Below are 144,179 nucleotides of genomic sequence, written 5' to 3' on the forward strand. Positions count from 1 at the left end.
GATAGTATTGGTTCAGTGGATGTTCACGTGCTCCAACTATAGGTACTCTTACAAAAGTCACAGTGATGTTTGTTTTACTGATAATTGTTTCCTTCATCATATCCTTCGTGTTCAGTTTATCAGTATCTTTACCTGTATTGATGATTGGGGATATGAAACCCTATGTGGTATCTCACTGGTATTATCACTGGTACTCGAAAAAATATCACTGGCTGAGGGAAAAACTTATGGAAACCTTGGGAAAAAAGGTGGAATTTTTCAGTGGAACTTACAGGAGATGTTAAAAGACACATTTTTAGTCATTTAGGAATTAAAATATTGTCAAAAACAATACCACATAATAAGTTTTCATATTATTAGGGGTTTAAATCTTGTGCTGTTGAAAAAAAGCAGTGGAATTATAATAAAAATGTGTTCATATCATTCAAATACGAGACACCATGAGTACTAAAACATAAGCAATACATCTACAAACTAAAAAGAATGAAAAAATAAAAAATAAAAAAATATACCTAATCCTCAAGCCTAGATAGAGTTACGTGGTGGCCCAAAGTCCCCACTAGGCCGGCCAAAGTACTGCTGCTCGACATGTTGACACTTGAAAGTTCTGTATCCAGGTCATGGACTGATTATATAAATGCAAATACTCTCTGAGGAATTGTTGGTACTCATTCTCTCCAAACTGGATTAGTATGCCCAATCGTGGGTATTGAGTAATGAATACTGATATATATATATATATATATATATATATATATATATATATATTTTCAAATAATAAAAAATAACGAATGGCCCTCATGATGAATATATCAAATTTCCACAAATCTATTATTATTTTTGTGGTAAAAATTGAGGAGATTAGGATTTCCCCCATTTTCCGCTTAAACATTGATTTATTCATGACAAATCCATGTCAATGCATGAGAATTAGAATACATGTAAATGGATTTCGATGGCAATCCATACGCACATATGAAAAAAAGAATGAAGTTTCTATGATTTTGTGTTGTTTTTGCGTTCCAACTCCTATGCGCTTTGAACCGAGATTCCTCCCCCAAATCCAAGCTTTGATTCAGCAAAAATTAAAGAGAAGTGATTGAAAGCCCCCCCCCCCTGCAAATCCTTAATATTTGTAATTAAAATAATGGAAAATATAATAAAATTTACAAAATGCATAATTTCTATGAGTTCTTGACTACGAATTTGGATCATCAACCACTTATTTCCATGCAAAATCTCTCTCTCTCTCTCTCTCTCTCTCTCTCTCTGCCTTTGGACATCTCTAAGTATGACTTTCAATATATATATATATATATTGAAACATCACAAATTCATGATATAGACCACAATTTGGATGGTCCAGATTGATCTAAGTGATCTAACTGCAATATGGACCACAATTTTAATGGTCCGGATTAGTTTAATGTAGTGCCATGTGTCGTCGGTATAAGTCATCACCATTTAAAAATAGGTGTTAAACTAATATAGAAAAAACACTTAAAAAAAAAGAGATTTCAGGTTAGCTTATGCTATCCATGCTACACACTACGCTACGCTACATGCACTGCAGCTTACGCTACAAACCCTGTCGCTTACACTACTTGCGTACGCTACGTAGTGTTTTTGCTACGCTACATGCTATGCTACATCGCTACTGAAAACACTGGTATCAATGATACAATCACTGTTATTGTTGATACTCAATGTTTGGGAGTTTTTTTTTTTTTTTTTTTTTTTTTAATATTGTTTGCAGTGTCAGTGTCACTAACCTGGCGATACCAATAATATTGGCGATATTATCGATAATATTGCTGATATTTGGAACACTGCATATCCTACATGTTTGTTTACAGTGGAAATGATGTTCAACCATCAAAATGTATGGCTACCATGGTATTGTTCTCATGGCCCATGGCCCAAACCAATTATGAGTTACTTCTTGCATATGCTATGGTTACTCAAAATTAAGGCTTCTTAATCTTCAGTTTTTCTTTCTTTCTTTCTATAAAAAGATCTTTTTTAGCCATTGGAAAAAAAAGAGGCATGTGCAATTGGAGAAAATGTATTGTGGACTCAGGTTTTCAGTCTATAGAAAGTGGGGTCCATGGTTCAGTGATCAAACTATGGGTATGCTATGCTCCACTTCAGAATCCCCATTCACCAAAACATTTTCAGATTAGAAGATCATTGCTATTGAATCTTTGCCTTTCATTGGAAGCATTACTGTACATTTTGTTCATGGGTAATACGAAGTGGGGATTTGATATGTACATGGGTAATATGAAGTGGGGCTCATCAAATCGATGGTATTGTCACTGAATCATGCACCCCATTTTGTACAAAATAAAAATCAGTCTGCTCTAGATATTCTTCAGCCTAGCATTTGTGTGATACCTCTTCTAAAAATTGGTTTTCCCCTTTGCATGTGTAGGTTCCATAGAACTTATCATCAAGTTCACTCTATGAACTATGACATTACAGATTATATAGAATAGATTTTAGTTCCCATTTCCCATCATATTCATAGCAGTTGTTTTGAACTTCAATATTTGCAGTCTGTTTGCTTCATTTATGCCATGGTCTATTTTCTAGGTACTTACTAAGGTTTTCCTTGACCTACTACACAGTCTGCAATTGAAGAATTTCATTACTTCAACATGTCTGTGCCAAATGATGACAATATGTCTCTCCACTCTCAAGTAAGTTTTTCCCTTGAATGGTGCTTTTTCATCAAGAAAGACATGTGAATTAACTAGAAATGATTTGATGCATCATCATCATCATCTAAGCCTTTTACCAACTGCTGCCCATCCATCACAACTTTTCAGCTCACTCATCCTATGAACACATTGTTCCTTAACTGCCCAACATCATGTCCATTAAGGGCATGTTTGATTTTTCGACTCAACTGTAATTACCTTGTAAATGGGTAATAATTATTTACATATGTAATTACTGCATCTTTTCCAATGTAGATGCGACGTCTTACTTTTTTAACAAGTAAATCGAGAAATTTGTGAAATAAAATGTGGCCCACCGTGATGTATGTCGCTTATCCACACCGCCCATTCGTTATGCCAACTTAATTTAGGGCATGGGCATAAAAATGAGGTAGATCTAAAGCTCAATTGGACCACACCAAACAGTGGGAATCGAACGCCTACCATTAAAAACTTCTTGGGGCCCCTAGAAGTTTTGGATCAAGCTGATATTTCTGTTTTCCCCTTATCCATGTCTGCGTGACCCTATGAACAGGTTAGATGATGAATAAACCTCAATGTCGGCCCAATGAAGGAAGCAACTTTCAACGGTGGATGAATTAAGGCCACTGTTTGCTTTCGTGTGGGCCATTTGACAGTTGGATCTGCCTCATTTTTCGGCTCATGCCCCAAAATGTTATGATGAAACAGATGGACGGCGCGGATATATCATATACATTATGGTAGGCCCCAAAGATTTAAGTCAACACTTTTGGACCGGTTTTCGAGGTGGAATTACTCACCCATTTTCAAACATGATGAAAAAGTAATAATTACTTATCTTGGAAAATCAAACAGGCCCGAAAGCATGGCTGGTCTCATAGCGCAATCCTATAAAATTTCCCTTTTAGTTTGAGTAGTACATGATAGTGACATAAAACTCCAAAGGCACATTCCATTTCTTCCATCCTGCTTGAATTCTATGGGCAACATCCCAAGAAATGACCAATGTTTTAAGTATCGATGATATCGGCTGATATATCTTACAATATATCTTGTATACCACCTGTGCGATATCCCACATGTTCGATTCAGTGAGCATTTTAGATTTTCGATCCTTTTTTTCTCCTTTTCTGTAAATCATGTTAAATTAGTATCAAATTGTTATAAATCCATGATTTTTCATGTTTTGCATGAAAAATCATGGATTGGGAGCTTCGATTTCGAGATTTAGAGATGGGGCCGAGTTTTGGAAAATTGAAAAAAATCAAAATTTCCCAATTTCTTGGAAATCAGTTGCAATTTTTGTGTCCAAACATAAGATCAAACATGTATGTAACTTGATCTAGTGATTCTTCTTTTGCTTTTAAATGTATTGCTTGTGTTTCCACACATCTTCTTACATTTATAAATTATATGTATAGACTTTGAATATACTTGCATCAATTCAGTTAGACATCACATAGATTAGGACTCCATACAAAGAAAACCTATGCTGTGCACTTTTTTTTTGTAAAGTTTTGATTTATAAGTGTGTATTGGTGTCTTTTTTAACAATCATTGAAGTTTCATTGAAAAATTCGACCAATTTCCCAATGTTTTCCCATGTTTCCAACAACAGCGATACATTACGTGATACAACCCATATATCCCATGCGATAACCGATATGCATCCGTATCCCAAGGGTGCGATACATAACGCGATACCGATATTTTGAACACTGGAAATGACTAGAATTGTGAACAGTGAACATCGATTACGTTAAAGGCAACCTTGGTGGAATTATTATAATAATAGCTGCTGATAGGAACAGGAGGAAATTCTGAATCAGGAGCAGGAACAGCACCTTAGGTAAAATGTTCCTGCTATTAAAGGCAGAATTTCTTTCATTGTATCTCCTGGAATTCTTTGCATTGATGTTCATTCTTCTTCCATTCTTTTACACATGTATAATTCATTTATCAACCTTGACAAAAATATTAGCTGCATCAGATGAAGAGTACTATTTTGGCAATTCTTTTCATGTTTGTCTCATGCCATGGCCACATCTGTGAAGCAACTGTAGCATAATGGAGAACTGTTATTCTGATAGAATCATGGAAAAAAGTATTGCTGCTGCTGTAAATTTTGTTTTCAGCTTCAAAACTCTGAACTCAATTTAGGAAGTGAACCCTCGCTGATAGGAGAAAAGAGGTCTGCCAATTCCACATGCACACAGATCGCAGCACCTCTACGCATGGCTGCATCTGTAAAAATGCATGCATGCTAGGACCCAAGATGCCCATCATGTGGTCCCACTGTGTGTTCCATGGCCAAGAGTCAGTCCAGTTCACTCATCTGGTATGAAAAAAATGGACGGCTGAAACAAACTTGGCCAAGTATCTTTTAGCCACCCATTTCATTCAAACCATGTGGTGCACATGGAATGGACCAGCCTGGTTCTTGCTCCAGGGCTTTGCTTGGTGGGACCCAGCTGATGAATAGCTTGGATGTTGCATTTGTGCCAGCTTGGGGATGTGGCACCATGTTGACTGGTGTTTAAAACACATAATGGAGTGGGTGGATGGCTGGAACCAGCCAGCAAAATGGGTTGGGTAACAAAAACCTGTTTTGGAATGAACCCGTTCCAACTGTCTGGATCAACCAGTCTGTCTAGACCTACTGTCTTGGTAGAGTGTGCAAACCTTTATTTCAATCAATTTATTTATTTCTTCATGGTGACTTCCCTTGTCAGACCAGTTTGGACCATGGTTTTAAAGATGAGAGGTAACCAAGTCGACTCAGCTAAGTCAACACGGTCTCAGTGTTGAACAAGCCAAGTCAATTTCATCCCAACTTGGCCTATTTCAGTATTTTCAGCCCAGTTTCAGCTTTTGACTCATCCGAGAGAGACCAAAATTGAGTCCACAGAAACTGAGTTGACTCCTCTAAGTCAACCTGGTTTGATCCAAAACAAGCCATGGTCCAAAACTGGGATTAAAACCATGGTTTGGACTAAACAGCCTACAACATGGACCGGGTTCGAATCACGGGTTTAAAAAATTGATTTAGAATGGCTGACATCTACACATGCATCTAGAAATAGCAAACTTCCACTTCGAACAAGGCATAGCGTGCCGTTGAATCAAACTAGTAAAATTCAGTTCTGCATTGTGATTCACTGCTTTTGTTGTTGTGGTTTACTGTTTGCAGTTGTCATCTCACGTTTTTGGCGACCTTTTGGACTCCATTCTTGTGGATGTTGCATCTGAATGCCACCGAATAGCTAGGCTGGGACTTGATCGGAATTTGGAAGAAGAAGAAGAAGAGTTGAGGCTCTCAGCACAGGCTCGGGTAAGGGTTGCAGATCCTAGCAACAGTGGGGAGGCAAATGGCAAGTATGTGGTAGATATATTTGGCCAAACACATCCAACCATTGCTGAGGAAATCATTTTCTGCATGAATTGTGACCGGCAAATCATAGCTGGAAGATTCGCGCCTCATCTTGAGAAGTGCATGGGAAAGGTTGGTTTCTAACTACAACAGGCTTGTGATTTGGCACTGCACACTATTTTTGTTTGCATTTCCCATGAAGGGCTTGTTTGGATGGGGTGAATCCACAAGGGGAAATGGAAGATCATGGATCATCTAGGTGAAACTACTAGATTTCCATTTCCCTTCACCTGTTTGGCCTGTGGAAATGTGTTTTCATTTCCATTTCATCTATTTGGATTGGCATGCAAAACTGTGGAAATCCAACCAAAAATGTTATGGTGCTCCATATAACTGTCACATGTGCATACATAGCCATGCTAGGGTGCTTGACAACAATCATGTTGGTATGCAATCCAATCCATTCATTTGATTTGCTTCATCAGGATGAAAGAGTTGCCCAAAAACCACAGCATTCCAAAATTTGGGTGGGCCACACCATGCTTATTTAGAGGTTTTGGGTATAATTTTATGGATTGGCCCGCTTAAGTGTTGAATCGGCCTGATTTGTGGTATTATCATGGCCAAACAAGGGGTGGTGTATCTGATGGACAGGGTGGAAGTCCTTTTCCCCACATTAGGAAAAGTAACCTTGGTGGATACCTGGGCAAGGTATGCAGGCATTTTCATTTTTACAATTGGAGAGAGAAAATGATGTGAAGTTGTTTTCAATTCAATAGGTAGAAAGGGAAACACATTTACATGGTTGATTTGCAGTTCCAATCAGACCATCTTAGCAGGGAAAACCCTTTCAATTTCCTTTCTTTTCCTATGGATTCACTCTATCCAAACAGGCCCTAAATTGTTTATATCTTTGGGCACTATGTGAAGAAGCTCAGGCTAGTAGTTTGTGGATACTGAAGGGGATTCATAGTCTGGTGCATTTGTGTGGTGATAGTGACTGTTGAAGAGGCAGGTATCGACATTAATAATTCATGTTGAAAATGTGGGTTGCTACAAACGACCTCACCATTTGATCTAGGGATAGTTAAAAATCATTGAGTGGTCAATGGTTAATTTGAGTCCAGTTGTCAAATCGTTAAGATCGTTGTTAGAGAAAAAAGAGGACCATCCATAGCCTCTCTTTTGTGGGGCCTACCTCTTGTACAGATCCACATGGACTGACTGGTTAACTATGATTCACTTCAGTAGTCTGTGGGCTGGCTACCTGCCTTCTCCCCACACATAAAACCATAGTGATTTCCTTAAGCGTTACTCGGATTATGCAGATAATGGCTGTAATTGCTGATTTATTGTCCTATTTTGTGCATCATTTGGTTTTGTACCATGCTGGCTAACAGTGAAGTGTGATCTGACAGTGGGTGTACTAACAAGCTAACCTAAAAAAAAAAAAAAAGAAGCTATCTATGCTGGTCATAATGGCTTAGGTTTGTGCAATCTATGTTGATGCATGATGTCACTAGGACATGATTGATGCAAATATTGCATGTGACATTTTCATGTTCCATCCTGATGTGTGGATATCTGGGTGGGACACAAGGTTTAAAGTATCGGCCAAACTGGCCCATATCACCCAATAGTACCGGCATTGTCCATGAATGATAGTTACTTTAGTGGCCTGTGTTGCCTGAAACAGCACAGTAAGGAGTTGTATCAGTGGTGAATGAAACGATACCAGATACCCTGATTTTAAACCTTTGATCATGCATGATTTACTGCATAAACAGCTTGCATGTTGCACCATGCTTCTAGGGGCTGGACTAGACTGTATGTTTCCCACTCTTCTCTATGCTCTTGCAACTCCCTCACTTGGATGTGGCATACATGCATGCCAATCCAGACCATCCAAATTGTTGGCCCTGTTACCGGTGGAGTGTAGCCTGAAAATCACACTGCCAGGTGATCTTCGCTGTTTGATTTTGCCTGTTGAGTTTGGACCACTGACCATTGTCCTTTTAACTGTCCACTTGATGGCACCAGTTTGAACATTAAGATTGTCTGATTGTTGTGGTCTCTAGCCATGCTCCATACAAGGGGGCCCATGATTTGGATTGTCTTGCGTGCATGCAATTGACACATGTACAGTGGATGAGCCCACGACTGAGTGGTAAGAAATGCAAATTCTAGTCCTTCCCTACTCCCAACCGTGCAAGTGACTTTAAGCGCAGTGGCAGCAGTTATAAAAGTCTCATCAAGTGGAAATAAACATAATGTAATTTAGTTCACATTCATGTTGAGGTTCTGACTCCAAATTGCAGTCATGCTTACAGCACTTTCAAGTTTCAAGTCGGAGTAAGTTATGGTGCTTCAAGTTGCATTGGGAATTGACCAATGCAGTTGACCATTCCTGAGTTTCCATTAGGTCCATCACACACATCATGGGATTGGATGATCGGATCCATCCACAAGGTTCCTGTCTTTCTTTTACCATCTGTTTTCTAAGCCATGGACAGGATGATTAGGATTATCAAATAAAATTGATACTTCAGCACCATGAGTGATCCATTGACGACCCTGACAATAGATGGTTCATATTGTTAACTGGATCCATATATAAACCTGCACTGTCCATTTTTTGGATATTAAGCAGATGGCTAGAATCAAATGATTGGTGTGATCTTTGCATGGTACCCATGGACAGTCCCAGATCAATCAATTTCACTGTTCAAGTGTCCTGGTACAACCAGGAGAACCGACTCACTTCTCTCACTTTATTCTTGGTTAAACATTCACAGTTCAATTTGCTTGTGCATCCAAACACAAAAAATGCATGTGTGGTTGGCATTTGGAAAGATGCATTGTGGCAGATTATTTTTTATTTTATTTTATACATATTAGCATTTAGCATTTCATGTACATTCAATTTGCTTGTGCATCCAAACACAAAAAAAAAAAATGTATGCATGGTTGGCATTGGGAAAGATGCAATGTAGCATATGTTTATTTATTTATTTAATACATATTAACATTTAACATTTCACTGACATATTGTCTATGTCGGTGTTTAAGGGTCGAAAGGCTCGCAAGTCAACAAGAAGCAGTACAGTTACTCAGAGTACCCGACATTCTCGTGGCAGCCCCGTTTCTGTCTACGCCCCATATTCAAATTCGTCCAGCATAAACAAGGTTGCGAATGGAACAGCGGGTGTTGCTGGGGAGTATGCTGATGGCACTTTTGATGATCCATGAACTTGAAGGGAACATTGCTTTTTAACTTTCAATGACAAATTTCAAAGGAAAAGGAAAAAACCAAAAAATGGAGAAAAAGAAAATGAAAGAATGGTTTTCGGAATGAGTATGTGATGGTGCCACGCAAGTCAGCTCTATGTTTCAAAGAAGCTATAAGAGGTACATGAATGGTTAAATTCTGTTCTGAATTTGTCCTATCATCTTCCTGTTCAAGCAAGTACGACCTCTGTTTTATCAACTACTTGTCCCTGAGAAGAGAATGAATGAAGAAACATTACCAATGATGGGGATGGAATAGGAGCCCATCTTCTCCTGCAAAGAGAACTGCTGTCATTATTGCCGTTGTTCCCATCATCATCATCATGGTCCTTTTGTTTCCAAGGTTTGCTAGTCCACATGCATGTTCACAGCTGGAAAGTCTGGAACATTTTTGAGGGGTCCACTAATCAGGTGGCCCTTGATGTGAAGGTGGTCATGTGCAAAACCCAGGCAGGTCCACACATTGGGTGTGCACCTATGGGAAAAGGAGTGTACAGTTTAGAGAACCTTGCTAGCAAGTCTACAGTCAACCTGTGGCTCTGCCTGATAACTAGACTAGCCTGATTTGTGTGCATTGGTCATCTTTATAATGAACTTCTACCTGTTTCTCATTTTTGCTAGCACCACATGCACCATTGCACGCAGGACGTGCCCTACCTGGAAGGATTGTGAAATCGCAGGGATCCGTCTGGTGGGCCCTTGCCGTGTATTTGAAAACTAGGCAGGTCCACCTATGGTGCAACCCACATGAAAAGTATGGGCAGGTTAGAGAAATTTGCCAATCGTTGGCAACGAGGCTGCCTGATGACCAGACTAGTGTGGGTCCCACCCTATGCACTGGTTAGGCAGCACGCCATCAGTTCAGCTCATTTGATGAGCAAGACTGGTTATGTGAAAGCGTCAAATTTTATTAATTAGAACCAGTGATTTGGATTTTGGAGCCTCAAGAAACACGGCGTGACAATGACAGAAATAATCATAATAAGGCCACTGTAGAGATGGGACCTGCCTCTTCAATCCAAGCCTTTCATCTGTTGGAGCCATCATGTTAAAAATAAATAATAAAAAATAATGTCTTCTATGGTAGGTCCACCTGCCCATTCGCCACTGCTAATCATGAGCTTCATTTGGTTTTTAGTTTGGATTGATGGGTCCACATTTCAGTTATCGAATCCGTGGTATTATGGCCCCTCCATAGGTGGGCCATCAACAATACATATCCGGACGAGAAAATCCTAACCCTCAATTGGCAATCAACAAAAAGATGCAAGGAAAATAGAGCAATTGTCCCTGTTCGACTAACTTCCCCACTATTTAGTTGTCTAGGATCTTCCAATTTGAAAATCTATGCATAGTGATACCGTACCAATAGCTAGGATTATTGAGCAATGGCCCTCACCTTATCAAAACTGTAAGCCCTGAGGTATAACCAGTGAAGATCTCTTCGATTTGAAGAAATCGAGCCATGAAATTTCTTAAATCCTAAGCGAGTGAATTGAGCCACCGAAACTACTAGCATTGCGTTAATTGAGCCATGACAAACCCAATATGGACCATCCAATTTTCCCAAACCGCTAATCTGAATTTTTGGATCATTTAATCAAAATGATTTGTCAGGATGGGCAATCAAAGTTGGACCCCACATGGATGGTCCAAAATAATGCTTTCTAATACACTAAATATGAACTGTCCATTTCCGGAACCAGTAATAAAATGATTTGGGGTGGCTGGGCAATCAAGGGTGGGCCTTACGTGTAGAGTATATTTCTAGCTCAGCCAATATAGATTGTCTATTTTTGTTTCTGCTGTTCAATCAAACACGAGGCCAAATGTGTCAACGAGGCCAGTATTTGGCCAAACATGTGCTGTTAAGATGGTGCAGGCATGCTAGAGTTGTACTCAACTTGAGTTCAAATGAATGTAGGTGACCCAACTCTTAAGATAGACTGACTAAGACCGAATCTATGGGATTGGCTGCCTTCGTCATCCATCAATTACTACAGCGATCGGGCAATTTAGAAGGATATGGGTTAGTCCTTCTAAATGTTTACGTTTTGCCTTGCACTAAAGACTTTTCTTTCAACAGTAATTATGGTCTTTATATTTCTTAATAGAACAATGATAAATGAAAGGATAAAAATTAAAGGTCGATAATGTTGATTTTATTGATTTGTATTTGAAGCTCAATATAATCAGCGGATAAACAGAGTAAGTAGATAAATGAATGAAAGATAAATACTTGTGATCGTTTGTATAGACAAACAATCGATGTAGATTGTCAGCAGGATGTGGCCAGGTTGTGATCTTCTAAGTAAAGACTCGGTTAATCGGGGATCTGACAATGGTGGGTCTTGGATAGTTATACTACTCACAGTGTACTACAACGATGATATTGGACAACATCGATCTAAGCTAACCTAAATTCTGGATGTTCTGCCGTCTGGCTAGAAAGAAATAGGGGAACTATAAACTAAGATAAGTAGCATTTTGCTATGTAGATTGATTGTGTTTGGCGTTGGCCTCAAGCTCTTTATCCCATGCTCCTTATATAGTTCGGGAGGTGCAAACCCTTGTTGGGTTACCTTGTTGGTCCAAAATCCTTGGCGATCACGCTGCAGAGTTGTTTTCTGATCTTCCCAACCTGCCTAAAGATATCTATGAGGGTCATGGTATAAAATCAATTTCAAATCTCCTTGCTAGCATGATTGCAAAGATATGTGGATGTTACGAGATTACTCTCATTGGATTTGGATTCCTCATGATGTCTTTCATGTCCTTCCGCTTCAGGAAAAATCCACTTCTTGAAACTTTGTAATTGCAGTGAGAGCACCAATTTTCTGGGAGGATCCTCCATTTTGGTAGGATTGTGTCAGATGGCCTTGTCGAGCATGTTTAATTGCGATAATATCCCTATCTCAGTGGGTCTTTATAAACTTGTTAGGCACACTGCTTCGACTACACGTGATACTTGTGCTAGGGCAACGTGTCACCCGTTGTAGTGTTTTATCTGTACATGTACATATGGCTTTGTGTCATTCTGTTTTCAGTAGCTGATGTGCCACCGTTGGAAGTGGGGCAAAAGATACTCTTAGTATATGAGTAGGATTTTGTCCATCATTAAGTGCATGGTGCTGACATGTGACGACATCTTATTGGTCCATGTGGACACACTATGACAAGTGTAAACAATTTCCACATCAATTGATTGGATGGCTAGAAGCATCTAATCAAAGTGACAAATGGGCAATCAAGGATGGCCCCACATCAATGGTCCATGTCAATAATCAAAATTTTCGCAGTATGATAGGGCATACTTGCATGAATTGGATGGATGTGATGACTAATTTTTTATTTTGGAGCAGGTACAAACATGTCGATATCTACTTTTTTTTTTGGGCCCATAAATGCAGGCCTCATGCGTGTTAATGTGTATATTAAACCCCTTGGCCATAATTTGGATGGATAGCGCTTAGAACATATACAAGCAGATTACATCCATTTTCAACACATACTTTGAAAACTAATAAATTTTCACACTCGCATATAACGGCGCTACTAGCACTCTGATTTTTGACTTGTTTCATTTTTCTTCTGCTAAGATGCTATCGACGTCACACACAATCCAAACAACAACTCAAAGTGCCAGTTGTGAACTCAGTGTTGGGGATTGTGTTGCGGAATCACACAGAGATGGATCTAGGATAGCAATTCAAGAGCACTAAGCAAATACAAGAGAGCATAAAGATTTAACATGGAAAACCCTTTCGGGAAAAAACCACGGCACAAAGTAACAGAAATCCACTATGAAAGTATAAATTACAACGAGAAAAGACTTATCCGATTCAAACAAGCTTGAATCTCACCTTTGCTACACCCTTTGCAACCCTAGAACCCCTTATAGAAACCATTTAAAATACTTTAAAAAGCCTTAAGATGTTTTAAAATGGCCCTATGAACTCTTATTTATATAACAGGAAACCCGACCTTCGCACCGACTTGGAATAGTCCAGAAACTGCCTCAAATTTACGCAATCCGTGTGCTGTTTGCGTAACCTTCAACAAGTCGAATCAGATCTTTGACGAGTCGAGGATAACGGAAATTCCAATATACTTTGTTGTTGGACTTCGAGCCAAACTTTCTTGGGCTAGTCGAACTTTTTCCAAATTTAAGTAATCTTTTAACAACAATCTCCACCATGTCTTCAATCTTCAAACGTGTAGCTTCTCGACCTCTTCTCTTATCTTTGTGTCACATCATAGCTTTAATTAATGTTTCTCGTGCCCACTCCGTCTTCCTTTTATGCCATCGCCAAGCCGAGAGAAGTTGCACAGAACTTGAACTTCTTTCTAGGAACGACCTTAGTGAGTATATCTAATAGATTCACACTGGTATAAATCTTTTCCAGTGTTATGCCTCCTTCCTTAAGCACCTATTAGATAAAGTGATGACGAACATCAATGTGTTTAGTACGTGAGTGATAAACAGAATTCTTAGCCAAATTGATAGCACTTTCATTATCACAATTAACCGGCACGGCCTCCTGCTGAAGTCTCAACTGATTTATCATGCATATTAACCAAACACCTTCCTTAAACACTTCTGTTACTGCCATATATTCTGCTTCAGTCGTGGAAAGAGCCACCACAGACTGAAGTTTTGACATCCAACTAATTGCTCTACTCGTTAGTACAAATGAGTATCCTGAAGTTGACTTCTTGGAATCCACACTGCCTGCGTAGTCTAAATCCACAAACCCTACCAACTTTGCCCCTGTCTTCTTAAAAGTTAAGACATAGTCTTTTGAACATCGAATGTATCGAAGTAGCCATTTCACTGCTTCCCAATGTTGCTTGCCGAGGTTTGACATGTATCTGTTCACAACACCGACTGCCTGTGAAATATTTGGTTTCGTACAGACCATGACATATAGTAAACTACCAACTGCATTCGAATAAGGCACATGAGACATAACCTGTTTTCCTTATTTGATTTAAGACATTGTTGTGAGGAAAGCTTGAAATGAGCCGCATGGGGAACACTCACCGGCTTTGCTTAGTCCATCCCATACTTAATCAGCACCTTTCCAAGGTATTCTATCTGTGATAACCAAAGCCTTCTCCTCTTCCTGTCTTTATGAATATCAATGCCAAGAACCCTCTTTGCAGCTCCCAAATCTTTCATCTCAAATGTCCCTGATAAATGAGTCTTTAGTGCCTTGATTTCAAACATATAATGACTGGCAATCAACTTATCATTAACATACAATACTAGGATGATGAATCTGTCATCACTCAGTGTCTTGTAATAAACACTATGATCGTATTCATCCCAAGTAAATTTATAATTCAACATGAAAGAATCAAATTTTTTATACCACTGCATAGGCAACTGTTTTAGGCCGTACAACAACCTCATTAACCAGCAAACTTTTTTCTCTGCCCCTTTAACTTCGTAGCCCTTTAGTTGCTTCATGTATATCTGGTCTTCTAATTCCTTATGCAAGAATGCAGTCTTAACATCCATCTGTTCCAGCTTGAGATCGTATTGAGCAATTAGCGCCAATGCGAATCTGATAGATACTTACTTAACCACCGATGTAAATATCTATATGAAGTCGATTCCTTCTCTCTAAGCATACCCCTTCGCTACCAGCTTCGGTTTTGTATCTATCTTATTTCCTTTTGAATAACCACTTGCATCCAATTGCTTTCGACCCACTGGAAGCTCCACCAGTTCCCATGTGTGGTTTGTGCAACGAGTCCATCTCATCATTCATAGCCGCCTTTTACTTTTTTACATCAGGCTCATCAAGAGCCTCCAAAGTAGTAGACGGGTCCTCTTTATTTGTAATGAGGACATATGCAATATTAGAGTCGTCTCTGTATCTTGCTAGTAACTTACGATCACGCGGTGGGTTTCTTCTTACAGGTGGCTACTCCACCTGATCCCGTACCTTTGTCTGCACATCTGTCTCTGCTTGAGTACTATCTGTATCAATCTGGACGTCTGCGATCAACCTTTCAGGTTCCTCTTGCTCCTCCTAATCATTCTTATGGAATAGAGAGCTTTCATTGAATCTGACATTACGGCTGGTGATGACCTTACGTGTGACCTTATCGTATAACTTGTACCCTTTCACACCAATATCATATCCAACAAAAATATACTTTTTGGCTCTATGGTCTAGCTTATCTCTCTCAACTGAGGGTATAATAAGCCTCACAACCAAATATATGCAAATTTGAGTAGTCTATCTTATGACCACTCCATACTTCCTCTGAGATTTTATATTCAATTGCCATAAAAGGAGACCAGTTTACCAAATAGCAAGCCGTGTTAACGGTCTCTATCCATAAATCTTTGCCCAACACAGCATTATTTAACATGCATTTGGCTCTCTCTAAGAGAGTCCGATTCATCCGTTCAGCCACACATTTTGTTCGGGTGTGTGGTGTACTGTGTTGTGCCTAATGATCCCTTCATTCTTGCAATATTCATTAAACTCAGTGGAAGTAAATTCTCTACCATTGTCAGTCCTTAAAACTTTTATTTTCGCCCTAACTGTTTTTCCACCATTATGGTGAAAAAATTTAGATCTAGGATAGCAATCCAAGGCAACAAGTAATCGTCAATGAATGAAACAAACCATGACGACTCTCCAATGGAAACCTCTGGTGATGTCCCCTATACGTCAGAGTGCACATAATCAAGCACTCTCTTATATACATGTTTTCCATATTTAAAAGATAATCTAGATTGTTTACCATATATACAATGCTCGCATATATCTAAATCAGAATTCTTAAAAGCTGGAATCAAACATCGGTCAGACAATACCTTCATGTTTTACTCACTCATGTGGCCCAGACGAGTATGTCACATACAAGCAAACACGAAATTTGCGACATTCGTTGCCGCTCCACCCTCTGAAGTGCTTCCGATCAACCTGTAAAGGTTTCCGTGCTGTTGTGCTCTCATTACCACGAGTACCCCTTTAGTTACTTTAAGGACACCATCAATACCAGTGAACTTGAACCCTATAACCCAAGTGTATCGAGAGAAATCAGACTTTTCTTCATATCAGGAACGTGCTTAACATTAGTTAAGGTATGCTTCATCCCATCAAACATCTTGATGCTCACTGTACCAATAGCAACAACATTACAGGCATTGTCATTTCCCATAAAGACCTATCCACCATCGTATTCTTTGTAATTGGCGAACCAATTTCGATAAGGAGTCATGTAATATGACGCTCCTGTGTCTATGATCCACTTATCTATAAAATTGTCATGTAAGTGTCCGACCATAGAAACAAATAGAATATCACCACCACTTGTCTCTTCATTAGAAGTGCAACATTGACTTCATCGGAAGAAGCCACTAAATTTTCTTTCTTCGCTTTAAGATTAATACAATCCTTCTTCATGTGTCTAGACATCCCATAGTTCCAATACTTTAGTTTTCCTTTGCCATTGCTCTTGGATTTAGATATAGATCTTGAAGATCCAATACTTCTCTCAGAATTCCTGCCTCTTGTAATTAGTGCATTAGAAGATGTTCCCATGTCGCCGTTTAGATTTCTCTTGACCTTCCCTTGAAGGGTTGAGATAACGGTATCGACACTCGGGGTTTTATTTGCGGTGCACATCGCGTCCTTGAATGATTCATATGATGTCGGAAGAGAATTTAACAACATACATGCTTGTTCCTTATCTTTGATCACTTCCTCCATATCTAGCAATTTGTAAACCAATTTATTAAAGTTGCTAATGTAAGCCTCCAGATCTCCACCCTTTGCCATCTTGAAGTTATACCACTGTAGTTTCAAGTGTAGGCAATTTTCAGAGAATTTTTTTGCATATATATCCTCTAACTTCGCGCATAAATTACCTGCAGTTTTCTCCCTCAAAATATTATAGAGAACCTCATCCGTGAAACATAAATAAATGAAGGATAAAACCTTCTTATCAAAAGTATTCCAATCATCATCAGCCATAGTAGAGTTTTCGCTCCTCAAGAGCACCATCCTCACCTTGCTTGGTTAAGGAACTGATCACTTGGTCTTCCATAACTCAAAGTTATTTTTCCCTAAGTACTTCTCAATATCATACCTAGTGCTTCCCATTGATGTTGATCATGCAGATTCAAATCTGTGCCCCAACGATTGCTTTGATACCACTTGTTAAGGATTGTGCTATGAAATCACACAGAGATGGATCTAGGATAATAATCCAGGAGTACCAAGCAAACACAAGAGAGCACAAAGGTTTAACGTGGAAAATCCTTTCGGGAAAAACCCACGGTACAAAGTGATAGAAATCCACTATGAAAGCATAAATTACAAAGAGAAAAGAATTAATCGATTCAAACAAGCTTGAATCTCACCCTTGCTGCACCCTTTATAACCTTAGAACCCATTCTAAAAACCTTTTAGAATACTTTAGAAAGCCTTAAGATATTTTAAAATGACCTGTTGGGGAAAAATAGGACAAGTCTAGGGACTCGGCTATGGAATGGACCAACTCTATTGACACCGCTTGGGACCCCGAGGCAACAAGCTCGACCGAGGCAAGTATACCAAATGCCTAAAGGAGAGACTTAGCTCGGCTTGTAGGAAACGAATCCCAACTGAGATTTACTAAGTCCAGAGCCATAAGGCAAAATATACGAGATGCATAAAGTTGACTCGATAAACGAGGCAATGACATCCAAAAAGGCTGATTAAGGCCCAAAGCTCAGAAGCCACCCGATCGACCATAAAACTGACCTATCTTTAGGTCAGTTACAGAGTCAGCTATCAGATTAAGAGAGTACACTAAGTACGAATCAGTCTCATCTCATCTAACAAAAGGCAAGCAGCTCTACCTTTTGTAGCTGGCTGAGACTCACCCATCGGTAGAGTCGGCTCGGCCAGATCCGAGCAAGGTAGAAACGATGTATGAAGAAACACCTTCCCGAAAATCTAGTAAAAGGATCCCCAATCCCGAAGATCTCGGGATCGGCTGAAGTCCAAAAATGGATTGGCACCAAATCTCTAAGATATCAGGAGAAGAATCCTGGCACGATGGGATCCTCCCCTTCTTATAAATACAGGAGATCTCCAAGGTGAAAGGTACGCAAAAACTCTCCCAAAAACCCTCCTATACGATTCTGTTCCTGACTTTAGCATCAGAGGGTCCTCGGCTCTAGCCAGGGTCTCCTTTGTCTCCTTCTTATGCAGACGAACGGATGGAGGAGGATGTACCATATTTTTGCACCAACAGTTTGGCGCCGTCTGTGGGAAACGATATGAAAAGTCGCTTTCCAAGCTCTGTCGAAAAGCTTCAAATAGGTCTCCAATGGCGAAAACTAGAAGAACCACTCATAACGAGCCTAATGAAGTCACTGTTACTGGACCACTGGCAACAAAAGGCCCGCCAGGCACGAATGGAGCCCAAGGGCCCAGAACCCCCCGACAATCGATAAGGTTCCGTGGCCCGGTTAGCAACCTCCATTTCAACCAGGTATACTCAATGGAACCGGAAAAATAGTTTGTTAAACAAGGAGGTCCAGGAACTTAGGACCGATATGAACTACATGAAGCAAATGCTGGAACAGATCCATCGATGACAAGTTCCGCCTCAGCATAATGGCGGTCGAGCAAACACCCCACAACAATTTGCCGATCCTCAGCCTGTTGCTCCGTGATCTGTCCCTCAGCAAAGTCAGCACCAAGGTCCGACCAAGCTTGCAGCCTCTCATTCTATGACCGCCCCGTTGCCTGCCACTGATCTTCGACACCAAATAAATCGGAGAAGGCGCAGCAGGCCCCTGGTTGAGGGTACGACTGATAGCAACGTACCTTGGAAAGCTGACCTTCAGGATTTTCGGAGGGAAGTGCAGGAAGAGATCACCGATATGAGGCAAAACCGAAATCTGGGTCGAACCAGTCCCGAGGCGAAAGCATCCCCGTTTACAGAGGGAATTATGCAAGCTCGGCTATCGGAGCAGTTCCGCCTACCTTAGATTACACCCTTCACCAGCAAAACCGATCCAACCGAGTATATTGAATCCTTTCAGACGTATATAGAATTGCATGATGCCTCGGACGCCATGATGTGCCGAGCCTTCTCCCTCACTTTAGCGACGTGGCTCGACTTTTGTTCAAACAGTTGAAACCAAAGTCCATTAGCTCATTTACAGAACTCAACGATGCCTTCCTCACCAATTTCATTGGTGGGAAGAAAAAGTTGAAGCCATCTGCGCACCTGAACAACATAGTCCAAAAGGAGAGAGTGCTACTAAAAGATTATATCAAGCGCTTCAACTTCGAATTGCTTCAAGTCTGGAAACATTCGGACAAGACAATGCTCAACTCGATCATGCAAGGCGTTAAAGATAAGCCGTTCCTTGCGTCCTTGAACAAGAACTCGCCTACCACTTTGGAAGAATTCATGTCTCGGTCGGATAAGTATGTGGACGGTAAAGAAACTGAATCCTGCGTGAGGCCGCTCAAAACATAAAAATCCCAGCCAAAGAGTCAGCAAAGAAAGAAGTTGACTTGGCTAGTGGAAAGAAGTGTAAAGACGACCGGTCTCGCGATGAACGTAGGTCAGGTAAGAGGCCCGACCACAAATTCTCAATGTACACCCCGCTAAATAAACCACAGGAAGGGCGAAAGGTTTGTCATTTGGCCAGATAGACTCCGAAGCAATCCGAACCGACGAAATAAGAACAAATATTGCCATTATCATCGCGATCATAGGCACAATACGAGTGACTGCTATTAATTGAAAGAAGAAATCGAGAGACTCATCCGAGAAGGCCGTCTCAGAGAGCATGTCGAGAGAACCGGGACAACGGAAGAACACTCGGGCGATAACCGACTCACGGAAGAAATTCAAACTATTGTCGGTAGTCCCCGAGGAGGGGGCGACTCAAACAATACTCAAAAAAATCACGCTAGGAGCATCAGTCGACCAGAGTCCAAGATTCTGTTTTTAGCTCGGCCTTCGAAAAAGAAGAAAAAAGAGAAGTACTGCATATCATTTACCGATGAAGACGCTTGAGGCATTCATCATCCTCATGATGACGCATTAGTCATCACCCTCATTATAGTAAACCGCAGGGTGTTCCGCATTCTCGTTGATACAGGGTCGTCCACAGATGTATTGTTCACTCAAGCATTCGATAAAATGGGCGTCGAACGATCGGCATTACGGCTAGTTCACGCCCCATTGATCGGATTCTCTGGTGGACAAACACTCCTTAAAGGGGTCATTTCATTGCTAAAAATTCTCCGCATCAGGTGACAGTGATGGTCGACTTTTTGGTAGTCAACCAACCTTCAATCTACAACGCCATTCTCGGTCAACCCTCTCTATGTCTTCTCCAAGCTGTAGTGTCGACGTACCATCTCTCCATGAAATTCTTAACCGAGTCGGGAGTTGGAGTTGTTAAAGGTGACCAACAGGATGCAAGGCACTGTTACGCGACAGCCGTAAGAGCACCAGTCGAAGTAACCATGATTGAATCATTGGACCCTCGGGCTGAGACCCACGAGCAAGGACGACCAGTAGAAGACCTCATCACAGTACCTTTGGTCGAGACAGACGAGTCCAAAACAGTTCGGATTGGCTCGTCTCTACAATCACCTTTGAAAGATAAGCTGGTATCTTTACTCCGACGATACGCCGACGTGTTTGTGTGGAGCCATGAAGATATGCCTAGGATCGATCCCTCGGTGATGACCCATCGCCTCAACATCGATTTGACCTACTGACCGATCCGACAGAAGTGACGACCACTCAGCCCCAAAAGGTACGCCATCATTGAAGAAGTGGTTAGCAAACTCCTTAAGGCTAAATTCATCGAGGAGATATACTACCCAGAATGGGTAGCAAATGTCGTACTCGTTAAAAAAGTCAACGGGAAGTGGCGAGTCTGTATTGATTATATTGACTTAAACAAAGTCTGCCCAAAGGATAGCTTTCCTCTTCCGAGGATCGAGAAAACGATCAAAAACGTACAAAGGCTAACTGGACGAGTAGCCGCACTCAACCTCTTCCTTTCTTGAGCTACCAATAAGTGCCTCCTATTCTTCAAACAACTGAGGAGACGACAAACGGTAGATTGGACGAAAGAGTGTGAAGCAGCATTCCAGCAGTTGAAATTGTATCTCGGATCTCCACCTCTCTTATCAAAACCCGAGGTTGGGGAAGCCTTGTTGTTGTACTTGGCGGTCTCCGATGCAGCTGTAATCTCAGCTTTGATACGCAAGTATGAAGGAAAGAAATTGTCGGTATATTACGTCAGTAAAGCATTACTACTAGTAGAAACCAGATATCCACCTCTGGAGAAGGTGGCCCTAGCCTTAGTTGCATCCTCATGATGACTTCGACCATACTTTCAAGCTCACACTATCATCATCGTGACCGACCTCCTACTGCATCAGATCCTTCAAAAACCGGAAGCTTCCGGTCGATTAACGAAGTGGGCGATTGAGCTCAGTGAATTTGACATTCAATACAAGCCAATGGTAGCAGTTAAAGGACAGGCTGTGGCCGACTTCATAGATGAAGTTACCCCATAAGCCGACTCACCTACCGAGCTTGCAAATGAGCCAGCCAACTAGTCGATGTCTGTAACTCCTGAGTCCTCACCCAAGCCAACCCCCTGCATGCTTTATGTCGATGGCTTCTTCAACTCTAAGGTAAGCGGGGCAGGAGTCGTCCTGGAAACTCCCGATCAAACCTACATGCAATATGCCTTAAGACTTGGATTTCAAGCCTCGAACAATACAGCAGAATACAAAGTCTTGTTGCTCGGCCTTCGACTAACAGCCAGTCTGGGCGTTACTCATCTCAACATATTCAGTGACTCGCAACTAGTCGTCAATCAGGTTACTAGCATGTATCAAACACGTAAAGAGTAGCTAAAAGCATATATACAGAAACCCAAAGAGTTGATCGATGGTTTTCAACAATGTACTGTCACTCGGATCCCTCGAACAGAAAATGCTAAAGCCGACCTATTGGCAAAACTTGCCTCTGTTAACGAAGACGATATACCCAGGTCCGTTCTAATCGAGTACGTCACTAAGCCGAGTATCGACGACCCGCTTAGCTCGACCGTACATGTAAGATCCATATCCTAGTCCGTACCATTTTGTTGGCTTCCACGATCCTTTCGATCGAATTCTGGCAATCCTCGATCCGTATCCGATGTTTGCGCGTGATCCTAAGCCGAGTCCTGCATACCAAAGTCGGCTCAACCCGAAACTTATACCCTAGCGACCGCGCCGTCACCACGACTCACGCACCGAACCGATACCCGTGCCAGAAGATGTGGGCCTGTGTTCATTCCAAAGAAATGCTGCGCGTTACGAATTTTGAGGGAATCTCTATAACATGTCCCTTCACTCAATCAATCAATCAAGTCAAGTACACTTTATACCCCAAGTACAAGCAATCCATCCCTCCTTTTTCTCAAGTCAACTCTCTCTCTCTCCCTACCCATCCCTCTTTTTAAAATTTCAAACACGCCCATACCTCTCCATTTCCTTTCCTTACAACCACCACTCCATCCATCCCTTTAATCCATTACTTCCCCCTCTCTCTCTCTCATTCCTTCTCTTCACTCCCAAGCAATCCAAAACACCTCACGTCCAAGCCTTCCCAAGCTCTCCCAAATCAACAAGTGTAGCCCACCCTCTCACCTCTCATCCCCACCATCAAAACTCCATCATCCACCTTCAAAAGTTGACCATAGGATCTAAGGAGATTAAGGGACCAAGAAGAAGGCCGATAGGTGGGTGATCTAACCGTCAATTTTGTTATTTGAGGGCCCACATATGGTGGGACCCATCTTGATGTATGCTTTGTATTTAGGGAGGGCCCATAGTGGCGGGGTCCCTCCCCTTCTCACCAATCTCTTTCTCTCTCTCTCTCTCTCTCTCTCTCTCTCTCTCTTGTAATGGGCATGGTCCACTAAATCCACACCGATCGTGGACCGACCATGATGAATGTATTTTATCGACGCCGTCCATCTATTTTATCCAGGCCAGCTAGTGGGCTGGATGATGAGAAAACACAAATATTAGATTGATTCAAATCAAGTCGGCCACGTCCATGTGGGACCCACCTTGATTTTATATTCAAGCGGTCCGCCCAGCGTCCCTAGACGTTGGACGTGGGTTCAGTGAACGTGAACTGATAGTGGGATGTCCTAACAAGCATATATAATATATATATATATATATAAGGTTTAGGTGGGCCGCTCATGCAGGCCCTACCTTGATGTATGGGGCTAATCCTCCATCCCATTCCCCAACTCATTTTAGGCGTTGAGCCATAATATGAGGCCAATCCGATTATCTGGCGGGCCATTTTATAGAAAACAATGGTTATACCGTTAAAATCTACTCTAATATTTCTATATACTGAAACATGCTCAATATTGGGCTTGTTGGATCTGTTATGAGCTATAGAATACAATGGGCAGAGTGGATCCACTTGATGCAGGCCCCACCTAAGAAAAACAGCGAAATCACATTTTTTAAAAAAAAAATAGCAACAGCAGGCGTTGCTGCTGCAACGTCTAGAGGACGTGTAGCAGCGTCTTGCTGCGCTCCTACGCTGCTGGACGGATGGGCAGGGACGGTGGGTCCCAGCCGTGGGCCCCACCGTGATGTGTGTCGTCATCAACACTGTGCATTTGGGTGGGCCCCTTAGGGCAGTGGGCCACCCCCAAAATCAGCCGTATATAAACTCAGGTGGCCCATGTCACCAGGAAATAGTGAGGATTTAACGTCTACCATTGCAACCCATTTGGGTTTTCACAGACGTTTTGGATCATTATGAAATTGGTTTTTCCTCTTCATCTAGATCTGTGTGACCTTACCAACAGATTGGGTGGAAAATAAACATTATGGTGGGCCCCACGTGGGACCCACTAATGTATGTAGTGTATCCACACCTTTCATCAATGTGGACCACCACTATGAGGTCTGGGATTTATCTATGTCGTCCATCCCCATGGGACCCACCATGATGCATGTGTTGTATACAAACCGTCCAACCATTTTAATAGATAATATTAAGGCTGGAGACTAAAAGAAAAATGAGATAGATCTAGGATCAAGTGGACCACATTATAGAAAACAGTGGGTTTGAATGTCCACCATTAAACCCTTGGGCTACCAAGTTTGGACCATTACGATATTTGTTTTTCCTCTAAATCTAGGTCTTTGTGACTTTATAAATAGACTGGATTGGAAATAAACCCTATGATGGGGCCCACTGGGATTTAACCATAAAAAATTATTATCACCACGGTTAGATATGGTACGGTCCAGTTGATCTTCTGATATGATTCATTATATATATATTGATTTCTAAAAATAGATGAGTTGGGTTTGGCCCATTCAACTCGGCCCATTCGACTTGGCCCAGTTAATTCGGCCCATTCGAGTAGGCCCGATGTGATATATGAGGCCCGATGTTGAGGCCCACCTGGATATATATGAGGCCCATGTGATGCGACCCATTTGATGTATTTGGAGCCCTTAGGTCAAGACCCAACGGGTTGTACATAAGGCCCATTGCAATGTGTGATTCCACCATGGTTTATGTAATGATGTTCATGGCAGGCCGTGCCTTAGGAGCAATGATGGTTTGATGCCCACATTGTAAGGATGATGTTGGTTAAATGTCTGCATTGTCACTCTTCCTAGGGACCATTGATAGGCCCATACTTGTAGTGTGTAGGCCGTCTAGGTCCATCTTCATTATGAACAGAGTCCATCACCATATAACATGTTTAGTATAGATCCATGATTCAAGCTCATACGCATCATATGTAGCTTGATATGAGGAGTGACTGATCATAGCATATGTCTTCGGGCAGATTATTTATGGGCTCCCTGATAGGCAGAGTTGTCCTTCATGAGCGTGTGGTATGCGCAGGATTGTTGCATGTCTGGTAAAGTGATTCATGTACTTGCATTTGTGTGATTATGATTATTGTATGCCCTAGCAACATCAGGGTCATAGCTGCCACAGACACATCGTGGATGACTGGATTGGATACCGAAAATATTATTTCTAGCATTAGGGCACCATAAATGTCCCTGGGTGAAAATCTCTAAACTCGATGGTACCAGAGGATGACTCCAACGTTGAGACAGTGGATACATGAGCGCGCGAGGGCCGTATACCAGTAGGCCACATCTCCCACTGTGTTGTGGTCGGTTGGAAAAGGGTGTGACCTTACCCGCTTGAGTGAGGAGGCAATTTCTAGGTTGAGTTTGACCAGCTTGAGGAATCCGTCCGCTATTGACGAACCGGACTCGATATTGGCAAGCAGATAGTGAGGTCTCTTCCACTCTCCTAGTTGTGCGTTCAAATAGGGGTGACAAGCTAGCGTGGAGTGTACTAGACCCCGGTGATTATCTAGAATGAGAACTGTACTGATATTTGCTGAGCTGTATGAAGATTTAGATGAGGATTAGTATGCTTGAGTTGCATCTCGCATCGCATGGTCTTGATATGGCCGATAACATTCATATCTTGCACTGCATAGCCTTAGTACGGTTGATTTGCATTCATGTACTCATCAGCATGATTCCGCATTACTCTGACCTTGCATTCTGAGCATGCTCATATTGCACACACTTACACCACCCTCTAAGCTTTTTATAAGCTTATGCACGATTGATGTGTGCAGGTGTCGCCAGGACGCAGCCATAGCCTCGCCGTAGTTAGAGTGTATAGTCAAGCTTTTAGGGTTTCTGTTATTATCATTATCTTATATTTCCCTTCATACGCATTGTACTCAAAGTTTTTGATCATAGTAGATTTTGTGATGGTGTTCTTGTGGTTATTGTTCGTGGGTTATGCTTATAGTTATGCTCATTACGAATCAAATCATGTTTGAAATCCTCCTTGTAGGATCCTAGGATTGGAACCTGGTGTATGAATGTCGGGAGCCAAGAATGGGGTACTATGGAGGCTGTTAGCACTAGATTCGGCGATCAAAAATTTTGTGAGCCCGGTTTCCAAGTTGGGGGCGTGACAGTACATTCAATCGACTTGGAACCCACTTGGCTCGATCCGATCGTCCAATATCTCGACAGTGCAAAGTTGCCTGATGATCGTGCCAAGGCTTGACGGTTGAAGATCCGAGCCTCTCATTATACCATACTCAACGGGGTTTATATAAGAAAGAATTTTTCAGTCCTTTGCTACGCTGCCTAAATCATGATGAAGCTGATTATGTACTGTGGGAGATCTACGAAGAGATTTGCAGAAATCACTCGGGAGGACGATCGCTCGCACGTAAGGTCTTACGACAAGGGTATTACTAGCCGACCATTCAGCACGACGCGCGTAAGCTCGTCCAAAGTTGCCACAAGTGCTAACGATTTGCGACCATCCCGAGACAGCCGCCCGAGGAGCTGACTCCTATGGCAGGTCCTTAGCCCTCCGCGCAATGGGGCATCGACATCATCGAGCTGCTCCCTTTGGGGAAAGGCCAGATCAAGTTTGTCATTGTTGTGATGGATTACTTCACAAAATGGGCCGAAGCCGAGCCATTGGCTAGGATAACCGAACAAAAGATCATAGATTTTGTTCGAAAAAATATCATCTGTTGATTTAGGATACCTCAAACCATTATTACCGGCAACGGGAAGTAGTTCGACAACAGGCAGTATTGAGAGATGTGCGACAATATCGGAATAAGGAATGTCTACTCGTCTTCCCATCATCCTCAGATGAATGGACAGGTCGAGGCGGTCAAGAAAATTATCAAACAGCATCTTTGAACCAAACTCGACAGAGCTAAGGGAGCGTGGGCTAATGAACTTCCTAAAATACTATAGGCATACCGAACTACCGCTCGTACGGTCACGAGACAGTCTCATTTCTCCCTTGCGTATGGATTGAAAGCCGTCACTCTGGTCGAAATCGGACTACCTTCAGCTCGGGTCAGCTCGTTTAACGAACAAGACAACGAAGGACTACTAGCTCTTGGACTCGACCTCTTAGAAGAACAAAGAGAAAGGGCTCGGCTACGGATAATGGCTCGGCAACGACAACTTGTTCGGTTCTACAATGCCCGAGTCAAGGTTAGATGATTCCGAGCGGGGGATATGGTCCTCCAAAAAACGTTCCTGAACACAAAGGAGGTTGGCGCAGGCACACTGAGACCTAATTGGGAAGGACCCTATGTTGTCTCGAGCACCATCCGACCTAGGACGTATCGGTTGGAAGATCTAACTGGGCAATTACTCCCCCATCCTTGGAATGTCGAGCATCTAAAAATCTATTATCCCTAGGTCGGTCGTTGGGCAATTAATTGCATTCATTTGTCAGATGAGTAAGTAATGGAAACCATGTAAACTGATTCAAGTGAACGTGAAAATCAAATATATTCATTCATCAGTGCAAGTTTTACATCGGATTACATTAGTTCCTACTTTGGAATTACCTTGACAAAATGACAAGGACGAATGCGAAAAAGAGTCAGCCGAGACACGCGATGTCCCCTCTCGGCAGTGAATGCTCTCAAACCTGGCCTGAAGCTTAGTATGCTTAAAGTACTTGAAGCTTGGTGTGCTTGAAGTGCTTAGCACACTTTGCAATCCAAAATCATCTTCGGGGTTCACCAGGAGTTAACTCAGGAGTTGGCTCGGGTTTAGCTGCTGCCATCACTCGGAGCAACATCTAACGCCGCCTCAGGAGCAACCTCAAAATCAGCCGCCTCGGCCTCCGGACATTTAGACCCAGAGCCACTTTCATCAAATCCCAAAAAATTAAGGTCGGGGAAGGACTGCTTCATCAGGTCCACGCACTTGATGTAACCGTCCTGATACAAGCGATCCCACTCCTCCAAATACTCTTGGGACTCAAGAAAGGCCTTTACGGCCTAAATTTGGCTTGCTCGATGACAGCCTTCCGTCTTGAGCCGAGACAACTTCTCTTCGGAAGAAGGGCCTGGCGATTTCGCCGACTCTTCTCCTGGGCCTCTTGTAATTATGAGGCCAAACGAGCACTCTCGGCCTCGACGTCCTCGGAGGCCTTCCTGGTAAGCCCTAAGTTTCCAGTCATTATATTGAGCCGAGTCGCGGCAGCAGCGAGTTGTGCTTCCGCCTCCCCAGCTTGTTTTTGAGCATCGGCTAGATCCGATCCAGCCCTGAGCGCACAAGGGGTGAACTGCAAAAGGAAGACGCAATGTTAGATCAAGTTTGAGGAAATCGACAGAACAAGCGCAAAGTTCAATTCTTACCTCGAGAAGCATCTTCGCCATATGAGAGAGAGTCCGCCTTGAGGGAGCTTCGAAGAGAGTAACGAAGTCCTTTTCGCTCCCATAGGAAATCGCCCAGGGGACCATGTCCTTCATGGCCTGTTGGAAGACTGACATTTCTTTTTGAGTCGCCTCACCTCCTGAGGACTCTCCTCTCCTCTGTTCCTCCCTCTGCTCCGGAACCTGCTCGGCAACAGGTGTTGTCTCAGGAGCTACCTGGGACTCGGGAGCCACCGCGTCCGCCACTTCCGTCCCTTCCTCTGAGTCGGGGACTATCACGGTCGGGATGGCCTGGGCGGCTTGCCCCTTAGCTTTCGAGACCGTCTTCGGCTTCTTAGGAGGCCGAAGCTCTGACCTCAGAGGGGCCTTCATCTTGGAAGGTAGACGGAGGAAAGGCCGAGCCTCAGCCATCTCTGCATCAAAAGCAAGACGAATTAAATAAAATCAAATGGGAATGCAGCAGGATAGCCAGAAAGTACATGTCAAGGACGAGTCTAAGCTCGAATAAAAAAGATGCTCCAGTTGGAGAAGTCTCTTCCAAGACCGTTGCTTTGGACTCAGCGCCTTCAGATCTTTAATCCGAGCTAAAGTGTCGACTCCGAGTTTTGGCCTTCGCTCGGGGATATCTGCAAAACGCATTCAGTCAGACTCAAAGACATAATAGTATGAGAAGATAGAAAAAAGAGCATACGTTGAGTCACCCGCTTGGGAGAACACCTAAGGAATACGAGATTCGATGGCCCCTGGCTCGATAGTCTTCCAACGGCCACACACCCAGAACCATCTATCTCTCCAATGCTTATTGAAGGTATAAGGGTCAGTTATCAAAGGTCCGCCCTTATTCCGCCAAGTACACAAAAAGTACCAGCTGGACTGTTACGGGTTCGACCGCACCTGAAACAGATAGAGAAACTCATCGATAGTCAGTGGGGCTGAGCATCTAAACAAGTTCCTCCACCTGTTCGGAACTATCTGCCTAGGCGCTATCCGGAGTCGGGAAAGCAGATCCCAAGCTACCCCCTGAAGGGGCAGACGTAAACCACACTACAAAGCGACTTAGAAAATCGCGACCATCCTAGCATGAGGGCGGTCGGGTAACTCACTCGGAAGAGGGAGACGAATAATGACCAAGTCTGGGACATGGTACTCGACCCTGATCTTGTCCAGATCCGCCTTGGTTAAAACTGAGGGAACAAGACCCTTTTGCTCATCTCTAGCCTCCCCACCCTCAGTCGCTGACTCAGCAGCCTTTGCCAATCTCTGGGCAGAGACCGACTCACTGACCCCTTTGGCTGCCTCATCCTCTTCCTCCGTTTCCTCCCCAGGAGGATTGGGCCTGCAAGGGGCAGTTGTCAACGACGCCCCTTCGTGCGAGGGACCTACCAAGATAGGGCATTCTGCCGAAATTCCAGCCATCCTTTCGGAATGCAGGAAGGCTGCATTAGCGTTTGCAACCATCTCTGCCAGCAACGAAGGTGATTCTGATACGTTCTAGAGACGCCTCACTTCACTCTCGTCACCGGAAGCTCCCTCCCGGGGGCTTTGGGAACCTTACATTGTTGTTGAAATTGAAAGAAAAAGGGAGGGAGAGAGTTAAAAACTCATCAGAGACAACGAGAATGACCAAGAAAGAGGCGGACGTGGAAGCAGAAATTGGAAACGGGAGGCGAGAATGGCGGAGAATAGTGAAAACAGTGAAAAAGGAAATCGAGTAGGAAAACGTGCGTGCGAAAATGGGAGGAGAGCGTCCCGCTCCCCCTTTTATAGCCCTGCCACGTGGCAAGGGCATTTAAGGAGGAGTCGAGTTGATGGCTGCTTCGACTCGGCGCCCGACACATGGCGCGCTTTAGATGACAGGAGTGTCGCCCTTGCCACGTGTTTGGCTCTCATAAGCTGGAAAAGTGTTATGACGGCTTCCCGCTCGTGTGGCTTGGATCAACGAACCGGCGCGTGTTCTGGGTGATGCATGACTCTTGCGAGCATTAAATGTTCCACCATAAAGTCGACCCAATTCAAGCCGACTCAACAACTCTCTACTCCTTAGCGTCAACATAGTTAATGCAAAGAGTAGAGGGCCTTATTGTTAGGGGAAAATATGACAAGTTTAGGGACTCGGCTATGGAATGGACCAACTCTATTGACACCGCCCGAGATCCCGAGGCAACAAGCCTGACCAAGGCAAGTATACCAAATGCGTAAAGGAGAGACTTAGCTCAGATTGTAGGAAATGAATCCCGACCGAGATTTACTAAGTCTAGAGCCATAAGGCAAAATATACGAGATGCATAAATTTGACTCGATAAATGAGGCAGCGACATCCAAAAAGGCCGATTAAGGCCCAAAGCTCAGAAGCCACCCGATCGACCATAAAACCGACCCATCTTTAGGTCAGTTATAGAGTCGGCTATCGGATTAAGAGAGTACACTAAGTACGAATTAGTCTCATTTCATCCGACAGAAGGTAAGCAGCTCTACCCTTTGTACCCGACTGAGACTCACTCATCGGTAGAGTCGGCCCAGCCCGATCCGAGCAAGTTAGAAACGGTGTATGAAGAAACACCTTCCCGAAAATCTAGTAAAAGGATCCCCGATCCTGAAGATCTTGGGATCGACTGAAGTCAAAAAATGGATTGACACCAAATCTCCAAGATATCAGGAGAAGAATCCTGGCATGATGGGATCCTCCCCTTCCTATAAATACAGGAGATCTCCAAGGTGAAAGGTATGTAGAAACTCTCCCAAAAATCGTCTTATACGATTCTATTCCTGACTTTAGCATCAGAGGGTTCCCGGCTCTAGCCAGGGTCTCCTTTGTCTCCTTCATATGCAGGTGAACGGACGGAGGAGGATGTACCAGATTTTTGCACCAACATAACTCTAGGAACTCCTATTTATAGATTAGAAAATCCCACTTTCGCACTGACATGGAATAGTCCAGAAACCGCCTCAAATTTATGCAGTCCGTGTGTTGTCTGCATAACCTTTGACGAGTAGAAGCAGATCTTTGACGAGTAGAGGATCACGAAAATTCTAATATACTTTGTTGCTGGAGTTCGAGCCGAACTTTCTTGGGCTAGTCGAACTTTTTTCAGATTTAAGACATCTTTTAATAACACTTAGAGCTTAGAGAGAAGCTACAGTTAATTGCTATTTCGGCCTATACGATCTCGAGACGCACAAGACACTTCAAATTGTACAAGTCATTGTTCTTAGAGCTGTTTGGAGGAGTGCAAGATGAGGGCCAGGTCATGGACAAGTGAACGTCCATGCCTACCTTGGATAGAGTCAAGTAGTACCTAGCGCGCTTCAAGGCGCAGCCCAACTCACAATCGACGATGGCAACATGCTGATATTGAATAAGTAGTTGTGAATAGACTTTTGCTGCCTATCCGAGACCGAGTCAATCTCTTCCACCCGAAATAGAGCAAAGCAAGTGGTGGCGCTCGCAATGAGCCTAGAAACAAAATACATGTTTGTATATACCAAAGAAGTGGATAAAGTCCGGTTGAATGTAGGCATGGATTGCCACTCACTACTAGACTATGATATGTGGTGCCTGCGTCCTTCCATTTTTCCAGGTCATTTTAGGGTATGAACCCAAAATTGAGGCTGATCCAAATTTCTGGTGGACCATATTGCAGATTGAACGCCTACCATTAAAAACTTCATTGTGCTCATCGTAATGGTTATTCCCAATTCAACCTGTTGATTAGGTCACACAGACTTGGATGAAGGAAAAACACAAATATCAGCTTGATCCAAAACCCTCGTAAAGTTTTTAATGGGGCATTCAACCAACACTGTTTCCTGCAGTGTGGTCCACCTGAGATTTGGATCTGCCTCATTTTGGGCTGTGCCCTAAAATAAGTTAGCGATGGTGCAGATAAAACATACATCACGGTTGGGCCCACAGGTCACCGTCCAGTAGCAAGTCACTGCTTACAGTGTCAGTGCGACTGACGCCCATTGAATAATCACGGGAGCCTGCTTAGCTCCTTTATGATCCATGCAATGAAAGGGCCCGCTTTAAATGCGTCCTATCCTAACGTAAATCTCTTACAACCAGCCAAGGACCTCACCCACCCACCGTGATGTTTACATGCCATTTTAGGGTTGTACAGGAGCCGAATCAAATCGAGTTTGGCCCAACTCGGCCAGTAGGATACTCCAGATCAACCTTGGCTTGGTTCAGTCCTCGAGCCTGACTGGCCAGCTCAGCTCAGCGGGCCAAGTTCAAACTCAACCTTTCAGAGTTCAAGTTTATGTTTTAAGATTTTTAATATATAATATATAATTTATATAAATATAAAAATATTTTAAAAATATTTATATTAAGTGAAACCGATCCCAATTGAATTGATGCGAACTGAGTCAAGTTCCGAGCCTCCCAGCCGAGTTGAGCTCAGTCTAACTGGGACTCGCTTGAAATTTTTTCCAGCTCAAAAAATCATCTTGACTCGGCTCGAACCCAGTTTCAAGCGAAGTCGAGTCAAGTGAGTTAATTGAGCTAGCTCAGTTCATGTACAGCTCTATATGCCATTCAGTCCGTGAGCATTATGATCCCACAAACTCCTTTGGCCCCAAAAAGGTTTCCATGGTGAAGGGTGGTTCATTCTCCCCACTGTTTCTTGTGGCCTGACCTGCCTTGTTTTATTTTTCATGTGCTAATATTAGCTATCGAAACTGATGGATGGAGCAGATGCCACGTAAATATTGCGGTGGGCTCCACAAAGCTTAGGGTTTCATGGCTCCATGACACCCTGTACACCAAATGTAGTCCACGCCTAGAGGTGGGCATCGAGCCGAGTCGAGTCGAGGTGGGCCAAGCTCGGCTCAGCTTGTCCATGATGTACTTGTGTTCAAGCTCGAGCTCGGCCGTGGCCTCGAGCTCAATATTAAAGCTTGGCTTGTTTGCCAAAGCTGTCGAGTCGAGCTAGTGGTTCAAGTCGAGTCAAGTTTACCTTGAGTCGAGCTCAAGTTTGTTGGGTGAGAGAGTAATGGATTATGTTCTTCATCCTCCTCCGTTGATGAAAAATTCAAAAATCTTAGGGGAATCAAAGCAAAACCCGATGAAAAAAATCAAACAAAGCTTCGAATCGGATGAGGAAACCTGTAAGAACCTTTCTGTTCTTGATTTTCTTCCACCAGCAGAAATCCAAGTACTAAAAAAGAAACAGAGCTCTAGCCAATCAGATCATTAGATTTCCTTGAAGCTCTAACAAATTTAAGAAGAACCCATTTTGGATTTCTTAGGTTTCTCGCCCAAGAAGTAGATCTCAAGATATTGAAATCATACCATTTTCGAGCTGAAATGAAAATTAGTGGTGGTGGTCCGAGCGGGCATACGACTAGCAACGGGTAGAGAAAGAGATGAAAGGGAAAGGGAAAGGGAGTGCGTAGGTAGATGCTCCAGGGGTTTTTTTTTTAAAAATTTTATAAATCAGTTAAAACTTAAAACTTGTATTAATATAATAATATATATATTAATTGAGCTGAGTCAAGCTTGAGTTCGAGCTTCGAGTCAAGTCGAGTTCAAGTCAAGTTGAGTTGAAATGCCCCTTGGTCGAACTTGGCTTGAACTCAACTTGAGATTCAAATAATTAGCTTGGCTCGGCTCGAATCGGCCATTCAAGCCGAGTTAATCCGAGCTGACTCGAGCCGAGTCGAGCAAGTTTTTCGAGCCAGCTCGACTCATGAACAGCCCTATACACGCCTATCATTTTCCTAACGATCTATTTCTTTCGCCAAGTTGAGCCCACTGGACTGATGGATGAACTAGATTTCCAATAAACATAGATGGCCCAAGGTGATTCTCTATTCCTTTAGCCAATTGAGCCCACCAGACTGATGGACGGACTAGATTTCCAAGCAACATAGATGGCCCAAGGTGATTCTTGGACCAATTCTCCAAGCATATATTGCTCTAAAAGCTTGAACCGTTTGAGGATAGGGATGGTGCATCAATGCATATCAAGAGACTCTTAAGCTCAAGCTGTTAGAAGATGGTGTATTAACGTATATCAAGGGACTTTAACACAAATACCAAACAAATATATAAATGGGCACATCCTAACGAATGGGCCAAGATCATATGTTCATCAGTGGCCCACTTCCATACCACGTGGGTGAGAACAACTCCCATTTCTCTTCCATATAAGCTAGTGTCCTGGAAATTGTATTCCAGGCAGAGCATTCATCCGTGAAAGGGCATAATAACAACGCCAAGGCATTTTCATCATTACACACACACACACACACACACACACACACACACACACAATATATTTAACTGCCATTAGAGAAGAATGAAAATACATGAATTAAGAACGTTACTGGGACGTAAATTCTAAAATAATGAGCTGATGTTTTGTAAAAATCCCTTTCCATAAATAAGCATTCGAAACTTCAATGAAAAAGGGAATCACAATCCGATCGTCTTTGGGCAACAGTTGAAGATGGGTACCTTTCCTGGTAAATGGACAACAATTTAAAATGCAGATCGAAGAAGAGAATGGCCGGACAATTTGGATGAGGATAGATGGTACACGGACAATGTCACGTCCGTTCAACATGAACCTGTCCTGGCCCAAAAATCAGGACAGCTAGAAAAATAGTGACAGACAACCTGCACTCAAAATACAAGTGTGGCCCACCTGATGGGGGTAAATACCTGAACTTTTTTTTTTCTCTTTTGCAGAGGCATGTTAGTGCTCTTGCCTGACAAACGGTCTGGATCTCTTCCCACGTGTGCTCCACTGGCATGCAGATCATCTCCTTGATTTGTATAAATCATCTTAGCATTCTCATCAAAGAACAGTGATAGGGGAAAGACACAACCCTACCCATGAGTTATGCTCTTATGTTTGACTACCAGGCTTTAAAAGCTTTGACCTCATGCTGTTATGCATTCAGTCCAACCAAAATTGAAAAGATGTCGCATGCAAAAAAATGCCTTGGTCCATTGCTAATAGCAGACCACTTCCGTATGGGAACTATGTCTTCAGATTTCAGGTGAGATGATCGACTGCCAAGAAGTAACTCCCTACGATGGCAAAGGATGCAAGCCCACTGCGGGCCATCCGCAGCCAAATACCACGGAATAGGATACTTCTATCCAAGGGAGAGATCCCTGAAACTCTCTCGAGCCAATAACCTGGCACTTTCCATCTGAGAAGCTTCTTCTCCATGGACATATACTGCACAGAAAAAGACTAAATAATTAAATAAAGATATCAACACAAAAATTTCACCAGTGAAAAGATCGTCCAATGAAATCATTGTTTCTTTTCCTGCTTTCAGCTTCTTTTGTTTGCCACTGTATTGGGTTTCCAGTAATGGTCATTTCTACTCAAAAGACCGCTCGTGTGCATGGTTTCTAAAGCGACTCTAGGTAAGTAAGACAGTGCCGGTAAACATGCTGCCAAATGAATTCCAATTGCAACAAGCAGATAGAATCCAGTGTGTGTTTACCACAGACTATGGTTGTGAGAAGCCTGAAGCAAAGTGGCAACAGAGGTGTGGGAGCAGCACTTGGGTGTATCAGGTTAGTGCAACTAAACTGCAAACCACTAAATTGTATCAACTCATACCAATCCAGACCATCCAAATCATGGGCCCCATTTTATGGGAGCATAGCCTGAAAAATTGCACTAATACTTTTTGAGTTCAACCCTTCCATCACCAACCATCAAATGGACAGTGAAAAAGTAAATGGTCACTGGTCCCAATTTGATGGGCAAAATCGCAGTTAAGATCATCTGATTAGTGTAATTATTGGGCCATATCCTCCATCCATGGAAGGCCCACAATTTTAATGCTCTTCTTCTTCTTTGAAAGGCAATTTTAATGGTCTGATTAACATCCATGTATACCAAATGTTCTGTAGATGAGTTGCCACAACTTGGTAGTTCGTGGCAAATGCACATAGGTGTCTAGCCTAGCAAATAAGCAGAGGATGCAACAAAGTAAATCAATACGACTATTAACAAGGGGGTCAAAATCACTGATATCCAATCCTAGGAGCCGGGACTGAGTACGGGCTTCGAAGAAAAGTGACTGTTGAAAGACCAAGTAGATGAAACATGAATGGGTGCATTACCCCAAAGTGGGTTTGGCATCCCGAGGGGTGGGTCCCACTTCAAAGATCCAACATCATCATCATCATCATCATCTTCATAGCCTTGTACTAACTATTTGAAGTCAACTTGAACAATCCTGTTTAGATGATAATATTTGGAATAGGAATTCTCAATAATATTTGAAATAGGAATTCTCATGCTTGTTTTGCAGAAGCCAATCATAATTGAGATGGGAAATCTCATGCTTACTTAGCAAAAGGTTGCTCAACCAACTGCCAAATTGACATCAACACTTCTTTACACAAGCTTGGGACGAACTGGCTTGCGTGTCTACCCAATTATGACTCAGTTAACATTAACCCCTTTGAAATTGAAAACCCTCATTTTATTCCAAAATAAAGATTGGAGTTATGATATTGTGATGTGGGGCCCACAGTGTCATAACTCTTGTACCGCGTGTTGATATGCATATTAAATTTCTGTTCTCTGTTTGTACAAGTGAAGTCCATGTTTCGACCATCCAGATCGATGGTGTGATGTGCCCCACCTTGGATGGACTGTCTTGAAAATTTTCCAGGTCGAAAGATCGTAGCTTTAGAACCTTTTGGGTTGAAAATCAACATTTGGGCATTCTATCTTCAGCATCTACTTGCAGATCAACAATGGAAATGAAGGAAAATGACCTATCCATTTTGCACACCTCAGATTGACACGTGTAGATCACAAAATCATGGGCCCAACTAAAGGATTGCAAATTGGACCACTGTAGCAGGTTATGGTAATATAATACGGAGGATTACAGTTCTTCCTGAGTGATATGCATAGGATCCTCATGTTTTCTGTTTCGATGGGTAGGGGCATAGTTCAGCCATCCAGACCATTGGTCATGTTTGGCCTCATAGTGGATGGACCCTGCCTGATATCGTTTGGGTTGAAAGATCTTAAGTTTGGCATTTGGTTTATACCCTTCAACCAAAAAAAAAGGGACCACAGGTTCACACTAATTTATTTGTTTAAAAGGGGTAAAAAATCACTTCTAAGATCCAACAATTGAAAGAATTTTACCACCACAAATCCACATCATCAAGCAACATTTCAACAGGATATTTGGTGAAAAGGAAAAATGTAGATTATTGACACCTAAATGAAATGGAAAAGTAATGATCCTAGGGAAGTAGTTTGCACCATAATACTGTATGATACAAACTAGTTGTATTGTTCATACTAATCAATAATAATCCTAACCATGCGATCAGTGGGTTGCAAATGCACTGTTCAGATAAGTTATTAGAGAAAAGGTCAAATCATCAAACGAGGGAGTCCATTGGATTGTCAGAAAGCAACTTCACACCATGTTTGTTCCTTCTTCTGAACAGCTAGACATTGCCTCAGCCCTCTCTGTGCACGTCCTCCATCCATCCCACCCAACTGAATGCTATACGTGTGTACTTATATACATATCATCATTATCATAGCCTCGGCCCTACTACTTTGGACAGCTCCTCATGATTACTTACTAAAGGTTCAATGACTGCCTGCCTATGCTTTCATAAATTGTTGGCATTCCAAATGTGAAAACTTAATCCTGCTTTTGCATCTTACAAAACGAATCACTGAAAGTACCTTGGGAGTAACAATACATTGCGTTCGGCATTTTGCAGTGTCAAAGCAATGAGAAGCAGCAGCAGCTACTGAACTGGAAAATCCAGCCGCAAGACTAGCAGCTAAAAGGGACACTGGGCCAATTTCTTCTATAGAGCTGAAAAAAATGTCAAAACAAATATTAAAAGAGAAAGAAAAGAACAGGGATTTTAGAGTACAAGTTAACTACTACAAATAAGGACCAGCACAGGAAAAAAGCATAATATATAAACTAAAATTAAATGGTGACAACCGAATACAATATGTAACAATAATGTGAATCATGTAAACATTTCAACTTTCAATATTTGATAGAGTTTGTAGCCCAGTTTTCAATTTCATTCCATTTCAGTCGAAATAGCGAAAGCATTCACAGATTCAGGGATGGATACTGTACCGATCCCTGTTCCAGTCCAATTCAATCTATTTGGTTCATTTTCAATAATCTCAGTCTTCTTCCATAGAATGCTTTCACCACATTTCGATATGTTTCTAATTTTCCACCATTTTGGGCAGTTATTTTCAATGCCTAATGGTCATTTTACTAAAAAAAAAAAAGGAAGAAATTATAAGAACCTCCCAATCTAATGGCAGGGTTGAAAATGTTTTGAACTCTGAAACCCTTGTTTTGGGAAAGAGAGATTTACTATGTTCTTCAGTTTGTAGAAAGTTATATGCACATTGCTGATAATAAAAAATTACGTGCATCTTTCCCAAACACATGTCATGAGATTTGAAAGACCAGAAATTTCTATTCAAATATGAAAAGTAAAATGAGCTCCCAAATGGAGTAGACAGCCATGCTTTTTAGGGAGAAGAAAGTGAAGTGAAATGAGCCCTCAAGTACAACGGAATGTTTCACTTTATTTTTTCTTTTTCTTTTTTCTTCCTTTTTTAAAGATAACTGTTTTATTGATTAAACAACCAAATAGTCAAAGAATTACAACTCAGCCCAATAATTACAAGAGAGATTGCATCTGCTCTAAGAGCAGAGATACCAATGCCCATTCAGTTACATTGCTTTTTGCCCTATTGAAAACCCCCCATAATATTTCCGATAAATTGTTAAAACATCTAGTGTTCCTTTCCTCCCCCTTGCGAACGTGAAATGAACAAATAGATGATCTACTAACTTGTTGCTTTGCCAAAAGAGCAGGCAAGCATTGATAATGATCAGCCCCCTCTTACAAAGACAGTTGATAGTAAGAAGCACCTTGTTCCATCCTGCTAACCAAACAAAATCTGCTATCTTGAGGGGAGAGCCATAGCACCAAATGAATGACACATGTGATATACCCTCTGCCGACCCGGGGGGGTGGGGGGGGGGGGGGGGGAGGTGGGGGAGCATCCCAACTTGTCCTCAAGCCACTTTATCAAATCTAGCTCCAAACAAAGCACAATGCCCGAAAGATGCTTCAATAAATTTAAAAATTCTTCCTCTCACAAATTCCTTCTACATGGCGGTGTCGAAACTCTGCTAGAGCATTGCAATGAAAAGCACAGAACTATAGTTATTTCCGGATCCAGGGACACTGAGGCCAGATAGTCATATTTCAATCTTCTAGTTCCCAGCCATACATCTTCCCAAAATATTGCCCTTCTTCCATGTCCTACTGAAAACCCCACCCCTTCCTTAAACCTCCCTTCCATACCCAAAATCATTTTCTACATCCCCATAGCCTTGTATACGGATGACTTTTCATTCACCATCCCATTTCCTCTACCCCATATTTCCTAACAATTATTTCCTTCCATAGACTTGTCCTTTTCCAAGCTATTTACCACAAAGCGCCTTATTCATAATTTCCAACTTCCTAATAACCACGCCTCCATCCTTCTTCGGTCTACACACATCTCCCATTTCATAAGAGATGGATTTTATTTTCTCCTATCCTCCATAACAAATTCTTCCTTGGCCTTTCCAATTTCTTTATCACTCCCACAGGACATTTGAAGAGAGATTAAAAAATATAGGGGGAGATTCAAAAGGCATGCCTTAATTAGGACAATCCTTCCACCTAAGGATAGATGTCATTGCTTCCAAGATGACAATTTCTTTTCAAACCTTTCAATGACTCATCCCAAATATGCTTAAGTGGGTTTCCCAATACATAGCTGCAACCCTAAGTACATAAATGGAAATGTTCCAACCTTGCATCCAAACACCACTGACAGATTCTCGACAACCTCCTTGGGTAAACCTATACCCTAAATTTCGCATTTATGAGAATTCACCTTTAAGCCTGAGACCGCTTCAAAGTAACATATAGCATTTCTCAGATTGTCCACTTGCGACTCATTTGCATCGCAAAACAAGATGGTGTCTTCCACGAACTGATGATGGGACACTTGTAAATCTCCCCCATCCATCTTGAATATGCTTATCAGGTCCAATGAGACCCCTTTATCTAACATTCTGCAAAGAGCTTTCGCCACCACGATGAAAAGAAGAGGCAATAGCGGATCCCCCTACCTTAGACCTCCCACAAATGCACAATATCTAGTCGTGGATTATCTATCTGATAAGGAACCTGCCCAGTCTGCATTTACATCTGCATCTGAATATCTTATGAACTGAAGATAAACATTTCGTTTGTACAAAATTCCTTGACCTAGTGCTCCTTTAAGGTATCACAAAATTTAAGTAATTGATTCCATGTGACATACTTTTGGAGAATTTGTGAATTTGCTTACCACACTCAATGCATAGGATATGGTTGGTTGGGTAATAATTAAGTAAATAAGTTTTCCAACCGATCTTCTATACCTCCCCAGATTATCCATTGCATCTCCTTGATCATTTACAAGCTTGTGATTAAGATCCATTGAAGTGTTAATTGGCTGTCCCAAGAAGACTCTTCTATGAGTAAATCTTCTGCTAGGATATATTCACTCCTTTGAATCTAGCTACTTTTATACCATTGAAGTATCTAAGATGACCCAGATCTTTTGTGAGAAAATGTGGTTAAAGATACTTCTTTAGTGCTTCAATCCCCTTGTTGTCACTTCCAGTAACAACAATATCATCCACATATACTACAAGCATAATGAGACATGAGATATCCTCCTATACAAAAACGAAATGATCAACATGACTTCGAAAAAAATGCCTAGTATAATACAACCTTTCGAAAAAAGTTCAATACAACCTTGTTGAACTTGTCAAACCATACATGTGGAGACTATTTTAACCAAAAAACAAGGTATTCTGTAATGGTAATTGTGGTTGTAACGGCCACCACTGTTACCTTTACGATATGAACTATAACGGCCGTTACGATTTTTATTTATTTATTTTTTTGTTAATTGAAAAAAAAAATCTGAAAAACCTATATCGGCCTCGTAATGGATTGTTACAAAGCTATTATGGCCATTAAAAGAGCTGTAATGGGCCGTTATAGGGATTCTAACAGCTGTTACCGATCATTTTTTCCATAACGGTTGTTACGGCCTTTACGACCCCGTAACGTGTAACGATTACCATCTTTACTTTTACGTAATGTCCTTTACGGTCCCATAATGGCCGTTACGGCACACTAAGTCCATAAATTGCCTTTCGCTGACACACTTTATCAGACTCCCCTTGAGCAACAAATCTAGGAGGTTGCTTCATATAAACTTCCTTTATAAGATCATCATAAAGGAATGCATTTTTTATGTCAAGTTGGAAGAGGGGTCAAACATGATTAACAACTACAAGCAGTGTAACTCGAATGGAATTCAACTCGGACACATGAGAGAAGATTTTTACTATAATCAACACCAAGTGTTTAAGTTTACCAACCAAAATAGTGGAAAACGAGATGAGAAAGAGAAGAAAAGAGAATGTTGAGAGAGGAGAATAAGGTGAAGTTAAGGTTCACACCCCCCCTCTCCTTCTTTTATATTATGAAAGTTTCATCTCTACAGAAATGGCATTAACAACAAAAGAAAAAAATCACCTATCCTAGACCAAAATAACCCATCTAAGTAGGCCCATCTCACATTCATAAACAACTTGAAATAAAAAAAAAACTTTCAACAACCCATTGACTAAGATTTTAAAAATAAAAAAAACAAAAAAAAACTTGGCAGATGTGACGAACATTTGAATCCATTTCCTCCATTTATCCCCATAATCGAGACAACCTAATATGTAATTCAAGAAGTCCCAATCAATGGGATCGTACAGCTTTCCCAAGTCTAGTTTGCAAACTATGCCGCTTCTGCCTTCCTTGTGGCTGGAATCAATACACTCGTGGGCAATCAATGCACTATCCAATATTTTTCTACCTTCTACAAAAGTGCCTTGGACCTTGGATATCACCCTTCCAAGAGTGGCTCAAAATCTCATGGAGAACACTTTGGCTAAAATTTCATAAGGGGCCCTAATCAAACTTATCGGTCTGAAGTCCCTCAAGTTGCTTGTGCCCTTCCTTGGGATCAGTGCAATGAATGACACGCCGAGCTCAGCCGGAAGTCTACCGCTCTTGAAGAACTCATGGTAAAAGCAAGGAAGTTGTTTTTTACTAAACCCCAGATTTGGAAGAACGGATACCGCTCTTGAAGAGCTCAATGGAATGCTTCACTTTCAGATACAAAGAAATACTTGTAAATTAATTTCAGAGTAACAAAGGACTTCCTAACAGCTGTACTGTGGACAATATGTGTCAGGCAAGGAGTCTGCATTCAGTTAGTTAATGATACATCTTCAGCAAGTTATGAGACTGCAATTTAGGCTGTATTTCAATTAGTTAACAATACATCTTCAGCCACCCAAAATCTTGGAACTCTGTAATGCTTATGCCCAATGTATCCTTTGCAAGATATTAATGTTTTGGGAACATGATATCCATGGAAGAGTAATAGAACAGATATGAGAATATAAATTCAATAATATGTTAAACTTCATTTAAGAAAAATATTCCATATGGCATACAAATGGCAGATACACCTCACATTTCTACAATGCTATTTTGAATTCATCTCCTTTTCTTGTTATATGTCATTACTAATTTACTATTTATTTGGTATTAACACCTTAACATTTGGAGAAACTTGACAGATGTGGAAGCAGACGAGTTCATTCGGCTCTTGGTGGCTTCAACATCATCATCCTTCTTTGGGTTAGCAGGATGTGTTGGTGTGGAAGAAGGAAAAGTTGAGTCAGTTTCTACAGGCTGATACAAGGGTCTTTTCTCTAGTAAGCGAATTGGTCACACTTCTCAAGTTTGGTATTATGATGCCTCTCCTAAGGTTGCGGCTTTTGCTTGGTTGATGGGTAAGAATAAGGTGCTTGTTACAAATAATCTTCTAAAGGGGAAGATGGTGATTCCTACTATTTGTGTGATATGCATGCAAAATGCGGAAGTTGCTTAATCATCTATTTATCCACTAACCTTACGCTAGAGAGGTGTTGGAGAGATTCTTTGAAGCTTCTCAAAGTGTCATGGCCAATGCCGGGGTGGTTGGTTCTTCTAGAAAGCATGTAGGCTCTATGGGAGAGAAATGATTGGTATTTCCGGAATCAAAGTGGGTCGGTGTTGAAGGTCTATAGAAGGGCAAAGTTAGATGTATTGGGTTGGGCCTCAACCATAAAGGCCCTTGAAGAGTGTACCTTTCCTCTTTCTATTGGTCTTCGTAGATGTAATCTACCTTAGATCTCCTTCTTTGGCTTCTTTTGTCTAATAAATTTCATTATCTTTTAAAAAAAACATATTGACATGATTAAGGATATAAATGAGGGGTTGGTAACAAATGCGAGGACCACTAGTGGGGTTAGGAGTGACAAGTGATTTTCCAATTACTGTAGGCTTATACCAAGGGTCGGCATTGAGCCCAGATCTTTTTTCACTGCTTATGGACGAGTTAAGAAGGCATTTGCAAGAAGAGGTTATGTTGTTTGCGGATGACATAGTTTTGATTGACAAGGCGAGGAAGGAGGTAAATGCAAAGCTAGAACTACTAATGGGGACCACGCGCACACGCACACGCACGCCGCCCCCCCTACGCACGTAGGCAAGGAGGAGGGCCCCACCGTCGATTTGGCTCGATGACGACGTCCAGGGAAGGCCTCCTAGTTAGAAGATTGAGTTTTGGTTCGTTGGAGTGGGCTCGATAGTCAAGTAAAGCCCATCATGGGTTCTCATGATCGTGGCCCACTAGTCTCATTAATCTCGTATTTTAAGTTTTACTTATTATTGTTATTTAGAATATCATGGACGGTTTAGATTACTTTGATTAATTATTATTTTTTATTACTTCATCGCCAAGTAATAGGTTGCGCACATGGCGCGAGTTTTGGGGTATAGGGTTTTCTTATAAATAGGCACCCCTTGTAGGTTTTTTTCCTTATTGAAGATTAATAAAAATCCATGCGTTTTTCTACTCCTCTGAGTTCTTGAGTTGTGGAAATCCAATTGGGTGAGAAGCCCTCTCTTCATCGAAGGGCTGACTACCGCGGTGCAAAGCCACATCTATCCCGATTCGCCCCCATCCTCTACCATCCCTATTTCTCATCTCCTACAATCATCTACACTTCGAATCCGTTCTTTATCACAGCAATTCTTCTCCCTACAACATAATTTCAGAATCTGGCCCTGCAGGAGGGATGAAACTTCGGCGGAGCACCACGCAAAGACCACACATCGGATTAGCCCGACAATCGGGGGTTTTGGAGTCCTCCCCTGGCCGACCAGACCCTAGAAGTCGGTTCTTGGAATCGGGGCTCGCTCGCACGTGCGGCCAAGCCCCTGTGCACGTGCATCAGGCCTGGCCCACTGTCCACATGTGTGGACTGTTGCCAGGTTCAGATTTTCTACTTATTTCATCCCTCTCATACCTGTTTTCCATAACTCTAACCCTATATTGCATTATTTTCACTTTGTTTGTCTCTTTCTTACCCTAGGGTTCTCTGAACTGAAACTGGTGAATCCCTTGGATTAGGGACAGATTGCTATGCATGTGTGGATGAGTTTTACTTCCCTTTGAGTATCGTTTGATTCATAATTTTTATTGATTCAGCCCTAACATGTGTAAGCCTGGACTCGCACAGATTCCCCTTGCTTGAATGTTTGAATTTTTGTGTGGGATGTGGAAATTTTTTGTGAATGTTTCTGAATTAGTTTGATCTAAAGCATGAGATCTTGCATATCATAGTTAATTTTCATGTCCTACATCAACTACGAAGGGATGCTTTATAATCTAACGGTTTTAAAATTAGTCAGACTAAACAGAGTATATGGAATGGAATACAATTTTAGTAACAATAGGAGTAGAAACAAGGAATTAGTTAAGATTGTTGACAAATAAGTACCCCATATGACCATTTTGGTACCTTGGGTCGATAATTCATGAAAGTGGACAGATTGAGAAGGATTGCTCATAAAATTAGAACTAGGTGGATGAAATGGAGATGGGGCCTCTGGATTTTTACATGATCGCCACACCCCAATTGCACCACAGAGGAGAGTTATAGCATAGCTATGATCTTGTTTTATGGGCAAAATGTTGGGCAGTCAAGGAACGACATATTCATAAGACGGGTGGAACTAATGGATGAGTGGCAAGATGAGTAAGGATATATTTAGAAATGAATAGATTTGAGGAACTTAAAGAGTAGCACAAATAGGCAACAAGATGAGAGAAAGTAGGCTTTAGATGGTTTGGTCATATGCAACGGAAACCATGAACTACACTGGTTAGGAATGAGTTGGTTCAAGTTGAAGGCTCTACAAGGGCATGGGGAACGCCCAAAAGGACGTGGGTGGAGGTGTAAGAAAAGACATGATGAACTATGGTTTAACTGAGAACATGGTCCTTGATTGCGTCAAATGGCAGAAGAAGATTCGTGCAACAGACCCCAATTAGCTGGGATAAGGCTTAGATAATGATGATGATTGTTAAATGGTACATTGATATATTTTATTTTGCATTTGACTTATTGAATATTTAATCTTTCAAGTTTCAATAGTATCATATAACCATGGGATATGCCAATGTTCATTAAACACCAATAACATCCAAAAACATAGCATGTGTAAAGATTCAAGTTATTATAGTGGCATTGCAAAATTTGAACTTGGCCTATAGAGGGCCACTCTTATAGCTATATTGGTTGCAATTACTTGGGGCTTGTTTGAAAAGATGCATTGCATTGCATTAGATGGAATTAACACCATTATTACACAATGATTATAGTATGGAAATAGCATGGTATTTTAACCATCCAATCTCACGTTTGGGATCGAATTCTTCGTTTGGGAAAAAAGGTTGTTTTATATGAAACCAATGTTTGTGGGGCACTAGAACTGTAATCAATAGAGCAGATTTCATAACTAATGCCTATCACCTATATTCACATGCAACTTAAGTGTCACGTGTAAAGGGCACAAAGGATGGACAACATGGATAAAACACATGCATCAACGTGGGGCCCATAGATTTAGTGGATCACGAAATCCACTAGAAATCCTGTTTTATCTCCTGCTAGGATTGGAAGGTCAAATACTTGGATTAGTCCAATCCTTTCCATCGATTCCAAAACGCCAGATGGAATTTATATCCCACCAAATTGATGAGGACATCAGTGGTGCACCCTTTAGAGTGTACCAGAAGAGGAGGCGTCGCCGACAGAGTATCGGAGCGGAGGAGTTGATATGGATGGACGCTGCGTCCAATCCATTTTCTAACGCGCTACGAGTGCAAGAGCGGCATGACTGCAGGCTCACGGGGCGGATTTCACACCCTGTCACACGAGTGTTTTAGTTTTAGACTTTTTGTTGTTTTCTTTGTTTCAGGGGCTTTATTACACTTTTTATTTTAATTTTTTTTATCTTTTTATTATTTTTCTTGTTTTCAGGGGCTTTAGTGCACTTTTACTTTTTCCATGGCTTATATATATGCTGTGAGAAATCCTATTTTAGATATAGAATGAATAAGAATTCATACGTTTTTTTTTTCCCCTCTTATATCAAAGAGATTAGGGTTTCAGGATTAGCCCTTGGGTGTTGAGGATTCCACCTCAGTTTCAGGTTTCCTTCTTTCTAGATCTTCGAGGTGCGGGAAAAGGTAAGAATAAGACATTTTATTTTCTTTGATGCCCTAGAATACATACATTCTTCTTCTCAAACCTATCTCTTATTCATCAATTTTGTTCATCTCTGGATATTTCCTTTTGGTTTGAATGAAAAAGAAGGATGACTAGTCAGGAGAATCAGATCCAAACTTGATTGTGGATTGACTTATGCTAGATCTGGGATATCCTTATATACCTAGGTCCTCTATTTTTACTGTTTACATGATTTTATACATCTTGACGGAATGATCTCATCTCTATGTTGAGATTTTCCTAATTCATTTGATTGAAACAATTAGTTGATTAATTTATCTATTTGAATCTCTTCATCCTTATCATACATGCATTTAGGGTTAGGCCATCACATGTCCCTGCATCACAAATGAAAAGCAATAATACCCAATCATGCATTCCAAACATGCCCTTATATGTTATGGGTTCACTATAGGTCAAGTCTGAAGCTTAATTGGACTGGTTCGTAAGGAGCTTAAGTTACCCTTTATCAGCAAGAATCATTGTGCATGTCACTTTAACCCAAAATGCAACAAGTATAGGAGTGAACTTGCTACTACCAAGACTAATGGGATTAGCACAGCAAGAATATCCAAATTCTTGTGAAAACAGAACAAAATCAAGGTTGTTAAGATGACGACGATGACAATGACAATGATGAAAGAAAAAGGTGTCTTGTGGTGAAGATATCTGCTAAATTGGTTTTGACACGTGAGTCATCAACTAAACTGCTTTAGAAATGTTACAAAAGCTGGCCCTTCATGACTGGATTTCATTGAAAGAATTGGTAAACGAATACTTTGTAGTTGAGTTTAAGGATGTGCTAATGGATGGCACTTGATGACCAATGAAGTGCTATGTTAGAAAATACCTCTTACGATTATAAAAAGGAAGCAAAAAAAAAAAGAAAGAAAAAAAGATGAAAAAAAGAGCAGTTAGCAAGACGAAGCATAAAGCATGTGATGAATTGGACAATAGGTTAAGCACTACATGGGGAGAGCAATATCAAGAAACTAGCAAAAGTGAGAGAGGAATAGAGACAACCCACATTGGATGCAAGGTGAGGATCAGAGGGTCTTACTTAAAGACAAATGAGATTAAGAAGGGGGAGATGCTACTTTCAGAGATTGTTGAATGAAGATGTGGGCATATGGGAATAAAACTAGGAGGGTTAGGATTCGAGAGCCCATGTGTATTTTCACATAATTTTGGAGGTAAGTAAAAGTAGCTTTAATAAGGATGGGGAAAGGAAAGAAAAGGTTGTGGAGGCAAACAATATACCTATGTAAGTGTGGAGACATGCAAAGAATGCATTAGGTGAGTAGAGGAGAAGCATTATATACCTATTTGCAAGAAGAAAGGAGAATCACAAAGGTGCACAAACTATAGGGAGATGAAACTTATATGAATCACACATCAATCTTCTAGGACGGGGTGGTGGAACAAAGATTAAGACAAGAAACAAAGATAACGGTTTGGCTTTAATGCTGGATGATTAACAGTTGAAGCTATTTTTGATGGGAACATCAGAGTGTACCAGCGTCGCCGTAAGAGAGCCTCAGGCCCTGGCCCAACCTAACCCACACTTTATTTGGGTGATCACTATTTGGGCCTGGCCCGTGGGCCACTTTGAAGACCCCATGTGCATAGGATGAGCATCATGAAGGCCCCAAACTAGGAGGATGCACATGGGCTGCATTATTTGGAGTGTCAGGATATAGTTTTTGAGAGTTTTGGTTGAGATTCAACCGTTGGATTGCATCCTATCACATGGTGGGGCCCACCATGTGATTAAGTCCTTTTTTTCAGTTTTTAGTGTCTATTTATGTTTTGTTATTTTTCTACACGTTTTGGTTGGTTTAGATTTCTTAGTGGGCCCCTAATTTGCTAGATTTTAAAAGGGGCATGTTGGTCATTTTACTTTTAATGTAAAAACTCTATTTAAGGGGGAGAAATGTCCAACCCTAGGAGTAATAAAGAGTACACGTTTGTTTTCTAAAGAGAAACTTTTCTTTCTTCTATGCGACTTGGAAGAACCCTCCATGAGACTTGGAGCAAGGTGGTGAGATTCCATCTTATCGTGTGACTCGCTCACGTGTTTATCTTCTGTAAGGTATGGTCTTTCCTTCTCTTTTTACTGCTTTAAAACACCTCTTTGATCCTATCTAGCCTAAATTCTTCAATCCATTATGCCCAAAACCTCGACACCCTATGTCCCTGCCTCCCACATAAAACCTACCCTAGACCCTCTCCTAATTTCCTCCCACAACCATCAATTCCCAAATTACAGATTTATCCCACCTCATATCCCACGTGATCTCCATCTCCTCTAAACATAGTTTATGTGGTGAATGAGTATGGTAAATTCTGCCCATGAATATTTTGTTGATATTCTATGCTAAGGGGTTGTTCTAACAACCTTGACATCCTGCGATTTAATCTTTATAATGTGTGCATGTGGGGATGATTTCTAATGAAATGACATGCATTTTTGCTTGTTAAAATTACTGTTTGGTGAACTATTCTGCTGAAATTATTGTTTAGTGGGCTTGGCCTATAACCTGTGTGCTTTGAATTGTCCTTTGAATAATCTCCTGTGAAACATGTCATCCACACATGTATCCTACATCATTTTTGGTATCAGAGAGAAGGTTTAGCATAGAGTATTTGTGACTCCCATATAAAGTTAGGGTCTTTTGTGTTCATGCATATAGGTTGAGATTGCATCTCGTATAGTGTTTAGGCCACACCATTAGGATAGTAAATCTGAACTAGAGTCTAGGGTTACATTGGGTACACCCCGTGCCCCATCGAATCAGTTTTCGTGTCAGTCCTAGAATTAGTTTCTTCCTTTTGAGTGAGTCATTACATTAAAGTTGTCTGAGGTGTGTCGCGGTATAGCAACCGCAAGTAATAGTCGTGATCCCAACCCGTTATCTCAACAGATCCTAGCACAACTACAAGCTATCACATCTAGGCTAGATCGTCTTGAAACAACCGTTGAGGAGCAGTGCGCAGCGACAAAATCCAATAAGCGGCGCCTTGCTAACCTTGAGGATCCTAGGGACGAGCATGAGTCTCAGGCTGAGGTATTGGGGCGTGGTGCTAGAAGGGATCCCACAACCCCAGTAGAGCCAGCTAGGGCTCCCATAGCACGTCCTACCCCTCAGAGAGAGCCTGTTAGGGATTATGCGAGGGGGCATGACCCAGTAGTTGGCCGTGCAGGGGTGCGTCTTCGGCCACCCTGGTTTGAGTACCATGACCGCCATGATGTTGAAGACCGTGTCATGAGAGGTGTGAAAGTCGACGCGCTGAGCTTTGATGGTCAACTGGACCCCAAAGTCTTTGTCGACTGGTTGGCAGACATGGACCACATTTTCGAGTAGCATGACATGCCTGACGACCGTCAAGTGCGGTTCGCCAAGATGAAGCTTGTTAGTCAGGCTAAGTCTTTTTCGCTGAACTATGAGCGCCGACTTGAGAGGTCTAGGCAACCTCCCATCACACTATGGACCGAGATGAAAGAGGCCCTGAGGGAGAAGTATCTTCCCCTGTCATACCAACAAAAGCTCATGGATCAGTGGCAGTCCCTTCGCCAGGGGAACATGTCAGCCACAGATTATATTGCTAAATTTGATGAGCATATGTTGCAGTGTGACATCCAGGAGGACCCCATTGCGACACTCTCCAGATTTAGGATGGGGCTCCGACCTGATCTTCAGCACGAGCTGCTCACTCGCGATGTTGGCACCTTGGATCATGCCTACCAGTTGGTGCCTGAGTTAAAGCGATATGTAGCACTCCAGTGTTCTTGACGTATGGACTATCGAGATCCCAGTTCTAGGTCTCCATCTCAGGATATGAGACCTAATTATGGGACTTAGTCCAAACCATCCTCCTCTAGTCGACCCAATCCTAGAGATTTCAAGGGTAAGGCCATTGAGGGATCTAGCTCAAGAGGAGGTGAGCCTACAGAATGCTACCAGTGCGGCAAAACGGGTCATTTCGCATGTGAGTGTCCCCAAAAGGTGTGAGGAAAGGCCCTCCTGATTGAAGATCAAGGGGAAGATCATAATGACCAGGGCAACTATGAAGAAGAAGAGTATTGCCCTGATGTTGGTGCTAGTGATGAAGACAATGAGGAGACTATCCTACTTGCTATAGTCAGACGTATCCTAACTCAAGCTAAGGACCAGGATGATTGGCGTCGTTCTACTATTTTCCGTACTTACGCCAAAAGTGTGGAAAAGAATTGCAAAGTCATTGTCGACAGTGGAAGTTGTCCAAATGTGGTCTCCGCTAGCACCTTGGATCGTTTGGGGTTGAAGCCCACTCCCCACCCTCAACCCTATAAAGTCTCTTGGGTTGACGACTCTTCCGTGCTAGTGTCCCAGTGTTGTCTGGTGCCTTTGGAGTTTGGATCCTATAAAGACACACTATGTTGTGATGTTTTGCCCATGGATGTGGGACACATAATCTTGAGTCAACCTTGGCTCTTTGATAAGGATGTCATGATATATGGTCGTTCAAATGCATGTACATTCTTACACGAAGGCAGAAAGATTATTCTGAAGCCTCTGCCTCCCAAGAATACCCAGGCTAAAATGAGAGACGTCAAGTAGGGTGATGGAAAAGAAGTGAGGAAATCTCAAACAAAGTCTCTTCACATTATTAATGCGAAAGAATTTGAGAAAGAGGCTACAGAGAGTTTGGAGGTGTATGCCCTAGTGGTAAGAGAGGTTACATCAGAGGTTAGGGCAGAGATCCCATCTAGGGTGAGTCCCGTTCTAGAGGAGTTTAGTGATGTATTTCCTGAGGACTTACCAGATGAACTTCCACCCATGAGGGACATCCAACATGTCATTGACTTAGTCCCTGGGTCTACTCTCCCGAACCTTCCTCACTATCGAATGAACCCAATTGAGTATGTCGAGTTGAAGAGGCAAGTCGATGAGTTGTTAGGAAAAGGGTTCATTCGAGAGAGTTTGAGTCCATGTGTTGTGCTTGTACTCCTCACACCCAAAAAGGATGGCATGTGGTGCATGTGCGTGGACAGCCGAGCAATTAACAAGATCACAGTCAAGTATTAGTTTCCTATACCGAGACTTGATGATATGCTCAACATGATGGCCGGTGCCATGATTTTCTCAAAGATTGACCTCAAGAGTGGGTTTCACCAAATTCGCATTCGCCCAGGTGATGAATGGAAGACAGCCTTCAAGACGAAGGATGGGTTGTACGAATGGCTGGTCATGCCCTTTGAGTTGACTAATGCCCCAAGTACTTTTATGCGAGTGATGACCCAGGTGTTGAGGCCCTTCATGGGCAAGTTCCTAGTGGTTTATTTTGACGATATTCTCATTTATAGTACCACTAAGGAACAACATCTCCACCATTCGAGGCAAGTCTGTGAGATCCTTAGGACAGAGCAATTATATGCGAACCTGAAGAAGTGCGCTTTTATGTCAAATCGAGTTATCTTCTTAGGGTTCATAGTGTTGTCCAAGGGTATGCGTGCGGATCCTGAAAAGGTCCGGGCCATAGTGAGTTGGCCGGAACCACGGAACTTCATGAGGTGCGTAGCTTCCACGGCTTAGCTACCTTTTATCGTCGGTTCATTAAAGGCTTTAGTTCCATTATGGCTCCCATTACCGATTGCATCAAAAAAAGGGAGTTCCAGTGGACCAGTGCAGCCTCTAAGGCCTTTAAAGACATAAAGGGCAAGATAGTTGAGGCCCCTGTCATGCGACTTCCAGATTTTTCAAAGTCTTTGAAGTTGCATGTGATGCCTCAGGTGTGGGAATTAGGGGAGTACTAAGTCAAGAGGGACACCCAGTTACCTATTTCAGTGAGAAACTAAATGAGGCAAAACAGAAATACTCCACCTGTGATAAGGAATTTTATGCGGTAGTGCAGTCATGGAGGCATTGGTGCCACTATTTACTCCCGCATGAGTTCGTCTTGTTCTCTGACCACGAGGCCTTGCGATATTTAGGCTCTCAGAAGAAGTTGAACCCTAGGCATGCTAAATGGGTCGAATTTCTTCAAGAGTACTCGTTTGTTCTCAAGCACAAGGCTGGAGTCGAGAACAAACCCGCGGATGCCCTTAGTCGTAGGGTTGTGACTCTCCATTCTCTAAGAGTAGAGGTTACAGGTTTTGAGCGGTTAAAAGACGAATATCCTGAGTGTCCGGAGTTTGGAGAGAGATATGTGTCACTTCTAGAGGATCCCACGAGGACAGACAGTGAGTTTGTCATTCATGATTATTACCTGTTTCGTGGAGATCGGCTCTGCATTCCTCGCACGTCCCTACGAGATTTCCTGATATGGGAGCTACATGCAAGTGGTGTAGCTGGTCATTTTAGAAGGGATAAAACGATAAACCTTGTTGATTACCAATTTTACTGGCCAAGTCTCAAGTGAGATGTGGCTAGAATTGTAGGGCAATGTCGTACATGTCAGCTGGCAAAGCAAAAGAAACAGAACACAGGATTGTATACTCCTTTGCCTGTGCCATATGCCCCTTGGGACAAACTTAGTATGGATTTCGTGTTGGGGCTTCCCAAGACTATCAAAAAGCACGATTCCATATTTGTCGTGGTGGACCTTTTTTCCAAAATGGCCCACTTCATTGCATGCTCCAAGACGTCGAACACTTCACACATTGCTCGGAATTTCTTTGATGAGGTTGTTTGATTGCATGGTTTGCCAAAAACCATAGTGTCTAACCGGGATGTCAAGTTTGTGAGTTATTTTTGGAAGACACTGTGGCATATTATGGGAACTCATCTGCAGTTTTCTTCGGCATACCATCCTCAGACTGATGGCCAGACTGATGTGGTGAATAGGAGCCTAGGCGACTTGTTGAGATGTCTGGTTGGTGATCATATTAGGACCTGGGATGCAGTCTTGCCAACTGCAGAGTTCACATATAATAGTTCAGTAAATAGGTTTATGGGTAAGAGTCCATTTGAGATTGTTCTTGGTTATAAGCCTAGGAGACCTATAGATTTGATTCCCATGTTTGTATCACGACGTCCTTCTGAGTTTGCTGAGTCCTTTGCACATTACATGCATAATTTACATAGGGAGATTAGACAAAGGATTAATTCAAGTAATATAAATTATAAACTTCAAGTAGACATGCACCGTTGATTCAGGGAATTTCAAGTGGGTGATAAGGTCATGGTCCGTATTAGGCCAGAGCGGATAACACCTGGTGCCGCTAAGAAATTACATGCCCGCAGCGCAGGACCATATAAAATTTTAAACCGTATGGGTCCCAATGCGTATGTTCTCTAGCTTCCACCTGCATTGAAGATCAGCTCTACATTTAACGTGGAAGATCTCGTGCCATTTAGAGGCCCACCTCATGATCCACACTTTAAGCCTCCCATTGATCAGTCCCCTGACCCATGGCCTATACCTGAGCCTTCCTCTCAGCCTGCACCCTCCATACCATCTGTACACATGAGAGAGCAGATCGAGGACATTCTAGATGAGCGGATAGTGTCTACCCGCCACGGTGGATTCCAAAAGTTTCTCGTCAAGTGGAAGGATCGACCTACATCAGACTGCACGTGGATTACGGAGGCAGAGCTACAGCGGCTTGACCCCGATCTACTAGAGCATTACAGGAGTTTTGTCTCACTAGCGGCAAGACTTTCTCAGTCGGGGAGAGTTGATGCGGACATTAAAGTGTACCAGCGTCGTCGTAGGAGAGCCCTGGGCCCTGGCCCAACCTAGCCCACACTTTATTTGGGTGACCACTGCTTGGGCCTGGCCTGTGGGCCACTTTGAAGACCCCATGTGCATAGGATGAGCATCATAAAGGCCCCAAACTGGGAGGATGCACATGGGCTGCATTATTTGGAGTGCTAGGATAGTTTCTGACAGTTTTGGTTGAGATCCGACCGTTGGATCGCATCCGATCACATGGTGGCCCACCATGTGATCAAGTCCTTTTTCACTTTTTAGTGTCCATTTATGTTTTGTTATTTTTCTACACATTTTGGTTGGTTTGGATTTCTTAGTGGGCCCCTAATTTGCTAGATTTTAAAAGGGGCATGTTGGTCATTTTACTTTTAATGTAAAAACTCTATTTAAGGGGGGGAAACGTCTAACCCTAGGAGTAATAAAGAGTACACGTTTTTTTTCTAAAGAGAAACCTTTCTTTCTTCCATGCAACTTGGAAGAACCCTCTATGAGACTTAGAACAAGGTGGTGAGATTCTATCTTTTCGTGGGCGTGCGACTCGCTCACGTGTTTATTTTCTGCAAGGTATGGTCTTTCCTTCTCCTTCTACTCCTTTAAAAACACCACTTTGATCCTATCTAGCCTAAATCCTTCAATCCATTGCGCCCAAAACCTCGACACCCTGTGTCCCTGCCTCCCACATAAAACCTACCCTAGACCCTCTCCCAATTTCCTCCCACAACCCTCAATCCCAAATTACAGATTTATCCCACCTCATATCCCACGTGATCTTCATCTCCTCTAAACATAGTTTATGTGGTGAATGAGTATGGTAAATTCTGCCCATGAGTATTTTGTTGATATTCTGTGCTAAGGAGTTGTTCTAACAACCTTGACATCCTGCGATTTAATCTTTATATGAATGTGTACATATGGGGATGATTTCTAATGAAATGACATGCATTTTTGCTTGTTGAAATTACTGTTTGGTGAACTGTTCTGCTGAAATTATTGTTTAGTGCGCTTGGCCCATAACCTGTATGCTTTGAATTGTCCTTTGAATAATCACCTGTGAAACATGTAATCCACACATGTATACTACATCAATTTTTCTCACAACTAGTGGAAAGGAATGGAGATAAGAGGAAGAATCTACGTGGTTTTTAGATCAGGAGAAAGAACACAACCTAGGGAAGCTATGTAGAGAATGAGTAGGAATGGGGTCCAGATATATCGGTGTCATTAAAAAACATGTACAAGGGTGTTGTTACAAGAGTAAGAACTACCCGTGGTGAGCTTGATGAGTTCCCAATAGCAGTAGGTCTTCATGAGGAGTCGATATTATGCCTTACCTTTTTTCATTTGATTAATTAGCCATCAGACCAAAGATGAGGTTCCTTGGTACAAGTTGTTTGCAAATGATGCAATGCTGGTTGACGAGACTAGAGAAGGGGCAAAAAGTAAATTGAAGGTTTGGGAGAATGCTCTAGAGTCTAAATTAGAAAAACCAGGCCAGAGTATTTCGAACGCAACTTTAGGAAGAACAATTGCAGAGGTAAGGATATAATTAAAATTGATTTTTTTTTTTTTTTTTTTGGGATGGCAACCAACATGGTGTGCACATGGTGTGCCGTAACGGCCGTTACAGGCCCGTAAAGGCCATTACGTAAAGTTAACTGTGGCAACCGTCACACGTTACGGGGTCGTAATAGCCTTAACAACCATTACGGAAAGAATAACCCGTAATAGCAGGTATAACCCCCATAACAGCCTATTACACCCTCCATAAAGGTTGTAACAGCCCCGTAGTGCCCCCCGTAATGACGTTAGCATCCCTGTGATGGTCCATTACAGGGCTGATACAGGTTTTTCATATTTTCCTGATTGAAGAAAAGAGACTGTAACAGCCATTGCAACCCATATCGTAAAGGTAACAGTGGTGGCTGTTACAGCCACCATTACCGTTATGGAATACCTTGCAACCAATTTTATTGAGAAACCACCTCAAAAACCAAGGCGAAAACGAATACAAACAATTACAAGCACAAGAGGGCAATAAGAAAACAAGCATCCAAATCGCTAAATCCAAACGCCCACTCAACAACCAAGAAACAATCGTCCCAACTACCTAACCCACAAATCCAAATCTATTCTCGAAACAACGATTGTTCCTCTCTCCCCAAATGGTCCATAAGACAACCATAGCCACCAACTGCCACAACACCTTCCAGAATTTACCCCCTATCCACTCATGCCAAGTGGCCAGGAAATTCGACATGCATCACCCAATGAATATTGAGAGTCGATGAAAAACAGAACACTCCCAAATCTTCCTAGCAAACAGACAATGGAGGGACAAGTGGTTTGCCGATTCAGCATTCTTCATACCAAAGTATTCCAAAATGGTTACGCAATGGAAATGGTTTGGGCCATTACACATTACGGGGCCATAACGGCTCATTCCTTAAAAAATGGGTTGTAACGGCCCCATAACAGCCATTACGGACCAGCCAAGGCCATTACACACAATAAATTTAAAAAAGAGGGGTTCTTCTAGAGAGAAAAAAACTAGAAAAAAGTGTTCTTCTTCTTCTTCCTCTCTCTCTCTCTCTCTCTCTCTCTCTCTCTCTCTCTCTCTCTCTCTTCTTGTCAAAAACATGGCTTCATATCAGCCATGGTTTTATAAACTCATTTATATGATACTCCGGTGGCATGTGCGCCTAATACACTTGCACATCTCAAAAATTGTACACATGGCATACATTAAATCAAACCAAACCATTTAAAATGCGGGACCTTCTGTTGCTATGTCAAATTCCCCATTTCAATTTGTTTTTAATGATTGTACCTGTTGATTTGCAGACACTTGTTTGTTAAAATATGACCACTGGACATTTTTTATTCTTCATCGTCCAATAAATGTCCACTGAACTGATAGGCGGAAGATGAAACAAGCACAATTTAGGGCCCATTGTATTAGTGGAATGAGTGACTTATATTGCATAAATTTCAGACCAATTTGGGAGCATTTAAGTCGCCCCTTCACTGGGAACACAATTTATCCTAATATAATATCAAATTTTCTTAAATTGTCTTTGGGGAGATGATATCAAATGCTCAAGCATAAACATCGGTAGAATAAATGTCATAAATTGCACGAATATGAGGCAAATTTGGAGCCATTCTAGCGGTGCCTCAAATCGGCGATACTATTCATCCTAATTTAATTTTAATTTTAATTTTAATTTTATCTTAAAATTTTTTAGAGGGAATGATATCAAATGTTTGCGAATATGCATTAGTGAGATAATTTCCATAGATTGCATGAATTTGGGCCAATTTGGAGCATTTGAGTGATCCCCCAAATTGACACCATTATTCATTCGTATTTAATTTAATTTAATTTTTACAATTACTTGGGGAAAATGATATCAAATGCTTAGGGATATACATTAGTGAGATTAGCACATAGATTGCAGGCTAATTTGGGGCATTCAAGTAGTCCCTCAAATTGGCAACACTTAAACCGAATTTAATTTCATTTTTTTCTTCTTAAAATTACCTAGGGGAATGATGTCAAATGCTTAGAGATATGCATTAGTGAGATGAGTACCATAGAATGGACTACCTAAGCTTATCAAGTTCATAAAATCATTAGACAGGCCAAGACAGCATTTTCACCAAACAGTGGACTGGTACATCATCGTAAACATAGTTAAAAATTATATATATATATATATATATATATATATATATATATATATTTAGAATCATCTAAATATTTGGGATTTTTTCCATATTTCTTTGTTGATTTTATTTTTTTATTTACCGTTACAGGAAATGGTCGTTATGCCCCTTACGCCCTCCGTACAACCGTAACGTAACGATAATGTCAGGGACCATTACGCCCACCGTTATTGTTACGGAATACCTTAGGCTCATACACGTGACACATATATTACGAAGCACCAAGGATCTCTTAATGAGATTATCTATAGTGATCACCTTCTTCGTCCCCACCAACCAAACAAAAGCGACAACTTTTGAGGGAGCCCCATAACTCCAAAATTGAAAATATAAATAAATTAAAAAAAAATAAAATCCAAAATCAAGAGTTATGACCGCTGACCAGAGTGGTGTGGTTGAGCATTTTGTAAAAGGAGACGAAGAACCTCCCTAAACTATGAGCACGCCATACCACTGAATCTTCCATTGACTCCCTTGGCACAACAAGCTTATGCTTTCCAAAAGGCTCTTGAGATCAATAAACTCCTCATCACAAAGGACACTACGGCAAGGAGGAGCCCATGCCACCTCATCTTCAATCTTGGAGCAACATTGAGCAACAAGAATATTCTTTCCAATGCAATAATGGTTAATCTAAGGAAAGCCTCCTTTAACACACAATCTCCTAACCACCGATCTTCCTAGAAATGGATGTGGCTTCCATTAAAATTGATGGTTAAGAGATTCATCAAAGCGATGTGTTTTGTTACCTTTACTATTTTATTTTTTTTTTATTATTATTATTTTTTAAAAAGAAAAAGAAGAAGAAGAAGAAGAAGAAGAAGAAGAAGAAGAGAGAGAGAGAGAGAGAGAGAGAGAGAGAGAGAGAGAGAGAGAGATAAGATTGACGAAGATGTTTCCAACATGATTAAGCTGGGCGGATGAAGCGAATATGTGCCTCTAGACTGTTGCATGATTATCACATGCCTACAAAGATTAGGAGAAAGTTTCTTAAGATAGTTATTCAACTGGCTATGCTACATGGGAGGTTGATGGGGTTTCCTCAAAGAGATGTCTTTTGCTATGGCTCTACTACTTAAAATGGGGAGATTGATGAGGATGTTTCCAACATGATTCAAGTTGGGTGGGTAAGTGGAGATGTGCCTCTAGAGAGTTGCATGATCATCGCATACCTACAAAATTAGGAGAAAGTTTTATAAGACACCTATTTGACCAGATATGCTACATGGGAGAGCATTTTGGTGGTTAGAAGGAAACACAAACAAAAATTGAGAGTGATGTGTAGGAAAACTAGGAAGAAAAGTATTAAGCATAAGGTCATTTATAGCCGCTTAGTTGTCCCAATAGGAGATAAACTAATGGAGGGCCAATTGACATGAATTGGACATGTGCAACAAAGATTTGAGACCTCTAGTAAGGAGGATAACATTGATTAAGGTTGAAGGGTGTGAAGAGAGAATGTGAGGAAGACCTAAAAGTACTTGGACAGACGTAGTGAGTAGTGAGAGTGATGGGGACATCAGAGTATCTACTCAGGTGTACCAGAGATAGAGACGACCACCCACATCAACGCAACTTTCTTTGTGGATGGGAGACGAGTTCCAGATGGAGCCCGTCAAGCCATTTTGAAGACCCCACATGCATTGGACCTAATCAAGAAGACCCCACTTTGGGATGATGCATGTGGGCTACTTAGGAAATCATTTTAATCATAGAGTTTCTATTTCGCGTCGATCCGACCGTTGGATCTTGTCAATCAGGCCATCGGGGCATTAGATCTTTTACATCTGGGCCCCTTGGACTCTAATCTTGCTTTCTTTATATATTTTTTTTATTTTTTTTTAATTTTTTTAGGAGTTATTTGATAGTTGAGAGTGATAATATATATTTTAGTTTTCTTATTTTGGATGATGGGCCACTTCACGCAAGTGAGTGGCATAGTTGCAATTATGCGGAATTTTTAATAATTAAAGCACATGGGGGGTGGAGTTCCAACCCTATTGGATTCTGCGATTTATATATATTAAAAGAGAGAGAGAGAGAGAGAGAGAGAGAGAGAGAGAGAGAAGCCCTTGCTTTCTTCTCCCATCTTTATGCGATTTGAAAATACTTCCATGCGATTTGGAAGGAAGATTAGTGTGAGGCTAATCTTTATCAACGGAGGTGCAAGGTCTCCATCTATCCCCACGCCATCTTCTCTTTTCTCTCCCATCTATGTATTTTCTTCAGGTTCTTTATTCTCTCCATCCCACATCTTTGTCTTCTCCCAAACCCTAACCGGCCTAAACCCATCCTCCCACACCACATGTGTGATTGTACGGCCACACGTGTGAATCCCACCTAGCCCCTTTTTGGCTTTCAATCATCCTTATATCAAAACTCCTTTCTTCCATTCCCAAAATCCTAACCCTAAACCCAAAATCCCTAACTTTCCTACATTTTCCCCAATTTCTTTTTTTTTTTGAAAAAAAAAACCCTAATTCCAAAATTATCAATTCCTATGAACCCTAATTCTTCAAATTTTAGGTTTTCCCCATCCTAACCTTAATCATAAAGTCTACAAATCTATCCCTTGAGTGTGGAACGTGCCTATGATAAATTGGAAGTTCTATCCTTCCATCAGTCCAAGTTTTGATTGATTTATGTGATTTCTTAGCATGCCGGCATGAAGTTTAGGTTAAATCAGATTTTATTTCCTATTATTCACTCTTAATTACTTGGCAGGTTAGCATCTTTTGTTAATTGAATTACTTGATGGACTCTTTTATAATCTCCACATTACATGCTAGCATTAAATCATGTCTCCTGCATCAAATTTGGTATCAGAGACCATAGGTTTAGCATAGCATTTTTGTGTTACATCTAGGTTAGAGTCACATCTAGGGTTAGTAGAGTATGGATTGCATATAGAATCATATTGCTGAATTTTTGCTGGAGTACCTTATTGCCGAATTTTCAGTTCGCGTGTCCCCACTTATACCATTGCTGAAATTTCAGCATAGTAATTTCAGGTTGTCCTATTGCTGAATTTTCAGCTTGTAATTCTTGAAATACACCTGTGCTGAATTTTCAGTTTGGCACCCTACTTTCCTACTGAATTTTCAATATAAGATTTGAGGATAACGACTTGCTGAATTTTTTTGGTTAGTGTGTCTAACGTGATCTCTAGGTTAGTACTATCATTGTCATTACATTGTCCTAGGACCCAGGGTTTCCTTTAGAGTGTCTTGTGTATGCCCATTCGTTCAGAACGTGGTTTTGGCCTACATTCCACTTTGAATCTAGAACGGATTGACGAGGCCCTTAATGCTATCAACAATTGTCTGACGGCTATTGAAGTGCATAATAAGACCACCGCGACTCAATTGACCATGACTAATGCGTATATTAATCGGCTTGAAGCCTCCCTTCAAGCGAATCCCGACACTGGGGAAGATGTCCAATTACAAGCCAGGAATCAAATTGAAGGAGTTGAGACTGTGCCACTTGCAATTATTAGCCATCCCTTAAGCCAAATTATAGAAAGTGATGATTGGCGCAGGAATTCAATTTTCCACACTTATGCCAAGTGTGGTGGCAAAAACTGCAAGGTGATCATTGATAGTGGCAGTTGCATCAATGTGGTATTTGCTCGCACTGTGGACTGCTTAGGCATGCTAGTCGTTCCTCACCCTCAGCCCCATCAAGTCTCATGGGTTGATACATCTTCGATTCCGGTTTCTCAGAGTTCTCCCATTCCCATCCAGTTTGGTTTCCATACAAACACGTGGTGTGATGTTTTGCCTATGGATATAGGCCACATCATTTTGGGCAAGCCTTGGTTGTATGACAGGGACGCAACACTGTTCGATCGCTCGAATACATGTTCGTTTCTATATGGAGGCAAAAGGATTGTCTTGAGGCCTCTCCCGCCCAAAAGCATCTTAGAAAAGAAGGATGACATCAAGAAACATGGTCCTAAAGGTGTGACGAAACTCCAACTTGAGTCTCTTCCTATAGTTAATGCCAAAGAGTCTGAAAGAGATACTAAAACTGATTTGACGTTGTATGCACACATGGCAAGTGAGGTCACACCTAAGGTTATTATAGAGATGCCACCTAAGGTTACACCTGAGGGTAGTGTAGAGTTATTATCTAAGGTGAGTCTGGTATTGGAGGAGCCAGTGTTGTTATTCCAGAGGGCATATCGGATGAGCTTACACCCATGCGGGACATTCACGCATTGACTCTACCAAACCTTCATCACGATCAAATGAGTACTGGGAAGGAAGTGGATTTGGAAAGACAAGTAGATGAGCCTAGGACCCCTATAGATTGCATATCCATGTTTGTGTTCCATAGGCCTTCAAAGTCTGCACCTGCATCTACACAACATATGCATGACTTATATGTGGAGATTAGAAAAAGAATCAATACAAGTAATGAAATATACAAAATGATTGCTAACTCATGCCATAGGTTTAAAAAGTTTGTTATGGGTGATGAAGTCATGATTAAAATACGTCCGAAAGGGTTTCCACATAGAACCATAAAAAAATTACAAGCCCATAACACTGGACCATATAAAATCTTGAAAAGACTGGGTTCGAATGCTTACTTGATAGATCTTCCACCTAACATGGGTATCATTTGCACATTTAATGTGGAAGATCTTGTACCGTTTCATGGACATTCCCCTAACCCTCACATGAACTTTGATGATGATGTCCTTGACCTGTCCCAAACCCCATGGCCATTACCTGACCTCTCTTCTCAACCTTTACCATCCATACCATCCATACATATGAGAAGAGAGGAGATAAGATATTTTAGATGAAGAAACGGTTTCCACACGACATGACGGTTACCAAGAGTTCCTTGTCAAGTGGAAGGGCAGACTAAAATCAGACAATACGTGGATCACAAAGATAGAGCTTCAGTGACGAGACCCAGATCTCCTCAAGCATTACTGCAACTTTATTTCACTAGAGGCGAAATTTCCTCAGCCGAGGGGAATTGATGGGGACAACAGAGGACCTACTTAGGTGTACCAGAGACGGAGACGACCACCCACATCAGCGCAGCTTTCTTTATGGATGGGAGATGAGCTCCAGATGGGGCCCGTCGGGCCATTTTGAAGACCCCACATGCATTGGACATACATCAAGAAGACCCACTTTGGGATGATGCATGTAGGCTGCTTAGGAGATCATTTTAATCATATGATTCCTATTTCGAGTCGATTCGACCGTTGGATCTTGTCAATTAGGCCATCGGGCCACCAGATCTTTCAGATCTAGGCCCCTTAGACTTTGATCTTGCTTTCTTTATGTTTTTTTGTTATTTTTAAGAGTAATTTGATAGTTAAGATTGATAATATATGTTTTAGTTTTCTTATTTTGGATGATGGGCCACTTTACTTAAGTGAGAGGCATAGTTGTAATTATGCTCAATTTTTAATAATAAAATCACATGGGGGGTGGAGTTCCAACCCTATTGGATTTTGTGATTTTTTTTTTTTTCCAAAGAGAGAAAAGCTCTTGCATTCTTCTCCCAATGCGATTTGAAGATACTTCCATGTGATTTAAAAGGAAGATTGGTGCGAAGCTAATCTTCATCAACGGAGGTGCGAGGTCTCCATCTATCCCCACACCATCTTCTCTTTTCTCTTTCATCCAAGTCTTTTCTTCAAGTTCTTCATCCTCTCCATCACAGATCTTCGTCTTCTCCCAAACCTAACTTTCTCATACCCATCCACAATCCAAACCCTAACCGGCCTAAACCCATCCTCCCACGCTACACGTGTGACTGTACGGCCACACGTGTGAATCCCACCTAACCCCTTTTGGCTTTCCATCATCCTTATATCAAAACCCTTCTTCCATTCCCAAAATCATAAGCTTAAACCTAACATCCCTAACTTCCTTAGATTTTCCCCAATTTCTAAAAAAAAAAACCTAATTCCAAAATTCTCAATTCCCATGAACCCTAATTTTTCAAATTTCAGATTTTCCCCACCTAACCCTAATCATAAAACCTACAAATCTGTCCCTTGAGTGTGGAATGTGCCTATGCTGAATTGGAAGTTTTATCCTTCCCTAGGTCCTAGTTTTGATTGATTTATGTGATTTCTTAGCATGCGGGCATATGATTTAGGTTAAATCAAATTTTATTTTCTATTATTCACTCTTAATTACTTAGTAGGTTAGCATCTTTTGTTAATTGAATTACTTTATGGACTCTTTTATAATCTCCATGTTGCATGCTAGCATTAAATCATGTGTCCTGCATCAGAGAGGGATATGAAAACCTCTTCACTTACTAAGGACAGGGCCTTGGGACTGACTAGCAAACAGGATCAACGAAGCCAGCAGCAAATAGCTAGGAAAAGGGTTGATGATGATGATGATGATAATGTATTCACAAGTCAACTAGATAGAGGAAGGGTGCATTCATATCGTTAAAATGACCAGTCACACCCACGTGGTATTAGAAAATACTCTAAAATTTCATGTGATAAGCAAAGATAAACCTTGGCTTGGTTAAAAGAACTAAAAGCAATGCGAGCAAACTCTCAAATCCAACCTGATCAAAGCCTGACGTATGCAGTTATGTGATAGTTTCTACTTGTTCGATTAATGTCATGTTGCAGATGTGAATAAAACTCAAGTCATGTGTCCTAATTTATATACACAAATCTAAAGATTGAACTAATTATGAATTTGAACAAGTTCCAAAATCCCTCTTTTAAAAAAAATAAATAAATTTTAGTAACTTGAATGATTTGACATAAAACATCTCAAGAAGACACTAGGCAATTTTGGAATTCAATTCACATATGTTTTAGCCCACCCCAAATAGCAAGGACAAGGCTATGGTGATGATGATCATGATCATGATTTTGCATGTGACTTATATTTGTCTTAAACAAGAAGTGAAGCAAAGTTACACTTAATCTTGCAACTCCATTTCTTTGTGCCACTGCCACATTTCCGCTCTGCTGTTTACATTTTTACAATCAAACAACTCACATGCAGTAACCCAAGTGACCATGATAAGAGCAACTATATAATAATGAAATCATCAATGCATGCATGTAACACATCTTTAATGATTCAAAAGTTATAGTTGGACACTATAAATAGAGGTAGTGACCCTTGTACATGACATTGAGTTTAAATATCCAAAGTACAGAGCAATGGAGCAAGGAAACTCCATTTTATAAGACAATGTTGTGTAAGACAATGTCAACACAGCTGCAATGAGAAAACCTTAATTTATATTTTAGAATTATTTATATAGTTCTAATGTGTTTCAAATTATTTAAGATCATTTTCATCATCTTATGTAAATATGAACTGAAATGTAATATAACAATAGATTTTTCAATATCATGATACATATATGGATGTGTTGAGGTGGCAGGTTTCCTTGGGCCCCCCCCCCATGTCTAATGTCGCATGTTCTGTCCAACTTCGATACATGCCAGTGTCCTTGTCACTCTTCCGCAGAGCAAAGATGAGTGAATTTCAAGAGTGCAACTAACAGCAAGTATTCAATTTTTTTTTATCATGTAACAAACGTTCCAAAAGCATCAAAGTGAAAAATATTTATTAGAACCTGGGTGGTGGGTCCATCCCAACTGCCTTCCAGTCAAGCATTGCTATGTGAAGGAATTGCCAGCTGGAAAAGAAAATGCCACCAAAAATGGAATCCCGAAATATTCCCGAACGAAGACCCATCCACAAGGCACGCCATCCTTCCAAGGAAATGACATTTAAAGGACCTTGAACTTCATATGCAAGGGGTGGTCTTCCAGTTCCAGTCATCATCCATGGGTACTCTTTAAGAGCACCGACCATGTTGGAATTTTTGGTGGGCAGCGCTGCCAAAAGACCAACAGTTAGGTCCCATGCCTTTTTATCAGGAGTATATCCACGTAGTAATTTTGAAAATGTTGGGGCAATGCAGTGCTTCATCTCAACAGTGTTAGAAGTTGGGGACCGAAAAGCAGAGGACACCTGGGCGCGAAGTTTAAAAAGTTCAAATGGAGTGCTTAGAACAGCTTCCACAGCACCACCTGCAATTCCTGCCAAAAGAGCCTCGGAGACATACACATAATTCTCTTCTCGCCCATCTGCGAAAATATCGGTAAACAATGCATAATATGTCAGTATTATATTGGTTGGCAGTTCTGTAAAAAGACAATAAGCTATCATCCATGAAACAATAATTAAGAACGATGCACAAACATTGATTCGAAGGCCACCACAATAACAGAAACCAAAGTTTAAAATTTCAAAATGATTCACAACTCAGTTGGTCTCCAACTGAGTATGGCTCAGCCAATCTTTTGAGAAGTGATAATCAAAGTGACACAATGTGATTCACCGAACCTCAGTAAGATGTATGAAAAAATAAAACAACTTGGCAGAGGAATGAAAAACATATAAAACACGGAGAATTACCTTTATAGAATGCAGTCAGAAGTTCATAGATCCCAAAACGTGCTCCCAACCCGGAAATCCTACCCAATGCTGACCATCCAAACCCACTATAAAAACCTAAAAAATCCACAATGAAGAAAAGGTCATTATGATGATGTAAGAAGCAGAATAAATCCAGGTAACAGCTTTGACAGAAACATACAAATGAATTCACTACAGAAAATATAAAATAGTATTGATGCTAAAGCGTAGCATCTCTAACAGGACATCTTCAACTGCGACCATGTTAATACAACTGATACTACACCCTTCCTCTGTCCAAAGAAGTCAAGGGCCTGTTTGCATTGAAGGAAAAGAAAAGAAAAGAAAATGAAGCATTGTTCCCATGATGGACCTTTCACTATGTTTAGATAGAAAAAATAGCAATGAAAAACACAGCAATTATTACCCTTTTCCATAGTCAGTTTCCCAAGCACAAGATACAAGGTGACCATTGTCTCATAAATATTAGATTTATAATAGCTATCAAAGAGGACCCCTGAAAATGGAATCTATGGAGATCCAAGTCTCAATAGTAAGGTGTTCAATAGCAGTAATGGTGGCAGTTATGGCCACTACACCCCTATAACAGTCAAAACATGTTTAAAAGAAAAGAATGTATCAGCCTGCATATTGGCCCATTATGGACCATTTTTTTCTTACAAATCAGGTGTTATAACCCTTTATCGCATAACTGGCACCACCATTACCACTACATAATGCCCATTACGGCTGTAATGTAACCGTTTTTTATACTATGCTCAATAGTGCTCATGGAATCCATAAAAGTTCATCGCTGGATAATAATTACACTTTCATTTTCCCACAATCCAAACAGGCCCCAACTACAAGCATTCACAATTAAATTGGTAAACATCTTTGTTAGTACATCATCTACTGCAGCAATGGATCTAAATGATTTCTACAAGATGAGTGTAAACTAACCACAACTCAAAACAATCATGGGAATCCAAAGTATCCAAATTCATTCTTCTATTGCCCCATGAATAGCAATAGGCAAGATCCCATTCCTCAACAAATAATAGAAATGAGAAATGGAGATCACTGCAAACAAAAGAAGCTTTTTTGGAGCTTAAGCAATTCATTTTCGACAATCATATTTGTGCCACTAAAAATTCCTGAAGGTTTTTTTCATCTGCATTGTATGGGCACTCAGAATTGGGATGCATGGTCCATGGATCCATGTCCACTTCTCAGTGAAAATAGACCCCATGTCCACTTCTCAGTGTAGCACCAAGAGCACTTCAGGAATGCAAACAACCTTGTGGGCTCAAGCCAGAAATCAAGAGAACAAGAAACAGAAACAAAAGGGAAAAAATGTCAGGAAGAAATGACAAAAAAAAAAAAAAAATTAAAATAAAAAATAAAGGAAAATAAAGAGAAGAAAAAGGGAAGAAAAAGAACAATGACCATGGTTAGAGACTTCTTTTGTAGGTTGAAGCTCGGGAATATAATTACATATGATGGGAAAAATATAGTTCTGCTGCAAAGGAGGATCTAAAGCTTTAATGTCATGAAAAAAGTGTACATCTGCTTATTACACTGACAATAATGAAATTCTTAGAATACATCTTTTGAGGCCACTAGTGCAAGGGTTGCCTAGGGAATAAAAAATTGACAAATATGTCCTGCACTAATACAAGTAATAGACGGTCTATCCTGAATAGATTCTGAATATAGTGAAATGATATGTCAATTCCTCTTCAACAACATGTAGTCATGAGACGAGAATAATTTCTCATAATTTCAATATTTCAAGGTAATCGGCGAGGATTAAAAGGCTGGGTGACGGTGAGACATGAAAATAGAAGAGTCCCCTTTCTTGGCCAGAGTTGCCCCGAATAGGTTTATCATTGTGAAGGATTGCTATTCCCTAGTTGGAGGGAGCATTGTGTGGTCTCCTCCATGTGGTCAAACCCTTTCTGAAGGGTAGTTGGGGGAGCTAGTGGAGTTGTTGTCTCGTCTTGAGAATATGACCCTCTTGATTCACACTAATGATTCCTTGGTGTGGAAAGCTCATAGCTCGGGTTGTTTCTCAATCCGATCCTTCTTCTCATTGATCTCTAGCCCATCTCAACCCCATCTTTTCCCGTTTCATTTTTGGTCTTATGGGAGCTCCTCCTTGGGTTGGGGTGTTTGCTTGGCTCGTGGGAAGAAAGAAAGTGCCTACCATCGACAACCTTCAAAGAAGATCTTTGGTGCTCCCCAATATATGTTTAATGTGTATGGCAGATGCAAAATCGATTGACCACACGTTTGCCTGCTCAGTTTGGGATTACTTTCTTCATGCCATCTACTTATACTGAAGTCAAAGCCGAATCTATTATGTGCTTGGCACAGGGGAGGGGTGGGAAAATCTGGGAAAGCCATTTGGAGATTGCTTATTTTGGCAATTTGGTGGTCTATATTGGGGGAGCGCAACAGACGTTGCCTTTAATAGGAGTCTTTTGCCTCAAGAGGTGGTTAGGGAGATCAATTGTAATATGTTGGGATGGGCTTCTTCCGTGAAGGCAGTTGACCCAGCCAGCATCTCCTCATTCTCTAAGGGGTAGGGCTGGGTCGTCTCCCTTTCAAGGGTCTCTCCTCTCTTTTGAGTTGTAGAGAAGGGTTGTATACTTTTGCGCTTTTGTGTTTTTTCAATAAAATTTCAGTTATCTCTAACAAAAACAGCATATTATATGATCAATAGAATGCTCTCAACTATCTTGATGGGTCAATCGCCTCATGCATTTTTGTTTCCAAGTATTTCATTGTTTTCTTTTGCCCCCAAGGTTTTCAGGTGTGTATGCATTGTTCATCAGTTGGAGTCGGGCCATGATAACTTACATCCTAGAGGAGTAAATGCATTTTTCTTGGGTATTCTAGAGTGCCAAGGGGTTACAGGCGTTACAGTCCTTGTCTTTGAAGACAATTTATTTGTGCCAACATTGCCTTCTCTGAGTCCACTCTATTCTTCTCAAATGAAGGTAAATCTCTTGACTTGAAAGCTTCGCCATCTCATCTTATAGCACCGATGCCTATTCCTATCGAAAGAAACGCTATCCAATCACCCCCTTCCACTAGTTCGCTCATTCCTACTGCTGAACCTACACTCAAAGTCTACTCACGACGAAAACAGGAAGAGTGTCGCCAACTACGATATGTCATCAACCATATCCATATCTTCTTCTGAGGTTGTTGATCCAGTTACTTCACCCATATCTCCTAATTCATCTACCTCCCTATTACTCAGGGGAAAGTAAGCATGCACATATCGACCACCCTGATCTCCAAATTTAATTCTTTTCATTATCTGTCTTCCATCTTTCGTAACTTAGTCATCTCGTTCTATTCTTAAGTCATACCAAAAGGCCTTATCATAGGAGTAGAAGCATGCCATGGAAGAAGAGATGGTTGTACCTCATCAAAATGACACTTAGGAGCTAAGTAGTCTTCTAGCCTATAAATGTATTGCTGGTTGTTTGTGGGTATATACCATTGATTTTCAGCTTGATAGAACCAAGGTATGCAAAAACTATTACTAATAGCCGTTACGACCGTTACGTAAAGGTAACGATGGCCACCAATACACGTTAAAAGTTTGTAACTGTTGTTATGGAAAAACAGCTTGTTACGGCCCCGTAACGGTCCGTTACTGGGTTGCTACAGGATTTTTTAAAAAAAGAAGAGGAAGAAGAAGAAATAACGACCGTAACAACCCGTATCGTAATGGTAACGATGGTAGCTATTATGGCCATTGTTGCCATTGCGGAATACCATGGATGGCACAATTGAATGATTGAAAGCTCGCCTAGTTGCTAAGTGGTACATTTAGACTAGTGGCATCAATTAGACCAAAAACTTCTCTCTAGCTGCCAAGCTTAATCCATTCACGCCATTCTTCCTATTGAGACAATCATGGGTAGCCCCCCATTTCAACTTGATGTTAAAAATGACTTTCTTCATGGTGATCTCAGATAGGTCTATATGAACAAACCACTTGGGTTTGTTGCTCAAGGGGACCCAGGTAAGGTTTGTAAACTGATGAAAGCAAATTATGGATTGAAGTAGTCATCGCGTGCATGGTTTGATAAATTCAATAAGGTTGTATTGGCCTATGTTTTTTTTTTTTTTTTTTGAAGTCGTGCTTGATCATACTGATCATTTTGTCTTCATACAAAGATGTGCATCTAGTGTGACTATATTATTGTACATGCAGAAGACACTGTGGTCATTGGCAGTGTTCGTAATATCGATACTATCGGCCGATATTATCGTTATCGCTAGCTAGCGATACGAAACTCGGTAAAACTTGCTCAGAAATGAAAAAAAAAACGAAATTCTTTGTATTGTGAGATATATCACAAGATATCTCAAAATATCGTGCGATATCACCTGTATATCGCAAGATATCGTGAAATATTGTGCAATACCGACGATAAAGCAGGCATCATTTTCGGCGATACTAGGCAAAATCCTCACTCCTACCCCACAAATTCGATATATATATATATATATATAAATCTCTCTTACCTCAAATATCTGTATTAGGTAATCGCCTTTGACCGAATTTGGTGGGCCAAACGTCGAGCTGGATCAAGTAAAAAAAACCTTAAAACCCTTTTTTTTTTTTTTCTTCCGGAGAGAAATTCTTTGGAAAAAATCATATTCCTGCCGAGGTTATGGGGATTTTGGGAGGGATTTGGAAAATAGATGGAATTTGGACAAGACTTTTAGGCTTTCGAACGGATTCGAAGGCGCAGGACCTTCCGAAGCTTACAGAGAAGAAGACGAGGCCGAGAGTTTCGTCGGCTCGCTCTCTCCTTAAATAAGGAGTGGGTTTGATGTGACTCGGGTGTATTGAAAATGTACAACACTTACGGTGGGGCCCACCTTGATGTATATATTTTATATCCATTCCATCCATATGTTTTTATGTATCAATTTAGGTCATGGGACAAATAATGAGGCAAATCCAAAGCTCAAGTGGACCCCATCACAGAAATAGTGGGGATTGAACGCTTACCATTAAAAACTTCTTGAGGGCCACAGAAGTTTTCAATCACGTTGATATTTGTGTTTTCGCTTAGTCCATATCTTCATGTACTCATGAATAGGTTAGATCACAAATAAATATTATGATGGGCCCCAAGAAGGTTTCAAGTTTCAATGATGGCAGGATTGTCCCCGTTGTTTTTTTGTGGTGGGGTCCACTTGAGCTTTTGATCGGCCTCGTTCTTTGGTTGATGCCCTAAAATGATCTATCCAAACGGATGGATGGCGTGGATACAACACATGCATCATGGTGTGGCCCACGGTCAAGGTCCCCCACTCACATCGCTCCTCCATGTGTAGCGGACTGAGAGCGGATTGGTTGTTACCCCGGGAACAACTTAGTGGGTGTTACCCTAACCATGTGGGGCCCATCTTGATGTATTTTTTTATATATCTATGCCATCCATCTGTTTTTACATCTCATTTTAGGACATGATACCAAACCCTAAGAAGATCCAACTCTCAAATGGACCATACCACTAGAAACGGTGATGAATGATCATTGAAAACTGTTCGTGGGCCACAAGTTTTGGATCAAGCTTCTTTTTTTTTTTTTTTTTTTAAATTTTCCCTTCATCCAATTCTTCTTGACATTATCAACATGTTCGATTGCAAATAAAAATTACCAAAACCTTACTTTTGTTGCAAAATTTTGGCGACTCCAGCCGTTCCCCGGTGGTTAGCTCAGAGCCCTGTGAACCTGCACAAGAGAAGGACAAAAGAGACCCTGGCTATGAGCAGGGGACCCTCCGATGCCTAAGTCGGGCTAGGAATCTGGGTCTAAGTAGCGTAACTGGGGGTTTAGAGTGTCAAATGTTGCGTACCTATTGCAATGGACTCCTCTCCTATTTAAACCTGTGGATCGAAGGAGTCATGGCCGTTAATCTCGGCACGATCTCTTCCATCAAGCAGGCATTATGCATGTGCAGACGTCAGTCGTTACCCTTAGATCGTGCACCGGACTTCTCTCCAACATACCTCACTGGGGTTGGTCCCTGGGCGTGATCTTTGGCACGTATGCATCCGACCTCGACCTCGACCCACAACACTCCGAGCACATCCTTCCGAGCCCATGAGAGAATTAGTCCTGGTCGGGTCTCGAATAACTTGTGTCGACACCGAATGCCAGATCTCTGACCCTTGGCTACGGGTCAGAGGTGTAGCGCCACATCCTCGCCAGTGTTTGAAATATCGGTATCGCACAATGTATCGCACCCTTGGGATACAGATACGTATCGGTTATCGCACGGGATATATCGTTTGTATCGCATAGTTTATCGCACTTTTTGGAAAATATGGGGAAACATTGGGAAAATGGTTGAATTTTTTAGTGAAACTTTGGGGATTGTTAAAAAAGACCTCCATACACACTTTTAAATCATAAAATCTCAAAAAAGAATGGCACATAATAGGTTTCCTTTGTAGAGCGTCCTAAGCTCTGCGCTGTCCGATTGAACTAAGACAACTATATCTAGTATCCACCCCATCTATCTATTTTTCTATATCATTTTAGGACCTTATGCAAAAAATTAAGCAGATCCAATAATCAGGTAGACCATATCATAGGAAACAATGGTGATTGACCATTAGTGGGCCACTTGAACTTTGGATATGCTTCACTTTTTGGGCTAAAATCATAAAATTATATGGTAAAATGGATGGATGGAGCGGATAAAATACATGAATTATAGTGGCCCCACAAAGTTTACTCACTACGTCGTTCCCACCCCACACACGTGGATTTCCTGCGAAAGCCTTTCGCATGGAGTTCCTGCGCTGGGAACCCAGATGGGGCCCACTGTGATGTTCGTGAGAAATCCTCCCCTTCCATCAATTTTGTGAGTTCATTTCAAGACAATATGCCAAAAATGAACCAAGCTTGAGTGGGCCGTGCTAAAGGAAAATGTGGTTAGGGAAGTTCCTACCGTTGAAACCTACCTGAGTTCGACAGTGATGTTTACGTGCCATCCATACCATTAATAACTTCATTCCAACAGGGATGAAATGAAATCACAAATATTAGCATGATTCAAAACTTTCATAGCCCATGAATATTTCAACTGTGGACATTCAATTATCATGTTTTCGGCCCACTTGAGCTTTGGAAACGGTTCATTTTTGGCATCGTGTCCTAAAATAAACTCACAAAACGGATGAACGGATAGGATTTCTCACAAACATCACAATGGGTCCCACCTGAGTTCCCAGCGCAGGAACTTAATGCGAAAGTCTTTCGCAGGAAATGTGCGTCCGTCGCAGGCGCTCCTCCCGCTCAGGTTGTCTGAACGATTCAAAGTGAAATGGGCCCCACAGTAATGTATTTATTATATCTATATTGTTCATGCATCTGGAGAGATCATTTTAGATGAAATGAGTAACATCCAAAGCTCAAGTGGACCACACCACAAATAGTTGTGTGGACAGATTCTCACCGTTAAAACATTTGTAGGGCCCACCCACCATAACGCCCACCATAACGTTTATTTTTCATCCAATCCATTCATTAGGTCACACAAATCTGGATAATGAGGAAAAACAAATATCATATCGATCAAAAATTTTGTGACCCCAAAAGGGTTTCAATGGTAGACCTTTAATCTTCCATTGCTTTTTTCAGTGTGGTCCACTTCATCTTTTGATCTGTCTTATTTTGTGGCTCAAGTCTTACGACGAGCTCACCAAATGGACGAACGGTTTGGATATAATGCATACCTCATGATGGGACCCACAAAACTGGGTGACGACGTCAACACGCCAGTCGGTGGTGTGCGGTACGGAAGCGGATTGCGTACTGAGTAATACTGAGTAAATTCTGTGGGGCCCACTGTCATTCATGCATTGTATCAACTTCGTACATCCGCCTTATTATATAAATTTAGGGCTTTCAACCAAAATTTAATCATATCCAAAGTTTAAGTGGACCACACCACTTGAAATGATGTGAATTGAAGTCTACCGTTGAAAAGTTCTTGGGGGCCCACAGAAGTTTTAGATCAAGATGATTTTTGTTTTTTCCATTCATCCATGTCTATGTGATCTTATGAACAGTTTGGATGACAAATAAACATCACTGGGGGCCTTAGAAATGTTTCAACGGTGGAAATCAATATTTCCACTGTTTCCTTTGGTATGTTCTACTTGAGCTTTTGATATACTTCGGTTTTGGGCTCAACCCCTAAAATGATCCAGAAAAACGTATGGACGGCGTGGATAGACCACATACATTCAAGGTGGGCCCAACTGAGTTTACTCAGTACGATAAGAGTGCACCGAGTAACTCAATACGCAATCCGATTTCATGCGGATGCCACCCTATTCAAAAACCAGGGCCGGACGCCCTTTTTTTTTCTAAGCGGAGAGGGTTCCGGCCCCAAAATCTCCCAAATCTTCAGATTCCGACCCCCAAATCTCCCAAATCTTCGGATTCCGGCGAAGATTCTCCAGATTTTGACGAGGATTTCCCCCAATGTCGCCCAAATACCCGGATTTCTTCGGATTTTGACGAATTTCTCTCCCAAATCGAAGATTTTGCTTGCACTAACCTACGAAAGAAGCTTCGATTGGAATGGCCCACCAAATGGAAGCTTTCGATGATGACGATCTCTTGTACAGGTACCGAAATCCAGTTTCTTGTTTTTTTTTCGATTTTTTCGGATAATTATAGTTTCGATTTTTTTTTTCGATTTTTTCGAGGAAATCGCGCGATATCGTCGAAATATCATGCGATATCGACGATATATCGGCCGACATTTGAAATTGGGATTTTTTGGTATCTTCCGGGGGTTATCGGGGGTGTATCGTCTCGCATGGGTGCGATAACGATAATATCGGCCAATATATCGGCCGATAGTATCGATATTTCGAACACTGATCCTCGCTAGGGTCGAGCCTTGTTTACAGCTCTGAGTCGTTGGTCGGGGTCAACGAGTCCAGCGCATTCTGATACCTTCCAAGCTCCAAGTCGAGATCAGGGCTCGGGACCTGATCCAGGGCCATAGTTCTTCGGATAAGAGTTCTAGACGTTTGATCCAGGGCCGTAGTTCTTCGGATGAGAGTTCCAGACATCTGATCCAAGGCCGTAGTTTTTTCGATGAGAGTTCTAGACGTCCGATCCAGGGTCGTAGTTCTTCGGATGAGAGTTCCAGATGTTGGTGTGGTCCGATCTGCCTCTCTTCCACAACCCTAGTTTTGGAACCATGGTCCAGGAGTGTGGTCCGCTCGGGTGCAGTGCCATTACACCGAGGTTCTGCTCATCAGTTTCTTCTAGTCGGCTTTTGTTGGATTCGGTTCAGATTTTCCCATAACAAAAGCCCCCTACTCTCTGGGTCCGAGCTCAAACCAAGAGAGTAAATGCCTGGGAAAATGAAACGTCGCTTCTCTCATGACGATAGGTCGGCGAAGTCGAAACGAATTGTCGTAATGATCATGCTTTGGGATTCGCATGCGGTATGGCGGTTGCAGCTTTTCGATCTCTGACCACTGGATGGCGGACGCATGGCGACAGTTTAGGATTCGAATCAGCAGGACAAGCGGGACGGCGCCGCGTGTCCATGGGGAGGCGAGAGGCTGCCTATGCCATAAATGGTGTTCAATGTCGACGGCGCTCGGCTCTAAGTACCTTGGCCTGGGTGTATAGCTTGCTTCCACGTGTTCAAATGGGCTCAGGGCCGAGCCGCTTCAGCTTTGGAGACAACTGTCTGTCATGATTGCGTTTGGCTGGCAGTGGCTATATAAACCCCTCCCAGCCCTCATTTGAAGTCTCCTACCTCTGCATTCACATCTCTTTACGCTCCATTCTCTCTGAGAATTTCCGTTGCAAGAAGCCTTCTAGGAGTTCATTCCTTGTGAGTTTTCCTTCTTGAACTCCTTTCCATTTCTGTCTTTTTTCTTGAAACACAATCTCGAACAACTCGAACGAGGTCCAAGAGGTCCGAGCAATGGATGAGGATTCCGAGCCGGAGACCACAAACTTGAAACGTGTGGACTCCGAGGGTCCATTGGAGGAAGTGCCGCTTTATCCTCCGGTCAAAAAGACCGCGGGCCCGAGGGCCAAGAGCCAAGGCATGGGATCAAAAAAGGCACCTCAGGACCTGGCGAGACGAGCTAAAGTCGGGCCTTCGGGGGGCAGATCTGAAGCGATAGTTCCCGGAGGCTCGGTTCTGATTGAGTCACAGATGGCTCAACTCTGTGTTGACTACCAAATTTCCGACTCGGTGCATATCCGAGCTCCTCCTCTGGATCATCCAGGTGCCCCTGCTAACGGGGAGATTGCAGTTTTCGTCTGCGCTCTTCAGTGCGGGCTTCAATTTCCCATCCATCCGTTCGTGTGCTTGGTGACCGCATGTCTGAAGCTGGCTCCGGGTCAATTGGCTCCGAACGCCTGGCGGATCCTGGTCTCTTCCTTCATTCTTTGGCATCGGCTAAAGAACCAACACTAGTCGCCGGACAAGTTCTTGTATATGTACCAGGCAAAACACAAGTCCAAGCTGTCCTGGTACTACTTCTCAGCCAGGTCCCAGTGTACCCCGGGTCTGATATCCCGACTCCCCACTTCCAACAAAGATTGGAAAGGGAAGTGGTTTTGGGCCTCGGGGGAGTGGGAAGCGCTTGCTGCCGAACTCGGTAACCTGCGGGTCCGGGTTCCCACAAAATTCTCCAGTCAGGTTGAGTCCCTTTTGTTTTGTGTTGTATTCCATACTTCTAACTCGTTCATTGCGTTCTAATCTGTTTTCTGATTGCAGTTTTCCCGAAAGGGCTTCTTGATCTTGCTCCCTTCTTCCGAGCCCAGATCGCTAGGGCTCGGCTGCTCAGAGAGGACCAACGCATCTGGCACGACATCATCGGTCCGTATAGCCTCTTGTCATCTGGGTTCTGTAGATTCAAACCTCACGCCATCGCTCTGGGTAAGCATCACGACTCTTCACTCAATGTTTTCTTTTGATAGTTGTGTCTAAGCTGACCTCTTCTTGGATAGGGATGGCTGAGGCATCCGGCTCAAAGAGGAAAAGGCCGACTGTGGTGCGACCTCCTATGAGCGTGATTATGGCCGCCGAGCCGAGGGTGAAAATTACCACGACGAAGAGGAAGACTCCTGCTGCGGAGACTGTCTCGGTTGCGGCCGAGCCCGCGATAACTCCAACCCCAGCTCCCGAGGCTCAAACAGTTGTTCCGTCTCATCCTTTTGGGATTGAAAAGGAGGTAGTCGGAGAGACGGCCGACGCAGGACTCTCCCAGCGTAGGGAAGCTTCCGTCGAACCTATCCATGTCAACATCAGCCTTACTCCTGCTGAAGTTGATTTCTTGGCTGGCAGGATAGATGTCCTGGTTGGGAAAGCTGCAGCGCATGAGACTGAGCCTCAGGCCTCCAACGCCAGTGGCGTGGGGAGAGCAGCTGACCCAACTCCTTCAGAGGCATTCCTATCCGGCTATCATATGTTGCTGCTGACTGATTGAGTGGCTAAACATGCAACTGACGCATCCATTGCCAACACCCTCTCCCGCGCCTATGACTCGTTCGTGAACGACTACACCTCGGTCTGCTATATGGTAAGTTGCCGAAGTGGGTATGCTGACATTATTTGTTACTTGTAGTTTTTAATTCTTCACTATTCCAGGCATTGTCGATGTTTATAGCAGTCCGAGACAGGCTAAGGGAGATGGTTCGGCTTGAGGCGGATAAAGCAGAGCTCGAAGGGCTTTTGAAGGCCTCGGCTAGCGAGCAGGAGAAGTTGAAAGGCCTCGTAGGGGAGGGTCGGTCGAGGGAGCTAACGCTCCAAGGTGAGGTCAACGAGCTTCAAGTTCGCTTGGATGTTGTTGAGTCCGAGCTGGCGCACATGAAGGCCGTTGCTGGGTGCTTGGAGGCTTCTGTCGGGCGCGTGGAGGCGGACAATGCATGCCTCTTGGCTGAGGTTGAGGTGGTAAGGCGCGAGGCTGCCGAAGAGTCGGCGAAGCAGCGGGCTAAACTTGAAGCCTCGGTCACATCGCAGATTGCTGCAGCGGTTGAAGGGTACAAGGCCTCATCGGAGAGGTCCGAGGAGTTAGATAGGCTGTATTGCTACTCCTACAATACTGCCTACAATGCGTGCCTTGTCGATGTTCGGGGTCTCTACCCCAACATCAATCTCGACCCCCTGGCCACAGATGACGCCGAGGAAGCACCTGCCGAGGAAGCCAAAGAAGCCCCAGCTACTGTCGAGGAGGCCCCCAACGCTGAAGTCAAAGAAGCCTCAGCTACTGCCGAGGAGGCTCCCAACGCTCAACTCCCCAGCTCAACAGCTAGCCCCTCTTCACAAAGGGAGTGATATATTTTTTCTTTTTGTTGTGTTGAGACAATGGATACTTTTATAATTTTTGGTTGTCGATGAATGATGATTTTTGTTGAATGTTTATGGATTGCTTTTGTCGAATTTGTCGAATGACGAGCCGACCTCTTCTTTAAGGTGTCGGCTCATCGAAGGACTTCATTTCTACACGTGAGAAATGGCCCTTCGTAGTGTACTCGGATGACGAGGCGATTATTCAGTAGACAATCCAAAGTAGAAAATAAACAATTTTTTATTAAAGAGCCGAAACGACAAGTAGATTCGAGCCATACATGACTTCCCCCTTCAGGGGTAGTAGATTTTCAAGTGCTTGGCGTTCCAAGGGTGGGTAATGAACGTCCCTCCAAGTCTTCTAGGCGATAAGACCCTAGCTTAACTGAGCCAGCTACCCGGTAGGGTCCTTCCCAGTTCGGACCTAGGGACCCTACTCCGGGTTCTGGTATACGTGGCGAAGGACCAGATCTCCTCGTTGGAATCGCCTCATCCTGACTCTGAAGTTGTAGAAGTGGCCTTGCTAATGCCGAGCTGCTACTCAGAGTTTGGCGATGTCTCGCGCTTCTTCAAGTAGATCAAGGTTTACCGCGATCTGCTCGGCATTCTACTCTTCCTGATAACTCCTCACTTGCGTAGTAGGAAGCCCAATCTTAACTGGGACGACTGCCTCCGAGCCATAGTACAGAGAGAAGGGGGTTTCCCCCGTGAAAGACTGAGCCGTGGTCCTGTAGGCCCAGAGGACAAGCGGAAGCTCGTCGACCCAGTTGCCCTTGGCTTTCTCCAGCTTTGTCTAAAGATGGTGCTTGATAACTTTATTCACTGCTTTGACTTGTCTATTGGACTATGGGTGACAAGGTGACGAGTATGCATTGGCAATGCCGAGTCCCCAACACATGCCGCTGAACTTATCATTGTCGAACTGCTTCCCATTATCGGATACGATAGTGCGTGGGATTCCGAACCGACATATGATATTCTTCCATACGAAGTCTGTCACCTTCTGCTCGGTAATCTTTGCCACGGGCTTGGCCTCGGCCCATTTGGTGAAGTAGTCCACAACCACAATTGCAAATTTAGTCTGCACCTTCACGCGTGGCAGAGGCCCTATAATGTCAATCCCCCATTAGGTGAATGGTCAGGGCCTGCTCATGGGGGTCAGTTCTTCCGCAGGTTGCCTCGGCACGACAGTGAACCTTTGGCATTTGTCACACCTCTAGATAGTTTTTGGAGTCTTCCTGGATCGTCGGCCAGAAATATCCATGGCGAAGTACTTTCTGAGCCAAAGCACGGCCATCAGAGTGATTTCCGCAGATTCCTTCATCGATTTCTCGAATCACATACTCCGCTTCTTCCGGTCGAAGACATCAGAGGTAGGGTTGGGAGTATCCTTTCTTGTAGAGTGTGCCACCCAGGAGCACATATCGTGCTGCTCTGATCTTCAGACGCCGAGCCTCCAACCCGTCCTGAGGGACCTCACCTGCGATGAGGTACTTGACGATTGGATCCATCCAACTGGTGGTTGTCTGCACAGGGTTGATCATCTCTTGCTCGGCTCAGTTGATGCTCGGATTATCAAGGAATTCTACTAGAACGATCCTCGGGATCTTCCCTTTGGTTGCTGAGGCAAGCTTTGCGAGGGCGTCGGCCCAAGAGTTCTCAGCCCTTGGTATTTGGCTGATGATGCGATCCCTGAATTTCTCAGATAGCTTGTGAACTTCAGCCAAGTAAGCTACCATCCTTGTTTCTTTGGCCTCGTACTCGGCTGATACTTGGTTCACAACAAGTTGTGAGTCGCAGCGCACATCAAGGAGATGGACTCCCAGACTAGCAGCCAGTCTAAGTCCAGCCAATAGGGCTTCATACTCTACTTCATTGTTAGATGGTTTGAAACCGAGACTGATCGCATTCTGAATAGTGGTCGTGTCAGGCACGACCATGACGATCCCTGCTCCTTGTTTGGAGTTAGATGACCCGTCCACGAACGGGGTCCATCTATCATCTTCTGCTTCTGCTCCAATGCTCTTGAGGAGAGGAAAGGACAGAGGAATGACTAAGGCTACTTCCAAACTTGTTGATGCCTCTGGGCTGGTGTCTCCGATCCCATAACTCGGAGCGGTGAACTTTGCTATGAAGTCGGCCACAGCTTGGCCTTTGATCGCGATCCTCGGTCGATATTGGATATCAAATTCTCCAAGTTCCACCGCCCACTTGGTCAGCCGTCCGGACACTTCCGGCTTCTGAAGCACCTGTCAGAGGGGTGAATCTGTGACGACGATGATGGAATGTGCCTGAAAGTACGAGCGTAGCCTCCAAGCAGAGACGACTAGGCTCAAGGCCAGCTTCTCCATGCTCGGATACCTGGTCTCGGATGGAACCATAGCCTTGTTGGTGTAGTAAACAGGGCGATGTTTGCCCTCAACTTCTCGGATGAGGGCTGAGCTGACAGCTGAAGTTGAAACCGCCAAGTAGAGAAATAAGAGCTCCCCTTCTTCGAGCTTGGACAGTAACGGTGGTGACCCCAGGTATTGTTTCAACTGTTGAAAGGCCTGTTCACAGTCCGGGGTCCACTCTGCCTTCTTATGGCCCTTCAACTGCTGGAAGAAGGGAAGACACCTATCTGTAGCTCTGAATATGAATCAACTGAGTGTCGCGACTCTTCCAGTGAGGCACTGGATCTCCTTCATCGTCCGAGGTGAGCTCATGTCGAGCACAGCCTTGATTTTATCGAGGTTTGCTTCTATACCCCTTTGACTGACTTGGAATCCAAGAAATTTGCCTGATCCCACACCAAATACACACTTAGTCAGGTTCAGCCTCATGCGATATTCTCGGAGGACCGAGAAGGTCTCTTCGAGGTCTGCGATATGGTCGGACGCTTTGACGCTTTTCACAAGCATGTTGTCGACGTAGACCTCCATGGTCCATCCGATCTGGCGGGCAAGCATCTGATTGACCAACCTCTGATATGTTGCCCTCACATTCTTCAGGCCGAAGGGCATAACTCGGTAGCAATAGAGCCTCTTGTCGGTGACAAAGGTCGTCTTCTATATGTCCGAAGGATACATTGCTATCTAGTTGTAACCAGAATATACATCCATGAAAGTGAGAAGCTCGTGCACGGCGTGCTGTCGAGCAGCTAGTCGATCCGAGGTAGGGGGAAGCTATCCTTGAGGCATGCTTTGTTCAAATCCGAGTAGTCCACGCAAACCCGCCATTTTCTGTTAGCCTTCTTCATAAAGACCACATTTGTGATGCAATCCGGGTAATGGACCTTTTCAATGAAACCAGCGCCGAGGAGCTTAGAAACTTCGTCGGCTATCGCTGCGTATCTTTCGGGCTCAAAAGCCCTCCTTTTTTGCTTTACTGGCTTGTGCTCTGGGTCCACGTTCAGCTTGTGGACCATGACCTCTGGGGAGATCCCCAGCATGTCCTGGTGGGACCAGGGGAAGATGTCTTTGTGCTGTCGCAGAAAAGTCAACATCTGGTTTCGCTGCTCGGCATTCAACATAGATCCGAGTTGCACTGTTTTACTCGGGTCGGAATCATCAAGCAGAACTATCACGAGATCCTCAGTGGGGGAGCCCTCGGCAGAATTGTATTCCCGGGGGTCGAGTACGTCTATTGTGAGGGCTTGCTTTGTCGAACCCTTTCTGACCGCTATCGAATAGCACCTCCGAGCTTCTCTCTGGTCTCCTTGGACATATCCGGCTCCTCCATCGGCAGAAAACTTCATCATCAAATGATATGTGGAAATGACCGCCCTCATGGCATTAAGGGACAGCCGTCCAATGATGGCATTGTGGGTTGATGATACATTCACTACCAAGAAGTCTACTAGCAGGGTCATTTGGTTCCACCCTTCCCCTGCTGTGACCGAGAGGGAACTTGCACCCTCGGAGATCACCTTATCACCCGCGAACCCATGTAGCGGCGTCTTCACAGGTCGGAGGCGTGATCTATCTATCCCCATCTTGTCGAATGCCTCCGAGTAGAGTATGTCAGCCGAGCTCCCGGTGTCGACCAGGATGCAATAAACCTAGTGGTTAGCTACCGTCATCTCGATCACCAAGGCATCGTCGTGGGGATGCTGAATTCCCGGCACGTCGTCCTCTGTAGATGTGAGGCTGCATGGACTTACTCGGAGTTCTTTCCTTGGCTTGTCGGCTGAGTAGATGTAGTGCCCGGGGTCCGTGCTTCGAGAATGGGCTTTTCGAGCTTGATTTGAATCACCGCCTCCAGATGGACTGCCATAGATTGTCTGGATCTCCGTTGCCTCCTCTGCAGCACTGCTCAGCTGCTCATCTTTCCTAGTTGATTTTTCTTCCTTCAGATACTGACGCAAGTGACCCTTGCGAATGAGGGTCTCAATCTCTTCCTTTAGGTCAACACAATCACTAGTGTTGTGCCCATGATCGCGATGGAAGTGACAATACTTGCGTTTATCACGCTGGCCGGCATCCATCTTCATGCAACTCGGCCAATGCAGTAGCCTCTGGTCTCAGATATCCAACAGGATTTGCTCTGGAGACGTGTTGAGAGGAGTGTATGAGCTGAACTTGCTATCGGGCTTCCTGCTCGGCCTTCAGTCTCAGGAGGTACTGTTGTCCGGTCTCCTTTTGCTAGGTTGTTATGGTGCTTCATCCTTTCGCCTCCTCTCTGGACTTGCTCTTGCATGAGCTGAAGAACTCTTCGGCATTTGTATATTTCTAGGCGCGATTGATCAGTTCGCCAAGAGTGCTAGGTGGGTTCTTCCCTATCAAGAAAAGGAAACTTCCTTCCTTAAGTCCACTGATCATTGCAGATAGCGCCATCTTGTCGGAGTAGTCCTCCACCTGCAGAGCCTCCTCGTTGAAGCGGGAGATGTAGTCTTTCAGCGACTCTCCACTCTTTTGCTTGAGGGTAAGCAAGTGGGTTGACGACTTCCGACTCTTCTTTCCGACAATGAATTGTGTCAGAAACGATCTGCTGAGCTCGACGAAGGTGCTGATCGATCTGGGCTTCAGCTGTCGATACCAATTTTGGGCGGCCTAGTGAGAGTTATTGAGAAAGCTCTGCACATCATCGCCTCTGATGCCGATTGAATCTACATCTATGAGCGGTAAGACTCTACGTGTTCTGTTGGGTCCCCAGACCCCAAGTACTGAATGATAGGGGGCATCCTGAACCTCGGAGCAGTGTTTTAAATAGCGGTAGCGTGATGCGTAGCGCTCAGCCCTCTATAGCATGTAGCATAAATACGTAGTGTGTAGTCTAAGCTACACAATACTTCTATTTTTTAATTTAAAAATAGGACAAATATGATAAATAGTGGGAAAAAAATGGAAAAAATATAAAAATGCCTAAAAGATGATTCATTTTATCAATTATAAGCATGTTCAAAAAGGTTACTAGTTATCATTTATCAAAAGCCAATCCACATATATAAGCCAAATCAAATAATTATCACATCAACAACTTTCTAAGCAAACCACTTTAATTAATAATGTCTAATTGAAACCATAAGTCACAATTATGAAAAGAAATAAAAATCCCATAGGTTAAAAGTATCACATACAATACAAGTGTCACATTCCTCAACATTAGAAACAAAGAAAACGTGGAAAAATAATAAAAAACTAAAATAATAAAAAAATACATTGTAGCTTACACTACGGACGTTACGCGCTACGTAGCTGTAGCATACACTATGACCCCTGTAGCGTGCGTTACAGGGGATTTACGCTATTTAGGACGCTACGTAGTGCTACGGCCACGCTATGCTACATAGCATACGCTACCACTACGCTACGGGCGCTATTTGAAACATTGCCTTGGAGGCATCGTCTCGCTCATAATGTCAGTGGTGAATGGAGGTTCAGTTTCTTCCATCATTGCTTCTACCGCGGTCGGAATGGAGGTCTGTTGATTCCGTTGCAAAGTCTTAATCTAATTCCGAAGTTCCTCAAGTTGGGCTTCCCATGGATCCTGGTTCTCGGCAACAGTCTCTCGAGGAGCCTCGACCTCGAGCGTCTTACCCCTTCTCCTTCTCTCCAGCTCATGGCGAAGGTCAGTTGGAGCCAACGCCGAGGTGACTCGGGCCCTCCGGCCAGCGAGCTCACATGCGCTGGCTCATCCGATGCTACTGGGATGACCTCTTCCCGGCTGGGAGGTGGCTGCTACCCCTATTGTTGCTTCATCTGGTTGAATTCCTCCACCAGTACCTAAATCTGATTCTGCATCGCCCTATATTTGCCTCCTCGGCTCCGGGACCCTTGGGACGGCCCTGTTGGAGCCGACTCAACATGTAGTAACAAGGACGAGCGTGGTTGCCCGTTTGGCTCGGGTTTCGTAGTTGCCACTGGGAGTGCTTTCTTCTTACCTCTAACCATCTTTTCATAAAGCTATCAAGCCTTTTTGTCACAGTTCCCACAGACGGCGCCAAAATGTTGTTGCAAAAATTTGGCGACTCTAGCCGTTCCCCGGTGGTTAGCTCCGAGCCCTGTGAACCAGTACAAGAGAAGGACAAAAGAGACCCTGGCTATGAGCAGGGGACCCTCCAATGCCCAAGTCAAGCTAGGAATCTGGGTCTAAGTAGCGTAGCTAGGGGTTTAGAGTGCCAAATGTTGCGTACCTATTGCAATGGACTCCTCTCCTATTTATACCTGTGGATCGAAGGAGTCATAGCCGTTAATCTCGGCACGATCTCTTCCATCAAGCGGGCATTACGCGTGCGCAGACGTCGGCAGTTAACCTTAGATCGTGCACTGGACTTCTCTCCAACGTGCCTCACTAAGGTTGGTCCCTGGGCGTGATCTTCGGCCATGTATGTATCTGAGCCGACCTCGACCCACGACACTTCGAGCACATCCTTCCGAGCCCATGAGAGAATTAGTCCTGGTCGGGTCTCGAATAACTTGTGTCGACACCGAATGCCAGATCTCTGACCCTTGGCTATGGGTCGAAGGTGTAGCGCCACATCCTCGCTAGGGCCAAGCCTTGTTTACAACTCTCTAAGGCATTGGTCGGGGTCAACGAGTCCGACGCATTCTGATACCTCCCAAGCTCCAGGTCAAGATCAGGGCTCGGGACCCAATCCAGGGCCGTAGTTCTTCGGATGAGAGTTCCAAACGTCCAATCCAGGGCCGTAGTTCTTCGGATGAGAGTTCCAGACATCCGATCCAAGGCCGTAGTTCTTCGGATGAGAGTTCCAGACGTCCGATCCAGGGCCGTAGTTCTTCAGATGAGAATTCCAGATGCTGGTGTGGTCCGATCTGCCTCTCTTCCACAACCCTAGTTTTGGAACCGTAGTCCGGGAGTGTGGTCGGCTCGGGTGCGGTGCCATTACACCGAGGTTCTGCTCATCGGTTTCCTCTAATCGGCCTCTGTTGGATTCGATTCAGATTTTCCCATAACACTTACAATGGTCTCTTTGGAATTTTTAATGGTGGGGCACTCAATCACCACTGTTTCCAACGGTATGGTCCACCGGAGTTTTGATCTGCATAATTTTGGAACCCCATCGTCAAATGGGTTGGAGAAACAGATGGACGGCGTGGATATACAAAAATATCGCCCATGTGGGCCACACAATAGGGGTAATACCTACTAAGTTATTCCCGTGTAACACCTAATTCACTTCCTTGTGTACTGGGGGACTACCCCAACTCAGGGTGGACGCGGATTTCGGAGTTCCAACATTGAGAACCTAAGTGGGGCCCACTGTGATTTTTGTGATGAATCCACCCTGTCCATCTGTTTTGCATGATCATTTTAGGACATGTGGTCAAAATTGAGACAGATCTAAGAGTCAAGTGGGCCATACGAGAGGGAAAACCGAGGAAAGAAATTCTTACCATTGAAACATTTCTGGGCTCCAACTTGATATTTATATGATATCCAAACCGTTTATAGGGTCATTCCCACTCGGATGAACTGAAAACACAAAAAGCTTAGCCTAATACAAAACTTTTGTGGCCATACGACTTAATGGTAGTTGCTCAATCTCCGTTGTTTTCTCTCGTATGGCCCATTTTGCTCTTAGATCAGGCTCAATTTTGGCTGCATGTCCAAAAATGATCAAGCCAAACATTTGGACGGGGTGGATTCATCAAAAAAATCATGGTGGGCCCTCTCAGCACAGGAACTTCCAAGGAAAGGATTTTGCAATAAATCTGCGTCCACTCGGGGCGTTGTTTCGGTGGATCCCTAATCGTGGGGCCCACCGTAATGTATGTGCCTTACATCCACACTGTCCATCCATTTTGAAAGCTCATTTTCGAGCATGATCAAAAAAATGAAGCAAGTCCAAGCCTTAGGTGGACCATAACACAGTTAACAATAGTAATTGAATCCCCACCATTAAAACTTCATGGGGTCCACTGGAATTTTCATTCGCCATCCAACCTATTGGTAAGGTCACAAAGACCTAGATGAAGAGACCACACAAATATCTGCTTGATCCAAAGCTTTAATTGCTTCTTTTCTTCTTCTTCTTTCCTTTTTTTTTTTTTTTTCATTCAGACAGTGCATAGCTTAGGACACTATACAAAGGAAACCTATTATGTGCACTTCTTTTTTGAGATTTTATGATTTAAAAGTGTGTATTAAGGTCTTTTTTAATAATCCCTGAAGTTTCATTGAAAAATTCAAGCATTTTCCCAATGTTTCCACATGTTTCCCAAAAAGTGTGATAAATTACGCGATACAAACGATATATCCCGTGCGATAACCGATACGCATCTGTATCCCAAGGTTGCGATACATTGGGCGATATCGATATTTCAAACACTGGTTATCAGGAGTGATAGTAAAGGAATTGAGGATCTTAATAAGTATCTTCAACATCATTTTCTAATGAAATATTTGGGTAATCTTATATATTTCATTGGGTTAGAAGTAGTTAAATCAAAGAAAAGCATTAATCTATCTCAAAGGGAATATGTTTTGAATTTACTCACAAAATCACGCCTTTTTCGTACTAAGCCAGTTGATACACTAATGGATCCAAACCATAAATTGGTTAGTGATCAAGGAGATGTGGTTGAAGACACAAGAAAGTACAAAAGATTAGTCGGAAAACTTATCTACCTAACAATCACTAGACCAAATATATCATATGCTATGAGTGTGGTAAGTTAGTTTATGAGCTCTCCTAAGGTGCCTTGCATATTTGCCGTTGTATGAATTATGTGATATCTTAAAGAAGCACTCAACCATGGATCTTATATAAAAGGACTAATCATCTTTAAGCTACCAAGGATTTTATATAAAAGGAATAATCATCTTTAAGTTACAAGATATTATGATGCAGATTGGGCAAGCTCCCCAACTAATAGGTGATCTACCACCAGGTACGGCATATTTATGGGAGGGAATTTGGTCACGCAAAAGAGTAAAAAGCAAAGTGTTGTAGCACAATCAAGCGTTAAAGCAAAAAATAGTGTGATGGGTTATACCACTTGTGAGCTCATGTAGATTAAAAAGTAGTAGTAGAAAATAGATCTTGCAGTGAACCTACCAATACAATTATTTTTCGATAATCAAGCATGTCATGCCCCAAACTCAGGAACCAGGCTCACAAAATTCCCGGCCACCGAATCCGGTGCCGAGTCTGCCGACAACCTCTATAGTATCCCATTCTCGGATCCTAGCTCTCATACGGCAGGTCACAATCCTAGGATCCTACAAGGACGATTTTCAAGGTGATTTTTTTTTTGTAAATCAAGGGTAGGTGGGGTCCACTTTGGACATTCCAGTTCGTCCATCATCTTTATCACTACATAGTGGGCCCAAAAAGTCTTGGATCAAGTTAATCTTTACACTTTTCTTCCATCCAGATCCAGGTGATCTAATGAATATGTTGAATGGCAAATAAATACAATGGTGGGCCACACAAGGTGGTCCATACTGTCCCAGCATGCAGGGCACACTGTCTCACATCATGGCCCACTTGTGGGCCCCACAATGGTCCATAATCATTAAAGAAAGAAAGAGAAGGGAAGGAAGAGATTGGACCATTAGATGGACCCTCACCGCTATGGGGCCCTCCACACACAATTATCATATACACCAAGTGGGTCCCACCCTTGTGGGCCCATGAAAAATGAAAGAAAGCAAGGAAAAATGGAGAGTTTGTCCTCCCTTGCACTCATAGCGGCGATGGACAGTTGGATCGGGCCGGATCGTCTATCGGACAACTTGAATGGTCTAGCTCCTCCTATACTCCTCTAACACTCAAAATTCCCCTCAAGTTCTCTCTAATCTCTCTTAAACACTCCCTTTTCTCTTAATCTCTCTCTACTCTCTCCCTCTAATTACTCTCTATTCTTTCTTTCTCACTCTCCCTTTCCTCTTTTCTTTCTTTACTTGGCGACAAATGGAGAGTAGGCATGTGGCTTATGGCTCTTGAAATTATATTGTAACATGGAGTAGGGATATAGAGGGAAAGGTGGAAACAATGGAGGGTAGGATGGGGAGAAGGAAGGAGAGAGAGGAGTGGGCTAGCATGATAGAGGGATGGGCTAGGCATGACTTGCTTGGACTTTAGCAGAAATGGGCATGGGATGTGTTGATTAGAGTAGTGTGAGGGGATGGGTAGTAGGGGGTAAATTAGGAAACATAAGTTGTTGGTGGGGTAAAATAGAGGCAATTTAAGTCTTTCATTAAGGGGTAGTTGGGGTCATATGGGTGAGGGTGTAAAGGTAGAATAGGAATTTAGGAATGTTAACTATTAGAAATTCTCTTCTATATTTATTGCAAGTGGGCCCCACTCACCACATGTACATGCACTGAAAAGCACACATGCCTCGATTTTGTGTAGGATCCCAGGATCGAGACCTTGTGTATGGGAGCTGGGATCCGAGAATGGGATATACGGAGGCTGTCGGCACCGGATTCGGTGGCCGGAAATTTTGTGAACATGGTTCCCTAGTTTGGGGCGTGACGGAAGTTGGTATTAGAGCATAACTTGAGAATACCTGCGAACAACATCATATATCTGTTAATGATCTTAGATTGGATATACATCATTGTGTGATTGTTATGAACTTAGAATGATTAGAATTTCAATCTTGGAAATTTAGAAACACACCCTAGGTTTCCATTGTAACTTAGTATAAAATTAACATTCCCATTTGAGAACTTAGAGACTTTGAACATAGTACCCTGGCAAGAGCGCCTTGTGTAAGGTTTAGTTGTAAAGAAATTTCGTGTCGGCACGTTATAGGAAGATTAGATCGGTGAGCTTCGACCGTAACCCTATTTTAATACCGCAATGACCCGAGACCTATACCTTGACGACCCCGTGGGCGCTACGATTCCAACACCACGTAGCAAGTTCCATTCCGATACTCAATTGGAGAGATGCATACGTATACACAAGTCAAGATAAGCACACATTATGATCCATGTATGCATGGTGAGTGGGGCCCACTTGAAAGGAATCTTGAAGAGAATCTCATAAAGGAGACTTTCTAAATACCCATTCTACCCTCATACCCTTACCCATTCTCATTCCAACAACCCTTAACCAAAAGACCAAAAATACCCCTACAAAGCCCCCTGACTTGGAGGACCAATTTATTCTCCAAATCAGCCTCAAATTCATGCCATTTATTGTCATTATCCCACTTATAAATTGGTGGACATTTATTGGATAGTGAATCATAAAAAAAATAAAATAAAATCAAAAGGACCTATTTTAAAAAATAAAAGTTCACAAATTAACAATTAAAACTATTCAAATAATTTGATTTTGGCATTGTGAGTTAGCAATTGCAGTCCATAATTTAATTGTCAAATTTCAAGTTAATATATGTCTCGTGTTCAATTTTTTAAGGCTTGAATTAGGAGGGACTCGGATGTAAAGTGCAGCACACGTGTCAAAGTTTTTTGGGCCTCACCCGTGATGAATGTGTTATATCTACACCATACATCCATTTTGCCAAATAATTTTAGGGCATGAGCCCAAAAATGAGGCACATCCAAAGCTCGGGTGGATTGCAACGTAAGAAACAATAATAATTAAACATTCACCGTTAAAAATTTATTGGGGCTAGAAAAGTTTTAGATCAAGCTGACATGTGTGTTTTCCCTTCATCCACGTCAATATGACCCAATTAATAGGTTAGATTGAAAATAAACATTACAGTGGACTTTAGGAAATTTTTAATGGTGAGCATTCTATAATCACTATTTCCTATGGTGTGGTCCACCTGAGATTTGGATATTAATAATTTTTTGAATCCTGACTTAAAATGACGTGGCAAAATGGATGGACGATATGGATAAAATATATATATTATGGTGGGGCCTACTCGGGTCTGATCTGATTGGATGGAAAATAAACGTTACCGTGCCTACAAATTATTTAACCGTGAAAATCATTATCGCTGCTGCTATTTTTGGTGTGGTCCAGATGATCTCTGGATATAATTCATTTTTTGGCGGGTGCTCTAAAATGATCTCTGAAAATAGGTGAACGGTGTAGATGTAATAAATACATCACTGTGGAGCCCATATAACTTTGATCTCCTTTGAACCGTTCTTACAACTCGGAGCTCGAGGAGTGTCAGCGCTCGTCTTTGTGTGACACGTACCTACAGCAGTCAGCTGCTGCAAATAAATTAAAAAAAAATGGAGAGAGAGGGAAACGAAAAGAAAAAAACAAGGGAAAGAAAGAAAAGAAAAAAAGAGGGAAAGGGGGAAAGAAGAGATTGAGAGAGCGAGAGAGAGAGTGAGAGAGAGAGAGGAAGAAGAAGAAGAAGAGCAGGAAGCAGCTGCAGCCGCAGCCGCAGCCGGGCGCAGCCGCAGCTGCTCGAGAAGAAGAAGAAGAAGAAGAAAGAGAAAAGGAAGAAGAAAAGAAAGGAAAAAAAGGTAAGGTTTTTTCTTTTGTTTTTTGTTTTTTGTTTTTTTTTTCAGTGGCGTAATATGCATGGTCAGAACGGCCGTTATGGCTCGAACGCCTGAACGCCAAGCATGGTCACAGAAATCCATAACGGCCGTTTCGACCCCATATCGCGTAACGGGTCCCACCTTTACCGTTACGTATCGGCCGTTACGGCCGATACGTAACCGATTTGGGATACCCTGAACACACCCTAGGTTTCCATTGTAACTTAGTATAAAATTAACATTGCCATTTGAGAACTTAGAGACTTTGAACATAGTACCCTAGCAAGAGCGCCTTGTGTAAGGTTTAGTTGTAAAGAAATTTCGAGGACGAAATTTCTTGTTAGAAGGGTAGAGTTGTAAGACCCGTACCCTAATTAACCCTCTGTACGCTTCATTTTCAATGCTAGCATATTCCCGACAGACAAGATAGACGAGCTTTAATTGCGACCCTATTTCAGTACCGCAACACCCCGATACTTGTACCCTAGTGACTGTGTGAGTTCTATGATTCCAGCATCACGCGGCACGCCCCGTTTCGATACCTGGTTTGAGAATTTCATACGTGTACACAAATTGAGGCATGTATGTTTTTCGGTGCACGTACACGTGGTGAGTGGGGCCCACTTGCCATAAATCTAAAAGGGAATCTCTAATAGTTAATATTCCTAAATTCTTATTCTACTCTCACACCCTCACCCATATCCCGCCAACTACCCCTTAACCAAAAGACCTAAATTGCCCCTACTTTGCCCCATCAACAACCTATGTTTCCTAATATACCCCCTACTACCCATCCCCTCACACTACTCTAGTCAATACGCCCCATGCCCATTCCTCCCAAAGTCCAAGCAAGTCATGCCTAGCCCATCCCTCCATCATGCTAGCCCACTCCTCTCTCTCATTCCTTCTCCCCATCATACCCTCCATTGTTTCCACCTTTCCCTCTATATCCCAACTCCATGTTACAATACAATTCCAAGAGCCATAAGCCACATGCATACTCTCCATTTGGAGCCAAGTAAAGAAAGAAAAGAGGAAAAGGAGAGTGAAAAAGAAAAGAAAAGAAAGAAAGATTAGAGAGTAATTAGAGGGAGAGAGGAGAGAGATTAAGAGAAAAGATAGAGTGTTTAAGAGAGATTAGAGAGAAAACTTGTGGGGAATTTTGATGGTTAGAGTATAGGAGCTAGGACTATCCAAGCTATCCAATCGACGATCTGGCCTGATCCAACCGTCCATTGTCACTATGAGTGCAACGAAGGACACTCCATTTTTCCTTGCTTTCTTTCATTTTTCATGGGCCCGCAGGGGTGGGACCCACTTGATGTATGTGATAATTGTATGTGGAGGGCCCCACAATGGCGAGGGCCCATCCAATGGTCCGATCTCTCCCTTACTTCCCTTCTCTTTCTCTCTTGACCATTGTGGGGCCCACAAGTGGGCCACGATGTGAGACGGTGTGCCTCGCATGCTACGACAGCATGGACTACCTTGTGTGGCCCACCGTGATATTTATTTGCCATTCAACATATTCATTAGATCACTTAGATCCGGATGGAAGAAAAGTGCAAAAATCAACTTGATCCAAGACTCTTTGGGCACACTATGTAGTGATAAAAATGGAGGGACTGGATTGTCCAAAGTAGACCCCACCTACCCTTAATTTACAATAAAAATAAAAAAAATAAAAAAAATCACCCTGAAAATCCTCCTTGTAGGATCCCAGGATCGAGACCTGGCGTATGGGAGCTGGGATCCGAGAATGGGATACTACAGATGTTGTCGGCACCAGATTCGGTGACCGAGAATTTTGTGAGCCTGGTTCCCGAGTTTGGAGAGCGTGACAAAGCAGCCTCCCATATTGCAAATAAGCCGGTTTATAATGAAGAATCAAGCATATTGAAGTTGACTGCCATTTCATAAGTAAGAAGGTTTCTAGTGGTGAAATTTCTAAGCCTTAATGTTCAATCTCAAGATCAACTTACTGATGCATTCACCAAAGCTCTTGGCCTCAATCAATCTACACATATTTATTCCAAGCTAGGCATCAACAACATCCATGCTCCAGCTTGAGGGAGAGTGTTAATAACTATGGATGTGAACTGTACAATTGTATAGTCCAACTGGATGACTGTAATAGTTGTCGAAATCCTATGATTTAAGATTTATGATTTACGATTTACATTTTGAGTCGAATCTTAAGCAAAATAATTTGAATTCCACCTTGAGTCCCTTGTTAGATGAATCCTACTATTCACAATTCAAATCCCGATTTACGATTTATATATACCTGTTCTCTTCTATTTTAAGCTTTACTTGACTTTCATTTTATGCTTTTAAATTAGTGGGGGCTATAAGAATCATTTAGAAGAAGTTTAATTACTTTATTTTATTCTTTACAATAGCTTACATTATAGATATTCTCTTTAATGTTAAATTGTGTTGCATTTTCTTATGATTTCTTACTTCTTAATTGGTCGAAACACCAAATTGATGTATGACCTAGCTGGAATGTTTCATGTTGTCGTATGTGTATTGTGGTAATGATGGTTAGAAATCAAAATCTCTTTTTTCGTTGGTCTAAAAATCGAATACCGATTTTTTAACATGATTCTATGCTGAAGACAAGTACAAAAAATATAAATTATTAAAGGATTCTTGTAATTTTTTTAAAATTTCTTGAACGACAAAAAATAAACCAAAGATAAGAATCCTCTTAACACTATCATGATATGGTGGGTATTACTTGGTGCATATTTCTGGGAAATGGATGTTTGATGAGTTTTTAATTATTTTTTTTTCTGATTTATTTATATTTTTGCAGATTTTTTCAATTTTTATGAAAATCATAAGAAAATTTTACAATTTACGATAAAATTTGCAAACCATATTACGATTTGCAATATTATAACAAATTTGACAACATAGTAAGGGTTCTTGCGATTGTATGCCCACCTAATCTTTAGTTTTGTCCATGCACCCCCTTTAATTAGTTTATTTAGGTGCATTTATTATGCACATATCATATTGTCAGTAGGAGGTTACATTTGGCATTTTTGCTTTTTTGACTTAATATAAAAAGGAAGAGAGTAGGGACGTACAACCCTAGTTATTTCTCTCTCCATTCTCTTTTTCCCATCACCTTTCCTCTTTTCTATTTCCTATCACCTTTACATAACTCTACAAAGATCTATACCATTGTCAATGTATCGGAGTCAGGTTGAGTCCTACAATACTCGCACCCAAGCTAAGTGGGTCCAGTCTGGCTGGCTTGCCGGGCCTGGGTTCATCTGGGAACGGTTTTTGTTCTTGAAGATCTAAACCCGGATCCAATCAGGTTCAGGTACCCATCAGGTCTTTGGATCTAGGTTTTGAGTCGGGTTTGAGTCAAACGAGCATTTACATGGTTGGGCCTACCCAATGGATTAGATTGCACACACATGTTCCACTTCAACTCATGCTTGGGTACATGCAAGTGGGTTAGGAAACCTCATTCCTGTTGCTAGAATAACTAATATATACTTCTAACATGTATAGTGTTATTATCAAACTAATTGGACCTAAACATCGACCTGATTTTAATAGGGTCGAAGTTGATGGACCCGACCCTTACCCAGCTAGTCCTGAAACTTAACCAGGTCCAAAAGGAAAGAGCTGAACCTGACCCAGTTTCTTAACAGGTCGGATCTGAACCAGTTAAAATCAGTTCTGGTCCAACCGGTACCCACAGGTCCAAGTACCCACTGACAGCCTAGAGACCTGCACATGTTTGATGTAAATATTATGTTTATGAATTTACACATGATGGAGCATTGAGCTGAGAAACCATCTGCAAAATGGCAGTGCAAAATACCAATAAAACACTCATGGCTACACATGGAATAGAATTACTAATTCAATGAAGTTACCTCCGCTCCCTGATATTGATACAACTCTACCCAAAACTTGAGTGGTGGTCAATTGTTGATTAGAACTTGCACCAACCTGTTGACAAACTCAAAAGAATAAATATAAAACAAGCTAGTTAGAGAAACCCACACATGTACTAAAGTACATCCCATCAATTTAAGCTTCCAATCACCTTTACATTTAAGACGTGGTCATAGAAGAAATAAAGAAAGTTTAGGTCATTTTTTTTATGTTACATTTATGGCCTGTTTGGGAAGCTGGAAATGGTAGGAAATGAAAACAGTTTCGAGGGAATACGGTGTTTTTCACTGTGTGTAAAAAGTAGCTGTGGAAACTTGACTGTCATCATTACACTTTTCCTCAAAAAATGAGTAAATTGATTTCTTCCTCATAATGGCCCTCAACAGCAACCTTTGTGTTTTTTTTTGTTTTTTTTTATTTTTTTTATTTTTTATTTTATTTTATTTTATACACCACATGGGCACTCAATCCCTGGTCTCAGTGTTGAAACTCTTGTTAGTCTAACACTGAGCCATGAATGGAGACCCACCCTCAACAGCAATGTTGCCTTCACAGCACGCGCATATTAGCAAGGGCCATTATGCATGGATACACTCTCTCATTGGTTGTTTTGCATTATTTTTCCTTTTCTCCTCCATTTCAATAGTGTGAGATAACCTTACCCTCATCTTCAACTACATTTACACCCATTTGCAAGATCCAAACACAAGATTTTCAACTAGGAATATGCATAAGTGGGAAGAATCCCACGGATTACATGAATTTCGGGCAATTTCCAGGCTGTTCAAGTGTGTACCCAAATCAGGTTGACAGTATTCATCTGAATTTTATTTTTAATTTTTGCTCAAAATTCTTGAGGGAAATGGTGTATAATGTAGACTTATAATGTATTGATATTAGATATTTATGGAAATATGAAATATAGGAATTTTAGAGCCAATCAGGTTAATAGTACTCAGGCAGCCCGAGATAGCATTCTTATCAAAGAATATCCTGTTACACCATCAAATACATGTTTAAAGCAAAACAAGAATGCACATTTAGGATCCTCACATTTTTCTAGATTTTTATGACATTCTTTCGCATTTTTTCTTTAAAAGAAAGTTCGGCCATATCGTAATGGCCAGCCATCTTCCATTACCGTTACCGTTACCAGATGCCTTGGTTCGATTGGGACCTACTTAGTTGACTTTCAGCATGTCAAGCCAGCATACAGAATGCTCATCAAAGAATGGTTTAAGGCACCACTACATACATGTTAAAAACACACCTAAAAAAAAAAGAAAAAAAGAAGAAGATAGATAGATTCATTGTTTTACAGACCCATATCATCTAAACACAGGTCAGTATGATCTGATATGCCCAATATCGTATCAATTTGGGCCCAGCTGATGTAACCCCAATGTCGATATTAAAAAGGACCCCATAATGGAGTTCCGAATCGCATCTAGTATTCCAGTCTTAACCAAGTTTGTCATAAACTACAGTCATTTCAGTGCCACCAGCCACAACAGCTTCAAACTATCAAAACCACTTCTGGAGGTCATTACAGCTACTACCTTCCCAGTTGTCTGGGTTATGTCAGTGGCTCGGCGATTCCAGTATGTCTTGCCACAGGCTCTTATGACAAGTTCCAGACTACAAATGATCATATGCTCTATCAGATCCACTGTTGAACATTGTGAGCTGCTCAAAGAATCACCCGAATCAATTTGTGGGGCAAGTATGATATGTTGGTCTACTAGTAAACATCCTAGTCGGAGTTTTGGCGCTGGTAAACAACCACCTCCAAATAAAATTGCTTAGGCTGATGACCTTAGTCTCTCTCTTGGAATGAATCATTGCAATTCGAATGAAGCACCCCTTTTATAGAGCTTCAGGTGCCCTAGGGGTCATGTAATGCAACTCGTCTATCAATTAGTGTCTGCTATGCACACCCTGAAATTTCATCTTCAGATAAAGCAAGATTCTTTTCATCTCTAGTCACAAGCTACTAGTTCCTCTCCTGCTAGCACACAGTCACGCTATTCACCTACATGTCCTCCCCATCATTGTTAGGCAGTCGTACTGACACCAGCCACTTCAGGTGTTCCTTAGCCGCTACTACACTACACCAGATTCTCTTAATGACTCACGTCCCATTCCCTATTGTCCTGTGTTGCTTCACAGCCATCTTCATTTATGAAAATTCCAAGCCCCTTCTGCATGCTCAGAGTTTGGGGCAGGGCTTATGGTTGATACTTCATCCAAAGTATGAGGCTATGCAGAGCTTATTACCTAAGGGGGTTCAATGTTGAGATTCGTCACCCAACAATATCCGGCAACCAAAATGGTTTGGCATTCGAGGCATTTCAAACCCCGGATCAGATAAAGACTCAACAGGTCCCCCTGAATGCCAACATGGATCCATGGGTTAAAATAGCAGTTTCTGACGACGACTTGACAGAGGACTGGAACCATACAACTCACCCTGTATCAGTTGGTTTTGATCCTATTTTGGCATGGTGGCTCATTTCATTTTGGACCAAAACCATATGACTCAGAAGATAACAAGTTGTATCAGATGATTTTCTAAATCATCCCCAGATCCCTCTCACATGCATCATTCTTCAGCAGTGGGATCCACAGGATCATTCAGCCATAATTCTAATTATTGGCAACAGCAGCAGCAACACAAGGTGTCCCGGAATTAGTTTAGCGGAACCGTACCTGAGCAGCTGGCAAGGAGCCTCCATAAAAAGGCCCTCATGGCCTTGAGCAACTACTGGCACTCAGTCACTACTAAGGTACGAGCTGAGAGAAAGGATATCCATGACGGTGCACTTTTGCACAATGGTTTCTGCTTGTCTTCGGGCCTTTGAGACCTTATAACTTTTGGTAGTCTGTTATTTGATGATTCTGGGTGACTCCAGTTCAACCTGCCATTGCCAACTACCCTTCCTGTCGTTTCTTCCTTCTAGGGCCAACAAAGTAAGCCTCAGTCCCTGCAACCAACCCAACATGGTTCAGGTCACGAAAACAGTAGAACCCACCGCTTGTATGAAACCTGCCTTCCTGCAGAGTGTTCATTAGACCTTTCCCCCAACCTACAATGGATGATAGGCCTCACACCAAGCACCCTAACATAGCACGTGGTACACCGCTTCCCCTTCTTCTGTACCGTACCAGCACAAACACTGCTTAAAATGGCTCTATTTTTCTTGCTTCCACGAAAAGCAAGCTCCTTAGGTAGTACACATGCCCATGAAACCCCACCAACCACGATTTGGAGGTATGCCTACATGCTATATAAATGATCAATGTTTTGAGATGCATTAGAGAAGGTTTGTTTGCCCTGAGGAGTAATGAGTGCATTTAAGATTCTTCCAAAGATAAAAAGGTTGCTTTCAAAGCAGGTAAAGAAACCTGCCTGTTTATTATGTTCTAACACATAATCACTAATGGTATAGAAATTATATGAACCTTGAGCAAGGGACATGTATTGTGCCCACAAGCATTGGGCCCATGAAAATGGAGCACTTGGTTTAGTGATCCAAATTGTGATGTTGATATGACAAGCACCACCGTGGATGGGGTGTGTACCAAAAATCTCCATGATGGGACAATCCTAAGCCTTCAATCATTCTCTAGCAAAAAAATGTTTAAGAAAAAAAAAGAAGCAATTGTTAAGGAAAACAAATAGAAAATAAAAAAAGAAGCAATTGTTAAGGAAAACAAATCGAAGATTGAACAGCAACAATCTCAAATTTTGGAAGAATCCTAGAGACATGGACCATTCAAGTAGGGCTCCGTCAAATAATGGTTTAAATCACCGATAAAACGGAGCCCAAGGATTCCTATACATGTCCTCAAGGTGAGGATCACATAATCACTCATAAATGGAATGTTTTGTAGTAGTGTGAAGAGATAATTAATGAACTATCTTCTTTCAAAAAGCCATCTTATTTTACCCTCGAATTGAAATTGGATTGTTGAACATTCGAAGATCTCCATTCCGCTGAGTGTCATTGGGTTTTTTGTCTCATTATTAAACTATATAGCTACTCGACATGCACCTCTTCACACATATCTTACAACACAGCAGACGTGCTAACCTGGCAGGCGTTTGGGAGATCTCGGTTCATAAGGCGTTCTCCTCGTGAAATGACCAGATGCAAAAATCAGGTTTGTCTGCTCATATATGAAAAGCTTGGACAAGTTTTCAAACAGAAAAAAAAAATGGCACATGGCCTCATTAAACACACATGTACAGTCCTTTTGATGAGGGGACCATCCTGGTTTTGTTGCAGTCCTCTTCATGCTGGGGGCACCTCATGCACCACTCATATGTATCACACGCTCAAAAGGTTGGCTGTGTTGCATGTCAATGTGCCTATGGAGTTAGCCAGGTATGTGCCTGCCATTACAAAATAAAAGCACTAAATATGCAGGTCTCTATATCAAGGTATTATGTAACATTATCAATCAGCGTATTGGCCAGCTTGATCCAATAGGGTCCCATGTCGGCCGATACAGCATTGTAACTTCTTTTTTCTTGGGAAGAAATCCTCAAAATTATTAGTAAAATTCTAAAAATATTAAGTATCAGAATATGTATTCTTTCGCAGTTTTGGACATCTATTTGGTGGTGTAATGGACCATTCTTTGATAAGAATGCTATCTATCATGCGGTGTCAGCTTGTCCAGCTAAAAGTTGACCAAACAGGCCCCAATCTAACACACATCAAAGCATGATTTGGTAGTTAGGGCCCCTAGCTATAAATACAACAAAAAGATGGAAAAATGCAAAAAGTGACCGTTAACCCCTCTTTCAATATTTCTGAAAATGGTCCAATCCACTTTGATTCATAGAATTCCACTCAAATTTTGTTTTGATCTTCAAAATAGATCTAGTTTAAAATTAGTTTCTAAGCTTCCTTCATGGTTGAAACGGAAAATTGAGAGAAAACTAGAAAAAAAATGTTGAAAATGGGCACATTATGACCATATAGGCCTATAGCAGCCTCATCAACCCCATAACGATGCTGATATGGGCATATCGGCCTGTTTTGGCTAATATGGGCCAATACAGCCCATTTTTCATAATGGATCAATTCACCTAGAATAACATAATGCAGTACCATTTCCTTATGTAATGGCCAACACGACCATAACATAACTATTTTCTAATACCATGCTCTATATGGAAGTTGTATGAAATTCCCACGTGCAATACATGTGGCAAACGTGTCTGGAGATCAGGACTATTGTTCCAGTGTCTAGAATGTTCATCAGATACATTGCAAGCCCAATTGAACGATCAAGACTGTCTACAAGGTTCAGCATACACTTAAAGGGATACCATGTGAAAATCACACTGACATGATGTCTGATACATCGATGAGTTAAAGACTTCTTTTCTATTGCCATCTGTTTTCTAGCCCATGGTTGGGATGGTTAGGATTCACTGATAGAAGTAATTCCTTACAACCATAAACAATCCATGATGGGCCCCAACAAATAGATGGCTCATAAATGACCTTGAATATCCATTTTAGATGGCACTGATCAGATGGTTAGAATTGTTCAATTGGTGTGATCTATGATTTTTACATGGTAGCCATTAAATGTTGTCTGGACCTAGGAGAGGCAGTCCAGATAGGTTAGTTGGACTGTCCAAGTAGGAGCACCATAACTTATAGTACAATGAGAGCACCGGATCATTTCTCTCTAACTGAAAGTAGGAGAAGACAGAGAAGGAAAAAAAAAAAAAATCCCCTCCAATTTCAGCTTTATATCATATTATGAGGGGAGAATAGCTTTGATACTCTGGCTAAATGTGATGGATCATATGCAGGCACTTAAAATTACTTAGAAATTGCATACGTCCAAATTATCGGCCCCAGTTAAAACTACACTTATTTGTTTATCTGACTATCAGATTGGTGAACATGTATTAGACAGTTAAAATGAAAAATATCCAATGGTCCTATTTCAACAAACAAGTGTCCATGAATCAGAGGTTAGGATTGTTCAACCAACCTGATTTTAGGACTGTAAACATAGCAACAGATCTCATTCTCAGCAATTTCTCAAGAGATTTTCAAATTTTGGGCTTTTCTTGAGTTATTATTGGGAAAATCTCACTGAAAATAGAAGTATTTAAAAACACTTATTGTAAATTATTAAATTAAATTAAATGTAAAACGTATATTTATATAACAAATTCCTTTATGTTGTTTATTATTTTTCGAATTAATATCATGATAAGATCACAATAAAAACTTAATATTTTAAAATCTGCCAAGATTTTGAAAATATCACGATAATATCGTTTAAGTGATTCTCGCGAAAATTTCAAAATCTAGTGGTATTTGACACAATGACTGCAAATTAGCGACCAGCGGGTTCCAATATGTAGTCAGTTTAGTTTGAGTTAGTGTATGCCACGTATACAATTTCCAAGTCCAGAGTATCAAGCATGATACTCTACCAGAGTATCAAGTAAATCTCCATTTTGAGGGTGCGTTTGGCTCAGTCCACGAGAGAAAAACAAATCAAGATTCTTCACATTCCTATTGTTACTAGAAATCCAAAAATCACGAGACGATACTCGTGTGGGATAAGCTAATACCTGGATTAGGGTTTTGAGACTGTCCAAAGGATGGGTGAGAGCAGCGCCAAACGTCACCGACGCAGCAGCTGCAATGCCGTGGCTCGCCACCATATTCTCCTTCCACAACGACTCCATTTCTCCCCGCCAAATGAATCCGAGGGTTCTATTCAAGGGAAGTTATTTGATACACTGGCAGTTTAGGACGCTTGATACGCGAGCACTTGGAAATTTTATAAGGGATAAACACTGAATCGAATTAAACTTGCCACATCGGCACCGGAATCGTCTAGAGCGCGAGAGCGGATTGGCTCGTGACCCTGCCACTAGCCAATGGCTACTGGTCGGTGCTAAGTGGGCCCCACCATAATGTATTTGTTTCATCCATGCCGTCCAACTATTTTTTTAGATCATTTTATGTTATGAATCCGAAAAATAATGTATATCCAATCTCAAGTGAACCACATTACAGGAAAAGTGTTAAGTGAACGTCCACCGTTAAAAACTTCTTGGCGGACATAAAGTTTTGGATCAAGCTGATCTTTTATTTTTAACTTCATCTAGATCTGTATGACCTAATCAACATATTGGATGTCAAATAAACAATACAATGGGCCTTAGGAGGATCTTAATAGTGGACATCCGATCACTACTGTTTTCATGTGGTGTGGCCTACCTGAGATTTATATATCTATAATTTTTGGGATCAAGCCCTAAAATGATCTGTGAAATTGGATGGACAGCATGGATAAAACATATACTTCATAGTGGGGCCCACAGAGCACTGACCATTAGCCACCGGGCTAGTGGCACGGCACTAGCCAACCCGCCTCCAGCGCGAGAGCGGATTGGCTAGTGACCCTGTTCTTTGGGGTCACCATGTTGTATATGTGAAGTCCATCCTCCCCGTCCATTAGTTGTGCTTCTTGATTCTACACTTTGGGGACAAAAATCAGCCCGATCCACAGCTTAGGTGGGTCACACCACAGTAAAAATTGGGATAGGATGCCAACCGTGGTTTTTTGTGTGGGCCCACAATGATTTGGATCTTTCATCAGACGCGGTCTTCAAGTTATTTCATACTCTGGCAGAGTATGACACTTGATACACAGGCACTTTGGAATCTGTGTACGTGTACTCACTCGAATTCTACTGGGTTTGTTTTGGGACGCACTGTCGCTAATTCAGTGTCCCAAAATCAGATCGGCTGAACGGCCTTAAACCCTTATTCGTGGACACTAGTTTGTTGAAATTGCACCATTGATATTTTTCATCTTTAGCCATCCAATTAGATGTGGCCCATCAATCCGAAAGATAATCAAATATGGCTAATGTTATGGTAAGAATGCATTGACCAATATAATCATATGAGAGAGAATACAAAACACATGGAAGGACGTCTCATAATAGCTTGGCCTCGGTAATTGAGCATGACCTCTACAAACAGCTCTCGAGAAGCTCAGTCTCCCGAGATATTCGTGGAGAACTAAGTTGAAGATAATGCCTTGGATTTTGAGGATAATTCCTTATATGATACGCAACTTAGCAATAGATTTATGACCATATATGTTAGCGACATCAGAAGCGATAAATAAGAACCCAATCTACGGTGAAATATATGAACAAATAAACTCTATATTTTACTAGACCTAGTTTTGCATGTCCTAAATTTAGTATCAAACGGTCCCCTAATCTAGCTAAGGTATCCATTGTTGTTCGTTTTTGTGAGTGCGCAGCAGTCCAGTAAGGATGTGCAGATCAATGCTTCAACAGCTGATATATCTGGGATCCCTAATTTGAACCGTTTAACTTGAATTTCAAGTATTGCACGTGTGCAATTTCCACTTAGTTTCTAAGTGCCTGCACTCAGCCAAAGCTTTAGCGAGGGGGAAATCATACTTCGCTCGGGCCCTGGACGGTACCGTTGCCCTTTCGGTTTGCATGAGTGGGACCCACGGTTTAGTGATCTGAACCATGGGCCTCACCAATGTGCCTAGTTTCAGGACGTCCGATCGGCGCAAAAGGCGGGCCCCATCATGAGGATGGGCTGACACTAAAATCAGTGGGCTGGTGTTGCATCTTCCACTGATGTTTCACGGTAGGATATTCGGCTTGGGTTGCAGATGTTTTACGGTTAAGTAAATGATTCGAGCCCAGGTTGAAATTCCGGTTATTTCAGATAATTGAGGTTGTTAGTATAGTCGAATGCATGAATCTCTGGGTTTTCTTTGGTATTGCTTTTGAGCTTAGATTGGTGTTTTTAAGCCCCTGATTTCAAATTTCATATGAAATACAGTTTTGGACATAGATCAGAGCAGAAATTGTGGCTTTGAGATAATTGGGACTTCTTCTTCTTCTTCTTTTTAAGGTCTCACGTGCAATAGGTTTTTTCTGCTATTTTTGAGTTCAGATATGTGTATCTGATCTCCTGATATCGGATCTTCATTGAAATTGTGGTTCCAAGTGTAAATTAGAGTAGACAGTATGGTTATTGAGTAATTGAGATTGTTTTTATAAAATCGAATGCACTCAATTTTTGGTTTTTGTCTTTCATTTTTGTTCAAGTTGGTATATGATATATTAGAGCAGATATTTTGGTTTAAATTATACTTTTTTCCTGGAGTCAAATGCATGCAATTTCATGGTTTTCCCACAGTTTTTGAGTTCAGATTGATATTTTTGAGCTTCTGATGTCTTATTGATGCACAAATTAGAGCATTTCATCTCCAAAATTCTCTAATTTTAATATTCTATTTCTAGGTATTTCTGACATAGAGATGAGAGAGTGTTGATCGCAGTAGGTAATTAGCTCTTCCAAGACTTAAATTTTTTCATGATTTTCAAGAATAGAAGTGATCCACTTCTATAGTAGCCTGAGCGTTTGATATAATGCCCCAAACAGTCAGAATTCCAAATAACTTAGTCAAACGGTTCCTTTCAATCTCAGTAGTTTGTTGGCAAGCAGGTCCTCCACTCCCGTGAGATCGCATAAACAGATGGATCATCTGTTGTTGTTCTATATCACTACCATCTGTGTGATATAGCATGGTGTTTAGCATGATGTGCAAGCCATTAAAATACCTTCTCCTTTTAAAAGGGAGATTGGTTGGTAAATTGGATATCCACCATTCTTGGGGCTCTCATTTTTTATGATCAGAATTGTTCTGCCTCACTTTGGATGGCCCATGTAATGAAAAGTTGATTGACGATCCTTCACACCCAAAATTTATGAAGTTCTCATTTTCCTTGCATTGCTATGGCAGTAATATAGACGAAACCTACTTACCAAATAGATAATGATGCTAGGTGAAATGTTCTGGAGTACAATTGGGTTTGATTCCTCATAACCTTATTTAAAAGATTTTTTATTTTATTTTATTTTAATTTCTAGATTTTAGCTTTTGTCTCATGTCTTGAGTCTGCTCTTTTTTTATGCCTTTTCATGTGCTGCTCTTTGCTGATCTTCTTCCTTCATGATCTTCCAGCAGGAGGATTTGTACTAAATGTAACTGGTTGATGAAATACTTGAGGCATTCAAAAACTAAAAGAGAAAAAAAAATAAAAATAAATAAATAAATAAATAAAAGGGGGAAAAAGATTGTGTATCTAGGTATGTAGATACCTTACTCATGTCTGCAGAGAAGCAAATGACTTAGTGGAGTTTGTAGCTAAAGATTGTGTATCTAGGTCTGTCATTTACACTCTAGCTTCAATCCTATACTGATTGTTTGAACTAGTTGGACACTCTTATGTCTTAGTTATACAAAAGGCAATATTTTAATATGAGTTCATGTTGCAGAAAATAATATCTTTTTATGAAGTCACAAGCGTACGGAAAGCAAAAACAACAGGGATCTTTAGTAATGCTATAGAAATTTTGACTGGGGAGAAAAAGGTAATTTGGGCTTGAGGTTGTCAATTTGATTTTAGAATTACCTAGCAAAATAGAAAGAAATAGTCCTTTTGCTTCATAACTCCCAAGTTTCCATGAAGTTACATGAGTGTTGGTTAATTATAATTTATTTATGATCTGGTTTGGACTTGCGAGACTTGGCTGATATTTGTGTTTTCCCTTCATTCATGTCTTTGTCACCTTATGAACAGTTGTTTGACTCATGAATTTCATGGTTAAAGCAACTGCTAGGTCATTTGTAGTTCGTATTTTTGGACATTTTGTCTCTTGGTGCATCTATTTAATCATTGAGATTTTAACAGCAATTGGGATGATTTCTAGACCCAGTTGTTTTTAACTTCAGTTTGAGATTCTTTTTAATTCTATTTTCACTCTCTATTTTTTTCTATCTTTTCTTTGAATCTTTCGTTTTGATTTGATGTCATGACTTGGATCTATAGTTAGATTTTCTTGTTCTTCTTCATGCTTCTGTTTGCTTTTCTTCATATTGACCCTGCGAAGTACAAAAGCATCGCGTTCACGTTTGGTGTGTTGTTTAAAGAGTAGGGAGTTAAAAGTTTCTTCAGGGACTGGGTGCCGACACTGCTTGGTTACAGTGCTCAGGGTGCCTGTAAGTTTGGATTCTACGAGTTCTTTAAGAAGTACTACTCTGACATTGCTGGTTCAAGGTATGCAGCCAAGTATAAGACCTTGATTTACCTTGTGAGGTCTGCATTTGCCAAAGTGATTGCGGATGTTCCTCTCTGCCCAATGGAGGCAGTGAAGGTCCGAGTCCAAACCCAGCCCGGTTTTGCTAAAGGCTTTTCTGATGGTTTCTCCAAGTTTGTCAGAACAGGTGCTCTTGGGTACATCTTTTTAGTTGTTTGTACTGTCCTTGACAATTTGCTCTTTGGTTTTTCTATATGCTTAAAGTGTCGTCTTCTGTTGCTTTCATATTCAGGTTGTATAAGGGGCTTGTTCCTCTTTGGGTTCGCCAAATTCCATGTAAGTTGAAATGTTTCCTTTGCTCGTTGTTGTAGTTTTCTTTTGGTTGTATACGTCTATCTGTTCAAGAAATTGCTCAAATATCTTATGCATTGCTTTGGATTAAAGCAACCATAATATTATTGTCCAAGTTGTATGGTGTTCTGGTTACTAATTTATGATGAAGCCTACGAAACTGTTAGGCAGACTGAAATATACCTTGTATAGTTGGTTTCCATATGTAAAGGATTCTGATTTTATTTCTTTCCTTATATAGATGCTGTAATCTCTATATATTCAACCCCTTTGGATTGTCTCAAATATACAAAAGCTTTCAGCTCCTCTCGGTTTACATGGTATCAGAGCTTCACTGATCCAAATCCGGCACCACCTGTCAAATCCGACCACCCCTGCGTCATCCGGCCACCTCTGTTGCATCGTCCGACCATCCCTCTGCTCGTCCAGCGCCCTCTATTACTCGTCCCGCGCCCCCTGTTGTAGATCCGACCACCCCCTGCTCGTCCGACCGTCCCCTGTTGCAGATTCGACCACCCCTTCTCGTCTGACCACCCCTCTGCTCGTCCGACCAGCCCTGATCGTCCGACCAGCGTCGCCCCTCTGCTCGTCCGACCAGCGTCGCCCCTCTGCTTGTCCGACCAGCCTTGCTCCATCCAGATATGTTGCTATTGCTGTTACGTCGCCAGATCTCGATTATCCCGATCTTACACCAGATCTCGCTTATCCAGATCCAGATCCACTATTGTTGTTGCGATTCCGCCAGATCCAGATCTACATTTTCCAGAACAAGAGCTCCTGTTGTTGTTCCTATTCCGCCAGATCCAGATATTGCTACCCCTGTTGTATGGTACACCCAAAACATTCTTCTGCTACAACTCTTTGCGTGCTTTAAATTAATTCCGATCAATGGACAAGAACTCATCACGTACAGAGGCCCCAAGGTGTAGTTTTGATGGTACCAACTATTCGATATGGGCCATCTATTTTCAGAACTTCTTCAAGGGTCATGGTTTGTGGGGACTAATTGATGGATCTGTTACTATTCCCACTTCCACAGATGCCGATAAATTGACTGATTGGGAAATGAACAATGGACGGATTATTACCTGGATTCTCGATTCGGTCGATCAGTCCATTGCTATTGGCCTCACACCTCATCGTACGGCTAAGGCAATGTAGGAGCATCTTCAGACAATTTATCAACAAAGTAATGGTGGCCCGGTCATATCGTCTGGAACAGGATCTCGTTAACCTTACTCATGGTGACGACAGTATTCAATCATTTTACTCTAAAATTGTCACAATTTGGACTAGATGGCCTTGATGGATCCAATATTTTCTAATGACTTTAGGATTTTCCAAACTATGCACGAGAGCGCGCAAGTTCGCCAATTTCTTATGAAACTGCGTTCGGAATTTGAGCATTGTCAGGCTGCTCTCTTGAACCGTAGCCCTACTCCTTCATTGAATTCGGTTATTAATGATCTATTGGCTGAGGAATAATGACTAAAAGTTCTCTCACTTCTTTCCTCGACTCCGGGATCATCTGATATGGTGCTTGTTGTGTCCACCACTACACCAACACGTGGCTCCTCTCCTTTAACTTGTCGCAGCTGCAACAAGGTGGGTCATGTTGTCGCTCAATGCAAAGAATGGTGCGCTTATTGTTGACAAACTGGTCATGGTATTCAAGACTGCCGTACATGTACATATGTATCTTCTTCCGACCGTGGACATGGTGGTCGTGGTCGTGGCCGTGGTCGTGCTCTTTCTACTACTGCTGCCACTAGTGATTCTACATCTACTGTTTCTGCTGAAGATCTTTCATCTCCGTTGACTCCTGCGATGCTCCAGCAAATCGTTCAGGCCCTTTCTGTGGCCGGTATGTCAGGTATATCCCCATCTTCTACATGGTTCTTCGATTCGGGTGCTTCCAATCATATGACCGGTGCTGTATCCCATCTTCGTGACATTCGTCCCTACACAGGCAATTAGGCTATTTGTACTGCGGATGGCACTAGACTTATTTAGTCTGTTGGATCATTGACCTTCTCTCCTTCTGCTCATCGCCAGTTCACCCTTCGTGATGTGTTTCATGTCTCTAACCTCTCCTCCAATTTAATTTCAGTTGGTCAACTCACATCCAATAACTGCTTAGTCATATTTCTTCTCAACTATTGTTTTGTGAAGGATCTGGCGACTGGGAAGGTACTTGGGAGGGGTAGGCGACATGGTCGTCTGTACATGTTGGATTTTGATCCATCTGTCACTCTGGCTCGTTGTTTCTTTTCTCCATCTTCATCAGATATTTCTTCGGCAAATAAATTGTAGAAACTGTGGCACTTTCGCCTAGGTCATCCACATTCCGATCGGTTACTTCAGTTAATTTCGTCTGGCATGTTAGGGAATATTTCTCTTAATAAAATTGATTTGGATTATTCTTGTTCTTCCTGTTGTCTTTCAAAAAGTAAGTGTGTTCCATTTTCCCTAAGTACTACAAAATCATCTTCTATATTTGAACTTGTGCATACGAATGTCTGGGGTCCTTCACCAATTATGTCTCTCTCTGGGTTACGATACTATGTTATATTTATTGATGATTTCACACGTTACACTTGTATTTACTTTCTGCAATCGAATTCACAGGTTTTTGAAAAATTCAAGTTATTTCATTCTATGGTGGAGACTCAATTTCGAGTTCTAGTTCAAACTCTCCGCTCTGACTCAGGGGGGGAATATCTCTCAACTGATTTTCGTACATTTCTTCAAGGGCATGGGATTGTTCATCAAACCACCTGTTCTGATACTCCACAACAGAACGGGGTGGCTGAAAGAAAAAATCGTTATATTGTTGAAACTGCCAACACCCTGATGACAGCTATGAGTGTTCCTCGTTCTTTCTAGGCGAAAGTAATGTTACATTTCATCTACTTAATTAACCGGATGCCAACCAAAGTTCTGAACAGTAAATCTCCTTACTCTGTTCTCACCGGCTTACCTCCTGCCTATTTCACATTTCGTATTTTTGGTTGTATTTGTTATGTTCACCTGGCTTCACGTGAACGTAACAAACTAGCTTCAAAATCAGTCAAATATATGTACTTGGGATTTAGAGAAACTCAGAAGGGTTTTCAATGTTATGATCTGGTTTCTCGTCGTGTTCAGGTTTCACGACATGTTGTTTTTCTTGAATACATTATTTTTCATTCATCTCTTCCTCCTCCGCACATTCCAAACTCTCCTGGTCTAACTGCCTTTCCAGAAATTCTGTTTACCTCAAGTACTCTCCCTCGTCCGTTGAAGGTTTACTCACATCGACCACGTACAGATCCACCACCTATTACTCAACCCGAACCTACTGTACCTGTTGCAGATCCCAAACTTACCTCGATACGTCGTTCCGCTCGTGAACATCGAGCGCCTGATCTGTTGATATGCTCTGTCTGCCATGAATGCTACTCTGGATACTGTTTCTACTCCTACTTCATACTCTCAGGCAGCCACTCATGATTGTTGGAAGAAGGCTATGGCAGAAGAACTTGCAGCATTGGATGATAATCATACGTGGGACATTGTCACTCGACCTGCTAACCAACAACTAATTGGTAGCAAATGGATTTATTCTATCAAGCTCAAGTCTGATGGATCATTGGATTGAAACAAGGCTTGACTTGTCGCTCAGGGATACAAACAGGAATACGGAATTGATTATGATGAGACTTTCGCTCCCGTGGCTAAGATGAAAACTGTTCGTACTCTTCTGGCTATATCTTCTGTTCGCTCATGGCCACTCGTTCAGATGGATGTAAAAAATGCATTTCTTTATGGAGATCTCCAAGAAACCGTATATTTGAAACCTCCTCCTGGCTCTTTAATCCCTGACAATAAGGTATGTCGCCTAAAGAAAGCCCTGTACGGCCTCAAACAGGCACCTCGGGCATGGTTCCAATGCTTTCACGATGTTGTTACAGGTGCTGGCTTTACTCAAAGTGGTCATGACCCATCCTTATTTTTGCGCATCACTGCTAACGAAATTGTCATTGTTCTGGTCTATGTTGACGACCTCCTCTTGACTGGTAGTGATGCTACTGGTATCTTGGCTTTAAAGGAAGTTCTGTAATCCTCCTTCAAGATGAAAGACCTCGGCCATCTCACATACTTTCTTAGGCTTGAAATTTCACGTTCTAAACGTGGGATCCTGGTCAGCCAGTGTAAATATGCCAAGGATCTTCTTGCTTTGGCATCATTGACAGATCAGAAAACAGTTCGGACTCCCTTAGAACTTAACATTCATTATGGTCGTGACGATGGTGATCTACTTGCACAGCCTGACTTATACCGCCATTTGGTTGGGAGTTTGGTTTACTTAACTATGACTCGCCCTGATATTGCCTACACTGTCCAAGTCGTCAGTTAGTTTATTTCTGCTCCTCGGACTCTTCATATGACTGTGGTGTTACGCATCATATGGTACCTACGTGGAACTCTAGATCGATCACTATTCTTCTCCTCCACGACAACTCTGTACCTTTGTGCTTATTCGGATGCTGATTGGGCTGGTTGCGCTCTCATACGAAGATCTACCACTGGCTATTGTGTTTTTCTCGGCACTTCTCTCATCTCTTGGAAGTGTAAGAAGTAGGCCACTATTTCCAAATCAAGCACAGAAACCGAGTATCGGGCGATGTCTGCTGCGTGTAGTGAGCTTGTTTGGTTACGTGGACTTCTTTCCGACTTAGCATTCCTGTGCAGAATCCTACTCCACTCCATGTTGATAATCTTAGTGCCATTCAGATTGCCTCTAACCCAGTTTTTCATGAACGGACGAAGCATATTGAAGTTGACTGTCACTTTATTCGCAAGAAATTTCAGTCTGGGCTCATTTTTCTACCACATGTTGCATCCCATGATCAGATTGCAGACATTCTCACCAAGTCCCTAACTTCTGCACGTCATTCATTTCTCGTTGGCAAACTATTACTTGTCGATGACCCGCATTAGTTTGAGGGGGGATGTTAGACAGACTGAAATATACCTTGTATAGCTAGCATACCTTATATAGTTGGTTTCCATAGGTAGAGGATTTTGATTTTATTTCTTTCCTTGTATAGATGTTGTAATCTCTATATATTCAACCCCTTTGGGTTGTCTCAAATACACAAAAGCTTTCAGCTTCTCTCGGTTTACAGAAATTGCTAAAATGCACCTTTCAATTCTTGTTAGATTTTGATTATGCAACTAGTCTCATAATATTATTTTTATGTGGTGTCATTTCTATTGGTGTAGAATGGATGAAATGATACATGCACAAAGAAGCTAAAGATAGCTAGTTGTATTGGCCAAGCCAGGAGTGGACCACACGGAGGATTTTTATTATGTATTCGGATCATTTTTAACTTATTGTTGTAAATATTATATATATTTTTTTTATTATTGTAAAGTTGTAAATTTTTTGTTTAATATTCATTTTTAATTATACTGCAACATTCTTTGGGTTTCAAATAAAAAATACAAGTTCTAGTAAAAAAAATTTACTGACTTTTTCTGATGGTTACACGACTTTTACCAGCACTTCTCAAACCTTTACCGGCGCTTCCTAAATAAGGGTTCAAAATCATTCCTAAATAAGGAAAAATACCATTCTTAAAATATTGTTCCAAAATTAGGAATGGTTTAACCGTTTAAACCATTCCTAAAAGCCATTTCTATAATTTGGAATGGTCCCCAGAACGGTTTTCAATTGTTCCTAATTTTTAGCGATGCCTTATTTAGGAATGGTTGACAACCGTTCCTAAAGGGTTTTGAAACAATTTCAACCGTTCCTAAATAGTAATTTTGGTGTAGTGTAATTAAATGCTTCATGCATCTAATTAGGGAAGATGAGAGGTTGTTGTGGGCTACATGCATTAAAAGAAGTGAAAGGAAGCATGTGTAATTTATGTCATTTGTTATGTAGTAAAATTTCAATCACTCTTTGCCAAACAACTACATTTTTGTAATGAATTTATCGTCTCTTAATCTACTGGTGTGATGACTAATTTTAAGGGAGAAATTGTCTAAAGCTATTTATTATTGTGGTTTCCGACGACACATGTGCTTGTCTTGTTGTGCGCGAGTGTTGCAGGACTGATGTGGGTCTGATCCAAATCGTGATCACCACTGACTCCTGGCATAGAGATGGAGTAGTGTTGGGTCGATCAACCATTGTTTATTTAGCCAACCATCTTACGCTCATTTTTAACCAGGGAATTTGCGGAGGCTGGGGATCCCCCTCTAATGAGCTCTTTTTGCCCCGTCAATCAAGGGGTTGCGAAAGGTGCAACAATTGTATGATTGAACGGGGCGATGGAAATACCAAGGATTATAACAGCTAATGTCGGCCCAACGTATGAGCGTAGGCGGATGGGTCCTAGAGCTAACAATCTTCCTTCAGATCTGGCATGCGGGCACAAATGGAAGGGAACTACAACTACTGGATTAAAATTATGAGTCAGTTCGGTGTGGTCGCAGGGACGGACTGATGCTACTCCTAACCTAATGGTCCACGACTGATGAGCGATGGATGAACTAAACTAAGATTCTACGCTAAGGTAATCATCAGCATTGCATTGGCAAGGGATTCGTGCTTAGATTGAGGATTGATTCAGTATTCAATTGAGGATTTTCTCCCGCTATTTATAGCTTCTCCTACTGAAGGTTGAAGACAATTAATGGCACACGTGGCACATCCACGTGTAACCAGCTGAGAAAGAGCAGCTACCCTTCTCTTGATCACAGCTTGCCTCGATTGAACGTGCTTTAGCATTAACGCTTTCATAACGGCTATTCATCCTTATCCGGAGATTGTTTGACCGACGAGGTATCCGAAGTGTTTATCTGCTTTTTAGATACTTGGCAGGAAAGTTGGACATGTTGTACATGCCACGTGGAATAATTTGTACTGTTGATTTGATCTACTAGATTTTGGTACAAACACTGCACCCTCTTATTTCTTGTCATTCGATAAAGGATGGCGAGAAACGTGATATGATATTAATGGTTGTCCATGTGCCACATGCCTCATTCTTCAAATCTTCAAATGGCGTCTTTGCTTTTTTATTCTTTTTTTATATCAACTTAGCAAAAGTTTATATATGTGTGTGTGTATTGTAATTAAAGAATTTTAAATGAATTAGGCCATATTTGGCCTTTTTGCCTTTTGGGATTGAATCCTTTAGTTTTGCATGTGTGTATAGTTAAGCCGGACTTCTTGGTTGAATCCTTTCTTCCTATTCCTTTTGTTCTCCAAACTTGTAGGTTTCTCATATGCAGGGAAAGAGCATCTTTAAATATCAGCCAATGATTGCCGACTTTGTGATATTCCCATTTAGATCCCATAAGATGTAAGCCTCGCCTTTTAGTATCTTGTGCACAGTGTACATGTCTTCCCAATTGATTCTCCATTTGCCTAGTTCTTCATCTCTTACACCAATCGGCAGAATTGCTTTACACATTAATTCTCCTTCGGCAAAAGCTTTACCCATACTTTCAGGTTATAGCCCTTGCGATGCGTTCCTTATGCCGTTTTAATGCATCTAGAACCTTTAAATGAACGTCATATAGATCTTCCAACTCCATGAGCATAGCCTCCATGAATTCTTCCAAAGTCAAATTATTCTGAAAATGTGACTCTCATAGAAGGCATTGTTATCTCCATTGGTAGTATTGCATCGTGACCATAAGTTAAAGCAAATGGGGTCACTTACAAAAGCCTTCACTTGAGTAGCATTAAATGTTGCCACTTGGTCATGGATTAAGGGATCCCAAATCGATAAATGATATGCTCTTGGACGAATTCGTTGACATCTATTTGCTTGACCTCTTTCTTGGGTTTAGTGCCTACCCATTTGTTAAAATACTCAGTTACCACAATGATGAACCTATGGCTTTTTTACAATGGGGGTCTGATCAATCCAATTAAATCCATAGCCCAGCCTAAAAAAGGCCATGGCTTTATGATTCGGTGCCATTCTATGGCTGGAACATGTTGCATAAGGCCATGTTGTTGACAAGGTTTGCATCCTTGAGCGTATCTAACACACCAATATGATATTTTTGGCCAATAATAATCATATCGTTGAATCGGTACCCTCATTTTTCTTCTAGCTGATGTCCTCCGCATATGCCTTCATGGGCTTTGCCCATTACTTTCAATGCCTTACTCATAAATGGACATTTTAACAATATACCGCTATAGATTTTTTTAAACAATTCGTCATTTATCATGGCATAGTTGCTAGCCGTTTGTTTGACCTTTCCATTAACTTTCGAACTTGAGTTTGTTAAGTAGTGAATTATCGACAAACGCCAATCTTTCGGGTAAGGATTCAAGTTATAAGCCCTTACCCAAGGCTCATATTCGCTTACTTATGGTAATGATAACTTTTGTAGAGTAACCACCCTTTTTACTACACCTTCACGGAATCTTAAGCCAGAAGCCAATTGTGCCATTATGTTGGCATCCATGTTTTCCCCTCTCAGAATGAAGTTAGTGTGACCTCTTTAAAACATTGAAGTATCTTCCCAGCTATCATAATGTATGACAGTAAATTTTCGTTTGTGCATTTATAAGTTCTGTTAATTTGGTTAATGACCAATTGAGAATCACCGAAAATCTTGACCCTTCGGGTTCTGACCTCGCGTAGAAAATCAAAGCTAAGAATTAGGGCTTCATATTTGACTTGATTATTTGTGCATTCGAATTCCCAATGGAATGCAAGCTCATGCCTTTCACCAGTGGGAGTTGGGATGATGATTCTCACACCCGCCGACTGGTCTATTTTTGAGCCATCAAACATTAGTTTCCAAGTAGGAAGGCTAGCATGACATATACTGATAATTTCTTCGGAGTCCTGACTCATATCTTTGGCTGGGTGATTGGCCAACAAATTGACTATGACCTAACCTTTAATGGCCTTTTGAGGTGTGTAGTTGAAAATTAAATTCAGACAATGCCAACATCCATTTACCAATTCAATCCCTCAATATGGGCCGAGTTAACATATACTTGATAAGATCGGTCGAGGTTATTACATGGACAATATTAAACATGAAGTAATGTCGTAACTTAACAGCTAAAAAATATAAAGATAAATATAACTTTTCAACTGGTGAATATCTAGTTTCGGCATCATTTAGCCGTCTACTTAAGTAGTACACGATCTTCTCTTTTCGATCATCGTTCTCATGCTCAAACATTGCTCTAATTGAATCTTTCGTTGCTGCTATATATAGCTGAATGGATCTATCCTTTCGTGATGGGGTCAAAACCAATGGTTTTGTCAAGTATTCTTTTAATTTGTCGAAAGTCTTCTGATGACGCTCTTCCCAAACAAAGGTTTCTCCTGATTTCAGCTTGATCAGTGAAGGAAAAAAATGTTAGTCTTACCCGTCAAATTTGAGATAAATCGGCATAAATAATTCACGTCCGAGAAATCTCTATAATTCTTTTTTGTTCATTGGGGATTGGGCTTCAACAATAGCCTGAGTTTTGTTTCAATCCACCTCAATGCCTCTCTGATGAACTAAGAAACCCAAAAAATTCCTTATCGATATGCCAAATGCACATTTTAAATCGTTCATTTTTAGTTTGTGCAACCTAAAGGCTTGTCACATATGAGCGAGATCATCACTAAAATCCAATGATTTGATCATGACATCATCGATGTTTACTTTCAATGTCTGGCTGATTATGTAATGGAAAATGGCATTCACGGCCCTCTGGTAAGTTGCACTAGCATTTTTTAAACATAATGGCATGACCTTCCAACAATACATTCTGATGGCTCATAGACATCTAAAAGTTGTTTTAGCAATATCATTTTCTACAATGTAAATTTGGTTGTAACCTGAATGGCTATCCATGAATGATATTATTCTATCACCCACCACCTGATCAATTAGTTGATTTGCAGTTGGCATAGGATATTCATCTTTCGGGATCGCATGATTCAAATTTCTGAAATCAATGCAGACTATTAATTTTTCATTCTTTTTAACCACAAGGACTATGTTCGAAATCCACTCAGCATCCCTAATGGTTGGATGAACCCAACCCTTAGTAGTCATTCAATTTCTTCATTTACCTTAGTCGTAACTTCCAAAGTCATCCTTCTTAATGGTTGCTTAACATGTCAAAAATCTTCTTTTATGGGCAACCTATGTTCTACCAGCTGGCGGCTTAAACTCGACATCTCATTATAATCCCAGGCAAAGCACTCTTTATAATCATGGAGCTACCTCCTGCCCCTCTGGTGACAAGCATCCGCTTACATAAGTTGGTTCCCAAGTTGATTTTAATCAAAGGATCTTGCACATTGACTTTCAAATAATCGAGCTTGGCTAGAGAAACTTTCAGCTCTTCAAAGGAAATACATTTGTCGGCAATCTTATCATGTTCTAATAAGAACTCGGCTACGTTAATTAGGCAGCCATTATCTAATTCACCTTCTTTGTGAGCCCTTGCGAGCTTTGCAACCCAAGTCATGAATTCGACTATCTATTCTTCTTTTAGTGTTGTGCAATTCATTTCAACTCTTCGACAATGTATGATCGCCCTGTCTGAAATAAAAGTGTTCTCGGCACATCTAATTCTTTAACAATGACTTTGCTTATGTCTTTTACTTTGATCAGCGGGTTCTTGGGTATTAATACTCCAGTTGGTTGACCGTGTTTATCTCGACCTGTAAAATTCGTTAGCTCAACGTCTTCTTCATAAAAATAGGCTTCTATTGCATTTGACACCGTACAAAATGGCTCGTCGTCAGCTGAAATTATCTCCACCTTTCCTTTGTTCCAAAATACCAGGAATTGATATAAGGATGACAAAATGCAATAGTTTGCATGAATCCAGTCTCGGCCCAAGTGGGCATTGAAGCTTGAAGTTGACGAAACTACAAAAAATGCAGTGAGTGCCTTCTTTCTTCCTACTATTAATTCAATCGATAGAATCCCTTCCACATCAGTGATGCCACTGGTAAAGTTTGTAACTGTCACTTCCATAGCAATCATGTTGAAGTGGTCTTTTCCTAACCTCTTCAACATATTCCTCGGAAAAATATTAATTGTTGTCCCATTGTCAACCATAATACGAGGAGCAGGGCATCCATTCATGTGTGCTGATATGAGCAAAGGTTTTCAAATGTTGTTACATTGCGTAAGATGGTTGGTCAAAGAAGGTCGAATCCACACCCTTCTCTATGGTGATGGTAGACGTATCTTTGCGCCTTGCCAGTCCTTATTTAGTTGCTTCTTTCTTGACCAACATTGCTCCAATTTCTTTGATATCACTCTCCACATTATTGGGTTAATATGGTTTAGCTAAAAAATTAAGTGGAAGCGTGAATACCATATTGCACTCCACTCATAATGGTGGTAATGATCTGAACGCTATTGTCATCGTCTCATGTTCACCAAGTCTTTCGTAATCCCTCTATTTTTGTAGCTTGTTGAAAGTCAACATCGTTCTCTAGTAATTTTGTATTTGCCAACATTTCTTCAATTAGTAAACCTTCCTCCAAGGGATCTAAGTCACTTGAATCCTCTCCCAAGGCTTCCTTTTTCTTGATTTCTCTAGATGAGTTTTGATCATCTTGGTCGGATAGTACATCTTCGAGGGAAGAATTGTTTTTGCCTTCTATTTCTTATTAAAAATAATCCTCTAAGCTCTGACGTAATAGGGAGCATATCGACCATGTATGGTTAGTCTTTCTGATATGTGGTAGATATGATTTTGCATTTTCACTGTTCTTTTTGCTGCACTTTAAAATTGCGGTTTACACTGCTGATACTGAAGAGTGAATATGAGGCAATGTCCTAGAGGGGGGGGGGGGGGGTGTATTTTTGACTGTTTAAAAACTTGACTGCCTATCTTAAATGATCATTCAATTTTAAAGATAGTAAGGCAATATAACTCTAATGGCTTCCAAGCTAGTTAAAGGATCTAATCACAAAGGCTATTAAAGATATGGAAATATAATACTTAGCCTAGTGTTGTGAGCTTGTGTGTGGAATATGCTTCCTATCAATGAATAACATTCATTCAATCATGTATACAAATTTAAACATTTAAGCATATATAAGCATGATTTAAACAAATGTGCAAATGAACATTCCAAACACAAGCATCTATAGTGGTTCAACTACGTGCCTACTCCACTCCCGGCATCCACACTCAATCTCAGAGTGCACCAGATTTTACTATCAAAGGTTTTAAACAGGTTCACCTATAACCTTTATAGTCCTACATTAAAGACACAAATTTATGATCTCTGCAAAAGCAAAGGTCCTACATAAGGCACCTACAATTTAGGCCCACTGGCCAAGGTCCTACATAAGGCACCTACAATTTAGGCCCACCGGCCAAGGTCCCATACAAGACACCCACGTTTAGGCCCACCAGCCAAGGTCCTACACAAGGCACTTACCTTTAGGCCCACTGGCCAAGGTCCCACACAAGGAACCTAATCGAGTTTGTTTATAGTAAACTCTTAGCCTCAATCCTACACGAGGAAAAAGACTAAACTTTTGAACTCTTATAATGACACTTACTTGTTGGATTGAGTTCTCTCTTGTAGCTTGTCTCGGGTTGCTAGATCTTCTCTCTTTCGAGCTTGAATCAGCTTCCCGGTGCTCCTCCGACCGCGTAGCTTGGATTTACCTATTAGCCCAACTTCATGATAAAAAAAACCTTGCATAAGATGTACCTAGAAGGTGACCAAGGTTATGGAAGTTGGTTGAATCTCCTATCTAGGATAATGAGTGGATTTCCTAAGGGATTTAACCTATGGACGCTCTAGAGTATCAAAGAACCAAAGATTTTTCTATTAATTTAGTCTTTGAACTTTAGAGAAGGCATGGGTTCATGTTCTTCATTGAATAGGAGCTTTAAATGCTCATAGAAGTGAAAAATCATAATGAAGAGAACATGAATTTGTATGGATAGAGTTTAAATGGGCTAGGATAAGCTTGGGGTACACTAGATATTCTATGGTGTCTATTTTCAATAATTTTGCAAGTTTCTAAAAACCGCTTTTATAGACAAAAGCTTCAAATGGATATAAAACGGGTATAAAACGGTGCTACCGAAGTGAATTCGGTATCACCAAACTTGCTTCGGTGGTACTGAAATATCATTCGGTAGTACCGAATTAATTCCTCAAGTTGTTGTTCAAAATATGTCCATTTTGGTGGCACCAAACATTGTTTGTCAGTGGCAGTCGGTGTCACCGAATTATCCAGTCGCTGATACTGAATTAATGTTGTAAGCTTGCTGGATAGTTTTAAGCACCTTCGGTGATACCGAAGGTGACAATCGGTGACACCTTCTTCCTACTGAAGATGGACGGATTTTCCTTTTTTGACCTTTTAATCATTTAACAACTTGGGATATGCAAAAGCTAATACTATAGGATAAAATATGAACTTGGGATTGGCTTAGAATAGATATCTTAATTAGGTGTTCCTATTTGAGTTAGGATCATCTATTTGCAAGGTCACGATTGCAGAAGCATTTCTTCGTCTTCAATGTGGCTTTGATGCTTCTGATCTAGTTGTGTCGCCGGTCTTCACTTGCCAAGAACTCATCCGACTACAAGACATAACTAATCAGGTAATTGATAAACGTGGGTGTAAATAAGTGCACTAACATGCTTTACCATTGCCAATGACGTTCTTGTCATTTTTAGTGGGAACTGTGAAAATTTAGGATGCACAACCTTAGTCCATCGATTGACCATGGTATTGGTTGGTTTGACCATCCTCAATCGTTTATGGTCATATCCTTTATTAGTATTCTTTTCCTTTGGGCTAGATTAATCCCTTTTTGGGTGATCAGCCTGAGGAATCCATGTGATATAACAACCATGCAAGCACACATATACAATAAGGATTAATGCAACCCATAAGCTATGAGGAATCATCACACAAGAATCAAGCAATAAATGAACATGCATTCACCAATTTCATGCCCAACCTTGTTGAGGAACAACAAACATGCCATAATCAATCCATGTCGATTGAGAGGATCTAACATGTAAGGTCGTGCTTGGGCTTTCTCTAGATTCTTCCAATACATCATCCAAGCAATTATAATCATTAGATTTACACTAAAATTGGTGTTAGGCCACAAAAGAATAATAGTTCGTACCTATGGATCGTTGAGTTCTTTAGAAACGACCTAAGAGTGCTCGGATTTGGGGTCGATTGGCCGAAATCCCTAAGGCAAAGCATTTGCATATTAGAACTTCATGCAAATCCCTTCTCAACATAAAGGGTTTCAAGAAAAGATGAGGGATTACCTATCTAATTGGAGGAGAGGGGTTCTTTCGATTGTGGGTGAGGGATTCGTTAAAGAAGAGATGAGGAGTTGCAAGAATTGAACTCCTTTGGGCCCCACTTGAGCTATGGTCCACCTTCACTCTTCTTCACTCTCTCTTCCTCTTTTTCTTCTCCCCTTCTCCTTTTTTTTCTCTTGCTTTAGGGCATGAAATTCGTATGGGAGGAGGGGGTGCCCAAATAAGGCCTTTATATAGTGCCAGATTTGGTGTAAATGGCCCTAAGGGTTGAATTTTTACTATACTAACACTAGGGGAGTGTTTTTCTACTATTTAGGGGCCACTACGGGGCGTAGGAGTCGATACCCACCATTGGATAGTTGGCCCTAATGATGATCTATGTATGGATATGATCGGTCCGCTATTTAGATGTGTCGATCGACAGATATGATTATAAGTTTGTTCAACGGTCAGCGATAATCGATTAGGGCCGCGGCTATATGGATATGAGTGGAGAAATATCCTTACTCCACGTGTAAATTTTGGTTGTAAAACGACAGTCAGAAATCCTCAACTTTGCATAAGAGTGGACGATCCAATCACTTAAGTTTCAGTTCATTCTTTTAGGGTATTTGCACTTCTCATGTACTAATCCTTTAGCTCAAGTTGAGCGGTTCTGGATAGCACCCAGGTCCGACTCCCGCGATGGACGTCAAGCCTAGAAAGACGGACATTATTCTATAGTTTTGGAGCTAGTGGCCCACCAACGAGCGGTCTAGAGCTTGTTCAAAAAATCGAGGCATTTCTGGAATGAATTAAGTATTGAGATTTCTTGTGGGCAATGATTAGGGTTTAGATTAATTATGTTCATAGTGTGACCTATTTATAACTAGTGAAAGTGGAGATTTGGTCATAATTACTCTAAATCATCGGTTTTAGGCTAAAAGAGTAACGGGGTTGATTTAGTCTATTATTCAAGATCTGGGCCTTATCTGACTCGGCCCCGGTTAGATCTTTAATTTAGTCATGATTGTCTTGATTAGTTAGCGATGGGTCGGTTAGATTTGAGTCCTATGTGAGTAAATCATGGGGCTACACCTGATGTTCAAGTGATTGGGCGGATTTGTTGGCTTCCTACGGTTGATTAATCGGACTGGTGCAATTCTTTACTGGTACCACCCCTGTATAAGCTAGCATTGAGTTCCAATGGTCAGTAAGTGATAATATAAGTTAATTAAAAAAAATTAAGATTTTTTTGAAAATCCAAAATAGTGAAAATCCAGGATGTTACAATATACCCCCCTTAAAAACGTTTTCATCCTCGAAATTGCCTAAGGGTAATAAATAAAGATATTATCATTTCATTTGCTTAAATTTTATTGGTTTCGGGTTTACACACGTTTTAGGGTATATAATAAATACGCTAGCCTAGCTCATTGTGATCTACCTCCCTTAAAAGTTTTCACCTTTGAGATTTGAAAACAAATGTTAAAATCATCATTATCGTGCTAAGTGTTTGATACTAAAGTTTACTTAAGGGTGGTATATTCTATTCTTTTATGATTGGGCTAATACGGAAAAACGGTTGTGGTAGGCTCAAATCTGATACTTAAATTGTCCGCCTGACTAGGGGAAACAACTCGTTATATCCCTTCCTAATCCTGATAGATCCTGGTCTTCTGCTCGGTCAAAGCAGTGAGTCCTTTGGTAATCACTCAGGATTGAGAATTGGGTCGAGCCGCGAATGCTTCGCAAGTGTATGGTCCCGTAATTTCGTAGTCCAATTAATCTAAATGTTTAGGGAATATCTCATATCATTAAAAGGTTAAAATCTCCTATTTTTAAGGTTGTCATTCGAGTCTTTGTCAAATGGAGTTTTCGTTTTAATTCACGTCCAAATTTGCGATTAATAAATCTTTCACTATGCCTATGGTCAAACGATTATCCCAGAAAAATTTTCAATGGCCTAAGATTGTATCTCTATGTTGTCATCTTGATCCTATGGCTAGTGGATTATGAGCAAACTGTGCTTGAGTTTCGTTAATTCCGAGAGAGAATAAAGAACCGAAAGTTCTAGGATATTTCAGAGGTTTGAACGACTAACGACACTAAGAAAGTTATGAAAAATGAAAGAGGGAGAATATCGCCTACTCAATTTGGCATGAACCTTAAATCCATAAGAGAATAAGAACCCAAAGTATTTTAGTAAAGTCCACTTCAAATACGAACTCACAAATTCTTAAGCAATGAAACGAAACCCTACTTACGAAGTCTAATTCGTTAAGTTATAAATTATTTGAAATAGTAAAATATATTAAAAATAAGGATTTAATTTAATTACCTAGGATGATTCCTAGGATCTTTGGAAGCAATTCCTAATTAGACTTTGAATTTTAAAACTCTATGATGAAAGGGATACATCTGGTCCATCGACAACTTTTAGTTGTAGAAACTTTCGGTTTCAATACATCCTTTGTTCATAAAGTATTTATCACTTTTAATTACTGGATAATTCTTATAATTTTTATGGTAATTCATCATTAAGTTGACCCTTTTCATACAAAATTTTAATCCATTTCAAGTTCCATAAAAATTATAAAAATTTTAGAAGCGTAAGTCATTCGAAACTAACGATTTTCTATAAGATACTAAAACGTATCTAATTCTTGTAATATTTCTTATACTTTTAGTAACTGAATTATTTTTAAAATTTTTATGATGATTTATCATTAAGTTTCAAGTCATCCTACAAAATTTCATATCAATTGGAGTTGTAAATAAATTATAAAAATTCTAGAAATAACCACCATACAAAACTAATAATTGTTTTTGGATAGTTGTCAATTCATTCCAATTTTAAATATATTTTAATTTTAATTTTAATTTTATTTAATTTTTATATAAAACTAGACTTGTCAAGCTTCAATCTAGCTTTTGAATCACCTAAATCGAAGTTGTAACGAAGAAGATATGAATATTTAAAGTCGACTCAAATTTGTAGGAATTTCCAACGGGGGCTGTGCCTGTTGGGCGCAGTGGCACCGGCGCGCTGGAGCTCGGGCGGGGGCAGTGCCTACTGGGTGCAGTGGCACTAGTGTGCTGGAGGTCGGGCAGGGACAGTGCTCGCTCGGGCGTGGTGGCACCGAGGCGCCTGGACCGTCTATCTTTCGACGCGCGTATCTCGCAAACCAGAATGAGTTATTCGACGTGCCATATATGAATTTGGGGTAGAAGAAGCTACTCTATCCAAATAACATGGTTATTTCATAAGATTCTGTCAGGTTAATGATTAAAAGTCTATTTTACTTATATTTTTATTATTTATAGTAAATTTTTGTTTAATTATAGTTCTTTATTCTTGAACTTTAGGATTTGTGTCTAAAATGAAGGTACATAGAAAAATTAGAAGAGTAAAGGGATGGAAGGTGAGGATTTAAAGGAGATAGGTTAAAAGGAGGAGTTTAGACTTAGAGATTGGGTGGACTGGACTGCCTAAATTTTCTAGTTGGTCAAATCAAGTCTTGCCATTAAGTTCCCAAGCTCTTGCCCAAGGACGGGCTGAGACGTGTCGTAAGGCTCCCAGATCAAATTTTAATATTGTCATGCTCTGTCTCCTCAGTCTAAGTCATTCGTAAGTTAGATTCACCATCTAATATGTCACACCCCAAACTCGAAAAACGGGGTCACAAAATTTTCGATCGCCGAATCCGGTGCCGACAGCCTCCGTAGTACCCCATTCTCGGCTCCCAGCGCCCATACGCTAGATTTCGATCATGGGATCCTACAAGGAGGATTTTTAGTATGATTTTTTTTTTGTAATGAAGCATAACTACAAGCATAACCAAGTCACAAAACAACAACACCACATATCCACTATATCAAAAACTTTAAGTACAATGTGTATGAAAGGAAAATACAATATAATGAAAGTAAAAGAAACTCCAGAAGCTTGGCAGCACGCTCCAAGCTCAACGCTGCTGCAACCTAACACCACCTGCACGCATTTATCGTGCATAAGCTTATAGAAAGCTTAGATGGTGGTGAAAGTGTGTGTAAGGCGAGTGCCAAGTATACAATATCAGAGTAATGCGAAAATATGCGGGAAGTCCATGAATGCTATCAACTATACCAAAACTATGTGATGCAAGGCATGAATGCTATCGGCCATACCAAGGCCATATGATGAGAGGCCTATGTAGCCGAATGTCATATGCGAGATGCAAAGCAAGCGTACCAGTACTCATCAAGTACCCATATTAATACAGTTCCTCTCTGGATATCACCGGGGTCTAATACACCTCACACTGACTGCCTCCTCCCTAGCTGTACAGTTAAGCGAGTGGAAAAGATCACACTATCCACCTGACCAATTGTCTGCCAATATCGACCCGGCTCGTCGATAGCGGACTCATTTGCGAGCTGGTCAAACTCAGCCTAGCTTATAGCCCCCTCACTCGGGCGGATAAGGCCACACCCCCTTCCAACCAACCACGACATAGTGGGAGATGCGGCCTACTGGTATTCGGCACTCGTGCTCTCGTGTATCCACTCGGTCTAGACGTTGGAGCATCTCCTGGTACCAAAAAAGTTATGGGACTTTCACCCAAGGACATCCTAAGTGCCCACAGTGCTAGAACCAAGCATTTTCGGTATCCGATACGGCTATCCACGATATGTCTGTGGAGCCACGGCCCGGATGTCACTAGGGCGTGCAGTGATCAAGTCACACGTATGCGAGATGCATGAGTCACACCGTGCAATCATGCAGCAGTCTCGCGTGTAACATTCGCTCATGTGGGACACTCCGTCTCATAAGGAGTCCCGTAAATGTCTCAGCCCAACGGCTTATGCGATTCCTCATATCAAGCATACATATGATGCGTATGGGCATGAATAATGGAATTATACTAAGCATGTTATAAGTAATGAACTATCCTTTCAATGCAGATGGACCTAGACGGCCTACACATAACAAGTACGGGCCTATCAATGGGCCCTGTGGAGATTTATAATGCGGACATTAAACCAACATTATTCTTACAATGTGGACGTCAAACCAACATTGCTCCCAAGGCACGGCCCGTCGTAAAACATCATTACACAACCATGGAGGGAATCACACATTGCAATGGACCCTAAGGACATCTCGTTGGGCCTCGACCCATAGGCCTTAGATACATCAAGTGGGCCGCCTTATATGGGCCTTATATAAATCAAGTGGGCCGCATCAATGGGCCTTATGTACATTGCAAACGGCCATATCCCATGGGCCTTTGAATGCATCAAGATGGGCCTAATCTCATGGGCCTTAAGCATACCAAATGGGCCTAATCATATGGGCCCTAGATATATACCAAGGTGGGGTCCATTTGAACTACAGATATATCTTATTTTTACTCTCAAGCCTTAAAATGGGCTTTCAAAATGATTGGACAACTTGGATGCAGCACATGCATCATGGTGGGGGGGTCCACATGAAGGCCCACCATCAGGTATATTATAAAATATAATATATAATATATATATATATATACAATGTAATATACATATATACACACACGCATGCACGCACGCACACACAGGGCAGCTGTAGGGGTGGGTCCCACCGTCCAGGGTGGACGGTGCAGATAGAACATATAGATCATGGTGGGTGCCACCGTCCACCGTCAGTGGTCGGTGCCCATGAAACACATACATCACTGTGGGCTCCAACCGTCCACTACCTGTGGACGGTACCAATAAAACACATGCATCATTGTGGGTCCCACGTGGGGCCCACCATAATGCTTATATGCCATCCATTCTGTCCATAAGGTCACGCAGACCTAGATGAAGAGTAAAAACAAATTTCAGCTTGATCCAAAACTTCTGTGGACCCAAAAGGGGTTTCAATGGTAGAGTTCAATTCACACTGTTTCCTATAATGTGGGCCACCTGAGTCTTGGATGGACCTGAATTTTGGAGGGTGGTCCACTGCCCTGAGGGCCCACCATATGAATGGATTGGATGACAAATAAACATCAAGGTGGGGCCCATGGCTGGAGCAGTAGGTCCTGTCCGTCCGCCCGGGCATGCGCAGGCAGCGCCTGCTGCCTCTGACACAGTAGCCGACGCTGCTGTGTATAAATTTTATTTATTTATTTTTATTTCAATTTTTTTGTGGTTTTCACAGGTGGGGTCCACATCTAGGGTCTCTACAGACCATAACAAATCCGTCAAGTCCAATATTGGACATCTTTCGGCATGTAGAAAAATGTAAGTGCATTTAAACGGTGAAAATCACTGTTTTTCTGAAGCATGGCCTGAAGGAAAGTTGGATCAGCCCCATTTTTCGGGTCAATGCCTAAAATAGTATGAGGAAAGGGATGGACGGCGTGGATTGATCTTATACATCCAGGTGGGGCCTATATGAGTGACCCCTTTCCAAAGGCTTTAAAAAAAACAAGCTAATATTTATGTTTTAATTTCCGTCCAGCGTCCCTGGACGCTGGATGTTTTTGACCTAAAACATGCATTGAGGTGGGCCCCACTTAGGCGGGCCACCATATGGTGGGGTGGTGTGGATCACATACACATGCAAGGTGGGCCTCACCCATAAATGGATTGGGTCCAAACCATGCTTCATGGTGGGGTCCATTCGGGTGGGCCACATGGCCATTCCATCATATACAAAATACATAAATAACAAGAGAGGGAGAGAGAGAAAAAGAGAGTGGGACACGCGTGATGGAGGGACCCCGACACTATGGGCCCTCCGTTTTAAACATCTAATCATACATCAAGTGGGTCCCATTGCATGTGGGCCCATTAAATTGAAATCCAACGGTGGAGATCCCTTCTCCACTAAAATAGACGGTCTAGATGACCCTATGTATGCAAGGAAAATAAACATCATGATGGGGTCCATGGAGAATGGCCCCATCATGGAATGATCATGAGCATCAAGGTGGGCCATCGGCCACACGTAATGGTCCGAAGTGAGATCCATACCATTGATTCGGTAGGCCTCACTTGGCCCATCATAAAACATGAAAAATCTAATCTAATAAGCACCCACCGGTCGATCTTCTCGGTCCGTTGGAATGCCGATCTCCTTAAGCTTCACTTTGATGGTGGAAGATAAGAAGTGAATGGCTAGGATGGAGGATTTGGGATGGGAAAGTGGGCCACACACATGCACTCTCTCACATGGAAGAGAGCTTGGACGTGAGCTCTCTTGTTTACTTGGGATTAAGTTGAGAAATGAGAGAGAGAGAGGGGGAGATGGGATGTAAAGAGAGAGAGTAATGGATGTGAGTGATGGGTGAGGTGATGTTGTACTTGACATGTATGGGTGTGTAAGAGAGAAGGTGAGAGAGAGTTGACTTGGTGGTTGCTTGGGGATGGGGTGAAAGGTGATGTGTACTTGACATGATGTGATTGATTGATGGGATTGATTTGACATGTTGTAGAGATTCTCTTGGGATTGCAAATACACGGCGTTTTCTTCGAAATAAAAGCCGGCTCATATCTTCCTGTCAGGGTATCGGATCGGTGCCAGAGACGCGGCATTAGAACCGCGGCGATGGTGCAGTCGCAATGGTACAAGTCTTGGATGAAGCTGACTCAATTCTACAGTATACGACTTAGGATACGTCAATTACCGATCGCAGGTTGCCGGAATTCGATGGGAAGGATCGCGGGATTCGACGGAATAGTACGGACTAGGATACGGGTCTTACATAATACTTGTCGATTTGGTACCTGAGGTGAGTCTTATCGTTTCAGTATCGCTATTCCATCCCATCCAAAGTCAGCGGATGCGATAGTGAGTTCATGCCATGGCCCGATTGATTCCAAACTATTGCTCTGATACCATCTTTTAATGCTCTGAAAATTGAGGGTCATGTATACACTTGACTCTCAAGTTCCTAGGTATCACTTAAAACTAATTTTTACTGTTTTGCGTTTAATCTAGTTCACTGAGCAGCATGGAATTACTGGATCCATGAATCACAATTCAGGACTAGTCTACTGGAAGGGAAATGACTAAATATATACAATGTCTAAAAATATCAATGGGATACACAAGTCGTCGCCCAACAAAAATTCAAAGGAATAATACGTCCAAAAGAATAGTGTGCTGAGTCCACTACTCAGCGACTCAAGTCTGCCTAGGAAATCTAAGACGAACCACCCATCAACTGGAAATAGGACAGCTCGTCCTCCTCATCCAGGCTCATGCTAAAAGGCTCCTCATACTCTACGCCACCTGCAATTACGGGAGAGTCCGGTTGGTGTTTTAAAACACCGTCCTAAAGTGGGAGTGAGTGATCAACTTAGTGGGTGTTATTAGTCTTAAGTTAAAAAAACATTAATTGTAATATGAATCTAATGAAAGGCAAACATTCATAAATCCTTAGTTAATCTTGTTAATGAATATGCGTGATAAATGATATGATGCATGACCTCGCCACAACACTCTCTCGAGCGACTCCGTCTAATGATCGCATATAACCAGCACTCCCTCATTGCGACCTCAACTGCTGAGTCGCCAAAACCTAGCTAATGCAATGCATGGATAATGTTAACCGAGTTTTTAGTTAATTTCGTTCATCCAGTAGATTGGAAAAACTGGTACACCCCACGATATCAATGCCCTTAACTAGTTACGAGGCCAATGCCTCTCAATGCGTGAGGCCAAAATCCCGTGATCCTTGATCCCATCGGGTTCTCCATCCTCGATTTCAAGCACATGAGGAGTGCTGGGAAAGGGATCGCTTATGGTCACTATGGGGAGGCTCGTCATCCCAACGTAGGTCGACAACTCGGACACAGTGTCCCATTCCACCATGCCCGGCTCTCGAGACGATGGATCAGTTTCAAATGGTTATCAATGGGCTTCAGTGGGCGAAGGGTGTCCCAGGTTCCATTCAAGCATAAGAAGACATGGTTAACAATCATAGTTGGTCAGTAATTAGGCTAGACTGTGTGAGTCTAGGTGAGTACGTGACGGACAACATCTGGTACAAGCGACCTACGTAGTCCAACTACTATCACTCATTCGCATCTGCCCAAACCAGTAGGTTTAGCCTTAGGATAGTCCTACCAACGGGACCACCTTCACTCTCCTCAACTTCCTGACCAACCTAGGGATTTAATGGTATTCAGTAACACTTCAACAATTCATGGTTTATCATCTAAACTCAACTATTGCCATGCACTCATAAATCGACATAGAATTTTAGATTTTTTCTATAAATGTAAGTATTAACAATATTATGAAATGAATGTGCATGTGTGTTGTGAGGGGTTAGCGGAGATCAAGGGCTATAAATCATTCATAGCACAAACATGCATCAAGAATTAATGCTAGCATAACATACATCAAGGACTTATGCAAGCACACATATACAACAAGGATTAATGCAACCTACAAGCTATGAGGAATCATCACACAAGAATCAAGCAATAAATGAACATGCATTCACCAATTTCATGCCCAACCATGTTGAGGAACAACAAACATGCCATAATCAATCCATGTCGATTGAGAGGATCTAAAGTGTAAGGTCTTGCTTAGGCTTTCTATAGATTCTTCCAATACATCATCCAAGCAATCATAATTATTAGATTTATACTAAAATTGGTGGTAGGCCACCTAAGAATAATAGTCCGCACCTATGGATCGTTGAGTTCTTGAGAAACGACCCAGGAGTGCTCGGATTTGGGGTCGATTGGCCGGAATCCCTAAGGCGAAACATTTGTTTGTTAGAACTTCATGCAAATCCTTTCTCAACACAAAGGGTTTCAAGAAAAGATGAGGGATTACCTACCCAATCGAAGGAGAGGGGTTCTTCCAGTTGTGGGTGAGGGATTCGTTGAAGAAGAGATGAGAAATTACAAGAATCAAACTCCTTTGGGCCCCACTTGAGTTATGGTCCATCTTCACTCTTCTTCACTCTCTCTTCTCCTTTCTCCTCTTTTTCTTCTCCCCTTCTCCTTTTTTTCTCTTGCTCTAGAGCATGAAATTTGTATGGGAGGAGGGGGTGCCTAAATAAGGCCTTTATATAGTGTTAGATTTAGTGTAAATGGCCCTAAGGGTTGGGTTTTTACTATACTAGCCCTAGGAGAGTGTTTTTCTACCATTTAGGGGCTACTATAGGGTGTAGGTGTCGACACCCACCATTGGATAGTTGACCCTAATGATGATCTATGTATGGATATGATCGGCCCACCATTTGGATGTGCCGATCGATAGATATGATTAGAAGTCTATTCAACGGTCACCGATAATCGATCGGGGCCGCGGTTATACAGATATGAGTGGAGAAATATCCTTACTCTACGTGTGAAGTTTGGTCGTAAACCGACGGTCCAAAATCCTCAACTTTGCATAAGAGTGGACGACCCAATTCACTTAAGTTTCAGTTCATTCTTTTAGGGTATTTGCACTCTCATGCACTCGTCCTTTAGCTCAAGTTGAGCTGTTTTGGATAGCACTTAGGTCCGACTCTCGCGATGGACATCAAGCCCAGTAAGACGGACATTATTCTATAGTTTTGAAACTAGTGGCCCACCAACGAGCGGTCTAGAGCTTGTTTGAAAAATCGAAGCATTTCTGAAATGAATTAGGTGTTGAGATTTCCCGTGGGCAATGATTAGGGTTTGGATTAACTATGTTCATAGTGTAGCCTATTTATAATTAGTGAAAGTGGAGATTTGGTCATGATTACTCTAAACCGTCGGTTTTAGGCTAAAAGAGTAACGGGGTTGATTTAGTCTATTATTCAAGATCCGGCCTTATCTGAATCGGCCCTGGTTAGATCTTTAATTTAGTTATGATTGTCTTGATTAGTTAGCGATGAGTTGGTTAGATTTGGGTCCTATGTGAGTAAATCATGGGGCTACATTTGATGTTCAAGTTATCGGGCGGATTCGTTAGCTTCCTACGGTTGATTAATCGGACTGGTGTGGTTCTTTACTAGTACCACCCATGTATAAATTAGCATTGAGTGTCAATGGTCAATAAGTGATAATATAAGTTAATTACAAAAAAAAGGATTTTTTGGAAATCCAAATCAGTGAAAATTTAGGATGTTACACACAACTTTGGCAAAGATCAGACGGGGACAATTAACTTAAGTTCCTAACAAATCCTAAGGGGGTGTTTGGCGTAGGGTATTAAATGGGATTAGGTGGGATAGAATTGCATTTAATCCCATGCAATTCCATCCAACATTTGGAGAGGATGGGTAAGGTTGGGATTAGGTGGGATGAAATTGTATTTGGTCCCATGAAGGATTTCTATAGATTTTAAAATCGACTACACATGTGGGCCCCACATTAATGCATGCGTTGATCCATGCCATCCATCCATATACACCGTTTACATGTGACATTCTGGTTATATATGTGTGAACGACATCCGTTGTGAGTTTGGTCCATTGATTACAATTCCACGGTTCACCAAACATGATTTTACTTTATCCTGTGTTTTCTCGTAGCAAAATTTTTATCTTAAACAAGGGATTGGATGGCTACAATACCATGGTATTTCCCAACATACAATCATTGTGTAATAATGATGTTAATCCCATCTAATACAATTTAATACCATTCAATTCCAAGGACCAAACACGCCCTAAGGGTATTCGCATATCTTATATGCTCGTCTTATGAGCCCAAGTTGAACGATTCAGGACACAATTTTGGCTTAATGTCTCTCAATAAACGTCAAGCCTGCTAAGACGAGCATCTTTCTATAGTTTCATGTTTAGGAGCCCACTAACGAGCGGTGTAGAGCTTGTTTAGATAATCAAGGCATTTCTGGAATGGATTAACTGACGATATTTCTTATATACGATAATTAGGGATAATTAGGGTTTTGATTTGCTAAGTTCATTGTGTGACCTATTCGCAATTAGTGAAAACGGTGATTTGTCCCTAATCATCCTAAGTAATTAATTTTAGGCTAAAAGAGTGACTAGGTCAATTTAATTTAGGTGTGTGGAACAGTCAAGATCTAAACCATTAGTTATCTTAGCTTTAGATATATCTTTATTAAGTTGCAGTTATCTTGATTAATTTACGGTATGCTGTCTAAATCTAGGCCCTAGATGAATAGATCACAAGGCTAGACCTGATGTTTAAGTAATTAGCGGATTCGATAGTTTCCTAACGGTACTTGATCGAATTTATACGGTTTGATCTATCTCTAAAGGCTTTGTTTAAAGTTTTTTCAAGGTCTAATACTTAAAGACAAGTTTGTCATGATTAAATTTTTAGGAATTTTGAGTATGCACGCACATATTCATCTATATTTATTTAAAATTTCAATATAACGCCCAAGGATTTTTGGATTCTGGATTAGTGAAAATTTGGGGCGTTACATGAAAGTCGAAGATAATTGATGGCGCATGTGACACATTCGTGTGTAACCCAGCTAGGAAAGAGCGGTTACTATTCTCTTGATCATGACTTGCCTCGATTGAGCGTGCTTCAGCACTAACGCATCATCCAAAGATTTTATATGCTTTTTAGATAATTGGCGAGCAAGCTGGACATGTTGTACATGCCACATGGCATAATTGTGTTGTTGATTTGATCTGCTAGATATTGGTACAAACACTATTTGCATTACTATGTTATATATAACACAAGTAGGGTGTCAACATTTTTACCCAAATAATTAGTTGTGCAAATGGGGGCTAACAAGTAGTTATTAGGTGGATATGGCTTTTCAACTAAGATTATCTCTGTCTTTTCAATTTAGGTTAGGGTTGTACACAAGCCAAGCTAGTTTGAAAAGCTCGCTTGACTCAACTCGATCTAGCTCGACTTGACTCGGCTCAAACAACGACTTGAGGCGAGCCAAGCTTCAAATGACCTAGCTCATTTTGAAAACAAGTTGAGTTCGATCATAGTGGATCTTAACTTGACTCGACTCGAACTTGACTCGGCTCGAAGCCTGAGCTTGAGCTCGGCAAGAGTCGAATATATATTATATTATATATGATATATTATATTTAAAAATAAAAATAAAATAAATATTATATATATATATTATTAATTGAATATTTGATTTGGGAGTTGGGTTGGTGTGGGTTGGGTCAATTCGGTCAGGTGGCTAGGTTGAGTCAGGTGCGAGTTAGGTCGGGTTGAAAGCAGCCTCGACTTGACTCGATCCACTAGCGCGCCTCGAGCTCGACTCGAAATTTTTGAAAAAACAAGCCAAGCTCCAATGGTAAGCTCGAGTTCGAACTTAAGGAGAGCACAGACAAGTCAAGCTAAGCTTGGCCCACCTCGACTTGACTCGGCTCAATGTACAACCCTAATTTAAGTAAGCCTCTTCCCCTCCTTTTTCTCTTTACATGTAGCTTGCACCTAGGCATGATGAAGGGGAACATGTTATAGAGGATTTATGGAGCCACAAAGATGCTATATCATATACATTTTGTAGGCTCATGTTTGGGAATCAGGATCCTTTGCTGTTGGTAAATAGGGATTTCCCCTTCCCCAATTTTCATTGGGCCATATTATCACTGATGATATGAGCACTGTTTCCCAGCAATAGAGAAATCCCCGTTTCCTTGCTTGGATGGACTCCATCAAGGCAGGGGCTCTATTGGCCGACCGTGATGTATGGGTTTTATTCATGCCATCCATTCATTTTTCATATATTAAGTATTAGTCTAAAAATAAAGTTCCAAGGCTCAAGCAGACCATAAAGTAGGAAGCAGCCATGGTAATGATGGCCACCATTGAAAACTTCCTAGAGCTCACTGTGATATTTATTTTCCATCCAGCCTATTCGTAAGGTCAGTAAGACTAGGTAAAGGGAAATATAAATATTAACTTAATAAAAACTTCTGTAAATTCCCATAAGTTTTTAACAGCTGGCTGGCGTTGGTAGTCTACTTTGGAACTGCTTTAATTTTGAGCTCATATCTTTAAATGATCTAGGAATGCTTTATTTTTTGGCCCATATCCTTAAATGATCTGACAAAAAGGATGGACAGCATGGATAAAATCCATCCATCATGGTGGGACGTGGATTGCCTGCAAAAGCCTTTAACAGGAACTTCCTGTGATTGAGAAGCTAGGTGGGGCCACTGTCATGTTTGTGAGAAATCCACCCCATCCATTCATTTTCCAGATCACTATAGTACATGGGCCCAGAAATGAGGCAAATCTAAAACTCCAATGGGCCGCACAGTAGGAAACAGTGAGGATTGATCACTTTAGTACACGGGCCCAAAAATGAGGCAAATGTAAAGTCCAATGGGCTACACAATAGGAAATAGTGAGGATTGAATGTACATGGTTGCAACATTCACAAGGCCACATGCTTTGGATCATACTAATATTTTTGTGTTTTCAGTTCATTCCAGTGAGAATGACCTTATGAACGGTATGGATGGCATATAAACATCACGTTGGACTACGAAGGTTACAACAATAGTTGTTGATGCAGTTTTTGGATGGACCCTTCCTTGACCTTTGAATGCCTGTACAGGAAATGAAAAAGGCGACCTTGGCTAATACAGGGGACCCTCCGATGCCAAAGTCAGGAATCCGGGTCTTTGTAAAAACATAACGTAAAGTAATGCGTTCCAAAATATGTATTGTGTACCTTTCGCCATTAGGGGACTCCCTGTTTCTAAGGGAGGGAAGATCATACCGTTGGACGATTCTCCACCGTTTTGGTAGATACGGATTGAGTTGGAGTCCCTAAGGGACCGGAATCTCCCCGTGATCCCTCTCGGGATCTTAGTCTTATCCCTCTCGGATTATCGAAGGGGATCTCGAACCTTTCCGTTGGATAAGCTCGGTCGTTAGTCGGGGATAGATGAACTTGCCCGATTTATAGATTAGGTCAGAATGGGGAGGTGGTGGCTCCTTAGTGATAAGTTGGCCAAGCTATTAAAGGGTCGGCATCATCCGATGACTAAACCGACCAAGCAAGCTTGTAATGTCCTTGTGGCCGTCGGCCTTGATAGCTCTGAAGTTCATTGGAGGTCATACCGTCCTATGTTCATACTGACATGTGGTCGTCCTGACCTATATTATGTTCAGCGTTCCTCGCCAGTGGTTATCTTCTGAGTAGCTCGGGCTTGATCAACATGGCCCTTAACCTTCCGATCTAAGAGGGCCTTGCGATCCTTGTCGAGCTTGAGCCATTAGTCCATGTTAGTTGTTGGTTCGATCCCTTGTCATGAGTTTCTCCGTTTTTCCCCTAACAGTAAGCCCCCCTACTTTTCGAGTTGGTTACATAAACTCGGAAAGTAGGTTTGAAGCTACTAGTTAAATTGTTCCTCTATAAATGCTGAGTATGGCGGTCAGCACAGGAGTTGAGGTGCACCAATAATCATGTATGGTGTAGTCAAGGTGCCATATCGTGACTCGAGGCCATGTAACTTGTTAGGCCGCCATTTCGGCGTTTGACCAATAGGAGAGTGATACGTGGTGTTTTCTCAATAGTAGAGTCGGGCGACGAGTCGGGTCGCGCTACGTGTTGAGACAGGTCAGTCGAGGAGACGTCGTATGGGGTTTACATTAATGGGCATTAACGGGGGCGTTTAAGCACCGCCACGTGGCTCCCCTATATAAGAAAAACCCCTAATGCCCGAGTAGAGTCTACCTGCATTTCTCCCCTTTGCATATCTTCCTTTTTGTCACTGTCAGTAGAGGTGATTTTTGACGAACTTCACTGCGAGATCACCGGTGTTGTCTAGGCGATAGTCTTCCATAGTGAGCCTTATCTTCCAACTCACTCCCTCCCTTTTCTCTTTTGCTCTTTGTTACCGACTCCCGACATTTGTAGGACTAACCACTATGTCCGATTCACTAAGTTCATGGGAGGGGGGCTCCGGTGCTGACAGTGGGGCGAGTAGCCTTCGACCAATGTTGAACCTGCCGTCACTGTTAGTGATGATGAGCAACGCCGATTTTCAGGCGTCACAGTCATTGAGAGTGCTAGAAAAGTCCCCAGTAGAGCGACTGATTAGGGCAGAGCACAATCTGTTCGACAAGGAGGATGCAGACGAATCCTCTGGTGATGAGGGGGCGAAGGGTCCTGTAAGTTCGACCCTGAATGAGGCTGAACTAGTTCAGATTAGGTTGGGATATCATATCCCATAGTCGGTGGTCATCTGGGTCCCCTCGCCGGACGAACTCCCTACTTGTCGTCTAAAGGGGGTAGTTGCCATTTTTTAGGTCGCTCTCTAATGCGGCCCGAGGCTCCCTTTATAAAGTATAGTAAGGCGGGTGCTCGGTCATCTGGACTTGGCCCCGGGGCAGTTGATCCCTAATGCATGGAGGACATTGATCGGTTGCGCCGTCCTTTGGTCTGAGCTCGAGCAATCCAAGCTTACTGTTGAGGAATTCCTCCATATGTACTAGTTGAAGCCTAATCGTCTTTATGAAGGCTAGTATTATCTCTCTACCAGAAGGGGGACTGGAGGAAGCGTTATCACGGATGCCCCGACCTCCAACAAAAATTGGAGGAGCAAGTGGTTCTAGGCCAGTGGCAGTTGGTAAGTGGCAGGCTGGACTGACCTTTCACTATAGTCTTGTCCCTAACGCATTTACTGCTTCAGGTCAGCTTTCTTCAGACTTAACTCTTCTTTGATTGTTTCTTAGTTGGTCGGCCTCAAGTATTCTTAACTATTCGCATATACTTTTTCCCCTGTCGCAGTTTTTCCCAAATATCCTCCTGTACTGGCTGCTGGACCTCTTGCTCGAGTTCAAGGAGCGAGGGTGTTAAAAGAGGAAGATCGATCTTGGTGAAAGCTTCTCCAACCGGAGTTCTTGCTGAAGTCAGGCCTTGATACCGAGCTCACAGGTAAGAACCTTTGCCGACCTTTAGGACTTGAGAAAATTTTCACGAACTTATGACTAACTCTTCTTTCATTCCAATTGTAGATATGCCTGAAGCTCATCCCTTGTTGAAACCTGTCTCCAAGCGCAAGGCGCCTTCTCTTGAAAAAACCTTGACAGAGAAGTAGACGAAGAAGAAGAAGACGACCTCCAAGAGCAAGGGGAGGGTCGGTCCTTCATCTCCCACTATTGTGGAGGTTGAAGAAGAGACGACAGCCATAGAGCCTGCCCCTGTTGTTGTCAAGGTGACGGTTGATGCGACCGTCCGTGAGGAGGCCCCTTCCACAGATGTTCAGGGGGCTACCAAGCCTTCTGTTGAGGCTCGACACATAGAGGCTGGTGAGGGCCAGTGGGCCTTTTGCTGGGTCTTCCGATGCTCAGGAGGGCGGAGAACGTCCTTCTAGGATAGTTAGTGAAGTCATAGGAGAGCTCCTTCCTTGGGCGGAATGAAATCTACCCAAAAAGGAATTCTTCCACTCATTAGACTACACTCCAAATGCTATCCTTACATCCGTGACAAAGAGTTTCCTCGGAGTAAGTGAATTCTCTAAGTAGCTTGTTGTTTTTCTTTCTGTCTGTTCGGTTTTTGATATCTTCCCTTGTTCTTTTGATAGTTCGCCCATTGCATGCTGAAGGTGCACCACGACATCGTGCAGTTGCGAAAGCAAGCATGAGAGAGCGAACAGAGGTGTCTACACAAGGGAGTTGAAGCCGAACAGTCTTAGTTATGGCATTTATGGCCGACTGGGCTTGTTCTGCTGCGCAAGCCCATGCTTCAGCCCTGTAGGCCGAACTAGGGGCGACGAAGAAGCTTCTTGCTGAAACTTCTAATAGGTTGGCTTGAAGGAAGGTCGACAATGGGGAGGTCGAGACGAGGCTCGAGAAGGATGAGGTAAAAACTCAGGCAGCTATCTCCTCGGCTCGGATGGCTGCTGTTGAGGAGTACAAGTCTTCCGAAGAATATTCGGAAGATAGAGATACCTTGTACCAGATGGCCTTTTCGAAATGCATCAAAGAGGTTAAGGAGGCCTTTCCAGATTTGGACCTCTCCAGCTTCGAGGACAGTGACTCTGGATCTGAAGCCTTCGCCGAAGACACGCCTTCTGAGCAGCCCCCCAAGGCTTGAAGGCCAGCTCTCTTTTGGAATTTTTTTAACTTTTCAATGTAACATGCTCCTTGGGGGCCTTTATCATTGCAATTCACTTTTTGGCACAATGTTTGTGTGCAAATTTCTCTAAGTGACTAGATCGGACTAAGTAGATAGATCGGATCCACACAGTAAACTATGCAGCCAATGTAGGTCGATGATCGGTCTTTCAAGGGTCATAGATCTTGAGGTGCTCAGCGTTCCAGGGGTGAGGTAAGAGCTGACCGCTTATGTCTTCAAGACGGTACGATCCAGGTTGGCTCGTATCAGTCACAATGTAAGGTCCTTCCCAGTTAAGGTCCAGGGTTCCCGAGTCAAGTTCCTTAGTGTTTTGGAAGGTTCTACGAAGGAATAAATCTCCAGCCTGGAATCTCCTGACATTTACCCTGGCATTATAGAAACGTGCTACTTATTGTTGGCGAATTTCAGTCCGGATCCAAGCTTGCTCCCTCCTTTCCTCAAGAAAGTCAAGGTCCAGAGCCATTGACTCAAAGTTCATTTGTTCGACGAAGGACTCGGTTCGAGCAGTTGATAGCCTGATCTCTATTAGGGTAATAACTTTCGCTCCGTAGGTTAGAGAGAAGGGAGTTTCCCCAGTGGCTGCCCGGGCCGTAATTTGGTATGCCCAAAGAACATTGGCGAGTTCTTCAGTCCATGATCCATTGGCTTTCTCGAGCTTGGTCCGGAGATAGTGTTTGATGATCTTCTTGACCGCTTCAACCTGCCCATTGGCTTGCGGATGTCGCGGCGAAGAGTAGACATTCTTGATTTAGAGGTTTTTGCATATTCCTTGGAATTGCTTGTTGTCGAACTGCTTCCTGTTGTCAAAGACAATCGTTCGAGGAATGTCAAATCTGCATACGATGTTCTTTTAAACAAAGTCTGTCATCTTCTGCTCGGTAATTTTTGCCAGAGACTTAGCTTCGACCCACTTTGTATAGTGGACTGCCACCATAGCAAACTTGGTCTGGCCTTTGCCAGTTGGTAAGGGGCTGATGATGTCAATGCTCCACTAGGTGAATGGCCATGCCCAAGCCATAGGAGTTAGTTCTTCGGGAGGTTGCCGAGGTTTATTCACGAAGCGCTGGCATTTATCACATTTCTGGGTGTATTGCTGAGCATCAGCCTCGATGGTCAGCCAATAATACCCCTGCTGAATGATCTTATGGGATAAGGCTTGGCCACCGGAGTGATTCCCGTAAATACCTTCATGGATTTCCCTTAGAACGTACTCTACTTCATCCGGTCAGAGGCACCTGGGATAAGGGAGATAGAATCCCTTCTTGTATAGGATGTCATTGACCATGGTATAACGAGCTGTCCTAGTTTGCAGTCAGTGTGCTTCTGTCCGATATTCATGTATCTTGTTTTCCTTGAGGAAATCGATGATTGGATCCATCCACGTTGGTTCTAAGCTCACTGGAAGAGCTATGGCAAAGTCGGATTCGCTAATGCTCGGTTTGGTGAGGAATTCGATTGGAACTGATCTCGGGATGTCATCTTCATCCGTAGTAGCCAATTTAGCTAACATATCAGCCTTGTAAATTTCTGCTTGAGGGATTAGGGCGATGTCACACTTCTGGAATTTTTCGATTAACTCTTTAGCTTTCTGTAGATGTGCCTTCATGCCTTCCTTCTTAGCTTGGTATTATTCGGCTATTTGATTGACTACCAACTGAGAATTGCTGAAAACTTTAAGGTGTTGGGATCCCATGGTGGCTGCTAACCTGAGTCCGACGAGCAAGGCTTCATATTCTGCCACGTTTTTGGAGGCTTGGAATCCGAATCTTAAGGCATATTGCATGCATGTATGATCTGGAGTCTCCAGGACTATCCCGGCCTCACTGGCTTTAGAGTTGGATGAGCCATCAACACATAATGTCCATTTGGAGAGGTTAAGATCAACTTGGTGACCGAATAATTGTTCGGGTGGAATGCTTGGGACCACTGCTAGCTCGGGCTGGACGTTCAGGTCGGCCTAAATAGTCAGATCGAGTTTATGGTCGGAAGTAGGAGTAAGTTCGACGATAAAGTCCACTACGGCCTGTCCCTTGATAGCTGTTTGGGGTCAATACCTGATATCGAACTCACTTAGCTCGATCACCTACTTGGTCAGCCTTCCCGAAGAGTACTTGGCGAAGGGGTTGGTCGGTCAAGACGATGATGGTGTGGGCCTGAAAGTATGGCCGCAATCGTTGATAGGAAATGACCAGTGCCAATGCCAATTTCTTAAGATCTGGATATCTTGTTTTAGCTGAGACCAATGCCTTGCTCGCGTAGTATACCGGGAGTTGCTTCCCTTCATGCTCTCTAACCAACCCCGAGCTGACTGTTGCATCTAAAATGGCTAAGTACAATAGCAAAGATTTTCCTTGTTCAAGTTTGGAGAGCAAAGGTGACGACCCCATGTATCATTTGAGTTCTTAAAAAGCCATTTCACATTCTTCTGTCCAATCTACGACTTGCTTCCCTTTCAGTTGTTTGAAGAAGGGGAGGCACTTGTCTATAGCTTGAGATACGAAGCGATTAAGAGCGGCGATCCTTCCTATAAGGCGTTGGACATCCTTGGTTATTTTTGGGGAGTCCATGTTAAGTAAAGCTTTGATCTTTTCGAGGTTTGCTTCGATTTCTCGTTGACTGACCAAGAATTTGAGGAATTTTCCTAAGCTAACCTCGAAGGCGCATTTATTCGGATTCAGCTTCATCTGGTATTCATGATGTACGGGGAACATTTCTTTGAGATCAGATGTATGATCCGTGGCTCTGACGCTTTTGATGAGCATATCGTCGACATAGATTTCCATCGTCCGCCCGATCTGTCGGGCGAACATGGGCGAATATCTTGTTGACAAGCCGTTGGTAAGTGGCTTCGACATTTTTCAAACCAAAATGCATAACTCGGTAACAGTAAAGACTTTTGTCAGTGACAAAGGTCATTTTTGACTTATCATATGGGTGCATTACAATTTGATTATAGTCAGAATAGGCATCCATAAAACTTAGTAGTTCGTGCCCTATAATACTATCAACAAGCTGATCAATTCGGGGAAGAGGAAATCTATCTTTGGGACAGGCTTTGTTCAAGTCAGTGTAGTCAACATAGACCTGTCATTTCCCGTTAGACTTCTTAAACAATATAATGTTAGCTATCTAGTCCAAATAGTAAACCTCTTCGATGAACCTGGCCTTAAGGAGCTTGTCGACTTCCTCTCCGATCATTGTATATCGCTCGGGACTAAGTGACCTTCGTTTCTGTCGAATTGGTCGATGATCGGGGTCGACATTCAGCCGATGTACGATGATTTTTGGGTCGATGCTGGACATATCTTCATGGGACCATGTGAAGACGTCTGCATAGCGTCAAAGGAGGTTGATGATTTTGTCCCGTAGCGGGGATGTTAGGGACGACCCAATCTGGACCGTTCTAAACGGATCAGAGTCATCGAGTGAGATGGGAACGAGGTCCTCCATTGGATAGCCTCTTTCTCCAGTATCTTCTCAGGGATCCAGATCTGTGATGCTCATCTCCTGGTGTGAAGCCCTTAGCGCTATCATGTAGCACTGTCGAGCTTCATGTTGATTTCCCTTGACCAATCCAACACCTTGCTCGGTCGGGAACTTCATGGCCAAGTGGTAGGTCGAGACCACAGCTCGTAGGGTGTTAGGGGATGGTTGGCCGAGGATTGCATTGTAGACAGATGGACAGTCTACCACCAAAAAGTCGATCATCGTGGTTGCCTGGTTTTGTCTGTCTCCGGCAGTAAGCTAGAGTTGAATTGACCCTTCAGGCATGACCCTACCACCTGAGAAACTAAGCAAATGAGTTTTGATGGGTCGAAGTTTAGATCGACCAAACTCCTAT

At 42.0% G+C, this 144,179-nt stretch overlaps 3 protein-coding genes across 4 annotated transcripts in view; 2 read left to right on the plus strand and 1 right to left on the minus strand.

Moving 5' to 3' along the window:
• LOC131223638 (SAGA-associated factor 11) overlaps nucleotides 1-9,688 on the plus strand; it is a 12,849-nt gene extending 3,161 nt beyond the window's left edge. The window contains exons 2-4 of one of the 2 annotated variants that reach the window (XM_058219091.1): nucleotides 2,631-2,702; nucleotides 5,896-6,207; nucleotides 9,145-9,688. In XM_058219091.1, coding sequence (XP_058075074.1) covers nucleotides 2,661-2,702; nucleotides 5,896-6,207; nucleotides 9,145-9,324 — 534 coding nt within the window. In that variant the 5' untranslated portion in view covers nucleotides 2,631-2,660 and the 3' untranslated portion in view covers nucleotides 9,325-9,688. Of the gene's footprint in view, nucleotides 1-2,595; nucleotides 2,703-5,895; nucleotides 6,208-9,144 lie in introns of both variants that reach the window. The other variant, XM_058219090.1, reaches the window with a different exon arrangement.
• Nucleotides 9,689-35,226: 25,538 nt separating this feature from the next.
• LOC131223639 (uncharacterized) lies at nucleotides 35,227-103,347 on the minus strand. The gene is made up of 6 exons (XM_058219092.1): nucleotides 103,126-103,347; nucleotides 96,491-96,566; nucleotides 67,327-67,422; nucleotides 66,479-66,995; nucleotides 38,353-38,488; nucleotides 35,227-35,847 (listed from the first exon to the last, which is right to left on the minus strand). Exons 1-6 carry the CDS (start codon nucleotides 103,240-103,242, stop codon nucleotides 35,659-35,661), a joined length of 1,131 nt encoding a protein of 376 aa, XP_058075075.1. The 5' UTR covers nucleotides 103,243-103,347; the 3' UTR covers nucleotides 35,227-35,658.
• A 3,547-nt stretch (nucleotides 103,348-106,894) lies between these two features.
• LOC131224240 (mitochondrial phosphate carrier protein 3, mitochondrial-like) lies at nucleotides 106,895-108,036 on the plus strand. The gene is made up of 3 exons (XM_058219776.1): nucleotides 106,895-106,999; nucleotides 107,564-107,862; nucleotides 107,958-108,036. Exons 1-3 carry the CDS (start codon nucleotides 106,895-106,897, stop codon nucleotides 108,034-108,036), a joined length of 483 nt encoding a protein of 160 aa, XP_058075759.1.
• Nucleotides 108,037-144,179: the final 36,143 nt, after the last annotated feature.

Source organism: Magnolia sinica, chromosome 13 (assembly GCF_029962835.1).
Source record: "Magnolia sinica isolate HGM2019 chromosome 13, MsV1, whole genome shotgun sequence".
Classification (NCBI taxonomy): Eukaryota; Viridiplantae; Streptophyta; class Magnoliopsida; order Magnoliales; family Magnoliaceae; genus Magnolia; species Magnolia sinica.

Bases quoted from the DNA above. Each gene is read 5' to 3' on its own strand.
- LOC131223639 (XM_058219092.1), bottom strand. From the start codon at position 103,242: ATGGAGTCGTTGTGGAAGGAGAATATGGTGGCGAGCCACGGCATTGCA. The intron at 96,567-103,125 runs GTATTAGCTTAT...GTTTGTCAACAG, and splicing joins GTCTCAAAACCCTAATCCAG to GTTGGTGCAAGTTCTAATCA. The intron at 35,848-38,352 runs GTACTTTCAGTG...TTTTCTGTGCAG, and splicing joins AATGTATTGTTACTCCCAAG to TATATGTCCATGGAGAAGAA.
- LOC131224240 (XM_058219776.1), top strand. From the start codon at position 106,895: ATGTTGCAGAAAATAATATCTTTTTATGAAGTCACAAGCGTACGGAAA. The intron at 107,000-107,563 runs GTAATTTGGGCT...TTTAAAGAGTAG, and splicing joins TTTTGACTGGGGAGAAAAAG to GGAGTTAAAAGTTTCTTCAG. The intron at 107,863-107,957 runs GTACATCTTTTT...TTTCATATTCAG, and splicing joins GTCAGAACAGGTGCTCTTGG to GTTGTATAAGGGGCTTGTTC.